Source organism: Phoenix dactylifera, chromosome 3 (genome assembly GCF_051530095.1).
Source record: "Phoenix dactylifera cultivar Ajwa chromosome 3, Ajwa_hap1_PhDact_Kaust_v1.1, whole genome shotgun sequence".
Classification (NCBI taxonomy): Eukaryota; Viridiplantae; Streptophyta; class Magnoliopsida; order Arecales; family Arecaceae; genus Phoenix; species Phoenix dactylifera.
The window spans coordinates 9,005,692-9,125,884 of record NC_143192.1 but is presented as its reverse complement, the minus strand read 5'-3'; the positions used below and the strand labels follow the sequence as shown (position 1 = coordinate 9,125,884).

The 120,193-nt window shown below is 38.3% G+C and overlaps 5 protein-coding genes and 1 non-coding gene across 18 annotated transcripts; 5 read left to right on the top strand and 1 right to left on the bottom strand.

The window, feature by feature from the left end:
• Positions 1-8,506: 8,506 nt before the first annotated feature.
• Positions 8,507-20,520, top strand: LOC103719198 (CAAX amino terminal protease family protein). Of its 4 annotated transcripts, none has more exons than XR_015976109.1 (5): positions 8,507-9,557; positions 13,514-13,672; positions 13,857-14,075; positions 17,992-18,538; positions 19,000-19,118. XR_015976109.1 is itself a non-coding variant. In XM_008808324.6 (4 exons), exons 1-4 carry the CDS (start codon positions 9,369-9,371, stop codon positions 19,339-19,341), a joined length of 909 nt encoding a protein of 302 aa, XP_008806546.2. In that variant the 5' UTR covers positions 9,115-9,368; the 3' UTR covers positions 19,342-20,520. The 4 variants fall into 4 exon arrangements, 2 of the variants coding, with proteins under 2 accessions (XP_008806546.2, XP_088573813.1); XR_015976110.1 differs by having other exon boundaries at positions 18,990-19,109; XM_008808324.6 differs by lacking the exon at positions 17,992-18,538 and having other exon boundaries at positions 9,115-9,557; positions 19,000-20,520.
• On the top strand, positions 20,387-20,460 carry TRNAI-UAU (transfer RNA isoleucine (anticodon UAU)). Its single transcript has one exon. It is a non-coding gene; the product is annotated as a tRNA-Ile (tRNA).
• Positions 20,521-27,253: 6,733 nt separating the features above from the next.
• LOC103719200 (acyl-UDP-N-acetylglucosamine O-acyltransferase) lies at positions 27,254-30,527 on the top strand. The gene is made up of 4 exons (XM_008808325.5): positions 27,254-29,505; positions 29,614-29,835; positions 29,974-30,093; positions 30,181-30,527. Exons 1-4 carry the CDS (start codon positions 28,306-28,308, stop codon positions 30,232-30,234), a joined length of 1,596 nt encoding a protein of 531 aa, XP_008806547.3. The 5' UTR covers positions 27,254-28,305; the 3' UTR covers positions 30,235-30,527.
• Positions 30,528-44,858: 14,331 nt separating this feature from the next.
• Positions 44,859-84,266, top strand: SDE5 (silencing defective 5). Of its 6 annotated transcripts, XM_088717683.1 has the most exons (13): positions 45,050-45,218; positions 45,318-45,936; positions 47,458-48,091; positions 50,777-50,802; positions 63,732-63,809; positions 69,252-69,322; positions 69,512-69,744; positions 75,546-75,628; positions 75,781-75,837; positions 76,521-76,588; positions 76,701-76,810; positions 76,917-76,987; positions 83,845-84,266. In XM_088717683.1, exons 3-13 carry the CDS (start codon positions 47,518-47,520, stop codon positions 83,968-83,970), a joined length of 1,497 nt encoding a protein of 498 aa, XP_088573809.1. In that variant the 5' UTR covers positions 45,050-45,218; positions 45,318-45,936; positions 47,458-47,517; the 3' UTR covers positions 83,971-84,266. The 6 variants fall into 6 exon arrangements, with proteins under 6 accessions (XP_038979672.2, XP_038979676.2, XP_088573811.1 ...); XM_039123744.2 differs by lacking the exon at positions 45,318-45,936 and having other exon boundaries at positions 44,859-45,218; XM_039123748.2 differs by lacking the exon at positions 45,318-45,936 and having other exon boundaries at positions 45,048-45,218; positions 75,552-75,628.
• Positions 84,267-87,381: 3,115 nt separating this feature from the next.
• On the bottom strand, positions 87,382-97,840 carry LOC103712091 (GTP binding protein). Of its 4 annotated transcripts, XM_088717686.1 has the most exons (8): positions 97,614-97,764; positions 97,009-97,193; positions 96,727-96,858; positions 90,413-90,473; positions 90,162-90,297; positions 89,706-90,033; positions 88,686-88,814; positions 87,382-88,393 (listed from the first exon to the last, which is right to left on the bottom strand). In XM_088717686.1, the coding sequence occupies exons 3-8, from the start codon at positions 96,824-96,826 to the stop codon at positions 87,831-87,833; spliced, it is 1,317 nt and encodes a 438-aa protein (XP_088573812.1). In that variant the 5' UTR covers positions 96,827-96,858; positions 97,009-97,193; positions 97,614-97,764; the 3' UTR covers positions 87,382-87,830. The 4 variants fall into 4 exon arrangements, with proteins under 4 accessions (XP_088573812.1, XP_026662384.1, XP_008796711.1 ...); XM_026806583.3 differs by having other exon boundaries at positions 96,727-97,531; positions 97,614-97,840; XM_008798489.4 differs by having other exon boundaries at positions 96,727-97,193; positions 97,614-97,825.
• Positions 97,841-100,225: 2,385 nt separating this feature from the next.
• On the top strand, positions 100,226-105,491 carry LOC103712141 (DUF724 domain-containing protein 3-like). Of its 2 annotated transcripts, XM_008798578.5 has the most exons (6): positions 100,226-100,942; positions 101,463-101,885; positions 103,014-103,712; positions 103,809-103,872; positions 103,972-104,154; positions 104,228-105,491. In XM_008798578.5, the coding sequence occupies exons 1-6, from the start codon at positions 100,469-100,471 to the stop codon at positions 105,196-105,198; spliced, it is 2,814 nt and encodes a 937-aa protein (XP_008796800.3). In that variant the 5' UTR covers positions 100,226-100,468; the 3' UTR covers positions 105,199-105,491. The 2 variants fall into 2 exon arrangements, with proteins under 2 accessions (XP_008796800.3, XP_089785561.1); XM_089929435.1 differs by lacking the exon at positions 103,014-103,712 and having other exon boundaries at positions 100,380-100,942.
• Positions 105,492-120,193: the final 14,702 nt, after the last annotated feature.

The window sequence follows — 120,193 nt, the reverse complement described above, 5'->3', positions numbered from 1 at the left end:
ATCATATAATATTTTTCTGATTTGGTAGACATATATACTAAATTTTGCAAGCAGGTTTTCCTTAAAAATTCTGCAAGCAGCTCAATCTGTATATATTCAATTTTTGATTGAAAGATTCTAATTGGCAAGACAAGTGAAAAAAAAGAATTACAGGCTATGATTATAAATGATCCGCTGTTTAGCACATTAATGGTTTTTTCCCTTTTGTTTTGTTTTGGTGCAACTCCATCCCACAGAGCATGACATAGTTTCAGCCTCCTAGGGAGGCTATCCATAGTCAAAAACTACACCAGGTATATAGATTATGTCATTAACTAGCTCATATAAGAAATGCATCTCTTTGCCAAACAATGCTAATATATTCTTAAGTGATCAATAGGTAAAAATTCTCATTTTGTATTAATTTTATCTGCAATAATAGAAACAGTTTACTAATTTGTTGGGAAGTGCAACCTTGGAAGTTCTAATAACTGCATATGGTTTGGAATTAGTTTTACCGATATAGCAAAGTTGAGAGAAAAGTGTATTTACAATTTCTATTTGTTGTCACCAGTCCAAATATATGGAAATGGACTAGATTGTTATAGATTCTCTGTAAGGTTATATGAAACCATACTATCAACAATTTGGTTGAACCTTATATTCTACAAAGTTAAGAAATTTGACAGTAGATTTACTATGATGGGAGGAAATAATATATCTTATGCACTATAGTATAAAAATTTATAGATTAATATATCTTGTACTCTATATATCCTATGATTTGCTCAATTATCTTCTTATCTAATTCTAAAAGCCTACTTTCATAATATTAGTAGTAAGTTGATTCTTGCAGATCTTTATTATAAGTAACCAAATAATCTTTGTCTTTTATATGCTTTTTTGTTGTCCTAGATCCTATTCAAATATTTGTTCCTATTAAATTGTATCTTATGCTTCATGGCTAGCCCCTCTGGCAACTCCCCGTTTATACTTCCATTCATTGCCTTTGGTTTAACCCCTCTTTTGGGCACCTCAACCCATAATTAGGGCTTTTATGTTGTCCTTAAGTAGTGCATGACAATATGAGCTGGTTTTGGTGAGAATTGGGTAATGGCTAGCTAGGTTATCACCACGATTGTGGTGATGAACAAACAAGGCTTATTTAGGTTTAGGGTGTCATATAGAAGTAACTTGACAAAGCGGTACACAATTAAATTGAGGTTCTATTGGAATTTTGATTGTAGATTGTAGAGCTCTAGTGGTTATGATGATACGAAGGAGACTCAATATTGCTTACTCACAAGAAACTTAATGGAAAGATAGAAAGTCTAAGATATTAATGGTAATTACAAACTTTTATATTTAGGGAAGGATAATAACAGTAATGGAGTTGGAATAGAAGTGGATGAGGGATAAAATTGTGATGTGAAAGGGAAAATTGATATTACTAAGAGACATCAAGTTAGTGCTAGACGAGGAGATTATTAGTGTAGTTAGCATTTGTGCATTGCAAGTAGGCTTTGTCAATAGTAAGAGATAGTTTTGGGAGGTGGTTGATGGATGTGTATAATATATTCTAAAGGGAAATGGGTAATTAAAGTTTGTTTCCTAAATGGGCGTTCAAGGAAGAGTAATATGGGACATGAGAGGGTACATGGTGGATATGATTTTGGTGATGAGAACTTTGTGGAAGATTCCATTCTTGAGTTTGCAGTATACATGATTTAACAATTGCAAAAAAGAATATTTTGAGAAGAAAGATGAACATTTAGGTACCCTTTAGAGTGGATAAATTTGTTACGGATAGATTACCTTGTTATAAAGAGAGGAGAACAATTAACAAGCAGGAGTTGTAATTTGATAGCAAGAGAAAACTTGACCACTCAACAAAGGCTAGTCGTTTTAGATCTATATATTAAGTGCAAGAAGAAATGGATCAAACTAATTAATGCTCGGTGATTAGATGGTGCATTCTAAAAGGGTGAAAATGTTGCATATTTCAGGAATAAATTGTCATAAGAGGAAAACTATAAGTTAAAAACTGAACCAACTTGAACATGGGATTGGATGACTTATTATATTAGGAGAGTAGCTAGAGAAGTTTTTGGGGAGCCAAAGGACAATACACACACAAAAAAAAACTTGGTAATGCAATAATAATGTACAATAGGCAATAAGGCAAGAAGAATTTGTTTTAAAAAATGGAAAATTATGAATGATATTTAAGACTATGAAAGATATAAGAAGGCTACGAAAGATGCAGAAAGACTGGTAAGGCTGAATATATAGCATATGAAAATTCACGCGATAAACTAGATCCAAAGGAAGGTGAGAGAAATTTATAATATTGCTAAGCAAGAAGAGGAAATCCAAAGATATTGATTTATTTAGATCAAAGTGAGCAACGGGATCTTGGTGTAAGATGATGAATCTAAAGAAAGATGGAGATGCTATTCTCAAAATTGTTAAATGAGAAAATTATTAGAGAATTTGTATTCAAGAGGCACAATCAAAAGTTTTTTTGGATTTTCTTCATACAATTCATATAAAGGAGTCAAAGCTTTGAAAAAGATGCAAAAGCATGACATATTAGGGCTATACGAAATATCTATTGAGGTTTGGAAATCATGGGAGATATTGGTTTAACTTGGCTTGCAAACTTAGGCTAAATTTTGCATCACTTCCAGTTTTCAATTTTAGTTTTTAAAAAACTAAGGCTAATTTCAATTTTCTGAAAATCAAAAATCCAAAACTTGTTTGGCAGTCACTTGGGCTGTTTGGTGGCGGCAGCAGCAGTGGCTGGTGGTTGTGGGGGAGGCAGCGGGCAAAGGACTGCAGGTGGCAAGTAAAAATAGAATTGGTGGTGGCAATGGTGATAGATGTGATGGTGCTTATAGGCGGTTATGGTTTTCATAAACTTTGAGAACTAGATTTTTTAGTTTCTATAATTTCTAGAAGCTGGGAAAGAGTTATCAAAAAACTGAAAATAAAAACTGGGTTACCAAACAACTTTCCTGTCTCAGATTTTTTTTTTTTGAAAAAGAAATTGAAAATTGGAAACTATAACTAATGCCAAAGAGGGCCTTAGTTGATGAGATTTTGAAAACCAAGAAAATGCCAAACGATTGGATGAGTATAGTGGCGCCTGTGTATAATAACGACAAAGGTAATATATGTAATTGCTTCAAATATCAGGCAACTAACCTTATAAACCACTCAAAAGGGTAGTTGAATAAGGCTCAAGGAAAAAAATATGAATCTCAAACAACTAATCTGCTAATATATAGCACAAAATGGTCAAGGCCAGCTTCACCGACTCTCAAAAAAAAAATGAAGCCATTCATCCTTCATGAACTCCTACAAAGCCATTGCTTTCCTCTAAAAGAATAGACTAAACCATTTGGTTAATTGGGATGGCATCAAAGCCATCCATCTATTGTAAGCACGTGCTAAATTCTAGAGGTCAGTGATACAGGTTATCCATTTTGCACGTAGACAATTAATAGAAAAGTATAGAGAAAAGGGAATAGGCTTTGTCTTTATTGACATGGAGAAAAAGCACTAAGAAAGGTAGTGGTAATCTTTAAGAAGTCTGTATGCATACATTGAATTCATTGAGGTAATTTATTCTAGACTCTGGAGTATTGACTAGCTGTGATACTTTTTGTGGTACAAGTGTTTTTATTATCATCGCAGGCTTACAAGTGATTTAAGTTGGGATGGGGGCCGTCCCGACCGTCCTATTCTTGTTCTTTTGAGAAATTGGGGTGTCGGACGGGCTCAAGACCCTTTGCACATGGGGCACTTCGCCCATCCTATGGTGGTCCTGCCTAGGATGGAGGGCGAAACGGGTGATCCTTGCCCCATCTTGGCTTTTGTGGCTTCGGTTTTCGGATCCATGGGCAAGCAACACGATCCTAGCCCCAACTACCTCCACGGCCAACATGTTGTGGCCCCTACTGAGGGCTGTCTTGCCAATGCTATTCTAGGGGCAGCACTTGGTGGTGATGCACGGTATTGCCATTGCTGTTGGCCTCACCACCCGGGGCCCCACTTTCATTCTCCTAATCAATTATGTCCCAATCAAGGTTTCTGACATGGTGACCAATGTGTAGATTATGGTCCACAGCATCTTCTTGCCATTCTAACACCTCATGGATCAGCTTGATTTTTCTTTTTCCCAAAGCAGAGTAGGATTGGGGCCCACGAAAGTCCAGTTTTGAGGCTTTGATACCTGTTGCATCTTAGCACTAAACTAGTTTATTGCTTCAGTGATCATTTTGTTTTTTTTTTCCTCCAAATGTTTGTGACCAAGTCCCACACTTGATATGCCCCTATTGAGGGCTACAAGCTCTAGTGCCTACTACCCAATGAACCGAGAGAGAGAGAGAGAGAGAGAGAGAGAGAGAGAGAGAGAGAGAGAGAGAGATGCAATTTAGGATTTCGATGTTTGTGCTTAGTTACTCAACACCGAAAAGCCCAGAATCAAAGAGATGTGCTGTTCTTTTTTTTTTTTGCTATTAATTTGACCAAGAATAAAGAAAACGGGAGAAATCATGCCCTTTTAATGTTTGGCATGAACTATGATATGTTGTAGGGTAAGGGACCAACTTACAGAACTATTATATATTTATTTTTTATAAGATTATTTTTTTTGGGATAAATTATTATAAAAAATAATGGAAAGATAATTTCAGGAGAAAATATAGCATGTTTAGATTATTATTATGGACATGTTGCTTGATTATTGCGTGTTTTGAATAAATTTCGAACATGTTCAGTAGCACCCAAACCTACAAAGAGAATTAATTTAAAATTATCCTTGCCAAATTGCTACTATTTAGGTTTGGAAAAACATATGAAACAACCATGGGGATGGATATGAATAGGATACATTGAATAAAACCAATTTAAACTAACACCTTATTTTTGAAGTCCAAAAATATTTTTAAAATAAATAAAACAATAAAACCTCTAAGAGAAATTAAAAGAAAAGAATATTAAAAAGGTATCCAAAGGAATACCAAGATGTCTGACCAGGATGGCCATTGGGATGGGGGTGGGATGGTGGCGCATCCCATTCCATGGGAAAATTGGTTAATGCCCCCATCCTAGGGATTTCAATATTGAGGCTTGCCTCAAGGATAATATCCATACTTTTAACACGAACAAAAGATGAACTTATGACTAATATTTAGGAAGGCATACAGTGGTGTATGTTGGTTTAATGCATTTACTCGTTGTTGTATGTATTTTCATAAACCCTTACCACCTCAAGCCCATTATCTTGGTAGGTCATCATTGGTCTTCCTGAACAGCTATCTAATTGATGGCAGACCGAGCTCTGATACCAAGCTGATGGCGCACGGGTTAATGAAGAACTTGCTGATGATGGGAGTGCTGTGGAGAGGGCCTGGTGCGAAATTGGGGTTAATGGGCTCGAGAAGAATTAAGATGGGCCGTGGAATGGTGAACGGCCGGGCTGAGTCAAATTGGTCCCGAAGAAGGAATTTGTGGGGTGGCTAGGACCGGTTGTGGTCTGATGAAATCGGCTCAGATGATTTGGTGGGAGGAGGAGAAGGTGGCTCGGTTTGTGAGAGGAGTTGGAATAAGGTGGCTCGGTTTGTGGGTGTTGACCGAAGCCCTGGGGAGCTACGATTTGGGAGGGGGACGGAGGAGTGGGCGGCGGATAGGGTCGGCAGCCGCAAATGGAAGAAAGGAAGGGGCGGAGGACAGTGGGCTCGGCGGTAGCAATTGGAGGAGACGGGGCAAGGGCGACGACGACGGAGGTGGTGGAACACGGGCGGCGGCGGCAAAAAGGGGCGGCGACCGTGAGAGATGGGGCGAGAGAGGAGAGGCGCTCGGGCGGCGACAGCGGCTTGGCGTGCGATCACGGTGGCGCAAACGTGCGGCTTGGCGTGCGATCACGGTGGCGCAAACGTGCGGCTCGGCGGGAAGCTCGGGGCGGGGTGGCACCGGTGGACGCGGCGGGCGCCTCGGCGGCGACGGGAGGTGGAATGCGGTTCGGGCTTGGGTGGTGCGTTGGGCGGACTGAACTGGACCCTGGCTGGACATGGCTCTGGCTATGGCTTCACACCAGGGCTTCAGAAAGAAAGGAGGCTAATTTTCATTATCATTCATCATTGCATAACCCTAAACAATGTACGCTCCAATATATTTATAGACTTAGAAAATGCAAAAGCCCCCTAAAAAAAACTAATCTCACAAAAAGATCCTCAAAATAATGAAATACCAAAATAAGTCCTAAAGGCTGTCAAATAACAAAATACCCTAATAAACTCAAATAACATGAAATCAATCTAAAATAAAATCAAGCTGACTGAACTGGCTGAACTGATTGGACCCTGTAGCGACCGTAGACTCGAGTGACGGGTGACCTAGCGCTATTTCCTTGTTGCTGCAATTGTCTTGCTTCTTGTTTTTCATATTCCCTTATAATAATCTACATTGCTTCATATGTAATCCTAGACACTATTTGATTATGGAGTGCAACTATATACAATTATACATTATACAATAATAGGCAACCAATGTGTATGACGTGCCTCCACAAGCTCATAATGTACTATAGATGAAGGATTTGCATAGAAGATACCAAAAGCATTGTTGGATGCAAAGGAAAGTGAGAACAACCTAAACAAGAGGGACAAGAAGTGACCATCTATTCAAGTGCTCTGCTCATTCTTGAAACAATAAAGTTTCTGACAGTTTGGTTGGTATTTGGTTTGGAGTTTACCAGTTAATATAGTATGTAAGTCGTCAGCTAATCCCATGATGCCAAATAACCTTTTGTAATGGCGTGACCTCTACCGTGCTTCACCTTGCCTCTGGATTGGCAGATTAGTGACATCATAAGGGAGGTTAGAAAGATAGTAAGGGAGGCAAGAAAGATAGTCATTTTCAGAAGCTAATTACCAATAGTTACATGCTCTAAGAGAAACTAACTATACATGATCGGCTTGTTAACCATGTAAGACTTTTGTAGAAGTCTGGAAAATTTGGTTGCCTCCAAATCTCTTTCTCAATATTTCAAGTACCTGGTTCTCTAGGATATCTCTGTAATTTCTTTTAGTGGCTAAATGGAATTTCCTTTGAGACTCAAATTATCAAAAAAGGGTGAACAAGAAAGAGAAATAGAGGTATTAAGGAAGACGCAAAAGCTTGTTGAGAAACACGGATCAACTGTATCACATACCTTGAACATCACAATTTCTTCTGAGCTCATGCTACTTGTGTTATTCTCCATCTCTAACTACAACAAGCCTTAAGGAAAAGGAAAAGCTACTGCTATTTTTTTTTCCTTTAATTCATTTTGACACGGCGGAATGTGCTTCTAGAGGGTGGCAATGTGAGTTAATAGATTAGAGATTATGGTGCTAATATGGATGTCTGGTATGACTATCTACCATGAAACCTGTTGTCTGAAACAATGCATTAAATTTGATTTCCACTAATTAGAATCAGTTCACACATCTGCAGTGCTTGTAATTTGTTTACTGCAAAACTTCAGCTGCTTTTGAAATGGGGAACTAAAATGTTCCGGTGCTCAGCGGTACTTGGTATATCATCAGTAAATAGCTATAAGCTTGCTGTACTCGAAAACACATGGTTCCACATGAAACTCAACAAACACGTCAAAATAAACACCTGTCAGGTCCTGACTGGAGGATGAGTGACAATCTGAAAGATAGCCAAAGTTACATTTGTGGTTATACGTTTTATTCTTCCATGAGTCATTTAGGAGTCCAATTAGGATTGCTCAAGTCTTTAGTAGTTGTCCAGGCGAGCTCCTATATTGCTAGCTAATATGGTTTATGTATTTGTTAGGTACCTCTAATGGCAGTCTGTATGAATCTGCTGATCACAATATTATTATCATTTTCTAGCACATCATTTTGCATCATAAAAGGATAATATTGCATCGTGTTCAAATTATGCTAAATTATTCTATAGTTTTGAAAGGGTCTTCAGGAGACAGTAGAGCACTGATTTCACTGATTTAAATTAATCCTCTTGTGCAGGTTTATTGGATAATGTGTCGAGCGATTACTTGTGAGCAAAGGCCCTCATTCTGACAACAACCACTGGAGCAACTGCTAGCCTTACAATTCAGGTTCCGATAGCTGCCATTGTTGACTCACTCGCTGCCGCTGTCATGGTTGGGTTTGCTGGAATCAACATTACCATCAGATGCTTGCAGCAGAACCCAAACAAGCCAAAAACTAGCAGTAGAAAGTAATGTCGTGTCTGATGATCATTTTGAACTGCCTATCGAGAGAAATAGGACTTCTGTTTCATAGTGCAATCAAATTTCTCTTCCATGGCCGTCTATAATTATTTCATTATTTTATAATTGCAAAATCAATATATATATATATATATATATATATATATATATATATATATATATATATATAAAGAATGATATCCTAATTGAAGAAAAGATATTTAATCCAGGTTGTTTTTAAATATTTTTAACCCCTCAAACTACCCATTTTGTGGACATTATTAGATAAACATGATAGCACTCTTTGAACAATGATATTTTCTTTACTATTAGAACTTGTTGATTTTAGGTAAATTCTTAGTGTCTTGTTGGCTATTGTCATATTAAAAGTCAAAGTTGCTTGACTTGTAACCAATTGAGACATCTGAAATAAATTACGGGAGATCTTTGTTGATTTGCCACCGGTTTCATTTATTTTCAAAATTGAATTTTTTTTTAATTTAAAATATAAAGTATTTGTATATTTGTATATTTAAAATATAAAATATTTGTGGAGTTAGTGATAGTGTTGGTGGTGGTAATCTAGTAGAGGTAGGGACTATGGTAGCAGTGATGCGGTAGAGATGACGTATTAATGGCATTCGAGTGTGGCGATGATAATAATGATAGGGGTGATGGCAATATAGCATAAATAGGGATAATGATGATAAATTCTTTTTGATATAAATAACGGTGGCAAAGGCACTAATGGTATTGGATGTATAAAAAACACAAGTTTCTTACTTTTCGAGGTATTAAAAATAAAAATTTATTATTTTTATTTTTTAGAAATAATAAAAATTATTTTTAAGAAATAAAAGATAGAAGAAGAGCACTTACTATGTTTTTTTTAAAGAAAAAATCTTGATTCCTGCATTTTTGTTTTTAAAAATAGAAAAAAGAGAGAAAAAGTGACGCCAAAGTGCCACTAGCGAAGCGGTGAAGCGCCGCGTGACCGCCCCGTCGCGGGTAGAATTGGGAACGCCTACACGCGCGAGTGCGTCTTGCGCTCCTCTCCAACTTTTTTTCCCCTTAATCCCGTGGCCACCGCTCATCGTTGGCCTGATCTAGAACTCCACGAATCAAAGCCCGACCGAGGATGACACTACCAGCTGCTACGAATCCTGTGTCTCTATTTGGCCCAAGTCTCGCTGCCGTAAAGATTATACCATTGTCAGCTCCCCATGCTCCCTCCCGTTGTCCCCTCATTTCCTTCAATCGTCGAAGCAACACGTCTCTCTTCAGAAGCTCCTGCTCTAAGAAAAACGGCGCCCAAGATCCCTTCGAGGTAAAACGGAACTGTTATATCTGTTCCTTTGATTAACTCTCTCACTTTCATAGATACCATCTCTGTTATGTCATTGGCTACTTGTCTGTTGCCCCTTTTTTGAATTTTAAGCATTTTGGAAGTGCTAGGAACTCACTGATACATTTCGTTATAGCACTGTACAAATGTTACTAGTATATGCTAGTTTTAATTGTGACATGGACTAGTTTAAATTTCTAGGTAATGCAACAGTGTCTGATTGAATTGGTTTTAGGATTTGTGGAGTTGGTGAAAAAAGAAAAAATATGTAGAAGAATTACCTTTGTTCAAATTCATTGCCATACTTACTGCAGATGTCAAAAGGTGGTTTGGATAGCAGTGAGCAGGATATTTGTTGGAGATATGTGTGTAAGCTTAAGCACATCAGCTGTTTGAGGCTTGCATTTACGATAAAAATTGCTCCTAGTTAAGTGTTTATACGATGGATAGATTCCACTTGGTTGCTAGTGGTGGTGAAGCCATTAATATGTGCAAGAAGAATGAGAACAGTGCAACAGGGCTTGTTTGCTAAACTAGGTAAGCCTGACTGCAAAAATTATGAATTTCCCCTCAATTGGAGATGTAATTTTATTTTTTAGGCCATATTCGTGGAGATTTTTTAAAACCATATAAAGCTTCATTGAGTTGAGAAATTTTTAGACATGCAGTCCTCATGACTTGCTAATTGTATATCCTTGATTCTAATCTAAATCTACAAGACTAGCCATCCAAATAGAATAAATTTGGATATATGCTTTGCACTGGATTGCATTATGGTTTTGGATTATAGTTCCTTGGGTGGAGCAAAAGAGGTGGCTTAGAGGTGTTCACTGCTCACTGCCACAAAAAATGTAGAGGTATTTCACATAAAATATTTGGAAGTATTTATGGTATGGTATGCCGTACTGCCCCATGCCATCCAATATGGGGCGTACGGTGCCGGAAGAAAATCAGTGCAAAACTTAACTTCAAGTTGGTATAATCTTCGTATGAAAGCATATCGAGGGACGATCCGGCCTGTATCGAGATGTACCGACTTGTATCGAGGTGAGATAAAAATTGAGAAAAATAATTAGAGATCTATTTTGATACACGAGTGTACCATACTGTATCATACCGAACTAATAAGGTACCAATACGGTACTTGGTACCGAGATTGTGGACCTTCCAAGATTGTCATCTTATGAAGGATATTATAAACCTCATCCAAAATACAACTTCGCAAAGCCATTTAGTTTGTTTTCATTTAAGCAAGGCATATGCATGCTTCCATGGAGCAAATTCTAGGCACCAAATGCTCGCTAACTAATTCTAGGCCAATCTTCTCTATGTTATGATTGTTATGAGAATGTAGAGCATACTCTGTATCTCATTAGTTTCTTCCACGAGCTCCACAATGGAGAATCATCTTGCTTTCAACTATGAACATAGTTCTCGATGATATGGTTTTAAATAATGGCTATTATAATGATTTCTGGCAACTACTTCATACATGCATATGCAGATGCACACACAAATGCATATCCATGCATGTGTACATAAGATGGGACTTTTATGATAATGGTAAAGGTCAATGTTTGATTTTCACTATTCAAGACATCATATTTCAATATTATTGTTTAAATACATGAAAGTATTATCTAAAGATATCTGCAACGCTGTTAAATAGTTGCTATTACCTGTTGTTTTCCATTATAATGGCCAGTAAGAACTGCTATAACTGATAACTAAATACTTCTTTAGTGATGCTAAGGTTTTGTAGCTAAAATGATGGTCTGTTATGATGTTTTGGGCCATAATCACCATACCTAGAAAATTGCTTCTAAAGCCATGTTGCACGGTGACACGGGTCGTGCCCAATCACATTACAGGAATGAACAATGGTTTCATTAGAAATCATTAAAATGCTGATAGTTTAAGGTAGATGATGGTGGTTAATATGTTCTGGAATTTTTTTTCTCAAAATATATGTTCTGGACGAATTAACTCTGCTGTAGTCAACAAGGAGCGATTTGAGTCAAATGGGTGAAGAGCACTAGCATTCTAGAAAAATGAAACATGCGAAGGGCTTTTGAAAGTCAAATGAGACAGTTTTGCTGACGGTTATCTCCGACTCTCATTTTGATATAGTGGTAAAATGCTTTACTTGAATGTATAATTGGCAATTTGGCATACAGCAACTACACAAGATCACTTGTTTATAATTATATCTTTAACTACTTTGAAGTTTGCAATATATATTTCTTTCTTCAAAAATTTGGGAAGCTGATGGTGGTTGCGAAGCAACCAATGAGGTAAGCTTGGTGCCTAAAATTCTATATGATCAATATTGCCAGCCTTGGAACTTTATGATTCCTTTCTCATCTGTCGTGGAAGCTCCAGGTATTTTTAAATTCTCACTCCCTTCTCAAGAGAAGGGTATTGTGGGGTCATTTTTATTATATGGCTAAGAAAAACAAGTCACTGATGTATGATTAGGATATTTGAATAGATTAGATTTGGTTGGGATCCTGATATCTATGTGTTCATGCATAGTCTGAATTTTTGTTCTTGGTGTGTGTCTATGTGTGTGGTTGTTTTGCTTCTCTTCTGAAGGGATGAGCATTTCTTTATGAAAGAGTTGTCAGATGCCTAGTTCAATGACTTGAGAGTTGAAATAGACTTTAATGAGATGGAAAGTGTACTTGCTCTTACTTATCATTATATGGGTAAGAAATCTTTACTTGGAAACTCCTGTATGTATTTTAGTTCATTCAAATGCATAAACAATTTCCTTTGTAGATTTTTTTGTCAATTAAATAGATTTATATGCTAATATTAAAGCCTCAAGCAAGATGAAAAGGATATGATTATAATGTCTTTGTTAGCTATATTCATTAATTGCTTATGTAGGACTATGGTATGCTGAACCGACCCATTCAGCCCGTACCGGACTGGTCCGATATAGTGGTAGAAAACGGTTTCGGCCCCATAGGGGCCGGTATAGAGGGCGTACGGTGTGAACTGGCCGGTTCCATTCGGTTTCGTTTGGTTCAGCCAGGATTTGGTGCGAACCGGCACTGAGTTCAGTCCAATGTGGCATTTAATGCCACTGTAGCACAGCTACAATGGCATTAAATGCACTGTAGTGTGCTATAGTAGTATTAAATGCCACTGTAACAGTTATAGTGCAGTTACAATATCATTACAGTGCAGCTACAGTATCATTACAGTACAACTACAGTATCATTACAGTGGTATTTATGCCACTGTAATAATACTGAAAGTGTACTGTAGGTGCTACAATGTAGTTACAGTATCATTACAGTGCAGCTACAGTACAACTTCAGTATTATTACAGTGGCATTTAATGCCACTGTAACAGCCACAGTGCAGCTACAGTGCAGATATTAGATATAGTATCATTATAGTGGCATTTAATGCCACTGTAGCTGTGTTGTGGCATTTTTGCGCGCGCTCATGCTTGCCACAGCCGAAAAAAAATGGCGCCATAGCCGAAATATGGCCGAACCAGCCAAACCGGTTCAGTATGGCCCGAACCGGTACCGAACTGGTCCGGATCGCCATCGGTGCCGGTTCGGCGTACCTTGAGTTGGACTCTCTTTTTATGCAGAATATAGTGCTCAAATCATTGTTCAAAATTGGCATAAGTTCTTTTTGTTTTGATTGCCTAGTTAAAACTTAATGTGAGAAATAATCAGTCTTCAATGTCTTTAAATGTCAACTTTATCATATAAAGACAAATTAATAAGTAGGTACCAGTATTAAACTTGTTCTTTTTCTTCTTTTTTTTTAATATCTCATCATGCTCTCTACTTGAGGAAGCTTTTGAGTTTTGTCAAGACCTATGAGAAATACATACTGGTTAATTTAGTTGCATCATTATTTGTTATGCATAGTTTGAAAATCTGACTGTTGATTTTTAATCCTGCTATCAGAGTTTTTCAGTGCTCTCACTGGATATACCATGGGATTCTAAGAGCATATGGGTAACATTTGCAGCATATTTCTTTAGTTTACACATTCCTCTAAGTTTTGGAGGACTTTCAGTCATTGCTCAAATGCTTCATCAACCTGTGCTTGACCCACTGACAATGGTGAGAAAAATATTTGCTTGCTGTTAAATGCTCGCTAAATACTTAGAAATGGAGAACATCATGATTACAATATCTACCAGTATACACCATCAGTCTATGTTAGACTGCTATCAGGGATAGGCATACATTTCCCAGCTTCTATGGAGCGGCTGCAACTAAATTTATTTTTCCTGAACCAATGCAGGCTGTATCAATCAATATACTTGAAACAACAGAGTACCTTGGGGCTTTGGCACTGTTGCATTACACAACCAAGCCACAATATAAGCTTTCCTGCTTCTTCCTGCAAAAGTTGCTTTCAGAACAAAGAAGCTCAATAAAGGCATCTGCTGTGGCTGTTGGATTTCTGATAGCATTGGTTTTGTTCACATCAATTCTTGCTGATCGACTAATTGGGCCAAAGGTAAAGAAAAGTGCCGTAATACAACATATTTTGAAAATCCCTTTTATCGCTTTGTTTGTCGCAAGTTTTTTTTTTCTTATAGGCTACAACTAAATGACTCCTTTTCCTTTAAAGAACATTCCTTACATGTATAGAGATGATGCCTAGAGTCAATTTCTCATATTTTCATCATTAGAATGCTTTCATAGAATGTTCAGGTTATCATCACAACCATTATGTTTGATTTTTAGTATAATGAAAGGAATAATTTGCATACTGTAGGGACAAAATGCACTTCATTTCAGATGCTACTGTTGCTCAACATGCTGTCCTTAACATTTTGCAATTCTAGTGCTTCATAGGACAGAATAAGAGAAGTGGTAGAGTCGAACATAGGATTCTTTTAGTTTATAGGTTCTCCTAGTATGCTGTATAACGCACCTATAGTTTACAAACAGGAATAATGACATTAAGTTGGACAGCTTTTATTAGGCAAGTTTGCGTGTAACACTAATCCTTGCTGGCTGGTTAATATTTTTGCCAGATTAGAGAAAGAATTTTGGAAGTTGTGCATCTTGAAAAAGTTGGACCTTCTATTCACTGTTCAAGCAGCCTACTAGGACAAGGCCAACCACAACAAATCATGCCAAGAATCTAGGACAAAACTGCCCTGACTGTAATAAGAAATGTCATATTAATTGATATTTAATTCAACGCCTCCATTAAACACTTCCAAGTGAGATATCTCTTATTTAGAAACAAAATCACTTTGTATTTCTTGAATGAACAAATTGGCTAATTGCTGCATGGGATGTTAGGTAGATGACAGTGCCAGGAAGAAGAAAATACCCAGTTGGTTAATTTTACAACTGGAGAATATATCTTGATGCTTTTCTCTAGTCAGTGGTTCATAAAATTGTTGTGAGGATCTTATGATTCACAACTCAGATGATGTGATCCAGATCAAAGTGACATTTATTATCCAGATCATATCCCTTGAAGGAGATCAGTTTCAATCATAAGATCCAGATCATGGTATTCTCAAATCCTTTGGATCAAAAATCCAGAATTAAGCAATTACGATGTCCATCTTTTGAATTCCATTTTCTTTCAACTCTTATGATGACCAATTCCTCATTACTAAGATTCCAAAGCTTAAATTAGCAGTCACCTAAGGGTTTTTCAACATTTTTAAGTGTAAAGATTTAGTCGTTCGGGATCCAAGATGTAGAGTTTAATTATGTATTATATCTTATTTATCAGTTTTTGGGGAAAAGCAATTTTGTTCTCTAGTCTTCTATCTCGAAAGACTGTTATGCAGATGCTTTTGGAGAGGCAAAACATGCCTTTTCAATTATATGCAAATTAGGCTTTAGTTTGTCTCTAAAGGTGAGAAAGCTCATTATTAAGTTGTTTGATAAGGTTCAAGTAGCAGATAAGGAACCAAATTTTATCATGGCATAAAAAAATTATCATGGTATAATATGGAACTTTCATTTCTGCTCTGTACTTTTATCTCCTAAATCACTTAGTTCTCTCATTCAAATCTTATACTGCTTCATGAAAACTCATCTGACATGCTTAGGTAAAGAGATGCAGCAGAGTGTGCCCACTTTCAAATGCTCAGTACTTTTTATATTTAGGGTAATATTGCAGAGAAACTTTTAGTGCCTTAACCTAGCTTAGCTGCATGATGCTTTTCATACTGTGCCTTAGGTCAGTGAGGGAAAGTGGAAGCAAAAAATCCTGGTAAGTAATAATGATTTGATGAATTAAGCAGTCATCTTACTAAAATATCAATAAGCTTCTTGTTCAAAGGAACAGGGAATAATGCAACTTGAAGACTATTAGCCCTTATTTTTAATTCAAATGGACTTAACATAATACTGTCTATGGGGGTCCCAAGCCCAGGGAAAAGGTGAGGGTTGATGTTAGATCAAAAGCCAATTGTAAAATTAAAATCATATCATAATAAGAAAGGGATCCAAGTTTGTTAGCTTGATGAATGAGGATCGCAAAACTGACCTCAAACAGCTGGGACAAGGCTTGATGGTTATGTTTAGTCATGGGTCTTAACATGTTTAAAACTGTGAATGATCACTAAATTATAAAAACTCTTCTGGACAATGGTTATGTTGCACAGGAGTGCTTAATGGATCAAGGAGAAACCAACTTGTGCTAGTAGTTGATAGAAACTACCAATGGCAGTAGCAATGATGGTACAGCATACCATTGGCACTTTTGACCTCTTTTTATATTTGATGTGTCACTAGAGCAAAGAAAACAAATACAATAATTTGTGAGGGCAACTACTTTAAAATCACTTGCTCAGGGAACATTGCAAAAGAAGATAGTGCTAGAGTGAGAGTGAAAACCACGTATCCAGGGAGATTAAAATTGGAGAATTGAACAATACTAAGTATATGAGTTTGGTAGAGAATGGCAAAATTGCAAAAGATGAAAACATTTCAAGGAATCATTTGATGAATAAGTTACCTAAAAGTTCAAAAGAACCGTGATTAGAGATTGACATGTGTATCATCCTTTAATTTGATAACATGGAAGCAATAATTTTTGAAATGCTACAAACTAGTAAAAGCATTAGGTTCAACGCTAGGGTTTAATTATTGATGCATAGTAGTCCTAGGTGAATCATATCAATAAAGTACCAGTGTTGGTGCACCCCTGGTACCATACCGACGCATTTCTAGTACCCCCATTTCTACTATGCCAACACATGGAGGTGTACTGTGTCTTGGTGCAACATTGTACCATACTGGGCCCCACTGAATTAGTGAGACCAAGGTCTGCACAAATCATTCCAAACTGCCTAGTTCGGGGTGTCCTAACCCGTATCGGTGGCGGACCAGGATGGTTCCGGCATTGAAACCGAGACGCTGTTGCCGTAGGGGAAGAAGGAGAAGAAACAAAAGGAAAAGAGAGAGAGAGAGACTGGAGGAGGGAGGGAGGGAAAGGGAGAGGAAGGAAGAGAGGCCGGCCAGGGCCGGCTGGCAGAAGACGGAGAGCCTCTGCGCAGAGGAGGTGGAGGCTGGGGTAAAAAAAATTAAGTGAAGCCGGCAATAGGTTTGCTGACGTCAACTTAAAAAATGCAAAAATAAAAGGGGCCCCTCCTGGCCCCTGCTTCGAACGAAACCGGGGGCTGGAGGCGGAGCTCCGCCTCCGCGTGTTCCCGGCCTCCGCCTTCTCCATGCAGAGGCTCTCTGGCCTCCGGCGTCCGGCCCCAGCCGACCTCTCTCTTCCTTCCTCACCCTCTGCTTTCCTCCTCTCTCTCTTTTTCTTTCTTGTTCTTCCTTTCCTCTGTCTCTTCTACTGTGTTGGTACGGGCCCGACACGACACTTCATAGATCCGTACCGACTCGTCTTGCCGGGCAACCGGTATGGTGCCCGGTACCGGTTCCGCTGACATCGAGTGAACATCCGTGTATTGAATATGGTGCCCGGTATCATCTAGCTAACGCATCTTGAGAACAAGGAAATGTCAAAAGGATTCATGTATCATAGTATCCTTTTTAAGAATGAAGATGTAACAATGTCATATTGAATATGGATTTAGGTAGTGAACAAAATTTAAAATATTTTTTTTTTGAGTAGTAAAATGAGGTCATCAACATCCGTGTTACCTGGACATGGCATATTTCCAGATTTTTTTGTCACGTCCCCACCTGGACACTACACCGTGACACGGGTGGGATACGCCATGGACATCCTAGGATGAATGGAAGGAAAAGAAATGAGGTAGTCTTAACCAAGCTGTTGAGGGTTTCATACATCCCAACATGCGTTGACCCCAGGCCAGCCACATTGTAATAAATAGTTTCTCCATGATATTCTAGATCAAACTCCTAATACTCTGCATCGGTTACTTCTAATATGTCCAATGCAAGCTTACTCGGTTCTTTATTTCTCTCTATGTCAGAATCAAGGATTCAAATCTCAAGGATCAATATTGTATCAGTGGCTGATCAGTATGGCACAATCCTTGAAACAGAGGTGGTGTGGGGTTGGTTTACCTTCAAACACATTTGTACAAATGAGCAATGAATTATTTTTAGACAAAAGTGTACCAAGTAGTACAGAGCCAGTACACCTCAATGTGAGAGTGATACTCTTCAATGTGTGATACAGTGCACTATAGGTTTGGTTTGCCTGATGCTAGCGCATACCAGACCCTATGACCAGTAAGTATGTGTTGGCTGGTAGCCTGGTATGAGGCCAGCACATATGAGATTTCAATCCTTGCTTAGATTCCACAATCTTATTCTGGTAGGAGTCTTTTGGTAATTCAGGTCTGCCAGTATTGGTGGAATTTGTGATTATTCTGGAAAAGTTTCAAAGCCTCTGATTTCAAAGAATTAAATGCGGCAAGGGATTTTTTCTTGTTCAAGGATTTTGAGAGAGGACCTATTTTTTTGCTGGAGCACTGACTGGGGGAAGAAAGGCTGTGCAGATATAAGTTTAAGTAGGTGATTATCACTGAGTGCTTTTAGTCATCGAATGTCAACAAAGGCTAGTTCATCATTTTCCATGTTTTACAATATTTGAGCTGCCCATAATACAGGACAGTTACTGTGTTTTCATACGTTAATCCTCTAAGTGTATTCATTGATATCTTATTGTCCTCCTTGCTGATTATCTATAAAAAAATGTTGGCATAAACTAATGATATGGAGGTTTACCGCCAGTAATTTTAATCTGATAGTGAGTTTGACCATGTAAATGCAAACCTTATGGAATTGAGATATTAGGATAGTCAATCAATTATGAGTGCTGATTACTTAATTAATAATGAAACGGATTGATGATGGAATTCAATGGAAGAATGAGTAAATTCTGTTGTAATTTAGCATACAACAACCATATTAAAATCAGTATTGCTTTTTGTAGGTTGCCCACTGTATACTAATACTTGAATAGCTGCTTGCAGGATGTAAATAATCCCATATTGAAGGAGATACTTTTGTACAGCCCAACATCCGAGATGGCATGCTTTTTTCTCTACTGTCTCATTACTCCACTTCTAGAAGAGACTGTTTATCGTGGATTTCTTCTAACCTCTCTTGCCTCCACAATGAAATGGTGGCAAGCTGTCATCATTAGTTCATGTATTTTCAGCGCAGCTCACTTTTCTGGTGAGAATTTTCTGCAACTTTTCTTCATTGGGTGTGTTCTTGGGTCTGTATATTGTTGGACTGGGAACTTGGCTTCTTCTTTCACTGTTCACTCTGTATATAATGCAGGGATTTTAATAGCAACTGCATTGTCATAGTTCTTTATATAATGTATACAGAAATGGTTTCCTTTTCCTGTTTCACTTGTGCCTTTTTCTGGCCCTACGGTTAACCAAGTATTTTTTGCAGAAGTCTAGGATTCAGGGAAGGGAGTCCCCAAAATAGTGGAGTTTGGTCCTATGGATGAATAATCCGACAAATAATCTAGTAAGAGTTTCTCTATGGAAATGATAAATTGCTTTTGCTTTTGCTATTGCAGTATAATAATTATGTTATTATTTTTTATATTTATGATAGAAAATTATTAAATTATTGGTTTATTATAACAATAAGAAAAAGATTTTATTCATAGAATTTGATGGCTTAAGAGTAGTTTTGGAAAAAAAAAAGATGCTAATTTCTAACTGGTGAAAAAGTAGCTTTTTTATATTTCTCATGGGTTTTTTCTTTTCATCAAACATGAAAATTTTATTCCCATGAAAATAAGCTACTTTTATATTTCTCTTCTTTAAAAACTTTAACCAAACAAGATTTTTTTTTTATTCTTTTTATTGACCATATTTTTTTTTTTTTTTTGCGAACCAAACAAGCCTTTATTTTTTATCATAACAAAATCAAAATGAGTGAATGAGAAGGGTCATTCTTTAGGATATATACATCTAGGGCCATAGAACCATGAATGGTGGTATCATATGACTTACAACTTCTGATAAAACCGAGTACTTGGATCTACCGGCCCCACCCAATACTTTTTTTATTATCCATCCCCTCAAAGAAGATATTTATATTCCTTGTCCTCTGTTGGAAGTCTAGGCACCTACCAGATTTTCTTCAACAACAAACCAAGTGCTGCCATGTTCCCTATTGGAAATTGGGAAACCTCCAAGTACATGATACCTCATTGGTTGAGGCAATTCCTTTGAAAAGGTGTTCACGTCGCCCCTCTTGATTGGATCTATTAGGAACTGGAATCTGGAGAAAAAGAAGGGGAGAGGCAATGCTTACGTCAAGCGGTCTTTTCAGAAGAAATTCATATAAATTTACAAATGAACTACTACTATGTTTATATGCTAATGAAATGTTGGTCCCGTAGCTCAGTCGGTTAGAGCGTTGGTCTTATGAGCCGAAGGTCGCGAGTTCGAGCCTCGCCGGGACCAATTGGTTTATTTGTGTTTGTGTACCCATTCAATCAACAAAGATAATTATATGCCCTTTTTTCTTTTCATCTTTCATGACCAATTATTTATTTTATATTTTATTTTTATTTAAACCTTCTAAGATTCAATAATAAATAATTTAGATAATGTACTTTGATTCTTCATGATTTTATTACCTTTTTTTCATTTGTTTTCTTTCAATTTATTCCCCTCTAACTTTTAAATATTAAACCTTCTAAATTCAATAATAATAAATAATTTTTATAATTCACTTTTATTCTTCATGATTTTATTTCCATTTTACGTCATTTCTATTTATCTTTCAAATTTTTTTCCACATTTATATTTACCCAAACATGCTAATTTTGATGTTCTAAAGTTTTGAAACTTCAAATTTTGAGACTCTTTATTATTGTCTTTATTGTCATTATTAACTTTTCTATAAATAATAGAGTCACCTCCAATGCTAAAAGCCAAACCTGATGCCTAAGAGCCCAAGAGGAGTCACCTCGAAGAAGAGCTGCAGAGTAGGACCTGCCTTCAATGCTTAAGAATTGACAGACCAAGAACATGAGCTATCTCCAGATGATTTGGAGTCGCCTCTTATGCTTAAGAAATCCAATTCATCCCTCCTTTTGGGTTGCTAGCTTGGGCAACAATATACTATATATATTAATGGAAAAAAGATAATAACTGTTGTAATTGTTTATATAGTGTTACAACAACCCATTATAATACAAATCATGGCAGTTGTTTGACATTATCATTGTTCCTTTAACCAAGAAATTTTTATTTCCAAATTTAAATTTTTTCAAAATTTCCCAGCTAAAAAGTTTATTGGACCTCAGAAATATTTTTGTTAAGCAGATAGTGATGAAGATAATGTCGTTATAATGGTGATTATAGTAATTATCATTTTGATATTGAATAATTCTAAATCATGCAAGATGGCGAAAGTAACAGCTATCATAACTATTATAATGGTTAATAATGATTTTATGGAGATCATAATAAAAGAACGACCTTTGAATCTATGAATCATGTGCCATAGATTATTTTTATTAAATCTTAGGGTTCCTTAATCTACCATGACGTGTAGATCAATCAAGCAATTTGAGAAATTATGTAACCATGATCCTGTCATCTTTAAGAGGATCCTAAACTATTTTGTTAGATAAAATTTGAAGCACCATTTCTTTTTTAACTTTCCAATTTCATTACATGCTTACTCGTAGCACATTGTGTTGGGTTTGGGAGATAAGAATGATTTGAAACTTTAAATTTTATCATATCTCCAAATAAATTATTTTGCTCTTATCCTTCCTAAATCCTAATCAATCCATAATCATTGTTTTCTTAAGCCTATTGATTTACACCTTAGGTGCGTTTGGTTCTTGGAATTGAAATTGGAATGGCTATATTTTCGACCCGACCGTTTAGTTCAATTGAAATTAGAATCGAAACAAAACTCGAAATATTTTCAAGTAATTTTTTTAAAACTTAATTAAATAGAGGGATTTTCTTTTAAATTAATTTTTTCAAGCAAATATGATGGAATTGGATTTAAATACTAGGAGTGATACAATTTTATTTCTTTCTAAAACAGGATAAAAATAGAGCTTCCTATATATAGCTCGACCCAACCAAACACATCCATGTAATTCTTATCTCAAATCCAGCGTCATCCCCACTCTTTCTCTCTCCAGAGGCGTGGAATCGTGTCAATCTGAATCAGTCTCACCTCCAATGACACGTCCCCACGTGTCATCACTGATGTGGCAATCCCACCGAAAGCTCTCTCGTCTTTCTCCCTCTACATATACCCAAAACTCTCCCAGATCCATCGAGGAGGAAGAAACGAGAGAGAGCGAGCTGTGACCCTAATTCTCTCCAAGCTCGGTAAGTCATGGCAGGGTTCCAGAGCCAGTTGAAGGAGCGAGCCATAGGGCTGAAACACCTGGTGAAGAAGGGGGTGAAGGTGGTGGGCGAAGGGTGCAAGAAAACCTGGCACAGGGTCCTCAAGATCAGGGGCTGACACCAACCAAACCAACTTGATGAAGATGATGATGATGATGTCTTTCATGGACATCTCTTGTTATCATGTTTGCTTTATGCAGGTCGATCTCATGTCTTTGTTTTTTTGTTTTTGTTTTTTTTTTTTGTACTGGGTTTTTTGAGTTAGCTAGGGATGTGAGAATCTGATGGTTTCTGGTTGAAAACTCTGAGTTTTTGTGATTTTTATTTGGATTGGAAGAAAAAGATATGGGTCATGATGTAAATTAATCTCTTGATCTTATTTAATGTTCATCAAACTAGATCGCTTGGACTACTTCTCATGGAAGCATGTTCATCCAACTTAAAATGTAAGAATAAGGTTCCTACCAAGAATTTTAGGGTGAATATTAGAGCACATAAAGATACAAAATTTATTTATTCAATTTTATGTTGAATAGAATCTTGGCCTAAATTCTGGAAAGTCTCATTCCAATTTACTAGGATGGTAGATTCACTAGGCTAAATCTAAATGATTGATATTATGGAATTTTTCTCATTATTTTTTTTCTGTATTTTTTAAAACTTTTGCTTAAACTTATTATATAGCATGAAATATTAGTAATTATGTAATCAACCATCAAGTTTAGCTTGAGAAAGCCGAATTCTTTCAGGTTAAACTTTGATTCAAGCTTGATTGAAGCATGGACAAGGCTTCTTGAATCTTGAATCAAACTCAAATCAAGTTTGACTCAAGTTTGACACATGGTGTTTTGAATTGATATTGGCTCATTAAAAAGATTGTAGGTGGAAAGCCTATGTCATGGCAGTCAAACTCTCTTTCTTGGAACAGAGAGCTACAAAGATTAGATCACAGGAACAAGTCCGCCTTTCAGGTCCGTGCCTTTTGAGCTCTTCTTTTCATAGTGCTTTTTTTTTTTTAGGAGCTCCATTTCGAAAGCTGCAACCTGCTACTAAAAAGAAGCCAAAAGTAAAAGCTCTTTTGGCACACAAGAGCAGATACTATTTAGTAGAACTTTAAGCATACCTTGCGCTTCTCCTCTGGGCTCTGGGTCTAAGGTGATAGGGCTTGATGCCTGTCAGCTTTCTTTTCCAGGTTTTCTACCGATCTCACAGGTTCACTCCTTTAAGGATTGTTCCACAAGCTGTGATACTTTGATTGTCGTCTTTCGAATTATGTTTATTAAGCTGATTGACATAGGCTTGTCATTGACTTAGCTAGAAACTGAGCTCGATCCAAGTATGCCATCTAAGTTCTGCAAATAAGTGACTTTTTTTATAATCAAAATATAAAGTTCTCAATGAATGAAGAAAAGTACGAGTTACAGAACGTGGAATTAGATGGAGCTTCTTCTACAGATGGAAAAAAAAGAAGAAACGAAGAAAAAAAATCAATTGCTATAAATTAGTCCAAATACGAGCAGAGCATCCGAGTTTCTCTTATTTTGAAGGTGATAATTAGTTAAGCTGCAAAGCCACACTCAAATCTTGGCAGGCTTTCTCTACTGGGTGTGGAGGTTGTGGGAGGCAGCGAGGGAGCAAGAGATCTAGCCTGGATCCAGGACTTCTACTTTCCTAAATTTCCATCTCTATTCAAATTATATTTAAATTAATATAATAGTAATGAAAAATGCTTTGGATCCCCTACTGTGTGTCTATCAAAAATTATAGTATCTTAGTTTTGCAAGAAAAACTCTAAGAGGAGTAGTTGCTCTTGGAGAAGCTAATTCTAAGTGGCCATAAAAATTTGTTATTGAAGATTATTTTCTCTTATACGGGCTAACTGAAAATTCTAATAAATAAAATATCAAATTTATTTCTCACTTCAAAAAGAAACTATTTATTATTTATAACAACAATAATAATGATGTTTACAAAATATTAAGGAATTATAACATCAATAATTTGTCTTAAATAATATAAAAGTATCGGTGTTCTTTATCCAGAGCTGACTTGATCCATTAAATCTAATTGTAGAAATGAGAGCTAAATATTGATGAGGGATTATAGACTTCCAATCTTATGGAATTAATCCTAATTGTTAATTAGTATCAGAATGACAATTACGGTGTGTTCGATTCGTGACTGGAATTTGAATCAGAATCGGAATAGATTGGAACGAGAATTGGAATAGCCATGTCCCTAGAATTGGAATGAAATTTGAATATAAGAAAAGATTGAAGATTGGATTTTGGAATATCGGAGCATTTCTATTCCTTCCTGAAATTGGAATAAGAATAGAACCAATTATCTAGAGTAAGAGCCACTAATTTCTATTTCTATTTTGGAAACTCAAAGCCAACTCAAAGCCAGCTAAACATGCAGGCTAAATTAGAAAAAGGTGTAAGTCAAGAAAGCTCCACTAAAGACTTTTTCTTTCTTTTGTAAAGATTTTTAGGTGGAGACACATATTATAATTCTTCAATTGAAATCGATCTTGGTGCTCTGCTGAACGATGAAAGAAAGTCATTCATTTCTATTTTTATTTTAGAAACTCAAAACCAACCAAATATGCTAGAGTCAGTTAGAAAAAGGTGTAAGTTAAGAAAGCTCCACTGGAGGCTCTTTCTTTCTTTTGTAAGGATTTTTAAGTGGAAACACATATTATAATTCTTCAACTGAAACAGAGCTTGATGCTCTGCTGAGCGAGGAAAGAATAGGTTCTCACTGAAGAAGTTGGTGACTCCAAGGATCAAATTGGAATAGAACATCACCTGAATAAAACTGAAATAGAGCATGCTGATCTTGATAGTTTTTGCTCGATTGCAGAGTCCGACTGGGGAATTTTGTGCATGCAAACCACCTATGTATTAGAGTTGCACTTTATATCTCAAGTACTAATGATGATGTTTAAGCTGAAGTTTATACCATTGTCTTGTATATTCAATATTTTCTTATATAACATCTATAAGAAGTGTCAAAATTTTTCTTAACAGAGATCGCTCTTGTTGCCTCTCAAGAACCATCGACCTCTCTTGCACATGCAAAAAGTACTGCATTGATCCTATATGGACATTGATGGATTATATATGAGCTTTTTACCTCAAATATCTAGTTTCAATAATTCTTTTAGCTTCAGTTTCTACGCTTCTGTTAGCCTAATTTTAGGAATCACATAACAACCTGTATCAGTCCATAATATTTTTCTTTGTTAGCGTGATTCTGTATCGGTCAGTATTATTTTTCTTTGTTAGCATGATCTCGAACATAATTTTAGGAATCATGTAACAACTTCCATGGTGTACGTGCATCTACGTCACTCATCCATTTGGTGATCCCGGATGGGATTTCCTATGGTCTTTGGTGTTGGCTCTGGATGGAGAATAGCATGCCGAATAGTTTCTCCAAATAGAACTAGGCTGGTGGCAAGTTTTGATGGCTTTTTATGGAACTACTCTAGCTCACTTGATGAAGTTTTCCAGTTCGGTCTCCCATTGGATGAGAGACCATGGCAGTATTTAACAGACTACGGCAGTAACCATGCCGAGATCAATCTCACATGGTGACCTTTTTTCCTCCCCCCCCCCCCCCTCCTTTTTTTTTGGTTTATTGATGTATTGATGGAGCATGATTATACATATATCCCCATTAAAATTGGAAAATTTATTATAAAGCCAAGCAACCATCACATATGCACAAAAGCAACGACAAAAGAGATGCATTGAGGGGCCCAAAAGAATTTCATGTGCAAGGTCAATCAGGCTTGTCTTTTCTGTTTGAAGAAATTTTGTAATCTACTAAGAAATATATTGAGATTGTGAACTTGGCTTGTGAGGTCAAAAGATTATGTATTAACAAATAGTATGAATGTATGAAATCAGGTAATGCTTGTATTGCCCAAAAACAAGGCCATGGATGTTTCTAATGGTCTTTTGTTAGTAGAGGGTAGATGAATAGAAGGATACACCCAAAAAAGACATGAGCATCTCTATATGTTTTTGTGTGCCACTTGTTAAAAGGTGTGTATAAGTAAAGATAGTTTGTGCATATCAGTCAATATGTGTTTATTAATGTAGAAAGAATACTCTCCATGTATGTCAATGGAGATGGCATGTCTTTGAAAACTCATCGTCACCTTTGTGTCTTCTTCTCCCTCTACCCTAACCCCAACCATATACGCTCTTTTGTCGATATCATTATGTTGTTCATTGGATCTGAAATTCGTTCCACATCTAAAACAACCCTCGCCAATGCCCCCAATCTTATCTGCCGCTCTATCCACCTCCTCAGTTTTCCCCTTGTCAAGGCTGATCCTACCCACCAACCTTTTACGCAACCCCATCGTTGACTATACCTTATCTTCAAATCTAATCCTTCTCTTTTGCCATTATATAGAATGCTATCCTCGTTTATAAGCTCTACCTCAATTTTGCCGATGACATCGTCAATCTTTTTCTCAGTATTGTCCCTTTTATTAAAGGCTTCCAACACCTTATCAAGTTGATCTAATTTGTCAAAATATATGTTTTATATGCATTGTAGAGGACATATATTGTCAGATACGTGGAGGATAATTCCTTCTAGAAAATACTAAATAAGGATCAAACTACAAAATTAAACAATATACTTTTACCAATTTTTGAATAATTTTTATAAAATTTATACTAAATATGTATTTAAAATTATATTTTAAATATTTATTAGAATATTTTATTAAAATATATATTTATTTTTTATAAATATTTTTATTTAAAATAATATATTTATATTAAATATTTATTTTTAAATAAAGGCAGCCGCGTCTTATCCAAACTTGCAACCTTATAAGAGAATCTAGCTGGCATCTCAGTATAATAAAAGGCATCTCTCGAGCCTTTGCCTTCTCAACCAACCCCTCCCCATTCGTTTTTTTATTCCTTGGTCCGAATCACCCGAGAAAGTCTCCGTTTCCTCCCTCCCTCCCTCCAAAAATCTTCGAAATCGAATGGAGATGGGCATGGAGATGGCGTGCTCCGGTGTCGATCGCGCTCTTTCCCACTCACGGAAGGTGTTTCCGGCGACGAAGCGGCGAACTCGAAGGGCTCCCACGGTATGCGGTTGTCGTCCGACGTTGAACTTTCGAAATTAGGGTTTCGAACGGTTTCTTGTTGTAGGTTAAAAGCTTTTGCTCTGTAAAACGTGTTTTCTATGGTTTCTGGAAAGAATTAAGTGGTTCTTGGGGTCTGTGAGGGTTTGTTCCCCCCCCCCCCCCCCCCCCCCCCCCCAAAAAAAAAAAAAAAAAAAAACAAAGGAAAAAAGTTCTTTCTTTAATTTCCTAGGTTCAATTCAAGGGAATTCATGAGATTCGTGGCGGGTTTTGGTTCTTAGAGTCGTTTGTTTCCTCCCACGCCCCCTACCCCAAAACAAAGGAAAAAAAGTTCTTTCTTTAATTTCCTACGTGGTGGGTTCTGGTTCTTAAGAGTTGTTTGTGTGGTTTTCTTGGGTTCGAATGGAAGCAAATGTTCGAATACCTCTGTTTTGTTGTGATCTTGGGTCTTCAGTGCTAGAACCGGGGCAGAATTCTAAAGCAAGGGTTTCTTGAACTGCCTTCTTGAAGATTTGGTACTCTTAGTGCTGTTTTGGGTGCTGAAAAGAGGATTTGTAAGAGATCTGAGGAATTTTCAGGGTTCTTGAGTGATCTGTGAGGTTTCCTTTTTTTAAATGGCAGTAAATATTTGAATACCTTCGTGTTATTGGGTACTCGGCGCAGTTACTTTATAAAGCAAAGAAGAGTTGCAAATCTATGGTCTCTTGAACTTTCTACATAAGGTTTGTTGCTTTTAGGGTTTATCTGGTTCAGAAACGAAATTTCTTGGGTAAGTCGAAGAGATTGAAGTGCTTTAATCGTCTGAGATGGTGGGAAAAGAATTAGTACCTGGGAAGGCAGCCACACTGGATCTGAGGGAGGTGTCAGCTAGGAGAACTCTTCATGATGTCCGGCAGAAAGGGCATACATATGTGGAGCTGAGACAAGTTGGGAAGCGCAGCATATTCTTCTGCACCCTCTGCCTCACTGAATGCTACAATGAGAGGGTGCTGTCCGATCATCTCAAGGGAAGTCTCCATGCCCGTAGATATGCTGGTGCCAAAATTACTCTCTTTGCCCCCAACCCATGGCCTTTTAGCGATGGTGTTCTGTTCTTCACTAATCTTTATGCAGATGATCCATTCTTATCAGTTTTATTTTCTCAGAAGTCTCTAATTGCTGGTGAACATAGTTCTGGGGATAAAGATGAATTGAATTCAAGGTTTGCCGATAGCAGCACTGTGAATTTAAGTTCTGCAGATACTGGTTGTGATCTTAATAGGAATGCTGGTGATCCTAGTATTGGAGTCGATGTAGATGGCCAAAGAAGTTCTTCAAGAGGCAGTGGTTTGGACCTGGCTCGGAACGGTCTTGAAAAGACTTCAAACCACAACGAGACAGATAGTTGTCTGACAATTCCTGGGGTCTTGCTTAAGGAGGAGGTTTCAAATTTGAATGTACGGTTTTTAGGGATTGGTCACATTGCATGTAGAATCCTCGAAACCAATGAAGTTTGTGGTAAGGTAACCAGAATGTGGTGTGCTTGGTTGGGACAGGGGGAGGTTGACGGCAGCAACAAGTGGAAGTCGTCACCAAATTGTGAGTTTGCTATAGTTAATTTTTCTTACACATATGGCCTGGGCAGAAATTGGCCTTCAGATGATCAAGACCCTCCCGCGTCCCCTGGCTCTGTGCTTGAAATTGATGACACTGGGCGTCAGAGAAAGAAGAGAAAGAAATCATGCTTGAATCAGGAAAAAACTACTGAGGATCCGACAATTCATTGTGGGTCCTCTGTCCAAGATTGTCCAGGGATGGATGATTCTGCTGCAGATGCTCCAGAGAAGCTTCAAACAAGACTTATATCAAGCAAGACTGCTAGGCAAGAGTTGAGGAAGCAGAAGCGCTTGGCGTCTGAAAGAGCCTGTGATATTTGTCGGCAACCAATGCTTCCTGGAAAGGATGTGGCGACCTTGTTAAATTGCAAGACTGGTAAATTAGCTTGTAGCAGCAGAAACACTAACGGGGTGAGTGTTTCTAATGGGTTAAATTAGCTTGTAGCTGTTCTTATTGTATGCCAAATTGGGCTTTTTCTCTGATGAGGATTTCATTTAGAGTCTTCCCTTTTATTGTAGGCTTTTCATCTATTCCACATTTCCTGCCTCATACACTGGGTTCTTCTCTGTGAGATGGAAATATTGTCTAATCAGTCAAATAACTCAAAAGCCACTCGAGGACGCAAGGGGAAAGCAACTCAGAAAGACCGTTTCTCTTCTGTGTTTTGTCCAGACTGTCATGGAACTGGCATATGTATTAAAGGGGAGGAACTTGAAAAACCAGACCTTTCATTGTCTGAGGTTCTTATTTCTTCTATCACCTTGTTTATTATACTTCAAATTTCCCCAAATTAAATTCCTTTTCTTCTGTTTGATGCAATCCTAATTATATATATTTACACATTTTCACTTTCTTGACGGGGCATTCCATCATTTCAGATGTTCCACTATAAACTGAAAGCCCTTGAGGGGCACAAGGCATGGATGAAAAATCCTGAAATTCTGCAGACATGCTCTACCGGTCTTCATTTTCCTTCCGAGTCTGTAGATAATTCTCAGGTTTAATTATTAGATCTTTTGGATCTGTATTATTTTGAATACACCCTGTCAAAATTGTTAAAATGTTTCCATTTCCTCTTGGTGCAGGAAAAGGTGATGCCGCTAAAATTGCTGCATTTCTACAGAGCTGATGCACAGTAGTAGACAAAATTACGAAGCGCAAAGTGCTTAGACTGTCCGCTCATAGCTGCACATCAACTGGTGGATGACTTTGAATGGGTTTCTGCATATATTTGAGAATGTAGAAAGAGAGTAGTTGCTTATCATGATATATCTGCAGTCTCAATGATGTCGCAGTAACTGTAGCTGTGTTCATGTTGGTGTATCAGCATAGTTGTCAGTCATATACATAGCACTGTGTATATTCTAGATGTCTAGCTGTAGTAATTGTACCTGAATTGACTGAAGTAATGGCTTCATGTATCTTTCTCGCAGCTCATGTCTTCTTTTAGGTGATATCTTCTTTTAGGTGATTATAACTCAAGAAAAGATGTAAATACTTGGTTATCTAGCGGATTATCTCTCAAGTAGAAATACTTTCCCTTCCTCCTCTTTTTTATGCAATAACTTTTAAAGAAAAAATGGATAGGTAAAATACATTATCTCTTAAGTAGAGTTTCTAGTGAATCTCCCTCCCTCGCTCCCTTCCCCCCCACCCCGGCGTAATACTTAGATCTCAGAATGGTGGAAGTGGATTCATTGTTTGAAAATGATCTCCTTTGTGAATAAGAACATCTTCCCAGGAATAAATGGTATCAAGGTTCGGAAGATCGGAAAATCATTGCCTAAGTCCCTTCAAAGGATGAATGTGAAACTGCAAATTACCCAAGTCTTTCAGCTTTGGATCCTTGTACAGTTGTCTTTATACATTAATGGCAGCTAAGCATTCTACGATCTACTGAAGTCTCTGTCAACAGGGACTTATATAGTTCTGTACTGCACCAGTATTTATTAGTAATTTTAAATGATTTGAGATTCCATAGAATGACTCTTAAGTAATTTTTCTTTTCTCATTCCTGTCTCATTTCCCATATTTTCTTTTGCATAGTGTTACCATGACTTTTGGTAGAAATGCGAGTTTTGGAAGATCAAATAGTTTTGTTTTGGGTAGTTTCGATAACATTTCTGGTTGTACTCTAGTTTAAGCTATTTTTCAACATATACTATATATTTTAGGGAACTTATAAACATTTGCTATATTTTTTTATGGATGTATACACAACAGGATGGCAGAAGTGCATTCAACTCTAAGAATAATACAATCCAGCGTATACCGAAGTTGTCTTAGGCTCAAGCTTGTTTTCTAACCAGGTTCCTTTATTGGCAAGATGACAGTGTAGTAGATGTGGATATCAAGGTTCCCTGTTTGGAGTCTATTAACATCTGCATGAGGCTATGATGGGTAAGAAATTCTATAAACTTGTATGGACGCTACTGAAATTTAGAGCATTCTACTATGATCCATCCATTTTTTTCTGCAGTAGAACAATCGAGTCAGTGTTGCTTGATTTCTGTATTATTTATCAACATAGAAGATTGCATAAAGTAGACTGCTTAGTTCTTAGCTGGAAAAGTTTGAAGCATTATCTATAAACAACAATGAGGCATTATTCAATTTGTTGTTTTTATTTCACGTTACTGAATGAAGCTTTTGATAGTTGCTGGACAATTTCGATTCCTTGTCAAATTGAACAGTGTACATCCTCTCAAGATGCGTTTGTAGCCAGCTGAGTGGTGAAAATCAAATCATTAGTCCCCAAAATGACAATTGCAACATTCCTTTTTTTCTCATTATCAACACCATAGGACTCTATAGTTTACTAATGCACATATCATTTGTCTCCTTGCCTTTGGCAGTATGAACAGTAGATTGCACTCCAGGTTAAAAATTCGGGAGCGATTTTCCAATTGCAAATTTTTTTCTTGGAGATGAGCTAGCTATGGCTACTGTATGAAAAACATGAACTCTATATCATGGTAGACTTTTTGCCTGGAAAAGTGTGGAGAAAAGCTTGCAGTTTGACGAAAGAAGGTTTGGAGAAAAGTTAGCTCCTTACCTAGGTCTATATAAAGGAGAGTGGTCCTCATTTGCAACTCAACTCCTTCGGAGTTGAGAGAGCTCAAACTCTCCAAGAACATTATTATAGTCTTCTCATTTCGTAATAGAAGCTTTGCTCTGCCCACTCTTATGCTCGTCTTTTGCCAAAGGGTTTGCATAGAAGGAAAAATGATTATTTGGCTATGCCAAGGCAGTCCGGTGGAGGCAAAATCCATAATTCCATGATACAGTGTGCTGTCTTCCTCCTCGGACAACCTCCTTGCTGTCTTCCGGAATGGCAAAATCCATAAACTCATATTGTGAGATGATATAGTGAGCTGATTATAATGGCTTGCTTTTGATGTTCCGGAATCTAATCAGCTGATTATAATGGCTTGCTTTTGATGTTCCGGAATCTAATCCGAGGGCAAGTCAGTGATGGTGCTTTTATGGACTAGAAGTTGGACAGAAGCCATCTACGTCTAGTACCCATTCCTGGATGTCTTGCCTGTCAGGTAAGTTTCTCTTGGCCTGTTTGGATGCCTGAATACGTTGTCCATTGGCCTGTTTGGATGCCTGTCAGGTAAGTTTCTCTATGCAATCCAAACTAGCCAAAGCCTGTTTGGATGCCTAGACCAATTATCTGAGGTCGGGCGCTTTGAGGTCGGAACTGCCAAGAGCATAACTGAATTGCGTAGAGAGAGAGGCTACCATAGTAGCTTATCCTAGTTTACTTTAACCGGAAAATTCTTCCACTTGCTGAGAAATATTTCCCACCATATCATTTATAAGGGATATCCTGCTGTGACTATGATTATGAGAAAGCAATTTCTCAAATCAGCAAGAAAGAGAAAGGACAAAGAACTGCAAATCTATTAAAGAGAGTGGATGAGAAGCATGTTTGCTCTAATTTTGAGAACAATAGGCCCTCGGGTAATTAATTGCCTAGATCATCTCACAATATGAGTGATGATGATGATAATGATGATAGTTTGAGCAAAAATGCATATGATGCCGGAGAGAGTCATAATTCAGTAGTGCCATGCAGGATATGGACCAAGATGCATGACTTGGAGGCTACAAGAATACAAGTGCATACACGAGATGGGTGTCTTGAGATGGTTCGGGACATAAGGCTACTACTACAAATGACTTTACATGCGGAGTAGGATATCGGATCCTATTCCACACAGCTAGAGTATGACCTATATTGATATCTTTCATCTGAAGCATTGTATTCAAATGGCTACATACAATGGCTACTACCCTCTACTGCCTCAGCTAGATCATGGGTTGGATTTTATTACCTTGATCTTCCCTTAGTTAGTATGCCCACCCTAATATTAGACATTGGAACAGTGTCAGCGTGGCTATCTAAGAGGTTCAGTTTATAACATGCATGGGTGGGCAGATTATTCAGGTTGGAGTTAGATCTCAAGCTCAGACTGCCACCTAGATCTCGCTATCTACAAGCAATATAGGCATGCCATGAGAAATTAAAAGTTGGTACGTGTATATTCAATTATATATACTCGTACACTCAATTATATTATAATTGCATTCGTTGATCATCATATCATGCTAGAGACTATTATGATATGAGAAAGCATCAAATTAGCATCACAGCCGTAATTCAAACGGGCACATTTATTAAAATAATCCCTAAAGATTAAAAAAATAAAAAATGAAAAAGTAAAAAAAAAGAAAATGGTGTATCGATATAGAACAGGTATGCTATATCAAACAATACTTAATCGGTACCGTATGTACCAGCCACTTGGCACTCGATACTTGAACAACGGACCTTACTAAGGCATCAGATGGAATAGGATGCATGGAAGCAATTAGCAGAACCACCCTGACTGCCACATTCCATCCTTGGATGGCAGCATGGCAGCCAAAAGAATGCACTATATGGGATGGCTGAGAAGGAAGCTTAGGAGGCTTCAACAATAACTCAGACACAAATAGATGATCATAGATTCACTCATTATCTTTGTAGTTTTAGCTGTTGCTGTAGTATTTTGGAGCATGTTGTTCGAACCTATCAAGTCTCGATCACGAAACAAGCCCGAAGATTCCTACTTGCCTGTCCATAGGCCTATCCATGCTCACTAGCCTACACTATCGAGTTGCTTCCGTGCGTTGGGCGAGTGAGTAGTAACCTACTGGTTGGCCAACAGCTCACTCATCGACTAAAGGGTGAATACAAGCTGAAAGGCAATTGGCAAGCTATTTACCATTTCACTCAAAATCAGTGCACTCGAGCATGGTTCAGGCCGAGCATAATAGGGGATGGACATGAGCTTTCAAATGGCAGGCTGTTGTAGTTTGCTGGTTTGAATCATTGCAACTAAACTGTTCGATTATTCTGGATGGTTCTAATTGAGCTTCATTCGACAGGCCCTAAGTTTGTTCTAGTGCAGCACAATCATCATTGGAGGCTGCAAAAGCTGTAATGAAGCCCATTTATGTATTGAATTTTGGTGATGACAACTTCAGCTATGCCATCTATACAAGTACAATATAAATGTCTCGGTCTAGATGGTCAAGTTCAGGCATGCTCCACAACCCAATAGATTTTCGGATTATTTATAAATACATGCCTCTTTGTTCAATTCTCTCCCGCTTGGGTGAAATAAGATAATGTCCGTAGTTGATGGGAATTGCAACTATTAATAACTCTCTTGATGATTTCTATAACATATGACCCAACGCTAATTTGTTAAAAGCAATTAGACCTTTTGGCTATACTTTTATGATTGTCGGAAAACTGTTATTAGGAACGATAGAGAAGCCATAGCTTGCCATCTAGTAGTTGGCACCTTCCTTTTTCCAGTTTGTCTCCATAATCAGATCTATTGATCGCCAAAGGTAATCTCTTTCTTTTCCCTCTCCCTCAATTTTTCTTTCACCTTATTGTCTCTCTTAATCTTTGTCTTCATCATTTCGGATTTTTTTATTTAACTTACAGATCAAAAATAAAACCTTAGAATTGTCATCAAATTTGAGGTATCATATTTTTTGGGATATCATCAGATCTTGTTAGCTATTGAATTTTGGTGCAGACAGCTTAAGCTATGCCATCTATATAAATACAACACAAATTTCTCGGCCTCGACCGTCAACTCCAGACATATGCATGCTCCACATACCAAAAGATTTTCAGATTATTTATAAATACATCCCTCTTTGTTTAGTTCTCTCCCTCAATGGAGAAATAAGATAATTGCATATAAATAATTAATACCTACCTTGATTTCTACAACGTATGATCCAATAGTAATTATATTAAAAGCACTTATACCTTTTGGATGCACTTTCTAAATCTTTATAAACTTATTATAAAGAACAATAGAGAAGCTATGTTTGCCACCTAGCAGCCGGCAACTTTCCCCTTTCCTGTTCATCTCCATAACCAGATCTCCTGATCGCCAGAGGTAATATATTTCTCTCTCCTCTCTTTCGGTTTTTCTTTCACCTTATTGTCTCTTTTCATCTTTTATTTTCGTCCTTACAATTTTCTTATTTAATGTATAGATCAAAAATCAAACCCTAGAATCATGATCAGATCTGAGATATCATATCTTTTGCGTGTTCATCAAAATTTTTAAAAAGGATACGTTTATGCTAGATCCAGTTGTAATCTATAAAAGAACTTTATTTAAACAAAATATATTTGCTAGCTATCTTCTTGCAGTGATTTAGGTCACATAAAGTTTTTGATTTATGTTTATTAATGATAGATATCTTGGTATTGTATGTTGCGAGAAATTCCCATTTTAACTAGTTTGGAATGTGAATGATCATAATATGCTCCAAAAATGATTGTTTGATATTATTATGTCTAACATTTAGCCTACCAAAAAAATAGAATGTTTAATATTTGATCTGATCTAGGTATAACCATATGAATTGTATTTTTTTTAGATTTACAAATAATGATTATTTTGAATTCCAAGATTTTTTTTACCTTAAACTATGAACTTTTGTATTTAAATTTTTGTTATCTAAATTTATTTTTCTTTGCCCTTTCTCAATATAGCTCTTATTTGTGCATGGATGATTGATCTTTATATAACCTAATATTTTTTAGTTTCTATTTTCTAAAATTATTTTTCTCTGCCCTTTCTCAATCTAGCTTCAATTTGTGGATGATTGATATCTATATAATCTAAGTTATCATTTTTGTAATTTGTGTTGGAGATTGAATCCATAAGGCTATTTGATCTACTAGGCAATATATGCTCAAATGTAATAAACCCAGATGCTAGTTTTCTAGTATTTTTTGAGAAGATTTATTGCTCTAAAATTTCTTCAGTATCATATATCTAGAAATCAAGAAACCAATAACAATTGAAAAATGCCATAGTCTTAATCTTATACGGGTCCACATTGAATTTAAAAAATGGCATGATTTAGTGTATAACATATGTATCTTCTATGTATAGAAGTGAAAAGTTAATATATAAATTAATTTTCCAAGTGTCATGGTTTTATAACTTTGTTGTTTTGCCCCCTCAACCAAAATCCTAGTTTTGCCACGACGAAATATCACGTAGATTTGATCCAACTTAGAAATTAATTAGAATAGACTAGTCCTAGCTCATTTCAAATACATTTTTGTTCGATCATGTTAGGATTTAAAGGCCTCTTATTCTAAGAGAAATTGGTTTGCTAACAAGATTTATGTAATTTTGATGATTCAAAATTTCTTTTTAAACTAGGTAAGGTTTGTTTTGTTGGCAAAAAAAATGGACCTACTAATATGAACATAAGTATTTGTTAGTAGGTGGGTTGAGTTTATGTCAATAAAATCTTTTTTCAACCATAAGGTGAACTAAATCCTATCTTGATGAAACCTATTGCCAATCCCAATATGTTTAAGCTTGCAGCTACATCATATTTCAAATGTGAAAATGCAAATAAAGGACAAATTCAATTAGAGCCCAATATTCAAACCTATTTACAAGCGAACAACCAAATCTAATTTATTTCAACATGCAAGGACAAGGATATGAAGTAAATGCACCTATATATCTCGACTTAAGTAATATTACTAAAAGAGGCTTGAACACAAAAACACCCTTAAACATCCATGAAGTCGATCCTTAACTAAAAAAATTATAAAGCCACCCTATGGACTCGTTTAACAAGCCACATATGGCTTTTTTTTTTTTGATGTGTAAGTGGGCAATGCCCATAATATTATTCACAAAGTCAAACCATACAAGTAAGAGTTAGATGAACATAACACATAGGTATCAACAAAATAGTAAAGAAAAATGTATACAAAATAAGCCTACTGAGCAAGGATGAAAGCTACCGACATGTCAAACAAAAACAATATGAAACAAGTATCAAACCCACCCAAAAAGTACCGAAGCTTCCTACGGCCAGAGATACCAAAGTCAAACTCATGGGTACCACGTAACCTATATATGTGTTAGACCAATACACTATGAGTTCAAGACACTGAACCCAAACAATTTGGTGGTTATGGGCGGACAGACAATAGGTTGAATAAGATACATAGGAGGGCTAGTAAACTAACCCAGGATGCACCAGTTATCATTCAGTCTAGTTGTACAGATAGCAAAAACTAGGATGTCCACTATCAGAGATGGACAAGCATGATTAACAACTCATTGGATCAGGATGCACGAGTGGCTGGCTTCAAGTTGGCAATAACAGCCTTGTAGACATCAGGGGACCCAATAATAGTCGTTGGATATTGACCTTCATCCATAATAGGGTCTAGTGGCCACTCTCCTAGTCCCTACTTGACTTTAGCCTTCCATTCATGTGACCGAGAAACTGTTGTAGGACCCAAGTTGATGGCCATGTCAATAGGCGGTACATCCACTTCTGGTACTGAAGTAGCAATGCCAAAGATGGAGGTCATGGATGAGACACCACTTTCCAAATTCCTCTTATGAGGTAGTTCCATAGAGGTGACTGACGGGTCAAACTCGATACCCCATTATTGGGATTTCGAAGTTCAATTTGAATTATGTCATTTCGTTTACAATACCTACCCTGCTTTCCGATTAGTCTGGAAATCAATGATCTGTTAGCAATCGCCAATAATCCCAAGGCACGTGACCTAGGGAGTCTGTCCCAAGAACATCCAATGCAAGCAAGGCACTGCACGAACCAAAACCAAGATTGTCCACATCAGTAGGTTATCTGGATAAGCATGATCAATGTCTCATGAATCCTAGAATTTATGAGCCTTGCTTTGGAAATCAATGCTTAGGTGCACTACTCGATGGGCCGGTAGTCCATGTTGGACTGTTGCATAGCACTGCCTTGAGGCACCTTGAAAATGGTTGGAGACTACCTTCAATGGCTTGTCCAAGATGGAAAATCGTCCGATTGGCGATGCATTGGACCACGTCGAAGTTGCTTTGGCTCAACTATCCAAAATATGGTGAGCCACCAGCTACGATTTGAAGATGACTTTAACTGGTTGGCTAGGATTATCGATACCCCAAAAGAAGTCACCACTCAAGCAGTTGTTATAGTGGAACCAACAGTGTTGGTCCATTATTTTTGGAATGATGGTTGTCCTCGATTGGCCCTCTAGGAAGGCCATTTGCTAAGGTTGTAGTCGATATTGCCCCACACCAGCCTTAAATGAGCCCACCTAAATATTAAGCACCATTGGGCTAGCTAGATCTAGCCGTACTACCACCCGGACATAGTTTACAAGAGTCATGGCCTTAATTGATAGAGATTCAATATAAAAATCAACTTGAAGAGGAGTACCACTGATGCTCAACAGCCTTATCCTAATAGTCCAATGGCAAAGATTGCAAATGGATTCGCACAAAGGCTATCTTGATAATATCGACGATTGGTGTGAAGTTGGGACAACAGGCTTCTAGTGCAAGCACATGGTCAATGATCACCCACAGCTCTATCACCCGTATAGAATGCAGGAATAAACTAAACCCCCTAATCTTAGCCAAAGCAAGCAATAGCTAGAAGTTATAGTCTAGATTCCTCTTCGTCTTTACTCATGACAATACCTCTAGTGGTGGCCAACGCCCAAGAAACTTATCAACAAGGTAGAGTTTTCATGGTTGTTGCAGTCGTTGAAGCTCCTCACAATCAAAGGTCTTGTTAAACCATTTTTATAATCTTTCAATGTTGGCCGATGCAAGTTGTGTCTCCCACTACCACCTCGGTTCCTCTTGTACATCATCTACCCACAACCTCCTAAACACACTCTAGCCACCACATGGTCGATCCAAGTTCAGCGTAGATGATGAGTCCTACTCTACTTATATGCTGGGTTTACTAAAGTCTACACTATTAGTAGGATCCTCACCACCACAAGCCCCTCATACTCTTGGTCCATCACTTATCCCAACTCCTTTAGAGAATTTTCTTCCAATATATTAGGCCCTCCCTCTCTCTCTTCCTATGCTTTGCCTTCATGGCTTTAGCCCACTTATAGCTGTTTAGTGGGACATGCGAGACTAGTCACATAAAAGCTGAGTTTTTAATTTGGGAGATTACAAATTAAGATATTAAATTTCTAAAATATATAGGCTTGGCCTAACCATACATTAAACTCGACGAGCTTTTTTTTACCTAGGATAGGATTGGAATTTTAATAATATTAGCAAGTTCAAGTAATAATATAAATAACGATAACAAATGGCAAACAAGATAATCATGATGAGTCACCTTGCCACAAATATTTTTACATGTAGAATCAAAAAATATAGTTTAGAGAAGTATTAATCTTTCGACTCCTTTGAATTAACACAAACGTGCCTTCAAGATCCTATTAAATTAATATTATAGATTTGTTAGAGTCAAAGCTCCACTAGAAAAAAGATGAATTTCAATTAAATATCTCTTCATGCCCAAAATACTTTTGGGCATTCCAATTACATATCTAGATTCATTTTTCACTTATCCAATTAGATAACTTTCTTCTCCATCACCCAGTTGTTAGTTAATGTTAGGCTATTTTTGGATAATGAATGTAAGGCATCAAATTCATTGAATACAGATAGATGTTCATCAAATTGTATACTGACTCGTACTCAAACACTAGATTTTGATACTAAGTTGATGTTAGGATTTATCACTTACGTAGCATGCATCAGATATACGATATGCTAATTTATGGATGTTAGATGGTTCAATAACTACCATGTGAGTATCTAGTAACTGAATAGCTATTCAACTAGTATTCATATAATAAGCTTTAATACTTGTTGTTTTGATCCCTCATCTTGGCTCAATTAACATGATTTTTCAAATATGTTGAAAAGGTCACTTGATGTTGAATTACTAAAAGAGTTTGACACAATAACTCTTTTCATAAAAGATCTATTGATAAATCTCTTTGGTTGCTATTCAAGATGCAGTTTCAAGTGACTAATGCTGCAAAATTTCAACTCCTTGGATATATGTAATCTATAATATCAATTAGATTTTGTGTTATTTGATTAAATTGTAAAGATAATGTAGAAGTCTAGAAGCCCTTATGAGGGCAGATATAAAATTTAAAGCATAAGCTATTTGGTTCTACACTATTTTCAAGCCATCGCATGACAAGACATATAATAAGGCTACATAGAATTAACCTATTTCTTGTAAGTTATCCTATGTAACCATCTATTTTGCACATCAAAGTTGTAGAATTGTAGTGCACATTTTGTTTAGACATTTCTTAAAATACATGTTTAGATATTTCTTAAAATACCTATTAATAAAAGTGTTTGATTTCATGTAGGAAAAAAGTTAAGAAAGTTATCATTTATCAATTATATTAGTTTAACCAAAAAAAGGGGAAAAAGTGGGTGATGAGTACATTTTCTCTTTTATTTAACATTTGCTATTGTTGATCATGTTGTTATTATTATTATGCTACCAAAATAATAATTTCATTAAGTTTATAAGACATCTATGCTAGATTTGGTTAGGCAGCCGACCTTCCAATACAAGATCCTTATTTTGACCTTAATGTAGTCTTCAAACTTAGTTTAACACGACAATGAATTTTTCCTTAATTTACCTAATATGTAAACTTGGTTAAGCAAGTTATATATTGGTCTACACATTGCCCAAACTCACTTATGCTTTTTTCTTTTTATTTTTTCCAAAGGTTAATGCGAGAAGAATCACCAACTAGAGTTCTCTGTGTCAAACACTTAGAAAACACACAAATATCTATTAGGATGTGGATATAAAATTTCTATCCATATTAGTAATGGGTGTTGAAGGACTAAAGAGAATAGAAATATGAGAACTAGGTGGTGGAATTTGTGAGGAGAGAAAACAAATATCTTTTAAGGATAGAATATTGAAGGAAGCAAAATAAAGTCTAAATCAAAAATCAATACCATATGGAAAGAAATGGCTAATAAATTTAAAAAGTGTGATAGAGATATTAGAAGAATCAAAGAGGAAAAGACCATATGGTAAAGAAATTTCATGATAAAATGAGAAAATTCGGTTAGTGGTTAAGGTCAAAGAGTATTATTGAAAACTTCCTAAATGTAGGAATAGAAAAGTAAATAAAAGCTATAAGGTGACTAAAAAGGAAGATAAGAAGGTGGTACAATGAGCTAGATTTAAAGCATATAAAGAGTTATATCACAAGTTGAAAACTAAAGATACAGAGAATATACCTATAAGATTGCAAGACTAGAAAAAGAAAACTAGAAATTTGACTCATGTTAAACGTATCAAAGATAAAAATCAAAATATTTTTAGTTAAAGAAGATGAGATCAAAGAAAGATGAAGGAGGTATTTTGATAAGCTATTCAATGGAGGTCATATAAAAGATTTGGGATGCCCTTCTAGTTCAATTGAGGATAGAGTTGTTAATTCTACATGTATCTAAGATAAAGGAGGCTATGAAAAGATGAAAAAAGAAAAACAGTTGGACCTAATGGAATCCCTCTTGAGGTTTGAAAGTGTTTAAGTGACATAGGATAACTTTATGGATTGTTTAATAAGATTCCAAAGACTAAAATGAAACCTAATGAATGAAGGAAGAGCACTATAGCATCAATTTATAATAATAAATGTGATAATCAAAATTATTGTAACTATCATAGTATTAAACTCATGAGTCATACTATAAAATTTTGGAAGAGGGTAATCAAATACAAATTTAGACGTAATAAAAAAAATGTCAAAGAACTATTTGATTTTATACCAAAAAGGTCGAGTATGAACGCTTTTTCTTCTTTAAAGGTTAATGAAGAAATGTATAGAAAAGAGAAATATCTTCATATGTTTTTTATTGATTTAGAGAAAGCATGTGATAGAGTTATTAAAAAAGTTTTATACTAAGATGTTATAAAAAAGGAGTTATATATTTATTTGATCAAGGATATGAACAGTGGAGCAGTATTTAGGGTGAAAATTATTGGTAGTAATAATAGTGAGTTTTAATCAAAATAGGTTCCTACCAAGGATTTGCTCTAAGTCTTTACTTTTTTACGCTAGTTATAGATAAACTTATTATACATATTTAGGATGATATTTCTTGGTGCATGCTATTTGCAAATGATATAGTCTTAGTACATGAAATTAAGGTTCGAGTTATTTGTAAGTTAGAATGATGAAGGACTATATTAGGATGTAAGAGTTTTAGGTTAAGTAAGAGTAAGATGGAATATATACAATATAGTTTTAATAAAATTAGAAATAGAGATGAAAGTGGAGTAAAAATTAAGAATCTTGACGTTCCAAGAGTGATCATTTTCAATATTAGGATTGATTTCATAAGGAAAGATTGAAGAGGATGTTATCCATTGGATTAAAGTAGTTAGACAAATTGGAGAAGTATAACTGAGATATTATATGATCGTAGGATATCTGCCAAGTTGAAGAAAAAAAATTATAAGATAGCTGCATGACTAGCTTTGCTTTATAGTATATAATTATCGGATAGTAGAAAGCTACATCCACACAAGACTAGTATGGCCAAAATGAAAACATTGAGATGGATGTATAATAATAATAATAAAATATAGAATAAGAAATAAAATCGTTCGTGGAAAGGATAGATATAGCACTAGTTGAGGACAAAATGAGAGAAGGATCACTTAAATAGTTTAGGCATATATAACATATGCCGAGAGATACACCAGGACGAAGAAATATTTGATTAATATAGAAGAAAAGATGAATAGAGGTGTACCAAAAATCATATGGGATAAAAAAAATGAAAAATTTGATATCTTTACATCTTTAAGAAAGTGTAGCCATAAACAAGCCGAAAGATGGAAAAGAATTTATATAGTCGACCCTAACTAGTTTGGAATTAAGGCTTTATTGACTTGATGGGTGTAATGGTTGGGCAATAGCATGATTGGTGCTTGTTCAAACCATTGTGTGCAAGTTTGGAAGATGATTGGTATAATTCTGAATATAAGTATTTACATGCAAAGGAGTACATTCAGTTATTGTTCATCTCAACTTCTTTCTATCTCATAATAATGCTAATATATTTTAGTACTTAATGTTGAGGAAGAGGAATATTATAACCCCATAAATTATGATAATCAATTTGCAAAGTTTCACGTATCAAAATATAACTTCGCTGCTTTATGTAAATTTTCTTTTCTCATACAAGATCTTTATAAAATTCTATCTTTGAAAAATTATTTATATTTACATGAGTATTTAAATTACGAGAATTCCACCAAATCATTTTTCTAAAGTCTAATATTACTACTATATCACTTCAATGCATCTCATAGGAAAAACCATTTATAGTTGGTTTTTAAAGATACCTTATTTTGCAGTTCCTTCGAGGGAAACAAGCAAGTTTTTGCGCTAATTTCTAATTATAGAATTGAAATAATGCCTCCTTTTCTTTTTCCAAAATGCTATTGCAAGACTATTAGAAAAATTGAAAATAACAAAATTATATTGTATAGACAAACCTACAGTGGATAACCAGAAATTAAGAACTTGTTTGGTTCGCGGGAAAAGAAGGAGAAAAAGTGTGGTGAACGGAAAAGTAAAGAGATTCCTCTTGTTTGGTTAGAGTTTGCAAAGAAGAGAGACGGAAAAGTTATATTTCCGTGGGAATATGATTTCTACGTTTTATGGAAAAGTCTTTCTCATAAGAAACATGGGAAAGTTACTTTTCCGTGAGCTGAGAATCGAAATATTTTTATTTTTTTTCAAAAAGGCTCTTCAGCATCAAATCAAAAATTTTTATTTAATCCAAAGCATTAAAGACCTAATTTTTTATTAAGGGTATAATAGGAATTACACTTAATTTTGCTAGGAAAATAGATAATCAACCAAAAATAAGCACTCTAGTTACTTTTTCATGATCAACCAAATATAACAAAAGTACTTTTCTAGGCATACTCTTTTCAGAAATTTGCTTTCCAGAAATCATATTTTCCGCAAACCAAACGAGCTCTAAAAGAAACCGCCAAATTCGGTCGGTTACCAGAAGAAAAGTGGAAGTAGTGGGAGGGCTGAACGCCCTCGCGCTCTCTTCCTTCCTCCTCTCTCCAGTTTGAGGACTTTGAACATAATTCTGATGACTTAATATGGTTGAATGGATATTGAATTACAAGCTCCTAAACATTTTAGCTTATACATTTCTCTGCACAATCATACAAATCACTATAATAAATGAACAAGCAAATGGTTTTTGGTGGTCTTAACATGGGAATTTGCAATTATTCATTGATCTTAAACTAGTACACTCCAAGGAATAAGGATGGAAGAGGAAAACGCGTGGCTGGGGTCATTGATCTTATTCCTTTCCCCCTTCCAGGAAAGAGAGGAAAGCCGAACGCTTTTGGAGTTTCGACTCAAAACTACGATCACACTTTGATGCTGACTCCCCCATAAACCCTTCATAAAAATGTATCCTTTTTTTTATAAAATGATAACAAGACGCTAACAGTTGAATCAAATCAAAGCCATATAAATGCCCGAATCGACCTTCCCCCTTCCTCGCTCTTTCCCCTCACTCGCCGCCTACTTTCTTGAGGACCTCGAAGCGAGCGAGCGAGACAGAGAGAGAGAGAGAGGGAGAGGGAGAGGTGGAGAGGCGAGCGAACGAGTCCTAAGCCCCGAGTAAGCTTCACTTTCCTCTAATCCTTGTGCTCGATTCATCTCTGTTGATCGAAACTTCGATGCTATTAGAATATGTTATTGTTGTTGTTGTTCCCGTAGCGCCTGGCTGAATGATGGGTTTGTTTCTGATTACTGAGGGTTTGGACTGGAAAGGCTGAGTAGTCCATTTTTTCCGTCATCTGTTGCTGCCGTTCCGAATGGGTTTTTCGTCGATGATTGTTTCCAAGGTTGATGCAGGGATTCTTGCGGCATTGAAATCTTTATAATAATTGACTCATTTGAGCTTGGGTTAGAGCTTGATGGCCACTTTAACCTTCCAGATCGATACCAACGGAGGATGGTTTGAATTGGTCATCGTATTATAAAGCTAAGGCTTTTTTTTTTTTTTTTTGGTAAAAAAAGCTAAGGCTTTCGATCCCTGTATAAGAAGGAAGTTAAAAGATTGAGCTGAAGCGTAGTTGAAAAGTTTTGGTTGGCTTGTCTGATCATATGTGAGATTGTTGGAACGAATCATGCATTTATCAATCATTTCGAGAAGCAATATAGGGACAATATATCAGTAAAGGAAAATGAAAACAGAACCAACTCCCTAAAATTGGTCTTCTATCTCAGCCAAATGCCTGACTTTCATCTATTTCTGCTATGAAGATTTCTTACCTCTTGTCCACAAGGACTAATTAACTAAGATGCATTGAAGTGGTTCCTTACCTGGACTATGGTGAGCATCATATGGGGAATTTTATATGCTTGTTGATAATTTTGAAAGATAAATTATTTTCTGGCAGTAAGATTTTGCGATGAATAATGTGTGATTAGCATGAAGTGGCTTCCTTGGTTGCATATCTCCATCAATTTCAAAAAAAGCAAGTACTATCCGTGTACTGTTTGCAATTAGGGGTCCTTTCTTCAATATTGATTCATTTTACATGCTCTGAGTCGATAATTCTGATTCACCATGTGGGTTTCGTTTGAAGTGTTTGTAGTTAAAGTTATTCTTTCTTTTCCTTCAATTCGCTCTCTCAGTTCTCTGATACAATATCTTTGTCGTAGTAATTGCATATCTACGAAAGAATTTTCACTGTAACTTTAGTCTTCAGTTTGTCCGATCATGAGGCTATATTAAGCTCTTTTGAATAAATGACTGCTAATCTTGTTTCCATTAAAAATGCAAAATTTATTAGTTTCTGGTCTTGGTTAGTGCTTGTGATTCTTGACTGTAGATTGTTCATCATTCAGTAAATCAATAGCTGACTGTAGATAGTTTCTGGTCTTGGTTGAGGCATGTTACAAGCTGACTGTAGATTGTTCATCATTCAGTAAATCAATAGCTTTTGATTCCTCGATGACAATAGATGAAAAGACTGAAATGAATTGCAGTAGAGAACCTTGCATTACCTTCTTCTTCCTTGGGAACTAAATGTACTGGATCTTCATTGAGAAACCAAAAGATACAAACAGACGAGTAAGAAAATAAACAAACACTGAAAAAGCAAGCTTTGACTGTGGAGATCATTAATTCAAGCACTATTTTCTGTATTATGATTTTTAAGATGATGTCTGCTTCGGTATGATGTCTGTTTCAGTGTTTCAGTTGCATATATCAATGGGGGTCATTCTTCACTCTCCAATCATCTCCTCAAGCATCACTACCTAATTGGATTCTGCTAAATTTGCTTAATCCATCTTCAGATCTCAAATATTAGACTACTGAGGAGTGTGCTTTTGCAGTTTTAAGGTCATACTTTATGTTTGCCTACCAAAAGTTGAACATGGCATGGTTATATGAAAGTTCCTCCAATGTGCTGGTCACCATTAAGGTCCTCCATTTTGTTAAGTTGTATGGTCCATCTAATATTGTTCCTTTGCTCAGTCTGTATTCAGTTGTTTAATATTAGATCTAACGGCTTTTGAAAATAGCTTATCCTTTTCTTATAAAGCTGATGCAAATTTGTTTACCTTTATCAAGCTTTTGGTGTATCCTGATAAGGTTTTACTTTATTATGAATGAACGTAATGCAACATTTGCACTTCTAGTCTATTTCGGAGTAGTGTTTCCCTAAGTTCAGCAGAAAACCACTCAAATAGATCTCCATTTCTTGTCTGATTGTGCATAGAAGCCTCCATTAATAAATTCAATTCTTTCCGTGGCTTCCTTGTATTTTTTTCATGCAGATTTCAGACACTGTACATATTTTTCATGCTAATAGCCAGATCAGTTATTTTCTTTGTCCTTTGTTAGGTCTTTCAATATTAACCTCATTTGAAGCTTATCTTCTGGCCCTAAAAGACTATCTGGTGAATGGATCCATCTAGTTCGCGTGCTTCAAAACATGATGCTGAGTCGATTGCATTGGAGACCTTGCTTGAGGCCTTTGGTTCAGCTTGCTCCCTTGAAGAGATAGCCTCTGCTTATTGCGAAGCGAAGGGTGATATGAGCAAGGCCGGTGATATCCTCTTACAGCTTCAAGCAAAAAACTCTAATGATGTTTTTCATGCTCAAAATGGTGAGATGAATATTTCTCAATCGGTGGAGTTATTGCACAAGGATAATGTTGAGAGTTCAGCTTTTACACGCAAGAATTCTAAGGGAGCAAAGCCAAGGAAGTTCAGTGCTTCAATGGGTACTGTGTCAAGTTTTTTGGGCAAGTCATATGCCCGTCCAGCTTCAGCTTTTCTTGAATCATCTGCAAAGAGCAAACCTCGAAAGATTGAAGTGAAGGGATCAGCAGAAGATGAACATGACATGGAGACAGTGGAATCGCATTTTGTGCCTAAAAAAGAGCTTTCAACTGATACGGATATTGAAGAGTTTCTTTTTTCTATGCTCGGAGATGGGTTCAAGCTCAACATGGACATGATTAGAGAAGTTCTTGGCAATTACCTCTCCTTTCTGTTTATTTTATGTTTCTATTTGTTTAACTTTTCATGTTTGCATGAATTAACATTATGGTAGCATTTGGATAAAAGGTAATGTGCATATTCATTGATTTAGCACTTTGTGTTTACTTTTTCCTCCGTTATATTTTTTTCATTATCTCATGATTGTTAAGTTGTATGTTACTTGTGTTCTTTTAAAATGAGATCTGGGAGTTTGCGAGTTATAAATTATTGTATATTAATTTTAATTTTTCTGCAGAAATTATACCTGTAGTGCCATTGCAAAGCAGTTATTTCAATATCAGACATTTTCCTGGGAAATAAAGGAAGCTCATAATTTTTAGGTGAGACAAATTACCCATAAAGGTAACAGTTGAAAAAAATAGGCAGCTTGGTTCTAGTTATGGAGTTTGAATTGCAAGGTATACGAATTTTGATCCATCAAGCTGCATGTTCAAGGCCGTTGGATCGAACCCAACTTTTCAATGATAATGATCAAAATAGATGGTTGATTTTCTGTGAATATTGATAAATATCACCTATGTGTTGTCTTCTGCCTACCAATGCTAGATAAAGAATGCTAACATCCTACGGGCAAGATTTTTTTCCCTTATTTTTCTCTGCAAGTATATATTGAGTCTCCCCACCTGGCAGTTAATAGATTGGTACTACAATATAGCTATATATTTGTTCTCTCTAATGAATTATTTTCTCTTGCTTGCACATTTTTCTCTGTTGCCAAAATATTGTCATCACACTACAATTTTCTTTAGATGTCTATTGATCCTTGGACTACCACTTGATAATCAAGATCTATTTTGGAAAAGGTGCTTAATTAGCTAGTTTTCAGATCATTGGGTTGGGTAGGTAAATAAATTATGTGTGGACATCCCCTTATAGTATTATTATGCATTTTAATTTTAGAGGAATAAACTAGCTGTGCTAGGTCAGACTCACTTAATTAGTTCTGTTTGCATCCTCAAACTATCATCATTCATCAAACTTGGAACTTTGAAGTTGCACCCAACATGATCAATATTCAAGACACAGCACAGCATTTTTTCTCCAGCACATGTTGATATTATTTAGCTGTGTTAGTTCATGCACCGAGCATATGTTGGAGCCTTACGTTTTGTCATTAGGGGTGTTGATGCTTATAGATGAAGCCCTAACTCTAGTCTAGCTGGTACTGACTAAGAATTAGGAGATTTCACTTTAGTCATTTGTTTGTTAATTTTCCTCTTAATATCTTTATCATGCAGCATTCGCTGGTAATATTTAAAAAACACAGTTAAATAGAAAATTTACTTTGAATTCTTATTTTGTGCATTAAGATGCATGACAAATGTATGAAGATATGTGAAAGGAATGACTAATATATATTATCACCATTTTGGCCATTGGGGCCTGTCTTTTTTTTTTTCCTGCATGTGACCTGTAGAGCATTTTTTTTAATGAATGTTTATTGACTTGTGACTTCTATCATAGTCCTCTGATTAGGAATTGCCAAATGACTAGAAAAGTTGTGGCACCATTTTAAAAGAACTAGGGATATCCATATTCCATAACATTGCACCAACTATATTGGAATAAAATTTATGAGCCAGATTATATATTATAGGAAGGGGTTATGGAACAAAGGTTGGGTAAAAAGACAAATTAACTAACGTAAGTTTTTATGCTGGGATAGAGGCTATTGTTTATATTCTGCATCATAGCCATGCCATTATGAGAACAAATGATAGGAGCTTAAGCAAGTGAAAGAAAATACAAAAGTTATTTATTTTCATTTTTAAAAAAACGGTGCAAAAACATCAGAAAAATCTGCAAGAAGCAATAACAGATGCATAGGGTTCTGATTTGTTCAAAAGAAAAAAATAGTGTTCCAAAACTTTGAATGTTGACCAGCAAAAGATAAATGGTTACTTCAAGAAGTACTTATATCCTAGTCTATACAGATCCCTCCAATGAGGGAAAAAATACGCCCTTATGTGTAAACATTAGAGACTCCTTATCAGAGGAGTAACTTTTGAACATTAGCAACAATGTAGAACGTGTTTTCTCCCTTTTTATTTTTTACATCTCATTTGGGATATGTTGCTCATAATGCTATAGCATCGATTACATATAATCACAGAAAAAAATGACTAGCAAGATTTTCTTTACTGCTAAAATATTGCCCATCTATTTTGGGCAACTTTGTGTATCCTAATGTACCATTTGTTAAAAAAGGATCAAGTGATTAGTTAAAATCGGATCTTTTGGATTATCTGACTATCATTATCAAGTTCTTCCATACTATTAATTTGGTCAAACTTTGAAGCATATATTTTGTTGCACATGCCCCCTGACATTTTGCTTGCAATTTAATCAGTGTGCTTACAGCCAGATATTATATTGATCATATATTCAGACGAGTAGACGACTATTCATGAGTATTATGGAGAACGTTCTGTTATCCATGCAATAGAATATGATCAAATGTGCTACTTGCTCTTTAATTGTAGTTCTCATGCTTTGACTGTCCTTACTTGTGTTGCATTTATTAGAGCTGCTATGTTTCTAAATGCATTTAGATACTCATATCTTTTGAGGCATCCTATTGTTTTTAGGTTTTTGTTTCCACCATAAGGGTCTTCTTCCCATAAGATATCATTTGATAGGTTTCTGTGTTTTTGCAGGTCAATGCGGATACAATATTAAGAAGGTGAAATTTCTGCCTCCTCAAGAATATGATGTTTTGATTTTTTTTTTCCTAATAAACAATTTTTTCTCTATTCCTGCTATATGTGCACTGGTATGTTTGTATGACTAGATAAACCCATTCGTATGCACATCATGCGCTGCAGATGACATTCTTTTCGCTATTTATTCTATCAATTAACATGTAAATTTGGTTGTATTTTCCAAAGAAATAAACTTTATTTAATTATTCATAATGAAATAGGGAGAATCATGAACACATTGAAGATAACATGGTGCTGCATTTCCAGGTTACACCACAGATTGTCTGGGTGGGGCTGGGTTTGTAAATATAAGATTTATAGATGTGGTGGAAATGTTTCTGACCGGATTTGGCGCTGAAATATTGCTTTTTGGCCAGTCTATTTCGCTTTTGGGGTTACTTATATATGTCTAAGACTGTGTGTTGCCCAAGGTGACAAGCCAAGAGGGGGGGTGAATTGGTTTCTCTAAATTTTTACTATCTTAATTGAGTCAATTGATGAGTGAGTGAAGTTAAAACAATACACAATGCAAACACACAAGTATAGTGGTTCGGTGCTCTCCTAAGCACCTACGTCCACTCCCCAAGCGACCCTTTGGGAATTCACTATAATCCCGCGGATTACAGTTGGATTGTTTTCCGGGCTCACAATCCAAAAACCTTTACACTTTGGTTTTTCGGGATAACCAAGAACCTATGTTGGTTTTACGGGCTCACCAACGAACCTTCACAATTGGTTTTACGGGTTCACCAACAAACCTACACCGTTGGTTTTACGGGCTCACCAAAAACCTATGTTGGTTTTACGGGCTCACCAACGAACCTTTACAAGGTGATTAAAAAGAAGAAGAAAGTTGAAACTCCTAGATGAGCAAATATAACAATTATAAGCTACAAAGAAGAGTTTAGAATATAGTTATCGCTTGATGAGACTTCTCTCTTCTTTGTCAAGATTGCTTCACTCTTCAAAGGTTGATGGAGCTCTTAATGTTCCTTAGAATCTGCTCTACCACTTTCTTTTGACTCTTTGAGTGAAGCACTTGGATGAAGAAAATTAGGGCTCTTGTCTTTCTTGTGTGAGCTTTGATATTTTTCAAAAGGATGTTTTCTCTGATAAATAGTGTCACTTTAAATAGTTTTCCTCATCCATTGGACATCCCCCATTGGTTAGATTTCAAAAACTAGCCGTTACTTACTGTTGGGAGGACAAAAAGTACTTCTGCAGAACTAGCCGTTATGCTTCTGCCCGTGCTGGGGTTGACCCAAACTTTTCTGGGGTCGACTCAAACCACTGTTCATTAGACTTGGGGTCGACTCAACTTTTACTTGGGTCGACCCAACTTTCACTGGGGTCGACTCCTGCTTCATTGGGGTCGACCCTCTTAGGAAACACAGAACCTTACATTTCAGCCGTTTTTCACTGGGGTCGACTCAACACTTTTTTGGGTCGACTCAAGGTATAGTGGGTCGACTCAAGTTCCATTAGGGTCGACCCTCTCAGGGATTCCAGAGAGGCAGTATTGAACGACACAGCCTTGGGGTCGACTCATGTTCAGTTGGGGTCGACTCAATCTGGGGTCGACTCAAGGAAGGTTGGGGTCGGCCCTCTCAGTAAATTCCAGAGATTTGTTTTCTTGAAGCTTGAAGATGGGGTCGACTCAAGCAAGCTTTGGGTCGACTCAACTACTGTTCATCCGTGCCATTTTTGCAGAAGTGTGCCTGATGGTTCCATGATGTGCCGGGGTCGACTCCACCAATCTTGGGGTCGACTCATTCTACACTTTGCTACAACTTAAGGTTAGATTCATCCATACAATCAATGAAATATACTTCAAGCAATTTTGAATGTATGCCATGATAGTGCTACATACTCTTAACAATAAAAATTACTATTGTCCCTTTAAGAGTATGTTTCACTTGAAACTTTGTCGAATTAGAATTTAGAATTCACTAACCCTTTTCTATCGCAAATTTTATCTCATTCTTAATCATTGAAATACATCTTGATCTCATTCTTCTATTGTACCGAGAGTGACGAACTCAGTAATGATGTATCATGTTAACTTGTAGTATTTAATTAGATATTCCCTCAATGGTTGTGTTAATCATCAAAATACCACTATCATCCTCAATCTCCCTCTTTTTGATGATTACAAAATATTGAGTATAAGCAGATTGATACTTATCTTAAAATTAGTTTTAGAAGAGCTCAAGTTGCTGAATTTCAGCTTTTCAAATTTGAGAGTGAAGTCTTCCCCTTTTTATCCAAATATTGCCAATTTGAACTTTTGATTTTCTCCCCCTTTCTTTTATATTTGGTTAAAGATGAAACTTCAAAAATTTGAGATAAAGCAAGAGTTTCAGGTTATGTATCGAGGTATGAGAGGTATGTGCCAAATTTCGAAATTTGATTAAATGTTTAGACTTTAACATTTTCATTGTTACATATCGCTCCCCCTTAAGTGTATATTATCTCCTATTATAATTTTCAAACTTGTTTGTCAACTTATTGTAACTTCTTTCTTTCCTTACTTCTTCCCCTTTTTGTTATCATCAAATAGGTGCATGACAATAGATAAGTGGATGCAGTAAATAATAAACAGTCAAGTTTCATTGATCAAAATGGAACATTGTAGTACATTAATGTCAAAAATACAATGTTCTTCAATCAAAGTGCAAAGTACATCAACAAGGCAAAATACATATGAGAGTTAGATAAATCCTAGGCACTAATCATAATGCTAACACCAGCCTAGGGGGTATCTAAGGGCTGTGATCTAGTTCTCATCCTCCTAGTATAAGTGGCGAGGGGAGGTCGAGCTTGATGGGACTGAGTCTGGCGTGGACCTCGCTGAGCTGGATGACTCTGTGCCGAAACCTCCGACTCAGCTGCTCGGGGCACAGATGGACCATGAGTCTCTCTCGCTCTCCGTAATGCTCCTACCTGCTCTCTGAGATCGCTAATCTCAGCAGTCATAATGTTCATCCTGCCCGTCAATCCGTTAGAGAGAGTTCTCACCAGAGCTGACACAAGCTCGGTCATCCTACTCCAAAACTCCTCTGTGCATCCCGTGGGTACGGATGACGATGGGCCAGCTTCTGAAGGTGCCGTAGGATGAACCTCAGGTACCTCAGCCTCAGGGATGGGGTCTCCATCCTCTGGTGCATCACCCTCTGGTGCATGTATCCCTGCTCCTCCACGCACCCACTGCCCGTTCACCTTCTCATAACCCATGCGAACTAGGGACCGTGCAGTGTAAGTGTCGGTAAATAATAGATGCCTGGAGATCTCTCCCTCCACTGATATGTCATGCTGTCGGAAGACCAGGGTGAGTATCATACCATAGGGCAGGGAGACTCTCGACTTGTATATAGCCTCTCTCATCTGCCTGATCATCATAGCTGGGAGGTTCAGGGGAATGCCCTGAATAACGTGCTCCATAATGACCAAATCTCTTTCAGATATATGATCAAATCTCCTGCTTTTCGGAAACAAAATCCGACCTATGAAGTTGTGCAACAACCTCATCTCAGTTGATAGGGAGCTCGCTATCACATTCTCGGAATAGTCAAAATCATCGTTCTCAAAGATCAACTGTAGAGCTCTCAACTTGTTTTCCGGCCTTTTTGGAGTTGCACCTTCGTAGGGGAGATGGAGCAACTCACTCAAACTTTCTTTTGAAATCCTAACCCGTACACCTCGGACTTCAGACACAAGCCCTCCCATTCCAACTTTTAGGAAGGCATAGAACTCACGAACCAAGCCTGGGTAGGTCACCAAATCTAGGGAGCAAAGATGCTCCCATCCTTGCCTTCGGATCCAATCCCCCAACCAGAACCCTTCTTGATTCAAAAATTTGGAGTGGATCCTTCTCCCCGTGGTTACCGATCTCCCCGCATATTTAGCAAGTTGAACTGAAGGGGAAGGAGGTGGAGGAGGCTCAACACGTGTCTCACCTTGTGGGGGAACTGTAGATGAATCTCTAGCATGTCTATCTACAATGGTTGGGCGTGAGACTCTTCCGGATCTCTTAGCAACGGCTCGTTTGGGTCCCATTTTCACCAAATCCTTCCTTAGGTCTTGATCTAACGGCGTAGAGAAGCAATCTAGCACTGTTTGGAGATGATTGGAAGGGATTGGAAAGTGGAAAATAGGGTTTTAGGAAGAGGACAAGATGAAACAGTGCCCTAGAATAGCTCACGGGTCTCTCTTTAAAAAACAGGGTCTCGCCGTTGGGTCGACCCCATTCTGGCTCGGGTCGGCCCTAGTTCGAAAAATTTTCTTTCTCTTCCTTTTTTTTGAAAATTCTTCCTTTCCTCCAATTCTTACAAATTCTTTATGGGACAATGATACATGAGTAAGAAATCTATAGATGACTAGTTTGACTAATGTTTCATGGGTTTTTCGAAATGAGAGAAGAGTATAATGAGACAACTTGTTTCTTTTATATCTCCTTAATCAAAAGGATCACATATGCCTAATTCCCTCCTAAGCATGTAAAATCTATCTTCACTTAAAGGTTTTGTGAATATGTCAGCTAATTGTTTCTCAGTACATACATGCTCAATACATATATTCCCATTTTGCACATGATCTCTAATGAAATGATATCTTATTTCAATGTGTTTGGCTTTAGAGTGCTGAACCGGATTTTTAATAAGGTTAATGGCACTAGTGTTATCACACTTTATAGGAATGTTGTCTAGTTTAATTCCATAGTCCTCTAGTTGTTGCTTGAGCCATAGTACTTGAGCACAGCAACTTCCGGCAGCTATATATTCGGCATCAGCCGTTGACAATGCTACCGAATTTTGCTTTTTGCTAAACCATGATACTAAGTTATTTTCTAAAAATTGACATGTTCCACTAGTGTTCTTCCTATCTAATTTGCAACCAGCAAAATCTGCATCGGAATATGCAAGTAAATCTAGATAGAAGTCTCTAGAGTACCATAAACCTATGTTTGTGGTTGCTCTCAAATATCTAAGAATTCTTTTGACAGCACTTAGATGTGACTTCTTAGGATCTGATTGGTATCTAGCACATATTCCCACACTCAACACTATGTCTGGCCTACTAGCAGTAAGGTAAAGCAAAGATCCAATTAAACTTCTATAAAGCTTTATATCTATACTTTTCCCTTTTTCATCTTTGTCTAGCTTACTAGTGGGATTCATTAGGATGCCTATTTTCTTGTGATTTTCATTTCCAAACTTTTTTAATATTTTCTTTGTGTACTTAGTTTGATGAATAAAGATACCTTCCTTAGTTTGCTTGATTTGTAATCCGAGAAAGAAATTTAGTTCTCTTATCTGCTCATCTCGAATTTTCCTTGCATTAATTTAGCAAACTCTTTGCAAAGATTATAAAGATTATGTCATCTACGTATATTTGTACTACTAGCAGATTTTTGTCTTTTCTTTTGAGAAAAAGTGTTTTATCTACATGTTCTCTACTGAAATCATTATTCAGTAGAAATTTGCTTAGTCGATCATACCAAGCCCTAGGTGCTTGTTTCAATCCATATAATGCTTTATGTAATCTAAACACATGATTTGGCAATTCATGATTCTCAAAACCAGGAGGTTGCTCTACATATACTTCTTCCTCTATAAAACCGTTTAAGAAGGCACTTTTTACATCCATTTGATACAGTTTGAAATCCATGAAGCATGCAAAAGCTAGAAGTAACCTAATAGCTTCTAATCTCGCCACGGGGGCAAATGTTCCCTCAAAATCTATCCCTTCTTTTTGATTGTATCCCTTAGCTACAAGTCTAGCTTTATTTCTTATAACTATCCCATTTTCATCTAATTTATTTCTAAAGATCCATTTTGTTCCAATTACAGAGTTATGCTTTGGTCTCTCAGTTAATGTCCATACATTACTTCTTTTGAATTGATTTAATTCTTCTTGCATAGTATTTATCCAATTTATGTCTTTTTCAGCTTCTTCATAAGTCTTAGGTTCTAATTGTGAAACAAAAGCAAGATAGTCATTTAAATTTCTAAGAGAGTATCGAGTTCTTATCCCTTGAGATGGATCACCAATGATTAAGTCTTTAGGGTGTCCATGTGCATACCTCCATTCCTTTGGCAAGTCTTGAGATTGTGGTGGCACGCGATCATTTTTCTTTTCTTAATTTGGCACGTCATCAAGATTCAATTTTTCAAAGTCAATAGTTTCTGCATCATCATCAAGAGTATTTTCTCTCCTAGGAGACTCACTATCAGACTCATCAAAAATGATATTAATTGACTCTTCAACTACAAGAGTTCTTTTGTTGAATACTCTGTATGCCCTGCTAGATGTAGAGTATCCTAAGAAGATACCTTAATCTGACTTGGCATCAAATTTACTTAGACCCTCCTTGCCATTGTTTAAAATGAAACATCTACATCCAAATACTCTAAGATATTTAGCAATTGGTTTCTTATTCTTCCAAAGTTCATAAGGAGTTTTCTTGGTTATAGGTCGTATTAAAACCCAATTTAGATATGGCAAGCAGTACTTATAGCTTCATCCCAAAAATACTTTGGAAGATTTGACTCGCACAACATTGTGCGTGCCATTTCTGCCAAGGTCCTATTTTTTCTTTCAACAACCTCATTTTGTTGAGGCGTTCTAGGTGCTGAAAATTAATGTGAGATACCATTTTCATTACAAAATTCTTCAAAGTGTTGATTTTCAAATTTAGTTCCATGATCACTTCGAATTGCTATTAAGGTAAGCTTCTTTTCAGTTATGATATTTTTATAATATTTCAAGAATGCTGAAAATGCTTCATTCTTATGTGCAAGAAATGAAACCTATGTATATCTTGAAAAATCATCTACTATAACTAGTCCATACTTCTTTCCTCCTAGACTCGCGGTTCTAGTGGGTCCAAATAGATCCATGTGTATGAGTTCAAAAGGCCTAGTGGTTGATACTATATTCTTTGATTTGAAAGATGATTTTGTTTGCTTTCCTAATGAGCATGGTCCACAGATTTTGTCTTTTTCAAAGATCAATTTTGGCACATCCTTTATCAAATCCTTCTTGACTAGTTTTGATATTAAGTCCATACTAGCATGTCCTAGTCTACGATGCCAAAGCCAACTTGTTTCATTTTTTCTTTCTTCATTAGTAATTAAACATAATCCATTTTTCTTGCCTAACTCATGAAGATCTACCATGTAAATATTTCTCAGCCTTTGTCCTATAAGTACAATGATATTATCTTTAGGATTTGTGATTATGCATACTGAAGCTTCAAATGTGACTTTAAGACTTTTATCACAAAATTGACTTATGCTAAGTAGGTTATGTTTCAGACCATTAACTAATAAAACATTTTCTATAAAGGTGGATGGAGTAATGTAAATTTTACTCTTTTCAATGATAAATCCTTTTTCATTGTCTCCATAGGTTACTACTCCATCCTTCTTAGATTCTAAGAACAAATTGTTCTACGTCACCTGACAAATTTGGGTTCCACCTTATTAGCTGCAAGACACCCCTGCAATCAAGATCAAGAATATGCTTTAGGTACCCAAACTATGTTGGGTCCTTTAGGGTTAGTACTTGATGTTCCTTTTGGAACCCAATTTTTTTTGAATTTTAGCTTATAATTGTTACTCAATTTGTTGTAGCTAGACTTTCTATAATTACATTTATATGCTTTATGCCCTAATTTATTGCAGCAATGATAAGTTATATTTTCATTTTTGGCTTTCACAAATATGTTTTTTAAGTATTTTTGTTTTCTATTTGTTTTATATCCTAAACCAGCTTTATCATATACAACTTTTTGACTATCAAGAATCATATTTAATTTAGTTGAGCTAAGTGTAAACTTGTCCACTAAGGATTTGTATTTTTCAACATCTTCTTTTAACTTGACATTTTCAGCAATTTGACTTTTGGTTTCATTGGTGAATCTCTTACTTAATGTTTCATAGTCATTAGATAGTTTTAACTTTTCTTTGATAAGAGATTGATTTTCATCTTTTAGAACTTTATTTTTGTTGATTAATTTCTTATGTTCTTCCATGAGTTTTAAAAATGCATCATGTAACTCTTCTACTATAAAATCACATTCAAGTTCAAAATCTACCTCATCGTCATTGGCCATGTAGCAGATTTGGGCCGTCTCTTGTTGATCTTCCTCTTCCGAACTTAACTCCTCACTTTCACTCCATTCAGCCATGAAGTTCCTCTTCTTAAGTTTTCTTGCCATCCATTTCAATTCCGGACAATCTATCTTGAAATGTCCGGGCTTGTTACACTTATAGCAAATTGGTGTTTCCTTTTCCTTTTCTTTGTCCCTACCCTTTTCCTTGCTTGAGTTACCTTTGAGGAAGGGCTTCCTTTTATGAAATTTTTTCTTTCCTCTAATGAACTTTCTGAATTTTCTTGGAAGCTTAGCCATTCCTTCTTCATCATATTCCTCCTCATCATCAGATTCTTCTGATTCAGTTTCCTGTTTTGGAGTAGTAGACTTCAAGGCAATGGTGTTTCTTTTCTTGACCTCATCTTCTGAATTTTGCCTCATAGTCAACTCATGGATCATGAGTGATCCTAGAAGTTCTTCCAATTGCAGTGTATTGAGGTCATTTGCTTCTTGAATTGCTGTTACCTTGGCCTCCCAAACTCTTGGTAGAGACCTGAGAATTTTTCGCACTAGTTCAGAGTTAATATAAGACTTTCCTAAGCTCTTTAGCCCATTTATGATTTCCGTGAATCGAGTAAACATTTCAGTTATGGACTCAGTGGATTCTATTTTAAACAACTCATACTTATGTACTAATATATTTATTTTTGACTCTTTGACTTGATTAGTTCCTTCATGTGTGACCTCCAGTTTATCCCAAATTTCTTTCGCGGAGATGCATGTAGATATTCTATTGAATTCACTTACATTTAGTGAACAGTAAAGTACATTAATTGCTTTAGCATTTAGTTGTGCTAGTCTTCTATCACTCTCATTCCAATCCATTTCTGGTTTGGAAATGATTGTGCCTCTATACTAATTGTGGGTGTGTGTGGTCCTCTAGTTATGATATTCCACAATTCATAATCTAGAGCTTCAATGAATATCCTCATCCTAGCATTTTAGTATGTGTAATTAGTACCATTAAACAGAGAAGGTCTATTTGTGCATTGCCCCTCGCTCATAGAACATCCTACTTGGGTTGTCATGATCTTTGTCTCTTGATTGTGAGATTAACAAATACTATGTGAGCACCTTGCTCTGATACCACTTGTTGCCCAAGGTGACAAGCCAAGAGGGGGGGTGAATTGGTTTCTCTAAATTTTTACTATCTTAATTGAGTTAATTGATGAGTGAGTGAAGTTAAAACAATACACAATGCAAACACACAAGAAGTATAGTGGTTCGGTGCTCTCCTAAGCACCTACGTCCACTCCCCAAGCGATCCCTTGGGAATTCACTATAATCCCGCGGATTACAGTTGGATTGTTTTCCGGGCTCACAATCCAAAAATCTTTACACTTTGGTTTTCCGGGATCACCAAGAATCTATGTTGGTTTTACGGGCTCACCAACGAACCTTCACAATTGGTTTTACGGGTTCACCAACAAATCTACACCGTTGGTTTTACGGGCTCACCAAAAACTTATGTTGTTTTTACAGGCTCACCAACGAACCTTTACAAGGTGATTAAAAAGAAGAAGAAAGTTGAAACTCCTAGATGAGCAAATATAACAATTATAAGCTACAAAGAAGAGTTTAGAATATAGTTATCGCTTGATGAGACTTCTCTCTTCTTTGTCAAGATTGCTTCACTCTTCAAAGGTTGATGGAGCTCTTAATGTTCCTTAGAATCTGCTCTACCACTTTCTTTTGACTCTTTGAGTGAAGCACTTGGATGAAGAAAATTAGGGCTCTTGTCTTTCTTGTGTGAGCTTTGATATTTTTCAAAAGGATGTTTTCTCTGATGAATAGTGTCATTTTAAATAGTTTTCCTCATCCATTGGACACCCCCCATTGGTTAGATTTCAAAAACTAGCTGTTACTGTTGGGAGGACAAAAAGTACTTCTGCAGAACTAGCCGTTATGCTTCTGCCCGTGCTGGGGTTGACCCAAACTTTTCTGGAGTCGACTCAAACCACTGTTCATTAGACTTGGGGTCGACTCAACTTTCACTTGGGTCGACCCAACTTTCACTGGGGTCGACTCCTGCTTCATTGGGGTCGACCCTCTCAGGAAACACAGAACCTTACATTTCAGCCGTTTTTCACTGGGGTCGACTCAACACTTTTTTGGGTCGACTCAAGGTATAGTGGGGTCGACTCAAGTTCAATTAGGGTCGACCCTCTCAGGGATTCCAGAGAGACAGTATTGAACGACACAGCCTTGGGGTCGACTCATGTTCAGTTGGGGTCGACTCAAGCATTCCTGGGGTCGACTCAATCTGGGGTCGACTCAAGGAAGGTTGGGGTCGGCCCTCTCAGTAAATTCCAGAGACTTGTTTTCTTGAAGCTTGAAGATGGGGTCGACTCAAGCAAGCTTGGGGTCGACTCAACTACTGTTCATCCGTGCCATTTTTGCAGAAGTGTGCCTGATGGTTCCATGATGTGCCGGGGTCGACTCCACCAATCTTGGGGTCGACTCATTCTACACTTTGCTACAACTTAAGGTTAGATTCATCCATACAATCAATGAAATATACTTCAAGCAATTTTGAATGTATGCCATGATAGTGCTATATACTCTTAACAATAAAAATTACTATTGTCCCTTTAAGAGTATGTTTCACTTGAAACTTTATCGAATTAGAATTTAGAATTTACTATCCCTTTTCTATCGCAAATTTTATCTCATTCTTAATCATTGAAATACATCTTGATCTCATTCTTCTATTGTACCGAGAGTGACGAACTCAGTAATGATGTATCATGTTAACTTGTAGTATTTAATTAGATATTCCCTCAATGGTTGTGTTAATCATCAAAATACCACTATCATCCTCACTGTGATAATAACATTAATAGGTGGCGTAGCTTTGTTAAGGGACTGTGTTAAGACATAACTCCCAAGCTTATCTTGTTCAGTTGAACCCCATCTCGCCACCTTAGTTTACTAGTTCTTGACCGGGAATAGTAGATTCTTTAAATGATGTTTTCCTTTCACTCTATTTACTTGTGTCAAGATTGTTTCACGACCTTCTAGCCCGTTCAAGTCTTGGACCTAACTATAGAGTATGTAACAAAATAAGAAGCTGGAATAGTTGATTATTTTCCTAACGTTTTTCTTGAACTTGTAGTTGAGAACACCAAAAATCTTGACCATCAAAATCCAAAACATTATTGGGTTTATCTCATGAGGAATAATGAGGGATTTGTCAGTTTAGGAGAACTAATGATTTTGTCGAATATAATTGGATGCTAACCCCTCATCAAGACCACTAGGACAACCAACTGTGTATTGTGGCAAGCACAAAAAGAGCAGATATGCTAGGTGGACGAGTGATGCTCTAAAGGGCCCATAGGTATCTACTTGGTATAGTATGTCACCATTTGGCTTGGAAAAATAATTTATGTTATTGGATACCTCAGAGTGGATGACAAAAGACCTTAGATTATACATTCTTTTTTGGGTTTCATCTAGTATACCACCTTAAGATGGTTTGATCATTTGCAATAGGCACAATTTCTAGAATGAATTATGAAGATGGCATAGGAGGTAAATTTTAAAATGATAGGTGATGAATATTAATCAATAAAGGAGCTCAATTAGTATCTAGGTGTGCTGCTGGGTCACCAGGGAGAGCAGAGTTGCGTGAGGTAGCTATTTGCTGCTGGGTCCCACAAATTGTATTTTACACAAATTGTGGCTTTTAACAAGGGTTGCATTCGTTGTTTGTGACAAATCAGTAGTTAACCTAGATAGGTCCTAGAACGCTGATGTTGATACTTCATACTTGATATGATATCAACAATATATCAATTTTCGAATTTATTTTTTGGTCTATTTTAGTACTATAACTTCTATAAAATCTTTGCACTGCTGGGTGTTCACTGATTAGCTTATAATCAAGGGAGCTTGCTGGTTGCGTTGGTCAAGTCTCTGCGTGTTGGACACCGGTGACCTGAGTTTGATTCCCTCACCCTGATTTCAGCTGGGCTTTCTCCTATCCTAGTTCTCAATACATCTACATATATGTACATATACACATATATGTACATATACACATCTACACATATATGTACATATACACATCTACACATCTATATGTACATACACATCTACACATCTATATGTACATACACATCTACATATACATATGTACATACACATATACATATCTATATGTACATACACATATACATATCTATATGTACATACACATATACATATCTATATGTACATACATATATACATATATATATATATATATACATACACACACACACACACACACACACACACACACATATATACACACACACAGAGAGAGAGAGAGAGAGAGAGAGAGAGAGAGAGAGAGAAAGAGAGATTTGTATGATTAAAAATTGAATAAATACAATTTTAACATTCTCAGTGGTTTTTCAAGATTTTTATAATTCTTCATAATTCCAGGATGAGCCAAAAATATCAAAACTAAATATCCAAATATTGAACTATATATACATATGTATATATTAATTGTGTAAGATATGTCTTCTGGACTTGTTTTCTTGTCTTTTTAATATTTTTTTTTAAGTCCTCTATTATTTTGTCCGAATTGACAAATACACTGAAACTTGTAGGCCTGCTGAAATGAATTTTCAGATCTTGCACAAATATATAAAAAGTTTGCTTGATGTTGATTTCTTTACGTCAGTCTCCACATCGTTTTGAATTTTCTTAATGCATATTTGTGGAGAAATGATTAACAATTTTGTTATTCTTTTGGTTACGTAGAGCATGGAGGAATTGTTGGCATTATCAGCAAAAAACTTGGACAAGAATAATTCAGTTGACAATAATGTAGTGAGAGAAGTAAGTCCAGCAGTTAAAGATTCTAACTTCTAAATTGTTGTAGTTCTTCAAATTATTAAATATTGGCATACATCTGATGAATTATATGTGTGTGTATCACCTGAATTTTTAATTGTTTCAATTGTTTATTGTGAATTCTAACTTCTAAATTGTGTGTAATCACCTAAACAAGAATAATTCTGTTGACAACAATGTAGGGAGAAAAGTTAAGTCCAGCAGTTAGAGATTCTAACTTCTAAATTGATGTCATTCTTTCAGTTGTTTATTATTTGTATGCATCTTATGAATTCTATGCGTGTGTGATCACCTGAATTTTTTCTGCCATAACTGTTCTTTTATAAGAAATAGTTTGAAAGCATTTTCATGTAACTAAAATATGAACTCTAAAAACCCTTGTTAAATAACTATAATTTGTATTTTCAAAAAATTATATTCAAAAGATGACGCTTTCACTTTCCCATCTTAGCTCGTGACTTGATCAAAGCTTGAACCCTGAACATTCAGTAGCAGGGCAAAGGAGGGGAGGAGATGGGGAACCATGCTATAGTGTCAATGCTATAGAAAGCATGAGATGCACTGGTAATCCGGCCAATCAATGATTAGTTAGAGAAATCTGGCCTCCAGACTAAGATGAGACCAAGATAAATCACATGTACCCATTTCTCCTCTTCCTTCGTTAATCTCAATTCTTTTCCCTCTCACTTTATTTTTCAGTGGAGTGCGGTAAACTAAATGCTTTATGGGCATCATGAATTGGTGCATTAATCGGAAACCTAGAGTCACAATGGCGGCGGGTGTGGTATATCATGGTGTTAGACATTTTTTGAACTCCATCCATATTGCAGTTCTTGCTTTTGTCCTTGTCATTTTGAACTTGTTCCCTTCATCTAACCTTGTTTATACTAACACTTTTTCTCTTCTTTTATGCTTTCGAAATCATAGGAAGCACATTTTCCCTTGAAGCAATCTTCAGAAAGTTAATTTTAACATGTTCCCTACCCTTTGGGCTGTTAATTTATTTTTCGTACAGTCCCCTCTTGAATACAAGCAATTATTTAGTAAATACTCTGAAGGTACTCTAGCTTAAAGTGGCAAAATGCATGAAGGAATGGTACGGTACCAGTTTGGTACCGTATCGATACAGTATGCAATGGCGTACTGGTTCCATACCACTACACTATTTTTCTATAATTTTTTATTTTCAATTTTTGTTCTTTCAATTTTTTGTTGTTTAGTGATTATTTTAATTATTGCTGTTTAATTTAATATTTCAATATTATTTTGATGTCTCTTATGTCTGATTGGTCTCGAGTCTCGACAAGTATGCTATCATTGATAAATTAGTGCAATTGTAACATAATTAAATACATGAGTACATATAATTGAATGGACATTGCATTATATCAAAAGGATTTGAAGTATAAAATATATACTGACATCTAAAATTTTGTAGAGTGTCTCCAAGATAGCCATCATGATGTTGATCCTTTATCTGATACTTGACTGGTTATTCGAAGATTGAGATAGCAAAGTTCGATCTATAAGCTATTTGAGGCTATGGAGGGTAGCAGTCACTCGAATACGATGCCTCAAATGAAGGATATCCATGTAGGTCATAGCGTGGCAGTGTAAAATATGATGATGATCTGTGATTGAGATCCAGATACACCTATGAACCTTACCTCACATGTGAGGTCATCTGCAAAAGCAATGTCATGTCCTGAACCATCTTGAGGGGACCGTCTCCTATATGCAATTGTATCCCTGTATGATCTACTAGGTTGTGCCCCATGGTCGCTATCTTGTGTGGCATGGGTAAATTGTGACTCATCGAAAAATCCGTATCCATAGGGTTGTCATATATACCCATGCCTTGTCAACTACCACCTCTCTGGCTACCATGTTCATTATCGCTCGAACTATCATTATCATCATCATTGGTATCACGAGATGATTTAGGAAACTAGTCATCTAAGGGCTCATTGGTCTTGGAATCAAAGTGAGCAGATTTCTCATCCACTTTTTGCAATGCAATTGCAGTTTCCTTCCTTTCTCTTTCTTGTTGATCTAAGGAAATGCTTTCTTTCCTAGGATGCACCTACCTGCCTAGCTCTACTAGATGGCTTGACTGGATCCGCCAACCTAATTGGCCCTACCTGCTTGACTAGGTACCATGGTGGCCTCTTCTTAGTATCTCTCTATTAAATCTTTGGGAGGATGTCTCAGCATGGAGCCCCTCCAATCAAGGTATGCCATACCGGTATTGGTAGGCGTACCAGTTCGGACTGGTTTGTACCATACCGAACTGCCCAATAGCGCAAAAAAGCGCAGGTGGAAAAGTGCGCGCAGAAGCTCGCTATACGCGCGCGACGTGATAAATGCCATAGAGTGGCATTTAATGCCACGCTGTGGATGCCAAAGTCCAGGGCACGCTGCCTTGCGCGTGCGGGCACGCTGCCTTGCGCGTGCGGGCACGCTGCTCTGCGCGGGGATGCATTTCCCCGTGTGCTGCCCCACGCACGGGTGCGAATCGGACCCCGGTCTGGTACGCCTCTTTTCCGCTCGATTCCGACCCCAAAGGTGCCAGAACCATTTTCCACTATTGTACCGGATCGGTCCGGTACGGGCCGATTCAGTATACCATGCCTCTAATGATGATTAGCTCCCCCTTGACCTCTATGGTTACTTAGCTAGATATGAGCTTGATGTATCATTCTATCCATTATTCTACATCCACCCCAGCCTCCGTTGCTATAAAATTGACCAATCGAGGAGTCGGTCCTAGCTCATCAAACTTGTGATACTATTGCTAGCCCTCAAGCCAACCAATCATCACATCTTCCTCATCATATACGAAATCATTATGAAGTTGATCATCATACTTCAGCTCAATCTTCAACACACTTCAATTTGAGCCTTAGATTATAATGGATATATACCAGGTCATTAAGCGCTTCTGTGTGATGTAGTTCCTTGATTTGCTACAACATCAAAGCGAAGGTAGACCAGGTATGCTCACAGCTACTGGAGGTGACTATTTGTGAGAGGGTCCAGACCACCAATCTTCTTAAGATTTTGGATGATTGCTCGAAGGAACTACCAGTCGGCTACAAATGCAATTAAACAAATTTCATATTAGACACTACTTATTACAAAACATCAGACCAGTTATAACTGGTGTATAAAAATACTTGGATTCATGCTATTTTTGCTTCCCATGGTTGCCTTCTCGCCAAAGCTGTGGGAGCCCTCCTTAATGCTTTAGTCTGTGAAATAGGGACGACAACGGATCGGGAATGGGTCAGGTAGACCATTACCCATCCGGTACTTGCCTCTGAACGGGGCGAGTTATATAGGGTGGTTTGGATGGATCGGGGTCGGGTAAAGCTGATTATTTTTTTTTTGTATACAGATCAAACAAATTAAAAAAATATACCAATAAACCTTAGTACTTCATATAACATTAAACAAATTCAGAGTTGAAGACAGAATATAACAGACCAAATTTTCAACAATAATAGAAATATAACAAACAAAAATATTATTTTTTAAGAAGTGAAATATTCTATAAACTAAAAAAAGTAATCAACTAAAAAACTAAACAATTAAGCATCATGGCGTTTAACCTTTTACATGTTCAATTTTTCTTACGAGTTGAATGACTAGGGCAAAGGATGGGGAGGGGATTTGTGAAGTTATTTAGAAAATTAATTTTAATTTGGATGAATGTAGCAACTTACCATGGGTGCTACATATATTTTTCAGCTCATGGGTATGCACTAATCACCATTTATTTTTTTAGAATTTATTTACGTTTGGCTTAGGTTTGTATAGCTCAAATTTAAATAAATTGCGACCAAATTAAGGTAGCAACTAGTATGCATACCCCAAAAGATGCTTCCAATTTTATAGTTTTGGATCAATATTTTATTTCTTATTATTTTTAATCCAAAAATATATTTTAATCTACAAAATTATATGCTTAATAAAAAATCATGATTTCTTTGGATCTGCGTAGTTCATTTTTCGATTATAACATATAATGAATTCATGCCTCCACTTATTTTTCCCATATTTGCCCTATTCTCAATCTCCAAACCATGGTCTGCCGTACCAGTCCGTACCGGCCGGTACGGGCCAGTACCGAATCAGCATGAAATCAAGTACCGGTAATTTATTGTTGAAGAACCGGTACGGGACCGGTTCGGACCGGTACGGGACCGGTTCGGACCGGTACGGGACCGGTTCGGACCGGTACGCGACCGGTACGGACCGATAAGGGACCGATTTCGTACCGGTCTGGGACGCCACTGGTACGCCGACCGGTACCGGTACGGCGGAGCTTGCTCCAAACAAAAAAATAGATGAAAAAAGGAAGAGGAGAGGGAGATTTACCTGATTCTGGTGGGATTTCAAATGAAATCTGGGTTGATATCACTTTATCTAGGCCTTTTTTAGTGAAAACAAAGAAAAGTTGGGAGGGCTAAGAAGGCACAGGAGGCCTTTTGCACCTCCCCACTTGTTATTAGGGTTGAAAAGCAGCTAACCGCTTGAAGTGCCCTAAACGGAGTATAACTAGGTGGTTCTACTCTGTTAGGGTCGGTTCAAGCTAGATTGGCACCTATTTCAAACCATGTGGTCATACCGTCTTGGTTTCATACCGAAACAGTTTGGTACACCTTGAACTGAGAGGTTTAGGGCAGTACGGTAGACAATGGTGGGAAGGGCAGAAGATGAGGAGAAGAGAAAGGTTTTGAGCAGGGGAAGGGGGCAGCATATGTGAATAAAAGAAAATGCAAAGATGCTTTTGGTATTAAATTTAGACTTATCATAGTAACTAAGGTTTAAATTAAAGTATGCAACAATTATTGGACTTGGACTGGACCTTGATGTGACCAATGTGAGCATGGATTTGGGGGGTCTGATAATTGACGGATCTGGATTTTATGTGATTATCTGCAGTCAGTTAGATCAGAACTACAATCTACAACTGTATATACTCTTTTTGTCACAATTAACCTTGTTATACTTCGGTCAAACTCTCTTCCTTTAATTGCCACAGTTTAAGAACTTTTTTTGTTGTAAGGAAGAGAACAGTAACCTAGCTTATATTTTGAGCAGTCCATTAAGTAGAATTTATTAAACAACAGATTGAAAATTTTGTAGCTGTCTTGCTGTCGAGCGATGCTTCTCTTTTTTTCATTCTTGGCAATTTTCATTTTCTCATTACTATTGAGTCACTACATTTCCAATTCAAAACTTTGGACTTCGTGTATTTGTCTTACATTAGATCTTTGCTTCATTGTTGAGCAATGCACTTTCTTTTGTACTTCCATTAAATTTCCTTCTTTTGTAGTAACAGGCTTAAGATAGCTAGTATGCTAAATTATGTTGCTTTATTTTTTGTTATAATTTAGTCAGTTGACATGGTTTGTTCTGTAGTCGACAGGTGGATGTTCAAAGTGGGAAACTTCTCTTTCTGAGGAAAATTATCTGAAATCTTCTACTCAAAGGTATGTTTGTTGACTAAAATTTTGAGGGCATATGATATTGCCTATATCTTTTCTAAGAATATACAAAACTGCTGATTATATATGCTGATGCTATTCCTGTGATGATTAAAGACCTTGCTTAGTTGTTTTTTCAATAGAGTCAAATACATGTTTATGTTTGCTTAATGGTAGGTTGACCTTTTTGTGCAGCAACATTATAGAATCATCTTGCCTGGACAAAAAGAGATCTAGCTTGTCAAGGGAAGTGCTACAATCATTGTTTAATGCTCCTGAAAGATTGGAGGAACCAAAACCAAAACGCCTAGAATGGGGGTCAAATAGAACTAGAGTTGTTGGACAAAAGCCAGTTACGAAACCTCTAGAGGACCTTTCTTTGTCAACTAAGATAGAAGATCCAAAGGTGAAACTTGACAACAAAGATGGTGCGTACTTTTAAAAATTATATTTTATTCTCACCTTCGTATATCATAATATTGGAAATCAAATTTGTGTTGTTAATTGTATGCACAGTCTTTAGAATATTTTTTAAATTAGTGTAACAAGTTAAAATTCTCAATTATTGCAAAATAAAATTGGTCAAGTAAATTTTCTCTTACAAATGAACTTCAGTTAGTTTATAGGGCCTTCGTGGCAAGGTCCTCCTAGCCGATACCGGACGGATTACCGATCGAGGACTAGTTCGACACATCTGTACCGTGCCATTCCTGGCCATACCGACATAGGGAGAGCCGAAGAGGGAGGGAAAGAGGGAAAAAAGAAGAGAGGAAGAGAAAGAGAGGGACAGGGAGGGACGAAGGGGAGGACAAGGGAAATCTTGATCCTAACCTGATCCCGAGGGAGCGAGAAAGAGAAAGGGAGGGAGGAAGGGGGAGGGCAAAGAAAACCCTAATCCTAACTTGAGCGAGCATACAAGAGAGATAGAGGCAGAGGGAGAGGGTGGGAGGACTTACCCCGAGGGGGGGGGGGGGGGGGCAGAAAATGAATCGCGAGTCGCTAGGGGAGGGGGATTTAAGCGAACCAATGATGTTTCATTTTATAGGGCTGGTTCGGCATGGTTTGGTAAACCATGGTTAATGGCTTATACTATTTTTCCTTCTTAGGTGAAGCTTTTATGCTAAACTCAGGCTAGAGGCACTAGGACATAAAATGAGATTTATATGGTGCAATCATTGGTTGGCTGTTATTAATCATGTCATGTTTAAAAGCAAGGAGTGAAGTGTCAGGTGTTGTCAGGTTAGCATGGTACCATCTGTCGTGTTGAGTGTTTGTTATATAGTAGAAGGGAAAGATATACTTCTCCGTGGAAAGTTCTGTAGCCGGCCGACTAAGATGCTAGGGAAACTTTTTCTCTTTTTCCATTCTAGGATACTTTTGATTGCTTTAGAGTAAGATGTAGGAATGAATTGAATACTTTATTTTATTTAAAGTGTACACATGATTACTAAAAACATAATTGAAACTGGATTTTGGAGTGATACTTTAATTATTAATTCAAACTTTTAACATCAAAATAAGGATAGTGTATGGAACACCTTGAGAATAAAAAGACAAACATAAAAGGTGCTTAATTCCAACAGTGTCAGCATCATCATTGCCATTATGCTCCTTTAGAAATGTGAACATCATGGATTTTTTTGAGTTCATTAGTTTCCTTGAAATGGACTGCTCTTAACACTGGAGCAAGGAAAAGCATAAGGTCAAGCCCTGACAAGCATAAAAATGTTGAGGATAGAACCTCTTAGACCATTGGCCTATATATTCTTTAGTCCTATAAATTTGGTTAATTATTTATTCCAAAACTCCAGAAAGGAAGCATTGTTTACTTTAAGGTCATGGGTCTAAAAGAAACCAGGATATGTACTGTTGCCTAGTTGGTGTATTTTCTTGTCAACCGGTCTATGTGACAAAGAAATAGCATTAGTACTTCATTCTCTTTATTGGATAATGTTGGAACCATTGTAATATATATATATATTTTAAACTTCAGCTTGTGGTCAACACAGATGCAAACATATCTGTGTGTGCATGTGCATGTCTCTCAGTTGCAAACATGATTCCTGAAGACGTACTTGGAGAATAACATAGTGACTTACTGGGTGAGATAACTAAAGAATAATTTTGCAGTTTCTATGAGATAATTTCTAATATAACTCTGCACGTGACTGGTAATTCTTGAATTTTTCATACACTATATATAGATAACTTATTCTGGTCCCTTATTATTTCTAAGTTTGTGTCATCTAAATAGGGTTAACCAGTTTTCCAGGGTTCTGTCCAGCTTGAAAAATCTGTGTCAAACATGTATTGGTTAGCTGGATAGCATCTGACAATTTGGATGCATTTGATTGCAGATTTTAAAGGTTGGTGGAGATGTGGACTCTTCCAACACTGAGTAGGGCCTATCATAATAATCTTACAAGTGTGTTCTTTTGTTTTTTAAGTTTGAACAGAGGAGGTTGAAAGGAAAAAAACATAATATCATGCATCTCATATGCTTAAGAGAATTTTGGATTATGAGCAGAAACTTATATTTCACGTAAAGACTACTTGTTAAATGTGTGATAGATATACTTTAATTGATCAATTTTTCCCTTTGCGTCCCCCATATCTCTCTTTTTTACTTCTTGCCTAATCAGACACCAATACAAGCATCCGCATCTAACTTCCGGTGTTAATAAATCATCTATCTTTGTGTATTTTGTTTCTTTATTGATTTGTAGTGGTCATTGTAAAGTTCTCTGCCGTATCCTCTTTAAGAAAGCATTTTTTCCAAATTATTTTCAGCTTTTGTTACACCCAATTTTACTGTTATAATTGGTTTTCCATCAATTTGTTTTTACTAGTGTCCCTCTGACTGATTGTGCATGTTAAATCTTTCCCGGTTATTGCACGGTCTTTTTGACTCTATATTTACTTTCATTATTGTTATCCATAAAAAGGAGCAGCATGTAAAAATCATAAAACACCAAAAAGTGTGTTTCCTCTTCTTTCTCTGTGCTTAGTTAATAATGGATGTATACTCATCTGTCCTTCCATCTTTCCATTTTATAGGGATAAGTTATAAAAGAAGATAGCTTTAGGATATCTTTGAACAAGAGTTTTTATTTAAAGCTTTTTCTTCATAATCTATAATTTGTTTTGGTTCAATCTATTCTTAATCACTTATACTGTAAAGTGCAAACTACTTTATAGTTAGATTGAAGTCTGTTCGGTCCATATTAACGATGACACATAATCCAAAATTAACTTATATATCTACCTCATCTTCAATAGGAGTCAACCGTTGATGTATAATTAGTGACTTTATGTTGTCCCATTTGTGTGCATACTGTAATTAGTAAGTGCAGCTCATTATTATTGACCAATGAAACCCTCACACTAGTTCTAGTATCTGTTTGTATGCTCTTAACCGGTATATCCGTTGTGGATTCTTTCTTATTCAGCACTAACTGAATCTTCTTTGTATTGTAAATATTCTTCGCAGGAACCAAAACTGATTCATTTTCACTATCATCTTTCAAATATTTTCATCTAATATCTGTATAAGAAAATTGTCTTGACATTGTCCTTCTTAACATAAGACAAATTTATTATTTATCTTTTTTCTTGAAGTTAATCTGTGTTCAACCTTCATGTAATATAGATTCAATTGAAAAAGTTTGCTAAAAAGCTAACATGCTTACATTCACGCCCTCATATTCCTTGCTTGTTTAAATTATTTCATTGTACTTTATGCCTCTGTTAATTTTTATGTTTTTTCCTCCTACCTAACAATTTCAAATTATGTTTTACCATGATAGGATCCTAAAGGTTATAAAAATTATATTATATTAACAGAATTTCTTATATAACCAACCAAAGAAGAAAATTTCTTACATAGAGAAATTCCGTGAAATCTAAAACAAAATTTGTTTTAGAAAATTGCTTTCACTTCATGTCAAGTTTTAAGGTTTTAGTTTTGACACATTTCATATGATGCTTGTCTAGAAACATTTTCCTTTGCTAAAACCTTCCAAAGTTTGCGAAACTATTTTAAAAAAATTGTTGAGATTTGGGGATATCTGTAATAATGTATAAAAAAGTTATGGTGATAGAGTAGAGGTACTGAGGTAGTATCCTTTTAGTGCGATGGGCATTTGAAATTGAGGCTTGATAGTTGATACTTGACACCATTGATCATTATCAAAGACTTTTGAACTACCTAAAAGTAAAACTGATGTTTTTTTGAGGTTTCTTACCTATGCATCTTGTGTAACAAAAGGAGATTACTAGCAGAGCTATTGTGAAAAAATATTTTATGGGCCATATAAATTTATAATTCACGGTATCATCATCTAGACATCTTAAAGCACACTCAAACCAAAATTCAACTGATTCAAATGCTTCTGACCAAAAAGAGAATCAAAAAATTGTATCATGCAATTTGTATCATCAGATCAACTACATACATAAGTGGGGTATCTTCAAAACTTTTGTTATATGGTTTCTACTCCTTTTAAACATTGTTGATCATTTTTTAATTGTTTTGATGTTTATTTAACTGTTTCATTATTGATTTTGTATCTATATCATCGAGGTTTGAGATCGTATGCAAAGGACAATAGAGGAACTTGTGATGTGATTTTGAATTTTTAGATCAAATTTAGAAGAGAACAAAAGTATGAAAGTTCCAACTTTGGATGGAAATTGGAAATCCGTAAGTTGGAGCATGTTCAAAGGAGTGAATCTAACTTCCTGATGATGAATTTAGCAAGAATTTGAGTTGCCTAGATTCGTAGCAGGTGTGAGATTGGTGAAAATTCCTTTAAAAAATGATGCCAAAGCACAGATATAGGTCTAATAAAATAATAGTTTTACTACACATGATGAAATAATAATAAAAATGCTCATTTTATTGTTGTGATCTCATAGTACAGATATAGGTCTAATAAAATGATAACATGATGATTAATGTAGCAGATAATCTTTATTTGCAAATTATTTTCACAACGGGCTTGAGCCTAGATGAAAACAGTCGAGTTTCAAAAGAACCTCAATATATGTGATGAATCTGATTATGATAAGAGATTTAATTATTGTTGATTTTTACAAAAAAAACATGGTGAGTGCTTACTTTTTAGTTTTTTATCTTTTCTTTTTTTTGCCTGGGGGTTGAGGGGTTCGCTATTGGGCACATTTTGGATATGGTCTGGGAGTTCGACAAAAATTTGAACCAATGATTTAAAAAATTATCTCATACCAGCTCTGTATTGACTAGGGACAGGTACCCAGAATGTCTTGAGGCATAATAACTCTGTACCCCTTAGTACACCCCTTTTATAATTTGTGCTGAGGCATATAGCCCCTGTGTCGAGAATAGGACATATCATCTGGCCACGTTATGGTACTGATCCTCGAAATTTGAATCTTTTCTGGAGTGAGTACAGCACCCTAGCTAGAAGATTATATTTACTAAAGTAAGAACTTGTAAAGAAATGATAAATTTGTTGGTTGGGAGGTTATTTAGATTTTGGAGCACTGCAACTTAGAAGCTTCTTTGGATTAAATTTAGAATATGTGAATACATGATTGATCTTAGATAGACTTTAGATGATATTAAAAGCATTATAATGATTTAAGCAATATCTCTTTTATATTTTAACTTTAATGCGTGCTGAAGGATCCACTCCACTTATTAATGAACTTTTTAATACGAGAAGGAAAAAAGGGAAATCTGGTGAGACAACCTTGGACACTCTTCAGCTTGTTCTGATCTTGGAACCTGTATCATGTGCATTGACAAAATACATGTTGTATAGATTGCTTTTGACGGATTGGCTCCTTGCAGTACAATAGTGACAGAGTGAAATGTGCATTTTGAATGATATCAAACTTGTATAATTAATATTTGCAACTATGTGATTTGAGTTTTAAGTTCCAGTTTTGTTTCATTTTGGTAAACGATGGATGTATATCAAGGGTATTGACTGGTTTTGCATGGAACTGAAACCATAAATTCTGGATGTGCATGTGCTTTGTTGCATGATCATGTGTCCAACTATGCCTATATACTTGTTATTTTATTACCTTTAATAGTAAAGTATGTCAAACTTCTTCTTCTTCTTCTTGTTATTGCTGTTGTTTGTTGTTGTTGTGTGAGGAGAGAGAGAGAGAGAGAGAGAGAGAGAGAGAGAGAGAGAGGAAATGTATTTAAAACTTCATTTTATCTGCTTGTTCTATCTAGTTGTAGATGAGGAGGATGACTACCAGTTCCTTCGGAGAGCTACAAAACAGCACTGGGATGCAATGAAGCAATATTATGAAGCTGTAAGGGGTCCATGCCATTACTTGGAAGAACTTTACAAATTACATTATAGCTTGCTTGTATTACTCTGTTCATATGAATGGACCTGTTTGTCCGTAACTTACAGTGTTTCTAGAAAATTCACGATCCAAGATATGATTTGTGAGTTTCACAGGCTGTAGATGCGTTTACCAAGGGTGACCGCAAGAAAGCCAACTACCTTCTAGAGGAAGTAAGTTTCACACTTATGATGGGATGATTTAAATTAAACATAGCCAGTAAATGTTTCTTATTCTCGATTGTATTGTCTTGCACTGTTTCAGCTTGCTTTGCTTTCAAGTTTTTGCAGAAAAAATCATTCCTATAAATTTTTATTTTCCATTTCTATTTTCTAAGGGACATGACTTACTCTTGATTGAATTGTCTTACACTGTTTCAGCTGGCTTTACTTCACTGTTTTGCACGGTTTTAAGTTTTTGTGGAAATAACCGTTCCTGTAAATTTTTATTTTCCATTTTATTTTCTAAGGTAATGACTCTCATTGATATCCAATCACTTATTTGGCATTTATTGTAACTCCCTTTATTTTTTCTTCATGTTATTTTTTTATTTTTTTTTCAAGACAACTATGTCATAGTGTGTCTGCTGTTTATTTACTTTTCACCAACATTTTCTCTGAAAGAGAACTAACTCTTCCACAAGACATTATATTATGCTTAGTGTATTAGAAAGGACATCATAGCAGAATTCTATCATTACTACATGATGAAGCATGAGTAGTTCTGTCCATTAGAAGGAACCATCTTTAGGAACTTCTATTACCTTATGTATATATGTATCTATATATGTGGTTTGTGTTGATGTGATAATTACTTTGTAATAAGATATTTCCTAAAAATGTTACTGGATTTCAAGGGAAAACACTATAACCAAAAGGCTCGAGAAGCAGACGAAAAATCTGCTGTGGAGATACTTGACACAAGGTTTGTGCATATTATTTTCTGGATTTGATTCTATATTTTTTCAATTTTTTTGTACTAATTTTCTAATGTATGTTGAAATTCCACATGATTATGGGGTTGATTTGATTTGCAGAAAATCTGGCATTCAAGGGAAAGTTATTATCCTTGACCTACATGATCATCATCCAAAGGAGGCATTAGATTTGTTGAAGTTACATCTACGTTCACTAGCTAACATTCCATGTAAGAGATCATATTCTTGCAAGTTCTATTTGTGTTTTTTGTATTTCATTTCTCTGTAAAGGTTAGGCATGACTTGATAATCATATGTCCTTTTGTTTCACGACAGCTTTTAGACACTTGAAAGTTATCGTGGGTACCAATGCTGCAGATATCACAAAAGGGAAACGGAAACGAATGGTAAGAATTCTTTAAAATATTAGTATTCCATTTTTTAATGTCATCCAAAATCAGTGAGACAGGTATAATGCTCATGAATTTTCCCATAAGGTTTAAAATCTGAGAAAAATAATGTGAAAATAAAAAAGGTGAAGCATGTGTGGTTTGGTTCGAACTTGATCACTGATTTGATGAGGATCACAAAGTCAGTGCACAAATGTGCATAGGTTGTGATGGTTAATGTAAAAAGACATGTCTTAGCATTACTCAGTTTTGGAATTCGAACACACAAAATGTCATGTGAAAATATTTTTATCTCCATACTTGTAGTTCTGGAAATAACCACAATATAAAGTTTATGCCTCCCATGTAGAGTGTAGCTTAGGGATAGGGTACTTTTTGTGTTTAAGACAAGGCCTCCACAATACCTCATGTTGAAATGCTTTGCTGCTCATGGGTCCTATGTTCCGGAGATCCTTGCCTTAAGCATGAGGTCATGTGAACCTCAGATAATTCTTAAAAAAATGCTAATAGATTCTACAATTAAAGTCAATGAGAAAGTACATATCTTTCATATAGTTGTTATCACTTTTTAATATTTTAATTGTCAGTTTGTTGTATAAACAAAAAATTAGGTGCCAATTTATACCATCTCATATTGATGATATATGCAGTGTTGGAAATGTTGTTAGAAAACATAAAAGAGGGTGCGTAGCTGTGTGCACTATCTGCCCTGTGTGCCTACCATACTGCTACATGTTAGCCTAACTTTGTATTTGTCATATGATACACAACTAAACCAGACCATAGTGGTTGGAACCTGCATTTACCTGTTCTTGACTATCTTAAACAACCTTATTTCTATTCAAGATGGTCTAAAGTATAGTTCCATTAATCTTTTTGGCTTTTGTTATTTTAAGTATTTGATGCCTTGATTTTCAGTTGGGCTAGACAGTTAAGCAAGGCACCGTGTTGCATCAAACCAAAGATTAGAAACTACAATAACACATATTAATCTGCTTCCAATAGTTATACTAGGATATGAGATCTGTTGGGCCTCAAAATTGCATATAAACAACTATAATGCATTGTTTATGTGTAAATGTTGTTACATATTCACATAGTGAGAAGGGTAAAGAGCGATTTGATCACTAGGATTAAACTTTGAAGATTAACACAAAATTGAAGCAAATTGGATTGAAGAACCCTTCGTTTGGTGAAGGAAGTTCTTTATGAAAAATTTAATTAATATCTAAAAGGGCCACCTTCATACAATGTATGAGAAGCTTATATAGGACATGACCTCTATCCATAATTTGAGCATTAAACCCGGTAGAAAATCATACTTGAAATAGGACTCAATAATAAGGAAACATGCTAGAATTATTCAACCACGTATATAGAAACCTAACTAAATTTTGATATTGACTCCAATGGAAAATTTATAGGAAAATCCGGTGAAAATCTCGGAAGTCTTCTTGCAAAACTTGTCATGGTCTAGCTGGTCAAATTACTTGCTGGCTGCACTCCATACTGCATCACATATACCCTAACAGCCATTTGCACGGAAATTTAGAATAATTTGAGAATCTAGAAATCTATATATGTTAAAAACTTAAGTTGTTTGTTTGATACATATCTATACACTAGTACAAACAATAAGTTGGCTTCTATTTAGAAAGAATGAAGAAAGTATCAGTCTCCTGTTGTTGATCAGATGCCAAAAATGTATGATTGGTGGTAAGATGCTCTTTGTTTCTTGATTGAAGCCGGTGAGGTGCTGGATTTTGCCCATGCAGATTCTGTCAATCTTAGATATTTGGTTTGTCATTCCAAAAAATCTGAAGTTTGATCTCCTGTGGCTAATTGGGAATTAAATTTGAGATTATCTTGCTTCATGTTGTATAACATAATGTTTATTGAATTTCCTTTACTGGGTGATTCATAATCCTTTCTGTCTTCCCATCACTTCTAAGCTTCCAATTTTGGTTTTTTAGTTGACAAAATCTATTGTTTGGGTCCCATTATTCCTTTATGGATTCAAGCATCCTTATTATATACCCGCGACCTGCTCAATTTGTTGCTTGGAAATGGTCCAATGATGCTTAATTTGGTTCCCACATGAAGTATCTTTGTTAGATGTCTCATTGCCATCTTCTTCTAATTATCTTAGTCCTTTGACTTGCTCGCTAGCTTGACTTTGAAGTATGGTACACTATACCGTACTGAACCAGACAGTATGGGGCATACTATATTGTACCGGTTCGGTACCAGTACATGGTATGGAGGGTGTACCGATCCTTGGTATGCCAAACCGGTCTCCGTACTGGGCATACTGATACAATGATAGGGTTGCACCGGTATGGGGCCCGGTATCGGGACAACATACGTTGCTTTAAACTATACACATGATAACTATACTGAACAAATTGCTCGCTATAATCTTAGTCCTCTATCATTGTCATCAATCACCTTATTTATGTGCATTAGGTATTTTACGTTAAACAACTTTTGTGTACAACTGCTAGATGACCATCGCTTCATGTACTTGCATCATAATTTACCTTGAAACTTGTTTATGCCTCAAGATAATTAAAGATTTCTTGTTATCAGGTCCTTATAGATACTGAAATTAGTTTTCACAAGAGTGGCTGCTAGGATACATTAAAGTGCATCTCAAGCAAGCATAAGTCAAATTGGGGCCTTTGGTCTTTTTGATTCTCCAAGATAGGCTAGAAAACTAGTTTTTGGATTATTGTTAGCTAAGCCATTATTATATTTTTTAAATCGATTATGATCTTTTGCTTCATCGGAGCAGTTCGTTTCTTTTTTTTCTCCATCTAGAGGTTCTGTGATTTGACCCAAATTCAAACCAATTTAAACCCAACTCAAACCCATTATGTTATCCGTGTTTGAAGTTAGACTTTATAATTTTAGATCCATGCTGCATTATAATCCTCCCAATCTAGCTTGGACAGGTAAATAGCTCATGTTCAAATTCAAATTCTTACCTAATCCCCATTTTACTTAATTCTAATTAAAGCTGAAAGCCAAAACAAAAACTAGCCTTGTATACTTGCACCTAAAAATTGATTAATGCTCTGTGTTGCCCATCTTTTCCCATGCTGTGTATGGGAAAGTGCTTATTCGACATTAGTCATGCAAAACATGTCAAAGAGATGCTTTTCAAAATGTTTGCTACAAAATTGATCCTTGATGGGTGTTCTATTATAACAGAAGCGACGCGAGAAGTTATGATGAAATCTAACTACATTTCCTTCAGTGTGTAGCATTAATTGTGGCTAATCTCCTATTAATATTAGGTGGTTATGAGGACATGAAATCATTTTCTTGCAGCTTTTAGTTATTGTTCTATACCTTATGATTTAGGAGGATCACCGGACTCGATGTGGACGACTTTGGCCACTACGAGTATTCAGTATGATGACTAGACTCGATGTGGACCATTTTGGCCACTATGAGGATCCAGAAGGATCACTAGATTCGATGTGGACCACTTTGGCCACTACGACTAGGGCTAGACAGGGTTCAGGAGCAAGATTCGCCACATCGGGAAGCCAAGTCGCAGGCTAAACTTCTGGAGGCTATAACTTGGTCATATAATGTCCGATTGAGATGATTTTTGTTTTGAAATTAGGTATCTTTTCGAGATCTACAACTAGAACGTTAAATTGGGATAAAATTCCACCGTTTAGACCCCAAAATGGGCTGGTTAAACCGAAAGTTTTCTATTTAGATGAGATTTTGACCAGGCGTAGCTTTTTATTCGATAAGAATTCGGCAAAGCGACAGAAGGCAGAATTGATGTAGAAATCGAGATCTACCTCCTCGATAATTTTAGCTTTTTTTACTAGAGATGTCTATTTTAGAAAAAAGAATTCTACTAGGATTAGGAAAAGAAATCCAATCCAAATTGTGTTAGAACAGATCTCACATTATAAATAGAGCCTATGTACCTTGTTTTTTCGAAGAATCAATGGAAGAAAAGAAAACTTAAACCCTACTTTCGCAATATTCCATCTTCTCTATTTCTTTTAAGAGATCCGAGTTGAGCAGGTTGAAAGAAATCTTTCTTCTCCATGATCGGATCAAGTTGATATCAGAGCCATGCTCTTACCTGGTGAAATTCCAACTTGATCTTATCAAGTTGGTATCAAAACCATGCTCTTGCCTGGTGGAATTCCAACTTGATCTGATCAGATCAAGTTGGTATTAGAGCCTCGGTCCTTTACATCTATGGAAGCCTTAATGCTTGGTCTAGATGCGCGAGCTGTATAAGGAGAAGGGTTATCCATGCTTGAAGTATATTGAAGGATAAAGGCGAGTATGGTTGCGAGTTCTACCTCGATGAATGATGGAATGATGAAACGTCTCCCACAACTAGAGAAGAAGATAGCCCAACTCACTAAGATCGTGTCTCGATTGTCAACGTTTTCAACACGAGCACTAACAACTCTATCTTCGAGCAAAATCAAGTAGTTTAGCCGCGAGGCAGGGAAACAAGCTTTTCTCCATCTTCAGATCTGATTTAGCAGGAGCTAAATCCTCTAAACAAGGGGTGCTCTGATTCAGAAGGATCACCAGATTCGATGTGGACCACTTTGGCTATTACGAGTATTCAGGAGGATCACTAAACTCGATGTGGACGACTTTGGCTACTACTAGTATTTAGGAGGATCACCAGACTTGATGTATACCACTTTGGCCACTATGAGCAGGGTTGGATAGGATCCAGTAGCAAGATCCACCACATCGGAAAGTCGAGCCGCAGGCCAAACTTCTAGAGGCCATAACTTGGTCATACAATGTCCGATTGAAATGATCTTTTTTTGAAATTGGATATCTTTTCGAGATCTACAACTAGAAGGTTGAATTGGGATGAAATTCTACTGTTTAGACCTTGAAACGGGCTGGTCAAACCAAAAGTTTTCTTTTCGGATAAGATTTTGATCGAGCGTAGCTTTCTATCCGATAAAAATTCGGCAAAGCGACAGAAGGCAGAGTTGATGTAGAAGTCAAGATCTACTTTCTCGAGATTTTTAGCTTTTTTTACTAGAGATGTCTATTTTAGAAAAAAAGAGTCCTACTAGGATTAGAAAGAGGAATCCGATCCAAATTGTGTTAGGGCAGACCTCACATTATAAATAGATACTATGTGCCTCATTTTTTTGAAGAATTAATGAAAGAAAAGGGGATCTAAAGCCATACTTTTGAGCCTCCATCTTCTAGTTATCTTTCGAGAGATTTGAGTTGAGCGGGCTAAAGAAAAATTTTCCTTCCCCTTGATTGGATTGCCTTCCCTATTTTCTTGTTAGTAAACTTCTACAAGCATGCCAAGTCCAACGCCAAGCTAGTTTGCTAAATAGTTTTGTCACCCATCATGTTAACCTGTTTACATATTCTTTCTTTCAGTACCATTGTCAAATATGATAAGAGGTCCATAAACTGATTTAATGTGTTGAATCCTCGACGCCTCAAATATGGTCATGCAAGGGCTCATCTGTTTGTGTTTATGTCATGTGCATTAGGAAAGAAATTAAGCAAATTTGATGTGCTTCTAATCCATGCTAATACATGCATGTAAGTAGGACAGAAGACTGCTAACTAGGAAGGAGCCTTTGCATCTGGCATAATGAGCATTTCTCTTAATGATTCTTTAGAAGAGAACATTTTAGCATCAAGAAGAGTCATGGTTTTTAAGTGTCTTGCTGATGCATGAATGCAGCCAACATGCATTACGGGAACTATACTTTTCTCGAAAATGATGAAGGCATAATTTCTGTTCTTTGTGTAGCCATCATTGACCGTCTTGATGCATGAGTTGCAAGAAGTCTTGATTTGGGAGGAAGTGTATGTTCTCTTCTTTTACTGAGGATTATTTATTTTATTCTGTTTCCTCAAGCATTTAGGTTTTAGAAAATGTCCAGATAAATATTGAAAGTACATCGTGCAAAGGTCCCTCTTGTACCAAAAAGCATGTATGGCTGGTGCTTGTCAATCACTAGAAGTTCCTGTGTGGTGGAAGCAAAGGTGCTCTGTTGACTGAAGATTGGGGATTAATAGTCAACAGGTCAACAGAACAACCTTATATTGGTGATTTCATAATAGATGATGCTAGCCTCAAGCAACACCAGCTGTGATGTTAGATTAGTGAGATCAGTTGATCGATTTCTTATGTCCATGGAATTTCAAATGGATGTTAAAGTTTACTTGTTTTATATTTCCCTGAAACTACTGTTTGAACTAAATCCTACATATGACACAAGCTCCTTTGTTTATGTTTAAATCAATATATTAAAATATCTATATTTATTCATTTTGTTGTGAAATGTTAGTATTTGGGATATGTTACCAACATTTGAAAGATAATAAGCCCTAAAAATTAGAATAGACAATTGTTAATTTTATACCTGAATGACATCTCATACAATTGTCAAATAGGTATCCTCTCTGCTTACTGACCTATCAATAAGTTTCAAGTTTGCGTATTTAAGGTGAATGTAGGTGCCGCTATCAAACAAGCCTTATAAATAGCTTGAGCAGATGCTACTTGGATGTCCGCTGAGAATTATGATTTGTTTGTATTTACCCCTTTGTTGAGATTAGTAAATTGCTTTATGTCAAACTAAAGGAAGCCACTTTCATTTTCTTCCCTGAATAATTGGGGTCCATTATTCTATGGCATATCCAACCAAATGTAGAATATCTAAGCTTTTTCCATTTTTAGCAACTTGTTACTTATTTTGCTTCATTTCACAAAGCACCTTGATCCTTCTTCGCTAAATTTTCTGGTGATATGTTTGATACTTGCAATAATTTAGCTGGATCATTTATTTTCAAAGTGCTTCTGCAAGCAGGTTGTGAAGCTTCTGGAGAAGGAATCCATTAAATGGACTGAAGAGGAAGGAAAGCCTGGTACATACTTAATTCAGCTGGATCTGATAGATCCAAACAAGTTGAGTTTTGTAAAGGTCTCAGAGTGATCCCATGTTTTTAGCTTGCCTTCAGGACTAGTCCTCTTTCCCAATGAGCAGAAAACACGCCGCTAGGGGACTCCCAAAAAGGCACTCTTATTTCTTTTGAAGGGCGGTATACTTCAATTTTTGGTAGCTTGAAATGATGATGCGCATAGCTGAAATGAGCCAAAAAAAAGAACTATTATTTTTTATTTGTTTTTTTTTTCTTGTTGAAGCACCAACTTGCAGCTTGATTTTGGAAGCAATATTAGACTCTTTGCTCATTATTAGCAAGCAAATGAAAAGGTGGTGTGTTAGAATTATTCTTGTTGAGAAGGTGAAGCTTCACGTTTGCTTGGACTCTTAGCAGCCTATTAGATTTGTTTTATTTTTTTCGAAAAAAGGAAAATGTTGTCTGTAAGCTACAGACTATAGCTGATGCAAAATGATGTGTTTTAGGTCATTAAATACTCCCCCCTCTAGTTGTATCAAAAAAGACTCCCCCATCTAACTTTCCCTTCTAGAGTGGGAGAAAGTCCCGAAGATCTATCTCCATCGACGGCCATTGGCCGGGGCCACCCTGTGTTTTGGTCGGATCCTTGTGACCGTTTCTTCTTTAAATTATAGAGCCACTGCTTCACCAGAGCGCAAGACTTTGATCCAGCCTTCCCCTTCCTTATTTTGTACATCTTCCCGGCTTGTGCTATGTGCTGATATCCTCGTAGCCCCGACAATGTCCATATGCACAAGGGACAGGGTGGGTTCCAAGCTCATGTCCAAAGGTAGCAATGAATGTACCAGGGAAATCTGAGGCCGAGGTTTTTGATATCACTGCGTTGATGTCTTTTGGGTTGGCCAGAGAAATTTGGGGCTCTCATTTCGCTCATGAAGTGTTCAGGTGTGTTCTTGTCTTCTGTGGGCTCTCACATCCTAGTTTTCTTAAGGTAAACTTCGATGGAGGGTGGTTGATGAGGCGCCAGTTTTGTCATCAAAGATCAGCAAGCCAGATTAGTGGCGGCTAAAGGCCGGCGGATCTTCGATCAGTCTATCGACAACACCGAGATTATAGCAGTATGGGAGGGAGTGTCCTATGCGAGGGAGCTAGAAGCAGATCGCATCATTTTTGAGGGAGTGCTACGGTGATCGAGGAGATCTAGAGGCCCAAGAGTGCTAATGGGGGGATGCGATTGCTCCATGATATTCGTTATCTGTTAAGTGAGTACACCTCCTATCGGGCTACTCATGTTTAGAGAGAGACTAATAGTGCTAGCCCATCTCCTCAGCAGCTTCTTTTACTTAAACGTACCAATTGCTTGACCCACAAGGTGAGGTGACTAGGCTAGACCATACTTTGTACCAAGTGACCACTTGGGCCATTTTCATAATAATAATAAAGAAAATAGATCCCTCTACCTCACTTTTCACTTAGATTCCCTTTAATCCGCCAAACCTATCTAGTCCAAGAGTAAAATGTATATTTGAAAAGTAAAGCTATTTATTTCACTTAACCCAGACTGATCTACTCCACACAGTAATTTATTCCAAAGTATAGAGAATTGGGAATAGGTTAACATGCTTCGCAACCCAATGCAGGCTTATAATATGCAGCAACATAATTTTGGTAATAGTAAACGAAAAGTCTAACTAGTTTGGCAAACAGATCATGGCCATATGACATGAAGATTGGAATAGAACTTAGGTCCTATATATTTAATACAATCAAGATCTTTCAAAGGATAAAGTGCTAAATATAATATGGCAACATTTTTCTTTGAAGGATATCATTCAACTATAGAGGCGCCAATGCGGTTTTTAGATTTTGAACAGGCATAGACATAAGTTACCGATTTTGAAAGGTGCGTATGTGTGTATCTACATGCACTTCTGTTTTTTGTAGAACGGTAACTACTTTTTGAAGTGTATAAATGAAAAGAGTTGGACAAGAAATTTTACATGAATTTTTAGTAAAAGATTTAACGGCTTCGATATTGGGTCTTCTAGATCAAATATCCATACTGTTAATTATAATCTGTATCTATAAAAAAAATCTAAAATTAAAAAAATTATCTTTTGGGGATCCAATCCATGCATCATTAGGTCAAAACATTCTAGCATAAATGATAGGGTAGTTAATTTGAGCACTCACTTTATTAATCATAACCTATGTATATTAAAATACGTATAGATTGAAAATCAATAAATTTTGATGCATAGATTATATCGCATAGTTCTGCATTATTAAAACCATTAATTTTTACACTCGCTTAATGCGTAGGTTAGAAATTTAGTTTCCAAGACTTTTAGTGATGTAGAATGATAATATAGATCTCCAATTTGGAGAATTCATCATTGACCATGCACTCAATTTTTTTTAAAAAAGAATTAACATACGGTGGGTAAACGTTACTATATATAGATATAAAGATATCCACACACATACATATACAAAAGCTGTAGCCCACCTCAGCCCAAATAATATTCTTAAGCTATGAAAGAGCAGCAGCTGCAGCAAGGAACTGAAGGTTGCATATCAATTGCTGCTTGAGGGTTTGGGTGGACAGCATTTTTCAGCACGGAACGGGTACCTGGTAGATGTGTCAATATGCCAAGTTCATATCAAGCAACCAGAAATTTTCCGATGGCTCTGATGCAATCATCTAGCTCTGGAAACAAAAAAGTAAGGACTAGTGATCAACCCTTGAAATTTGAGACTAGACATTGTGCCCACCGGGTGCAGGAGTGCATAAATTTAGTTGCTTTTGAAAATCCAAATTGATCACCTTACAGACACGTACATTCATCTTTGCAATTAGGACTAGCCCTCACGCGTAACAACCCCCACTGGACCTCCCTTCCACTAGGAAATGTACGATACAGGTCATAGGACTAGCCCTCCTGCGTAGCAGCCTCCACTGGACCTTCCTTCCACCAGGGAATGTTCGATACAGGTCATAGGTTTCACAAGCCTAGTCAATCATATTAATGGGGAGGTTTCAGCCTGTCCATTGGCTCTCCAAGCAGGAATTTGGTATTTGAGTACTGTAGCTGGTTCTTGGGATTTTGAAATCCACAGGAGTCTGTGAGCATGAAAGCCTAGTACGGATTCATTCCACAAAACCGTGAAAATATTGCTTAGGATTAAGCCTTTTCAGATCTTAGGGGAAAAACAAAAGACAACTAAAATTGCAATTAAGGAGTGGAGCTTCAACCAAGACTTCAGACTATATGACACTCGATCACCATCATCTTGTACAGAATCTACTAGATGAGAGTCATACATTTTCTTTTACGGTTCTGTCCTACCACAGGTTTGCTTCAGAACGGATCCACGCTATTTGAAGTGTCAATTCGATTTTTCATTTTATGCACCAAATTGTGGCGGATCTGATACATTGAACTCAATTAAACAGCATCATATCATACATCAAGCAGATCATATCCACACTTCAATGAAGTTTTCATTCTGTTTTTCATGTGTAATTATGGTTGATCCATATACAATGAACTCAAGGAAACAGCATGATATCATACATATAATTGTTCTCAGAAATGAGAACCAGGACGAGAGAGAGAGAGAGAGAGAGAGAGAGAGAGAGAGAGAGAGAGCCAAGACAGCTACAGACCTCAGCAAAAAGAAATTTTCATGCTCAAGTATGAAGCAGTAATAAGATTCCACAAAACTTCAAGATATTAGATTCTATTGAACAACCAAGGCGTCCTCTTTTCCCTTGTGCGAAGCTGCACTAAGCTGTAACACGTTACACTGGTGGATGTCATCTCATCAAACAGAGCAGCAGGATCACCATCTTTAACTAGAAAAATCAATGCTGAAACATGTTAAAATGGAGAAATCTGCAAATTTCATTTATACTAGGAGCTCTCACCCATTACAAACCATCTTCATCACTGCTGTCACCAAACATGGCAGCCATTTTCATGGCTAGTTTTGCAGCCATTTCTCTCCTCTGAAAATCAGGCATAAGCCGCAAGTTTTCACGCATGTTACCAATCTCAGACATCAATTTTTCAAGATCATCAAGACCATAAAGTGCATCCTCTTCCAAAATACTGTTGGCTGCATTAACCTCAAGCTCCACTTCTCCTTCAACTTCAGAGGCTGCAGCCTGGTCTGCAGATGCATCTCTCTTGTCCTTCTGATCCTGATACTCATTTGCCCTGTTCTCAGTATCAGGTCTACCTTCAGTGACTGATTCTGAGGCAGTATCGCTAGGAAAAGCACTGGATGCTCCAACAGCAATATCGGAGGTTGAGACGTCAACTCTAGATCCACTACCATCAACCATTTCATCTTTTACAAATTGATTGACTTCAGAAGCAAATCCCTTCTTGCTTGTCACACCTAAATCACCAGTATTGTCCCATGGTTCATCAGAACCATGGGATAAAACCTCGTACTCAAAGTCATAATCAGATTCATCATCTGTGGTTTCTGTCAAAAGACAAGGACCAAACAGCAATTAAAAATATGATCAGTATGTAGAAATGGGCAACAAAAGAGTAATTAAGGAATAAGATGCCCTCAAATTCAGGGGAAAAATGATAGCTAGACAACAAAAGAAGATTGAAAATAGGTGAGAAAATACATGGAGAAACTTCCCCATCCAGCAAAACTAGGCCTTGATATGGGAGTAAGGGATCCATTATTTGAGCCTAAATTGATAGCAGTATGGTTTATAGGTTTTGCTTATGTTTAAAGTCATCTTCACATGGAGGCTACTTGCCTTCCTTGTCTACTAGGGAAGGTGCGGTTATCCTGTTTCCAGATTTCAGGGTCATTCCAGGCCACATATGAGCAGAAAGGGCTCCATGGAGTCGCTCTACACCTTGAATATCACCATCAACTGACAAACCTGTCCGCAAACACATTAAAGTTAAACAATTTTATTGCCAAATCAAAACTTTAAAGTAATAGGTTCACATTAGTAGAAAATCTAAGAGAAGCAAAAACTAAGGCAACCAAGCTATTGTAATACCCTTGCTCTCAGAAAATACTAGAGCTAAAAATTATTTAGAAAAATTAATATATTTAATCAAGCACTAAACACTGAGTGCTTGCTCGTGGATGGTATTACCTCTTGCCCTTTGAGCAAGAGATCAGGGGTTCAATTCTAAGTGGGCCTTCATTTCAACCCCCAATTAGCAAAGCCCGATTCTATGAGCTTTGACTCAACATGCCTGGAGGCCTATGCTTCGCTATAGGTGGGGTGGGGTGGGATGCGGTGGGTATGGGCAGCAGGAGTGGTTAAAGAACCCCTAGTATCAAAAAAAATTAAAAAATAATATATGTATGTATGTATATATATATATATATATATATATATATAATAATAATCAAGCTCTTGAACTCAACAAATACCCTTGTATGCACATGTTCTTGCACCAAAATAGATGATAAAGCACTAGTTCACATGCCCAACGACAGCCTATAGAATCATACCTCACATCAAGATTACCCTTAACTATTGAAAGCTGCTAGAGAAAAGTATACATGTTTGAGGAGATTTCAAGCCACTTGAAAAGGAAAACCAATGGAAACAGTAAGCCATGAATTGTAAATAGATGATGCATGACTATGTTTCCTTATTCATGGACCCATCCATAATAAATAGCGATAGAAAGAATACTATATGTGAATTCCAATACAACAACAACTCTAAGAAAGAAAAGACATGAACTTCCTTGATTCAGAAGCTTAAGTTGCAAGCATAACTAGCAATAAAAAATATGTAAAGGGTACTTACATTTATCAAAGTCAGCATTGGAAGCACAAGCTTCTATATATTCTATGTTATTCTGGCAACACCATTCCAACCATGACTTCCTAATATCCAAAGATGGTTCTTCATCCACCAATAAACTACATCCCTCAGTCTCATCAATCCCATAATCCAAGTATTCTGGATGGGGATCCCCAGCGGAATCTCCATGCTTCTGCATATGTCTTCTGTACTCTCTATGAGCATAATGACCAGGCACAAGATCTGCTTTGTTTCCTATGCACAATAGTATTTCAAACCTCTTAATGTCAATCTTTGCAACCCAATTTTGGAGAGCAAGAAAAGAAGATCCCTGCAGACAATGAAATTAAATCCAGTTAAGTTGGCTCATGTGTAAAAGTTAGACACTTCTAGAGCTGACCAACCAAACATTAATAAAGACTAGATGAGCAACAAACAAAGGGAGGAAGCAATTCGAACATCATTCATGTCAAAAACCATCACTAAGGCAGCCAACTGCTTAAAATTTGACAGAGTTCCAAAGGAGAATCCTTCATCAAGATGAGCTGTCCAAACGGAAAGATCAGCAGAGTAATATTTTGTATCAATAGTCCACCTAGTAGATCGATAAAACCACAAAACAATATTAGACATAAGACGGATCCATGTTGAGGATCAGCATTTGTAGTCACAAGAGAGTATCTAGCTGATAGGTTATGAAAATCACGTACCCTTGACAAAGTATCCCCGAGGACAAGTCACATGTGTCAGGAAAGTCAATAGAAAGCAAACCTGGAAGTCAACAACCACAACCGCAATGAGATACAAGGACCAGCAGAAATGTAACTTAGCTAAACATCTTCCCTAACCAGAGTAAAGTGTCAGGACAAACTAAAACAACACTCTTGCATGTGCGCAACATAATATCTATTCAGAAAAACCAATAACACCAGGTAAGGAACACAAGCATATGACTAGGTAATTAATATAGAATAATTAAGGCTACAATGTACATCCTGTAACTTGCGATGGTTTACTTCCAATGATAGACTCAGCTCGATGGAACAACATTATAAAAGGGCTAGCACTCACACATACATATGAGTCTATCAAGTTTCCCTTGGGGGGAAACTTCTTTGTTAACATACAAGATTATAGGTGTCAGGATTTTGGAAAACCAATTTTTTCCTATCTTCCCCACCTGTCTATCTCTGCTTATCTATAAAAAAGAGAGATCTAGCTCTTGAAGTTTCCTTTTAACACAACTTATTCTTATCCCTTTTCAATTTTATTCCTCCAAATTGATTAAATTGTTGACTAACAACCTAATTTTCTAAACATACAATTGTAAGTGCCTGTATACTCAGGTTTGTAATCTACATAATTACATAACCAATATATGTGCATGTTTACTGTTTCCAGCAAGGTTTGCTGTACCAACCTGTACCACCTAATACCAAGTGTATCGTACTATACCGGTGAGGTACTAATATAGTATCGAGGTTTGATTCAATATATCAAGAAAATTGGTCCGAACCAAGCAAAACTGCCCTGTACTGCCCAATTCCATGTTGTACCAACCCATACCAACTGATTTCATGTGGTCCTAAAGTTGGGGGTGAAATGTTTGGTCGATGTAGTGTGCATACTACACCATATCGACTGTACCAACCATGTCAGCACGATACAGGTGCCAGTAACGGACAATGAACCTTGCTATCTAGGTTAATGAAGATGTCATGCGAATGGATTATGCATGCATGCATACATTGAAACAAATGCACATACATGCATACATATATACACTAAAATATATACATTAGGAACCAATATTGTTGTTAGCTACACCACTTAAAAAATGCAGAAACATGTTTCTAAACTATATATCAATTCCACACAACATAGATGATATCAATAGGGGTTAGTGAGCCAACACATATGGAGAAGCAATATAAACTAAGAATCCACATCAATGATCATGATTTATACAATAAAATATTTAACAATCAAAATTTAGTGGTTTGGACTTTCGATTCTTGCAGCCATCAGCTAAATGAAAACATGGCATTTTACCTTCATCTAACACTTTGTCATCACCTAATGCATAATTAAGAGATCTCCAAAACATTTGATGTTTGGATTATTATTATAGATCATTTTTTTTATTGTAGATCTTTTTTCAACTTGTATTGCTCCTCATTAAGTTTGCAGTAATATTCAAGCTTAAATTCTACTAGTGTGTTTCTAGCTTAATTTTATGCATCCATGTTTCCATTTACATGCAACCTTCCCACCCCCTCACCCTATCCAAAAAATAAGTAAATAAATAAAATTATTTATTCATTAGCATATGTTTGTACATTAGCTGACACTTTATATTAGCATATTTGTACATAAAAGGGTGAGCCTTAGCGCAACAATAAGGTTATTCCATTGTGACCTCAAGGTCATAGGTTCCAAACACAAAAACAGTCTCTCCCTTTACAGGGATAAGACTATGTATATCTGACCCACCCTAGACCATGCAAAAGTGAGAGCCTCATGCACTGGGCCACGCCTTTTAATGTTTGTACATGTCAAGAAGAACTTTTGTCAACCAAGATGTACATAGACCAAACACTGGGATTGGTCTATGCACATAGACCAAGATGTACATCCACTTATAGTTTAAAAGCAAATAGTTTAGATGCCTAAACTAGTTTCTGAATATCAAGGGTGACATGTATGATAGTATCATTCATCGAACCACATGCTCCTAGATAGAGCAAAATCAGTTGATAGAAGTTGCAATGGCACCAATAATCCATATGGATGAACAAAAAACATATTGGGGTGTAATGAAATCCTAATGGTATATTACCTAGTGTTTCAAAGGTGACATGTATGATAGTATCATTCATCGAACCACATGGTCCTAGATAGAGCAAAATCACTTGATAGAAGTTGCAATGGCACCAACAATCCATATGGATGAACAACAAACATATTGGGGTGTAATGAAATCCTAGTGGTATATTACCTAGGGTTTCATATGCAATCTACTTCTTTCAAAATAATACCAACCAAAAGATGTTTGCTCAGTCCACTTTTTCCAACTAGGACCAAGGGAGGATAAATTAGATGCTCAAGATATCGTGTCACTTTCCTGCATATTCTGGATCCCAGAACATAAATTTTACAATCCTTAGCTTTGCAGAAGATTTATAGATGCATCTTTCACTTTTTAAATGAATTCGATTCTTTTTTGTTTCAACTAAACAATGTAAAGAGAGCCTCTACGAAAACAAAAATGAACATGAGGATCCTGTGCCTTTTTCCTGTATCTCTTGCAAGAGTCGAGACCCAATCATTCCAAGTATCAATAACTATCTATAACTAGGCCTGTTCAAGTTTATAGGAAGCAAAAAATATTTTTTTATGAGATCCTATACACCCCGCCTCTGATGAACTTGGAAGTTCAAATTGCTCATAGGAATTATTGTCTACATCTCATCCTACAACATTTTTTTCCTTCTCTTGCCATGATTTGTCAACAAAATACCATCTCTTTGTATCCTTTTTTGTCATCTGTTTCTCTTTCTGAAATCCTCTCCGAGGCAAAGCCGCGTGGAAAACAATGATGTGAACATGCAAGCACCTGCAGAAAACAAATTTCACACTTTGTGCCTATTTAAAGGATAACATGTAATTACTCATAAGTAGGCATATATTGTGGAAAATTTTGTCAAAGGAAATGTGGTGGAAAGAACCTGCATAACAATTTCAAAACATTAAGACCTTCCCTAATAGATTCTGATTGTTGCTAATTCCAATTGGCGATTACACTAGAAGGACATAAAGAATGTCATCCAACATCAGGATTTATTAGAGAAACCTTATATAGGATAAAATCCAGATTTTGGTGGTTCCAGCGGCGGCGGCCGCGGGCGGGCGGGGGGGGGGGGGGGGGGGATGGTGGGGGGTTGTGGGTTGTGGTGGTGTTTACAATGAATGGACTCAAAATGCAGGTGATCACACAGAATTCATAACTCACAGTTTCCTTTGTCACTGGATGTTGATTTCTTGATTTTATTGTGATCCTTGTGACTAAAACTGAAGGAATAAAAAGTTGCCAAAGTTTAAAATTAAATATTTCAGCAAGACAATTTTAGAGGATCTTCTAAAAGTTGAAGTTGCAAGATCCAACAAGGGATCAACTTATGTCTAATGAAAGGATCAATTTATATCAAAAGAAAGAACATGGCAGATTCATTGACCAATTGATACCCTGATGGGTCAATGTGCATAACTGGTACGAGTCCAAAGTGAATGGACTCAAAAAAATGCAGGTGATCACACAGAATTCATAACTCACAGATTCCTTTGTCACTGGATGTTGATTTCTTGATTTTATTGTGATCCTTGTGACTAAAACTGAAGGAATAAAAAGTTGCCAAAGTTTAAAATTAAATGTTTCAGCAAGACAATTTTAGAGGATCTTCTAAAAGTTGAAGTTGCAAGATCCAACAAGGGATCAACTTATGTCTAATGAAAGGATCAATTTATATCAAAAGAACGAACATGGCAGATTCATTGACCAATTGATACCCTGATGGGTCAATGTGCATAACTGGTACGAGTCCAAAGTGAAAATATGAAAAACCCAAAGACTTATTAAGATGGTCAAAAAGTAACATTGTTAACCAAACATCTCATTTGCCATTTAGTATAGTGAGCTTGTAAATGCAAGCTCCAAGAGCACCTAAAAACCATATTGCGATGCAGTTATTTGTATATTTTGTTTTCAGTAAGGAGTTCAAGGTCAAGGTAAACTTCACGAAAAAATGTCATCCCTAAGTTCAAAGGAAAAATGGACCAGTGCATCTTAAGGATAGTTATAGAGGTGAAATGTTTTTAGAATGTAAAATGGATAATCCAATTATCTACCACATGGGAACCAGGCAAGCCTAGCTTTTCGAGATAACAAAGATAAGAAGCATTCTTGTTGCTTAATGTGAAGTTTGATCCCTTAATGAGCCATGTATATGGAATGTCGCTCAGTGATTCAACAAAGCAAATATATATAGCCTTTTCTTTTAAGAGAGAGAAAAGGAGCGAGACCCCTCATTCTATAATGATCCAAGTCCAAGTACTTAGGATGCACCATCAGGACTCAAATTTGAAACCTTTGGTTTTCAAGCAAAGGAGCATTAGCACTGGAGTAAGGCTCCCTTCACAAATAAAAGCAACATTTCATTAGTGAAGTGGACATATTATTTACTTACAAAAAAGGAAGTGGGGATCTAATCTTATTAGGCAACACTTTTATCATCTTGCGATGGTGGTGGGCAGATTATTGATTAATCTAATATAGACCTCAATTTACAATGAGATGCTTACGATGTCATGAGATCTAGTCATAATACCACTCTCAAATTGGATTCTATTTTGATGGTATGTTATCAGATTTAGTCTATTGGAAGCTTTAATATTCTAACAAAACTATGCTTCAAGTCCATATAAACTTGCTAGAAGTTTGACTTAATTATAAGGCCTACTTAAAACAATTGCATGTTTTCTTTATCCTATTTCAATTTCATTTTTCTTTCTATTTTCTGTGCCTTTCTTACTAACTCCATTCCTTATTCTGCTGGATTTAGGGGCAAACAAAGATTTAATTTTGTTCATGTGTTCCTTCAATGATGCTGATCAATGGATGGTTAATACATTCTTGCAATAACAAACATGACAACATGCTCTGACCCTTAAAACCACAGAGAGGGGTATGAGTAAGATGGACCTAGTGAAAATTTCTAAAGGAGGGAAAGGAAGGGGGAACGGGACTTCATCCCAAAATATGCCATCTCCTCTACAAGACAATCATATGTACGTACATACATATATACATACACAGATATGTATAAGCATGACATGTCCGCCCCTCCACATGGAACTATTAATTAGACAATAAATTCATCACATGCCTAAAAGGAACTAATCAACATGAAACTATGAAGTCATTAGAAAAACTAAAAGACACCATGATGTATTACAAGGTTTTATAAGAAATGGATGGCAAAGGTTTTATAAGAAATGGATGGCTTTGTCGACCAGTTATCTACCTGCAAAAGATGACCATGCAGAATCGAAAAGTCCCTTGGAGATGGACTGGACCTTTCAAAGATTTTGGCCTAAGCCTATGTCATTCAGTTTGGAGTCCATTTACATGGACATATGAGGTGTCAGAAGTGATGCATCTGGTATGGGAGAGCCATTGAAATTTATTTTCTAGATGGAATAGCATGTCCAACGAGCACTGTTCATTGCAATTTAATCATACGAAATTTCAAACAAGAAACTGAAGGGCTCAAAATTAGCTTATCCAACAACTGGCCACATGCATCAAATTGATTAGAATTCATCACTGCAGGCTGCTGAATGTCAAAATAGTTAACAACCAAGATTAGCATAAATAATGTCACAATGAACAGTCAAACTTGTCCAATGCTTCAGTTCGGTTTCTTTAGATCCTATGACTAGAATACCACTGAAACTAGGATTCTCATTTTTTTTAACCCTCGAACACCTCTGATCTAGAACCCCCTATTTTTTGTCACTTACCTTTTGACACTCAAAAGACCTAGGGCCAGCCATAGTAGCTGGAATATTTGACCTATGGTGAGAAACCACTGGGTAAGCCTCTTTACCATACTCTTTCTCTGCTAGCTAATTTAGAGCATCTTGTTTGTCACTTAGAGTCTCCCAGAGTCCACATTTTTAATGTCCAGAAAAATCTCTCAGCTATTGAACATCATATCCTTAACTATATGAAAATAATTGATCCTTTCTTATTCTACTACTACTTATTATTCTCTCTTCTCTTCTTCTTAATTTATAAGCTTTTAAGCAAAACCAGGTCTGAAATCGCACAAAAACCTGAGAAAATTTATCAATTCTAATCGGTTCTAAGTTCTTAGAAGCTGGACAAAGATCAATCAGGTTGATGACACCGAAAAGAGATCTATGAACCCAAAGAAATCCAGAAGAGAGAGGGATTAGAACTGACGGGAGAGAAGAGTCCGCTTGCCAACGTTGGGGGAGCCGATGACGAAAAATCCCGGCCGGCTTTCGACAGGTCCTGTGCCGCCTTTGTTCTCCACAGCCATGTCTTGCAATCGAGGCCCAAGCCTGCTCTGCCCTGAAAAGCTCAGGTTACGAGATGAGGAGAGTTAGGGATCCGGAGAAGGAAAAAGCTACCGGGCTTCTTACAAATAGAAGAAGCACGTTATCTCCACTGTTTGTTTTCAACTCAAAGACTAAAAATCCATGGTTGGGCGACGGGAAGCACCGGTTTAAAAGATGAGTTTTTTAATAAAAATAAATCAAAATATTTTCCCCATTTTTCCTTCTTTCTTTCCTATTTCATAGTTTATCCTTCTGCTTTTCCTCTCCACCGCCCTATGATTCTCCACCTCCACCAAGCGCCCCCCGACCGCGCGTAGTACGCCGCCCAGTCCAACCCCACAGCACCACCTGCACCACGAACACCATATTGGTCAGCTCCGCCCCGTGCACTCCTATCAACACTCCCATCAACATCCCGATCCATTGACCGTCCCGGTCCCTCCCGGTCGGGAAACCCCCGACCCCGATACTTGAGGCAGAGAAGGAAGGCGGAGATGGGGTTGGCCGACGGCGAGGCCATTCCGCCCTTCCCAGGGGCGAAGGGCCCCCGATTGCCCTCGATTGGTTGTTGCTGTTCGACGCCATTCGATACAGCAAAAACCCTAACTGCGGAATCCAAAATCCTAAGGGAAAAAAAATCCTAGCTTGAAAGCGCTCCGAATCCCCTCGGCGAAAAAGAAACCGCTCTGAGATGATGAAGAGAAACCCTAATCGGTCGGAGAAGAGATGAACCGAGATCGCCAAGAAGATTAAGAGGGAAAAGCTCACCTTTTGGCGGACGCTTTCCGAGATATGGGAGGAGAGTGGTGGTGGTTTTCTAGGGACAAGCGCCACGAAAGGAGATCTATGGCGAGGGTTTTGGTGGGGTCGGTGAGGGTGGGAGAGAGAGAGAGAGAGAGAGAGAGGAAGATGGAGCACTGAAGCTTGAAACCGGTTGGAACCGGAAAAAGATAAAAGGACAAGTTTATCCTCCATAGAATGAATGGTTGTGATTTGAAATTGTTATGAATAGAATTTTTTATTTTATTAGTATTTTTTTTTGTTACATCCGTGACTCACACCGGTGTGGGCACATTCCATAACCAGTCCGCCACGCTATTTGTTTTAAAAAAATATAGATAAATAAAAGACATACTCCCTCAAACTGTGGCTCAGTTCTCTCACAGAGATGTTTCATAGAAGAACAAACAGAAGTTGAAAGAAAAGTTTACGTATCAAGCAAGAGATTTTTTTTTTTCCTAACGTGAGAGAAGAATTTGTGGAGAAAAAATAAATATGATAAAACGGAACGAAAAAAAGGTTGAAAGAAACCTGCACGAAAAATATTTTTAGATATGTAATTTAGATATATATCTTAATTTGAAACACAGAAATTGAAGTGCAATCTGACATAATTGAACTAAACAATTATAAAATTAAATAAATTAATGTAGTTGAAAAATTAAAGATAAAAAAATTATATAGATTAATAAATAACATGTCATCCATTTGTTACACGCAGAGCTCTCCCCTTTTTTTCCGCCCGACTCTTTGGTCTGAAGAATGCTGGTTTTAAGGACCGGCCAAAAAAAAGAAAGAGCTTCGCTCATGTACATATGAGCATAATTTCTTAAGATAATTATCCAAATATATGTTTTATCCTAATAAGCAACCTCCTAGGCTAATAGCACATAAAAAAGAATGATACTTGTATGGTGCACTGGAGGATAATAAAAATATAAATATAGATTTGTATAATAGAATAATAAATAATGTCTCAAAAAAATAGAATAAAAAATAAATTATAAATATAATTTATTTAATAATATGATCATTTTGTTTCCAATGCCTTACTAATAAAAACATTGGTAGGAAAAAATGAATTGTTTAAGAAAACACTTAAATGTTTATAGCAGGATAAATAAATGTTTGCTTATATTGAAATATTTAATTCTTCAAGCATACCAACTGGCCCATTAAATGCAAAAATTTGGAGGCAAAATTTTTTTTGGTCTCTCCAATTTCTTTGATGGCCATAATACGACTAGCACATCAAATATAGAAAAATATAGAGGCATAATTTTTTTTACCTCCTACTCATTTTAATCACCATAATACTGTTTGTTGCATCAAATATATGGAGAAACAAAAGTGAAATTTTTTTATTGCCTCCATTTCAATGGGTATGACACTAATTGGCATGTCAAATGCAAAAGAAATTGGGGCAAAATGTTTTCAATTTTTTTAACCTTCCACAAATTTTAATTACCATTAGACTAATTGGCACATCAAATGTACCAAAAATAGAGCCAAGTCTCCAAATGACTTTCTAAAATAACTTTAAATATATTTCTAAAATATATTTTTTGAAATTTTTCCTTTTGCATACGTAGAGAAAATTTTTTTTTCTAAAAATATATTTTTTGCAATTAATTTTAACTTGCCTTCCTAAAATAATTAAGGGCTTTCTAAAATAACTCTTATTTAGATTTTCTTTCTCTCTACATGTGGGAACTTCATATGGCTAATAATTTTTTCTAGAATAACTAATATCAACAGCTTTCTAGAAAAACTCTAAATTCGATTTTTCCTAAAATAGTAAATAAAAGCTGCACTTAAATTTAAAATTTATTCTATTTTTTTATGCACGCATGGAGAAAAATAATAAAAAAATTACTTCAAAATTTTTTTCTAACCTTCCAATTGCTTCCACAGCCGTAGCAGGCACATCAAATATAGAAAGGAATAGCGGCAAATTTTTCTTTAGATCTCTCGAGCTTTCCAAAATACGTTTGTCGAAATTATATGTTGCAGTAGAAATTTTTTTCAAAAAAAAAAAATAACATTAATATAGTTTTTTAAAATAACTGCATTATTTATGTTAAAAAAAAATAACTGCACTATTTGATATGCCACCTAACTCACATTTCTTAAGTAAGCATACTATTTAATATTTTAAAGTAAGTGTACGATTTGACGTCCTATATTCAGGTAAGTGTACTATAGTCTATATTTTGTCGGTGAATCCCCCGGTTCCAAATCCAAGGGGGATTTGATTTAAGCAAGTGAAAGATTTAAAAAAAAAAAATCTAGTTTCCGAGCCAAATCGATCTCCAAACATTTCAAAAGAATTCGAATCTGATATTAGGCGACACAAGTACACGTCCGCATACAAATTTTATATGCACACTCACGTTCCCCATATATCGACAAATAAGCGGTAAAACGAACTGTTCCCGCATATTAAGTTCTATAATCACGTCCGCATTTTAAGCCCATTCAGCGTTCCGTTGCGTCCTCTCATCTCCCTTACCTTCTATAGTGGTCCAATCAACGATCGGGAAATCCGCCTGCACCTCTGCCATCATCTCCCGAATCACGAGGCCTCGTAAGATAACATAACCGCGGTAGCCCTAATCTCCGAAGCACCCTCGATTCGAGTTGGCAGCAGCATCAACAAGAAAAAAGACAAAATCCTCGCGGTGAGCACTGATGGTGACCGGATCCCCAGCAACCCCGCCCCCTTACCTTCTCCTCGTCTCCATTATTACTTCATCTCATCTTCCCCAGATCTTTACCCTCTTGCATTCCCGCCAAAAAAAAAAAAAAGAAAAATCTCGTCCCAAACCCTAACCCTAAACCGAATGGCGCGGAGGGCTCGGAGAGGAGAGTCTTCGAGCGGTGGGAGGACCGCTGGCGGGGGCTTCGTTGCTGGGGCCAAAGTCGAGGTCCGGAGCGACGACGAGGGATTCCGCGGCGCATGGTACGAGGCTACCGTCGTCCGATCCCTTGCCCGCCGCCGCTGCTCCGTCGAGTACGTCTCTCTTGTTTCTGATGCGGATCCATCCGAACCCCTCCGTGAGATCGTCCGCCGCTCCCACGTCCGCCCTCAGCCTCCGCCGCCCCCCTCCCCCGCCCGTTATCAGCTCTTCCAGCGCGTCGAGGCTTTTCACAATGATGGGTGGTGGGCCGGGGTGGTGTCGAAGCTTCACGGAGAGGATTCTAGCAGTTTTACTGTGTGCTTCCCCAACACAAGGGAGGTGATGGACTTCCCGCCCTCGGAGATCCGGCCGCTGCTGGAATGGGTTCGTGGACAGTGGATCGTCGCTCGAGACCAGGTAAATGTCTCACCGTTGATAAAATGTTGCCATCCTTGGAACGTTTTGAACCCGTAGTTAGCGAAATGGGACTGGAAAGGTGTAAAGTTTCCAGCTTTGGTAGTTATGATTCTATAATTAGTGATACGGAACAGGGAAACGTATAAATTTTCCACCTTTGGTATGCTATGATACTTTATCTAGTTGATATGTATTCGGGAAACGTCTAAAATTCCCATCTTTGCTGCGTTATGATGCTTAGTCCATGGACAGAAGGGAAAGGCATGGGAAACTACGTGAAAACCCGTAAAGGTACTGCTGCGATGCTGGTTTGTTGTTTTTCTTGGTGCATGGGAAACGCGTTTTGAGTGCTATATGTTTCCTGTGGTTTTGCTGAAGCATTTGAATTCACTTCTAACTGCACTGCGTGCACTCAATTGGGAAGGCAAATCAAATAATTTTCACAATGGAACGCTTGATTTGATGTGAAACCCGTTTCATGTTAAGGCTGGAAGCTCTCTCACATATTTTCACCTTGCAGGAAGTGGCTGAGCCACTGTTCAGTGTGGGAGCACAGGTCGAGGTCAGCTGGGAAAGAGAGAACTATGGAGCTGCTTGGTTTGCTGCTACAATTGTTAGTATGATCAGCAAGTCCATATTTTTGGTGGATTGCAAGACCTCGAGAGCTGTCACTGACAGAGAGTTGTCGACGGAGATTGTTGATGCTCAATACATTAGGCCTGCACCTCCCCTTGCATCAGAAGATGAGGATTTCGGGTTACATGATGTTGTTGAGGTGCTTTACCATGGCGGGTGGTCGCTAGGAGTTGTTACTCAGATTTCTAATGGGTCAAAGTACATTGTCAAGTTGAAGCATCATGAAGAGGAGATGGAGTTTAATTGTTTTGAAATGAGATCCTGCCAGGTATGGAAGGATGGGCAGTGGATCAGCTATTCCTCCCAGGTATGTATGGCTTCAAGTTAGCACTTTTGTATTGTTTCATATGTTGGCCTTTCAATGCCTTGTAGTATTGCTATCCCCTATCACCTACAATTCCATCCTGCATATGTTCTACAAAATATTTATTATCTCAGAGTCTTGCCAGCAAGTCAATGTGGCACATGGTATTCCATAACAGCCTAGGTTTTGGATGATATCAGTCTATACTGGTGTCGGGCACTTGCTGATATGGCTTGTCACCACACAATACAATTGAATACAATACAATACACTGCATCGATGTAGGCATGACATCATACATGTGTGGTCTTTTGTTTGGATAAAATCATTCTCTTTTTATATTAGCTGGATGTCCACTGATATTAGCCAAGATGTTATGATCAACTTAGACTATTTGGACATGTGCTCTTTTCATGGATATTGTCTACTGTACACAATGCCAAGATGATAGTTGATCTCTTTTTTTTTACTGTATTAGCCACTATTTAGATATCCTGATTGTTACATAAGAGCTGAGATATCTGGGTATCTTGATCTTTTTAAAAACTATGCATCCTTCCATCTTGATCAGCATAAATTGATTTCTTGTTTTTATTCTGTTTTTAGCTTTCTAGATTTTCAAGTACAATTTGCTTTTCTATGGGTTCAAAAGAGTCGGCATGGCTAATGTGAACTTCTGGTTATCCTATATCTTTGTACCTGCAATAATTCTAATCAGCCATTAGAGTTAAATTGGAAGCCTGATCTATAATAAGTATATTAACAAATGAAAGCTTGTCAGTTTCCTGGGTCGTGGCTCAGGCACAGCGAGAAGCTAGAGTCTTTAGAGAGATTCTTTCTGCTTTTATGTAACTGGAAACAATATAGAGGTATACACCAAAGTTAGAAGAAAGTTACATGTTAGCAATTCAATGGAGTGGTTGATGATTTTACTTTAAGTTTATGGTTGTTCAAGCATGGCAATGAACATTTTAATCCGTGGTCATGTATAATAGGATTTCATATTCTTGTGGTTTGTTCTTTCATGCAGTGATATTTGCATCTTTGTGTGATCGTTCTGCTTAGGAATGTGTGTGGAAATTTTTCAGTGCCTCCTAATTATTTATTGGCCTCTTCTTTTCAAAATTTCAGGTCAAGAATAGAAAATCACCAATGCTTGGTGGAGCTAGTTCTGCTGGACCTCGACGGCAATTACATGTTGGCAAAAGATCCAGTCTTCCTATTTCAGTATCAACATCAAGTGATGATGATGATGTCACATGCGTCCCTCTTTCTGGTGTTTTGAAGCGTATGAAGACTGAAGGATCGGGCACTGGAGGCTGGATGAGGTCATCTCAACCTTGCAGAAAATTAAAAGAAGTAAAGTTATTTGATTATAAGTTACATTCGCAAGATCGTTTTTCATCTAAAACTCCATTGGGGGTGGAGGCAGAATCCCATGTTGCCAAGCTGTTGCTAGAAGATAGCCTCTCTTCATTGGATGTGCAGCATTGTCTTGAAAGCACCTCTCCTGAGAAGACTGCAACAAAATTACCGCGAAATCGCTCATCAATGGAGCTAAATTATGGGCAAAACATGACCGAGATGAATGGTCTAATTAAATCATTAACCGGGAGGAATGAGCCTTCTGATTTTATGTACAAGGGATCAGAACATCAGTCAAAAGCATCTGGCTTCAACCATTCTCTGGTTAATGATGAGGCCAGCAAGCTCCTCTCGATTATGGAATGGGGAAGTTGTAAAGGTTCCCGTGGTCCTAGAGGGAGTTCTATGAAACGAATAAAGAAGCTTGCTATTCGGGCCCCGCATCGACAGAAAAAGTCTCCTGAGGTTGTGAGACCTCGCTATTGTAGTTAGTTTGATAATAATTATGTTTGGACTTCATGATTCAATTTTCCAATTACTATTTTTTCTCCTTGTTCCCAGAGCATGAAACAATATTCACAGGAGGAGATAAAGAAAAGGAAGAGAGGCAGGCCTGCAAAGAAAAGTATCATTCACATGCATGCCTCTATAGTTTGCAGATGCTGCCATTTTAAGTTTAATGCATTATGCTCCCTGTAGCTTAAAGCTGCTCATCAACTTGCAGGCATAGAATCGGAACAAGCAGAAGATTTGCCTGAGCAAGTTGCTGAAGAAGAACATGGGAGGCAAGAAATTGAGCAATCAAATCAAGGTCAGTCTTGTGATGCATCTTTTGAAACTCGAGCGCATAGTCATCATGATGAAGCAACGGGGTACGAGGACCTCCCACTACTTGCGATTACGCAGGGTATGTTTGAATAATAATATTGAAAATTACATGTTTGTAGTATTTATCTGATGCATTATATTTTCTGTTGCAGATTCTCCAACTAGTAATGCTGTCAGCATATGTCAAACTGATCAACAAATAGAGGTATTGGAAGACAGACAGACTAAGCCTCAGATAGAATTAGCATCCCGAGCTGATACATCGATCAAGGTCCCCACAACACAACAATCGTCATTCATGCTAGGAAGCTCATTTCGCACTAGGCTTGAAGAGATCTTAACTTTTGATGCCCAGCATAACAACACAGCAACTGGAGCAGAAGAGGGAGCTCTTGTATCTGTTTCCAAGAAAGATAATGCTGCTTCATGTGAGGGGCTTAATCCTAGTGAGTCACCATCAAAGAGAACTTCTGGTGAGAACAAGGAGGCTTTGATTGATCCATCATCCAGTCATTCATCTTTGAAAGAGGTAATATTACCATTTTTGAAGAGTTCTTCCATGTGGGAATCAATCAAAGCAATGGATATATTCCATATAATGCCACAACAACCACATTTCCGCCCATTGGAGCAGTACTCTATGGAGTTTCGAGAAGGAATGGCCATAGGTCTTATGGTATCATTTGCAAACCTAGCAACTAGCATTAACAAATTAAACATTGCTGATAACCGATCCACTTTTGAAGAAAGGTTGAAGGCTCTTGGCCCCTTAGAGGCAAATGGATTTGATGTTGGACGTCTACGTGCCTGCCTGGAGGAGTTGCTAGAGACACAAAGTAATCAATGGCAATCCAAGAGTAAAATAGCAGAATTGGAACAAAAGATCATAGAGAGAAAAGGTGATAATGACAGGCTTGGCGCATTAGCTGTTCAATTAGATAAAGCTATCATGGAAGTGGAGCAAAATCTAACCCATTTCCGGGAGAGCAGAGAGTTGGTCATAATGCAAAGGAAAATTATCGATACTGAGATATTGAAACTGCAAAAGGATGTGCAGGAAGCGGAGGAAGCATATCGTTCTGCCGAACGTCATTTCAATAGTACAGCAGTTGCTCCATGGTGAAGGTAACATGAGCACATCAGCCAAGGGTTTCCTACTTTTGTGTAAATATGATCTTCAGATCGGAAGCTCCTCTTCTCGTTATATGCACTATGCACTCCTCGATGTCTCAAATAGAAATCTGAACTACTATCATCATAATTAGACATATCTGATAGGTGCCTACGATATAATAGAAATCTGAAGGCAGTTCAGATTGGATGCTTCGATCTTCAACCTGTATATTGTTTGGCATCTCTCGTGGGATTTCTATTGCTGAGAAAAAGTGTTTTTAGTAATTAAAAAGTTTTTTTTTATGATGCTTTCCAACGTATGCATGCAAGGATATCATTTTTCATGCCTCGATGTTTGTTTGCATTGACTAGTAGCTGCATATAGCTTGAGTGCTGAAACTGGTGAACGCAGTACATACAGACCAAAAAAGTGCAACTCTAAAGCGAGATAAAGCACACTGCAGTGATACCGTATTGCTTGCATATTTGTAAAGTATTAAATAGGCAATGGATTTATACATATTTTAATTTTCTAGCTGGGATTTCTGTAAGCTAAAAGTTTCTGAACAACCTGAATGTAGAATTCATTGAAGAGATTCTTAAATTCCGTTTGAGTTGATTTGTTCCAGAGAGTTGCAAAAAGGGCAGTTTTAGTGCTTGGAACATCAGATCATTAATATGATGGAAGAAAATAAGATGAGTTACAAACGTGTAGAAAGGGTTGAGCCTTAAGCATCTTACTTGATCAGTTTTTTTTGTTTTCTTAATTGTAAAATAAAAACAAAAAACAAAAAATAATAAGATAGGGGTTTGTCAAAGAGCAGGTTTACAGGTCACGCAATAATGGGCTGAGGGTCACAAACAGGTCGCATGGGAGATCTATTTAGATTTTTGATATCTATTTAGCTTTTTGTGTATATATATTTTTGATCTTAAAATTACCTTTTTTGGCATAAATTGTATGCATCTTTTATAGTTACAAATATAAAATTTATTTATAAACAATACTAAACTAGTGTATAATATTTTCTTTCTTTCTGTTTAGTTTACTTGGCCAAGCTCAATCTAGTCAAAACCAGCTCTATCTTCCTTCATTTGCTAATTGAGCTAGTGGATATCAAACCACATTCTGATCCGAACCTGAGGTGCTCACCAACAGCCATAGTTCCCTCTTCCGGGCTATTGTTTTAATTCCCCTCTTGATCTTCCTCTGCCCTCCATTGAGTTCATCAAACTGGCCTTTTGTTTGCACTACTTAAAAAGTATTTTATCTAAACAACCAATATTCTTTTCATTTTTTCACAAAAAAAAAAAAAATAGAACGCTTGCACTGAGGGAATGCATGCAAAACCCTAAACCAAAATTCAGTTCATCTGCTAGAAACAAAATCTATTGCAAGTTACTTATATGTTCTTGATGGTTGAGTACATAAAAGAATTGATTATCAAGGGATGATTCAATAAGGGATCATCCCTCTTAGGCCTCCATGTGATGAGGTAGCAACTGCTAAATTTTCACCACTTGGGCACTTGGACCACAAATTGGAAACCAGCATGCACATACATTCATTCAAGCCATAACATAACATCTAGATGATAAGATAAATGCAATATATCAAATCTAGCTAAGGTTATGAATCATGGTCAAGAGTGACTTTGGCTTCTATCTGACAATTTCCTCTGAAGTCTAGCCACATTCAGCATGACCATCACATAACATCTTATCATAGATACTGCCTATGAATTGAAAGTAGGCTATCTTCCATGCCTTCTTCAACCACATATCCTAGTACCTCACCAATGGCAAACCTTATATTTTGAGACTTACCATGGTCAGCTTCACCACCACGTTCACCATCATCATGGACTATTTTAGGACCTGAAGTCAATTCATCACCTCGGCACTGATTTAGTTGATAACTAAGAGCCCAGAATTGTTCTCAAACCATGACGATGGGAATGAATGAAATTGGCCTGCCTCAGGGATGTGGCTGGTTAGGTTGTTGCCGGAGACATCAAGGTAGGAAAGGAATGTAAGCATTGGTAGCTCCAGTGGAATGAGTATGTGAGAGGTCAAGCTGTGCAAGTATCATTGCATTTAGGCTGCTGAACCCCAAGTTCAGCCCATGCAAATCATTCATTGATCCAAGATTTTCAGGAAGAGATCCCAGTAATGAGTTGTGGGAGAGGTCAAGGAATATTGTTTACCAAGATGTTGATTGTTGTTGTGGTGAAAAATCTTGGCAGAAGGGCACCATTCTGCTGCTACAAAGCCCTGCAGATGGCTTTCCTCGAGCTCCAGCGGCCTCTAACGAGACTTGAGGGTTCAGGCAGGAAGGTTCAACATCATTCCTTAGGATATTGATCTAAACTTGGAGTTTACAATCTTTGAAGATGCAAATGGATGCGGGACGTACCTAGCTAGACTGGTTGTTGCCCAACTTGAGCCATACAAGGCTTCAACCAAGGTTCGTTGTCTCGGTACCGGATTTTATACTAGTGCCATACTAGCATTGTGTTAGTGCGCTATGGTACGGAGTCTTTGTGATATATTGTATATCAGTAGTCTTTCGTACTGAGTACTGGCACCAAACTGTATGGTATAGTACGCTTTGTACAGTCTGGTTCAAGCCGGTATGGCAAACCATGGCTTCAACAGTCTCCAAACTCTAGTGGAATTTCACCAAATAGCAAGTTGTTGCCTAGTTGGGGGATACGAAGGCTTTGAAGCTTCCCTAATTCAGTTGAGATTCTCCCTGATAGGTTGTGTTGCTGGAAATTGGACCCGGGGGCCGCCGTGAAGCCGGGGAAGGAGGAGCTCCGCTGCTGCAGGGGGCGGACGGCGGTGCGCCGGCTGGCTGCGTCCTCCGCTGCGGGGGGGTGTGCAAGTCCTGCAAAGAAAACCGGTGGCCGGGCTCCCCGGCGCCGGCCCTCCGATGCCTAAGTCAGAGGGGGCAAGTATGTGGAGAGAGCAGGGGAGAGAGTATGTGGAGAAGACAAAAAGAATCTCGTGTTCAATTGTGTCTGTACTGTTTTCTTCCTTTTTCCCCCGGTCTAGGAGGGTTCTCTCCAGCTCCGGGTTTTTTCTCTGGTTTTTGGTCCCCTCTCCCTTTTCCCTCCAGGTTTCCTTTTATAGGAGGATTTTTGTTACCTGGGAGGTGACAGGAGGTTTGTCTTGTTTTGTAATAATTGGGCACGATTTGGCTCATTAATGGCGTAATGGGGAACGGGACCAGATCAGACCGGAATCAGAGAGTTGTCACGGTCGATCGGACCTGTTGGAGTGGTTGAACCGCCGGCTGTGGTGGGCCTGGGGTCCGTGGATGGTAAGTGCATTTATTACCGAATGAACCGGCGGTCAGGGAGAGCCATACGTTCTGATGGTTCAGTGATCCGGAGATCGTCTTGGGCCGTGTTCATTAAATGCCTGAGTGCATCGGAGACTTGAGGGAGTCTCATGCATTAATGGCAGGTCGTGCCGAACGCCTGAGGAGATCTGATGCCTTGATGGCTTGGAGATAGTGGCAGGTCGCAAGCCGTAGGAGTTGTCAAGTCCCTTGGACTTTAGGCGGAGGTTGAACATTTGGTTAAGGCATCGGCTCGGCAAGGGTGCCGAGCCGAGCTGATCGCCCAATGGGGCGCCCTGTGGCGGGGCTGCTTTGAGTACTCCTGGTCGGCGCCCTTTAGGCGAGCACCTTCTAGCAGAGCGCCTCGGCGCTGTCTTTGGTCGGCACTTTCTAACCGAGCAGCTTATTTTGGTTGGGCACCTCTTGGCGCGCACTCTGGTCGGCGCCTTCTAGTCGAGCGCCTTCCTGGTCGGCGCTCTCTGGTCTCGGCCTTCTGGCCTCGGCTCTCTGGCCTCGGCCTTCTGTGCTCGGCCTGCTGTGCTCGGCCCGCTGTGCTCGGCCCGCTGTGCTCGGCCTGCTGTGCTCGGCCTGCTGTGCTCGGCCTATGAGCTCGATCACTTGGACGAGCTCGAGAGCGGAAGAGCTCCATCACTTGGATGAGCTCGAGAGCGGAAGAGCTCCATCACTTGGGATGAGCTCGAGAGCGGAAGAGCTCCATCACTTGGGATGAGCTCGAGCTTGCTGATGGATTTGGGTGCTATAATTACATTTGTGGGGTGGTCCATTTTTCCACCAACACTACCCCCCGACTTCCGAGTCCGAGCTGCTTTTTGGCTCGGGCGAAGGAAGTGGTTCGGTCATCGATCGTCCTGGTGCTGTGAGCGTTCTTACACCAAGGCGACTGAAGACGCTTTTTCTGCTCGGAGTCCGTTCTTTGGGGACGTCGGCAGAGAAGAGTCCAAGAATAAAATAATGTAAAGACATTAAATGAATGGGTACCTTGTACCGTATGCGTCCTTGCGCCGAGGCGACTGAAGACGCTTCTCTGCTCGGACTCCGTTCTTCGAGGACGTCGGCAGAGAAATCCAATAATGGGTAATGTAAAAACATTAAATAAATGGGTACCTTGTACCGTATGCGTCCTTGCGCCGAGACGACTGAAGACGCTTCTCTGCTTGGACTCCGTTTTTGGAGGGCGTCGACAGAGAAATCCATCGATGAAGGAACGAGCCGAGCTCGTTGGTTGAAGCTGGTAAAGAATGAGCCGAGCTCGTTTGGCCAATAAAGACAACATCCAAACGTATCGGGGCATCCCGATGAACCGGGGCGTCTCGACGTCTCGAGGCATCCCGGCCGAGGTCGGGGTAGGAGCACGAGCCGAGCTCGTCCGGTCAGAGGACCGCTATTCAACAATCGATGGAGCACGAGCCGAGCTCGTCCGGTCAGAGAGGACCGCTAACTCATAGCCGATGGAGCACGAGCCGAGCTCGTCCGGTCAGAGAGGACCGCTAACTCATAGCCGATGGAGCACGAGCCGAGCTCGTCCGGTCAGAGGACCGCTAACTCATATCCCGACGTCTCGGGCGTCCCTATAGCCGGGGCATCCCGACGTCTCGGGGCATCCCGACGGATCGGGGCATCCCGACGTCTCGGGGCATCCTGACCGTGGTCAGGGTAGGAGCACGAGCCGAGCTCGTCCGGTCAGAGAGGACCGCTAACTCATAGCCGATGGAGCACGAGCCGAGCTCGTCCGGTCAGAGAGGACCGCTAACTCAGCCGATGGAGCACGAGCCGAGCTCGTCCGGTCAGAGAGGACCGCTAACTCATATCCCGACGTCTCGGGCGTCCCTATAGCCGGGGCATCCCGACGTCTCGGGGCATCCCGACGGATCGGGGCATCCCGACGTCTCGGGGCATCCTGACTGTGGTCAGGGTAGGAGCACGAGCCGAGCTCGTCCGGTCAGAGAGGACCGCTAACTCATAGCCGATGGAGCACGAGCCGAGCTCGTCCGGTCAGAGAGGACCGCTAACTCATAGCCGATGGAGCACGAGCCGAGCTCGTCCGGTCAGAGAGGACCGCTAACTCATATCCCGATGTCTCGGGCGTCCCTATAGCCGGGGCATCCCGACGTCTCGGGGCATCCCGACGGATCGGGGCATCCCGACGTCTCGGGGCATCCTGACCGTGGTCAGGGTAGGAGCACGAGCCGAGCTCGTCCGGTCAGAGAGGACCGCTAACTCATAGCCGATGGAGCACGAGCCGAGCTCGTCCGGTCAGAGAGGACCGCTAACTCATAGCCGATGGAGCACGAGCCGAGCTCGTCCGGTCAGAGAGGACCGCTAACTCATATCCCGATGTCTCGGGCGTCCCTATAGCCGGGGCATTCCGACGTCTCGGGGCATCCCGACGGATCGGGGCATCCCGACGTCTCGGGGCATCCTGACCGTGGTCAGGGTAGGAGCACGAGCCGAGCTCGTCCGGTCAGAGGACCGCTAACTCATATCCCGACGTCTCGGGCGTCCCTATAGCCGGGGCATCCCGACGTCTCGGGGCATCCCGACGGATCGGGGCATCCCGACGTCTCGGGGCATCCTGACCGTGGTCAGGGTAGGAGCACGAGCCGAGCTCGTCCGGTCAGAGAGGACCGCTAACTCATAGCCGATGGAGCACGAGCCGAGCTCGTCCGGTCAGAGAGGACCGCTAACTCATATCCCGACGTCTCGGGCGTCCCTATAGCCGGGGCATCCCGACGTCTCGGGGCAGGAGAAATAATCCTTCTGAAGATACTTCTGCACGGTCGGGTCTCTGGCTTCGAGGTCGCCCACAATTTGGTTGACGACGAGCTGAGAATCGCTGAAGGCCTTCAAGTCCTTCACTCCTAGCTCTTTGGCTAGCTTGAGCCCGGCGACGAGCGCTTCGTACTCCGCCATATTATTGGAAGCAGGGAACTCGAGACGCAGGGCTTGCTCGGCGACCACTCCTTCTGGGCTAGTGAGGATGAGCCCTGCTCCGCTACCCCCCGAGTTTGAAGAGCCATCGACATGCAGAGTCCATGTCAAACTCGGGGTCTGCTCCACTGGTGGTTCAGGTTCGATCTCGATCTCATCCAGTATAGTGCACTCGACAATAAAGTCTGCGAGCGCTTGTGCTTTGATCGCCGGTCTGGGTCGGTACTCGATGTCGAATTCGCCGAGCTCGATGGCCCACTTGGCGATCCGTCCCGCGTGATCTGATTTCTGCAGGATCTGCTTGACCGGCTGGTCGGTCAGCACAGCCACTGTGTGGGCTTGGAAGTACGGTCGGAGCCTTCGAGCCGAGATGACCAGAGCATAGGCGGTCTTCTCGAGCTTGGTGTATCGGGTCTCGGCGTCCCTCAAGACCCGGCTGGTATAATACACTGGCTTTTGAAGTTTGCCCTCCTCTCGGACCAGGACCGAGCTTACTGCCGTAGGGGAGACGGCCAGATACAAGTAGAGGATCTCACCCTGTTGTGGCTTTGTGAGCAGGGGAGGGGAAGCCAGGAGATGCTTGAGCTCCTCGAAAGATTGTTGGCACTCGTCCGACCATAAAAAGTTCTTCGGCTTCTTGAGGGCTGCAAAGAATGGAAGGCAGCGCTCAGCCGAGCGGGAGATGAATCTCCCGAGGGCTGCAACTCGGCCTGTTAGCCGTTGTACCTCCTTGACCGTCCTGGGGGGCGTCATCTTTTGGAGGGCTCGGATCTTCTCTGGATTGGCCTCAATTCCTCGCTGTGTAATGATGAAGCCGAGGAATTTGCCGGAGGTGACCCCGAATGCACATTTGGCTGGATTGAGCTTCATCTGGTACTTTCGGAGTGTGGAGAATGCTTCATTGAGGTCGGCTATATGATCTTGCGCCACCTTGCTTTTTACCAGCATATCATCCACATAGACCTCCATATTCTGGCCTATCTGATCTTTGAAGATCCGGCTGACCAGTCTTTAATAGGTTGCCCCGGCATTTTTCAAGCCGAACGGCATTACCTTGTAGCAGTAGGTTCCCCCCGGACTTCGCCGACCCCCTGGCTGGTGGGGAATCGCATGAGCAGGTGATGAGTGGAGACCACCGCTCGGAGGGCGTTGAGGCCTGGCCTTCCGAGGATGGCGTTATAGACCGAGGAAAGGCGTATCACGAGGAAGTTCATTCCCACGGTACTTTCACGGGGGGCGAGCCCGGCTGTGACCAGAAGGTCGATCTCGCCCTCTACTGGGACTGAATCCCCAGTGAATCCAACCAACGGAGCATTCATCCTCCGCAGCTGTTCTTTGGTCATCCCCATTTTACAATATGCACCAAAGTACAAAACGTTCGCCGAGCTTCCATTATCAACTAAGATGCGCTTTACATCAAATCTATTTATGATCATGGAGATGACCACGGCATCATCATGGGGAGTTTCGACTCCCTCTAAATCATCATCTGAAAAGGAGATGGCTTCAGAGGCGCGCAGGCGCTTTGAGGAGGTTTCTTCCTCCGGAGCTTCTCCAGCCGAGGCTCCTCCTCGGATAGTGTTGATGACGCCGGCGATGGGCCTGTTGGCATTCGAACCTTCAGGCTATGCTGCTCCTTCGGCGGGCTGCTTCTCTTCATGCGCCTTGCACAAACCGATCGAGCACCCCTCGGCGGATGAGTGCTTCGATCTCATTTCGGAGCTGGTAACACTCCTCGGTATCATGGCCTTGATCCCGGTGGAAACGGCAATACTTCCGGTTATCGCGCCGGGTTCGGGTATCAGGTTTCGGAGGTGGGAGCCGGATGCGATCCCGACTCTCGATCTCCATGAGGATTTCGGCCCGAGGAGCGTTGAGGGGAGTGTATCTTTCATACCTCCCTTCAGGTGCAGGGGCTTGCAGTGGGAACCTCGGGCGGGGTGGTGACCTCTGCCGTGGCGGTCCCCTCAGCCGGGGTGGACTCTTTGGGCAGGGCGGATTCTTAGCTCGTTGCGGAGACGGGCTTTTAGGCTGGCCGCGCTCCTCGCGGCGTCTCTTCTTGGGGTTCTGCTCGGCTCCGCCCCGCCTGGCTGCCACGGCTTCTTCTGCCTTGGCGTACTTCCGCGCCCGAGCGAACATTTCGGTGAGGTCCGCGGGAAAACTCTTCTCGATCGAGAAGAGAAATCTGTAGGACCGGGCTCCAGTCTTCAGTGCCGACATGGCGATTGACTGGTCAAGCTCCCGGACCTCCCATGTTGCGGAGGTGAACCGATCCAAATACTCCTTGAAGGATTCTCCCTCCTTTTGTTTGATGTCAAGGAGGGAGTCAGATGTCCGCCGCTGGGGCTGGCTGGCGGCAAAGTTGCCAGCAAATTGTCTGCCGAGCTGCTCAAAGGAAGAGACAGTACTCGGCTTCAGCCCGGTAAACCAAAGCCGGGCTGGTCCTCGGAGTGTCGCCGGGAAAGCCTTGCACATCATGGCTTCCGAGGCTCCTTGTAGGGCCATTAAGACCCGGTAACTCTCCAGGTGGTCAAAGGGATCTGCCTTGCCGTTGTAAGGCTCCACCTGGGGCATCTTGAACCGGAGGGGAACCGGTTCATCTTCAATCTCCTGGGAGAAGGGCGACTTCGTATTGAACTCGAAGTCGCCGTTATGTCCCGATTTTCTCCCGTGGAGTGCCTGGATTTGGCGCTCCAGCTTTTCGACCTTCTTGTCGAGTTCATCATTCTGGAGGATCGCTACAGCGGTTCCTCCGGGTGCAGATTGCCCTGGAACCGACTCAGCTTCTGAAGGCTGTGGCCAACCTCCGTGGCCTCTGGCTGGGCGCTCTCTCCAGGGGGAGGCCTGGACTTGGGAGTCCTGACCTTGAAGGGGAAGTCCACTTGTAGGAGGCTCCGGCTGAACCGGAGCTGGAGGAGGCGGTGCCGTTGGGATGCCCCTGGGTTGTAAGCTTTGGACGGCGGTAGCCAACGCCTGCACTTGCTGCACCAGGGCATCAAATTGTTCCGGTTGAACTTGAGGTGCTGGCTCAACCGGGGGTGGTGAGTTCCGAACGGAACATTCTGGGCTTGGTGGAGGACGTCGAGAGGCGTTGGAAGCCCCTTTGCTTCTTAGCTTCATGGTAGCGAACTCGGTCCCTTCCTCTAGCGCCAACTGTTGCTGGAAATTGGACCCGGGGGCCGCCGTGAAGCCGGGGAAGGAGGAGCTCCGCTGCTGCAGGGGGCGGACGGCGGTGCGCCGGCTGGCTGCGTCCTCCGCTGCGGGGGGGTGTGCAAGTCCTGCAAAGAAAACCGGTGGCCGGGCTCCCCGGCGCCGGCCCTCCGATGCCTAAGTCAGAGGGGGCAAGTATGTGGAGAGAGCAGGGGAGAGAGTATGTGGAGAAGACAAAAAGAATCTCGTGTTCAATTGTGTCTGTACTGTTTTCTTCCTTTTTTCCCCGGTCTAGGAGGGTTCTCTCCAGCTCCGGGTTTTTTCTCTGGTTTTTGGTCCCCTCTCCCTTTTCCCTCCAGGTTTCCTTTTATAGGAGGATTTTTGTTACCTGGGAGGTGACAGGAGGTTTGTCTTGTTTTGTAATAATTGGGCACGATTTGGCCCATTAATGGCGTAATGGGGAACGGGACCGGATCAGACCGGAATCAGAGAGTTGTCACGGTCGATCGGACCTGTTGGAGTGGTTGAACCGCCGGCTGTGGTGGGCCTGGGGTCCGTGGATGGTAAGTGCATTTATTACCGAATGAACCGGCGGTCAGGGAGAGCCATACGTTCTGATGGTTCAGTGATCCGGAGATCGTCTTGGGCCGTGTTCATTAAATGCCTGAGTGCATCGGAGACTTGAGGGAGTCTCATGCATTAATGGCAGGTCGTGCCGAACGCCTGAGGAGATCTGATGCCTTGATGGCTTGGAGATAGTGGCAGGTCGCAAGCCGTAGGAGTTGTCAAGTCCCTTGGACTTTAGGCGGAGGTTGAACATTTGGTTAAGGCATCGGCTCGGCAAGGGTGCCGAGCCGAGCTGATCGCCCAATGGGGCGCCCTGTGGCGGGGCTGCTTTGAGTACTCCTGGTCGGCGCCCTTTAGGCGAGCACCTTCTAGCAGAGCGCCTCGGCGCTGTCTTTGGTCGGCACTTTCTAACCGAGCAGCTTATTTTGGTTGGGCACCTCTTGGCGCGCACTCTGGTCGGCGCCTTCTAGTCGAGCGCCTTCCTGGTCGGCGCTCTCTGGTCTCGGCCTTCTGGCCTCGGCTCTCTGGCCTCGGCCTTCTGTGCTCGGCCTGCTGTGCTCGGCCCGCTGTGCTCGGCCTGCTGTGCTCGGCCTATGAGCTCGATCACTTGGACGAGCTCGAGAGCGGAAGAGCTCCATCACTTAGGATGAGCTCGAGAGCGGAAGAGCTCCATCACTTGGGATGAGCTCGAGAGCGGAAGAGCTCCATCACTTGGGATGAGCTCGAGCTTGCTGATGGATTTGGGTGCTATAATTACATTTGTGGGGTGGTCCATTTTTCCACCAACAGGTTGTTTCTAGTGAGTGATAGCCCATATCAGATTTGAGCATCTGGCAAGGGAAGAAGGAATGGCTCTCTCAATAACACTGTGGCTGACAACCAGAGTCTCTCAGCCTTATTTGAGCATATGCTCTGAGGTTTTGTGCCTGTAATATTGGTAATTGACATGACTAGATTTGAAAGCGTTCGCAGAGACCAGCTGCCATTAGAATTTGGTCACTTGGATTATTTAAGCTGAGATATGTTGTTCTGAGATTCTTGCAACCACCAAGCTCTAGCAACACATTCCCAGAAGGAAATTGTTGGATGGTAGAATTTTCTGAAGAAATAAGAGATATGAGCAAAATTGGGTTAGGATGTTACTTGTGAACTCATTTGAGCTAACATTAATGACTTCAAGCAATGTGTAGTTCATCAATGATGGCATTGGCATTAATCCACTGATTTTATTGAAGGTAAGAAATGTATCCGAAAAAAAAGAAAGAAAAGGAAGATGAAGTTATTTCATAGAGTTAAGAGTATTCGCAACAGTCTTTACGACATCACTGGAAAGATGATTTTTGCCTAGGTCAAGAGTTTAATAAATATCTACGACAATCGGCCGGTGAGATTGTCACTCGATAGGTTAAGTTTCTTGGGTAGTTCACTCACTCCCAGTGCCTACCATTTCTATATACTTTTGAAAATAGAGAGGGAGAGCTAGGAGCTCAATATTGGAAGAGCGCCTTCTCTTTTTTTCAGGCAATCGAGTTAGCTGGGCAAGTTTCCTGTAACCGATATGTAACGAAAAGATTGATTGGTTTACCGCATTCATTCATGAAAGCACCTCCCTCTCTCAGGTGGGCCTTTACCTTTAAAATAGAGGAGAGGTAGTCGTAGCAGGAGAAGCAGAGGAGCACCCCTAAACCCCTCAGGTGTTGATCACTCGACCCCGACCGGTCAATCTCTTGTCATTGCTATCTCGTGCGTGAAGGGTTGCCCATGCTCCTAATTAAGTCCATCTGGGTCTTCCTTCTTTAAATTCAGGTTCAGACTCAATCGACTGTCCTCTCTGACAATATAAAATAAACCAAATTTGATACCTGAATATTCGGTTTGATAACCTGCTACTAATTCCTGCTTCGCTTCCGGTAAATCATCCGGAATCTCACCTGAAAACATGTTATCTGATAATGAAAGCTCCTTCAAACTCTTAAAATTTTTCAGAACTTGTGGGATGTTGTCCTCAAGAGCATTACTGGAGAGGTCAAGTAGCTTAAGTCATTGGCAATTGATCAGGCTTGTTGACAGGCCACCGATATTAAAGTGTTTGTAAGACTAGTTAGAGTGGTTTAACATTGTGATAGTCTCCAAATTGCAGCTTTGAAAAATGCCAGAGAGGTTCTTGTGGGAGAGATATAATATCTTCAAAGATCAATATCAATATGAAATCAAATGGAATCTCACCAGAAATAAAGTTGTGAGATTTGGAACTTCAAGGTTCCAACAAAAAGGTATGTTGCGTAATTCCCCATCTAATTATTGTTGGACAAGTAGAGTGTCTCAATGTTACAGATGAGAGATGGAGCTTTGCTGTGTGAGATATCCCTATAAAATAAGTTTCCTAGGAGTATGATATTCCAAAGGTTTGGCATTGATACTATATCAAGGATACCCCAACAACCGAGAAATTGGCACCGCTGCAGCTCTTTAAGGCAGCAATTAGATCAGACTCTATGGAAAAAGTACAGTAGGATGTGTAGATATAAGTTTCTTATTGGCGCTTGAGAGTTGGATTGGAGATCTTAGTAAGAGAAGCTCAAAGTTAGAGAAATTTATGGATCTTGGTTCACACTATTGGCTGGTTGCATGGAGACTAGTGTGGACAATCAGAGGGGGCTGCCCTGCTTATGACTGTTGAAGAAGGTTTTCCAAGCTGCCGAGTTTGTCTAACGAAATGTGTTGGCAGATCTATTCTCTGTTTTCTATTTTAGTCCTTTTGTTAGTTCATAAGATAAGAAAAATCTATTTCAGTCATTTTTGCTCTACTTGTCTGATGTTCAATTGAATTGAATAACAAAATATACTTTTAAACCTTTTAGCTATCTTCAATGGCCCCTCGAACGACTTCTTTGATGCCTCGGTACTCTATTGGCAGTATCGTTCCAAAACTGCAAAAAAGAAAAAGAACCTATGACTTATATATCATAATAGAGCAACCTTATCATTGTACTAAGGCTCACCTTCCTTTCTAGAACTACTTAACAAGTGAGAAAGTAACATATTGGAATTTAGCCTTGCCATTCTATTTAAGTAAAATCTCTCTAGAAGCCATGGATCTTGGCGAGATCCTGTGGAGTACTTGTAGAATCCCATACGAACAAGTTGAGCCTGTCAAAGATAGATGTATTTTGGGTTTAGAAGGCACATTTCCAGCCTGGCCTCTCAATTTATGTAAAGGAACAATCAACTTGCAATGAATCTTGAAGGTTAACATAGGATAGCTATTTAGGCTTGGCTAATACTAATGGATTTCACTTTTCTGGTCATCTTTCTTTTCGAAGGTTTGAAGGCATTGCCAATTGTAAATACAGAAGCTCTGTAATTGTTTTGATGAATAAATTGAAACTTGAACCATCACAAAGGCACTCAAAAACTGGTTTAGCTGGTAGAATTGTTGGGTGTTTTTATAAGTAACTTGGATTTGAATTCAGCTATTTAAACTTTATTTTCTCAATATATAGCATGAGTTAGTAAATCTTTTAGTTAACCTTACACATAATGATTGCTAAATATTGCTAAATCAATAAGACAACAAGGATTCAATTATTGCTATATTCTCAAAAAATTTGCATTGCTATTCAATTTTGTTTCAGATAATTTCATAGAAAATCAACAAAAAAAGCTCATCTTTCATGTAAAAATGCTCGGCGATACTTACCAAGGGTTTGTAACACGATTATTGCGTTGTTAAAATGTGAAAATTTAATGTGAACAAAGGAGAATTAGTTTCTATTGATTTTGCCAGAGGATGGTCCTTAAATAGAAAATCATATCTTTGTCGTTTAAGACTCTAAAAGCTAGATTTAATTGAGGTGGAGAATATATTTCAAATGAGACATTGTTTTGCTATTTTTCTACCAAGAACATTGAATTGTTCGTGAGATGATTGCTCCTTATTTACCTTAATCAAATAATGTAGCTGAAAAAAAGAACTGAATTTTATTTAATATTGTAAATGTCATGCTAATTGGCTCAGGTGCATTCAATAACTTATAGGAGAAAATACTCACTCTTGTATGTTTTCTTTATCTTAAATCATGTGCCTTAATAAGGGTAATAACCAAATACCCTATGAACTTTGAAAGAAGATAGCTCTTAGGTTAGATTACTTGAAAGTGCGGGGTTGCCTAGCTAAAGTAGGAATACCTGGATCTAAGAGAAAGAAAATAGGGCTTAAAGCGATGGATGTTGTTCCAGATAAGAACACAGATAGATTTCTCATGATTAACTCAGAGGGTAGTGAAATCTCTATCAATCCTATAATTGAAGCTAGAGTACTATCTATCTTAAGAATATCCTCCCCTTTGAGTCAAGAATACCTTATTGTCTACCTAGCTCTAAAGGAATTCTTTACCTACTAAATCGAAGGGGAATTGTAATTATATCAAGAAGCATGTCCTCAATAGATTTCCCAGTCTGGAAAATGCAATTAATAATGACTTTGAATCCATCACCCATAATCATATTCGTAACTTAAAGAGATAAGCTTGTATGTTGTCAATGTGTATTTTTAAAAAGAAAAATGAAGACTAAATGGGACTGTTGAGGAATACAAAACTTGATTGGTAGCTAAGGGTTTTGCACAAAAGAAAGAAAATGACTATTCTAACATATTCTCCTATCTCTATAATCACTATACTTCGAATATTGTTAGCTGTAGCATCAGTGGGCATTGTTCAAATTAATAATATATTCATTGGATGTTAAAACTGCATTTAAATAGTGACCTATAAGAAGGGATTTGTATAAAACAATTTGAAGTTTTTTAGGTTAAAGGACAAGAAATCAAACCATATGGACTCACAGAGTTTCTTTATAGCATGAAAAATTTGATAAAGTCATTCTACTATATAGATTTAAAGTAAATGAGAAGGATGAATGCGTATTCTAGAGACAGATTAATCATGCTTGTGTTATTTTGTACATTTATGTAAATGATATCTTAATTTTT

Bases quoted from the DNA above. Each gene is read 5' to 3' on its own strand.
- LOC103719198 (XM_008808324.6), top strand. From the start codon at position 9,369: ATGACACTACCAGCTGCTACGAATCCTGTGTCTCTATTTGGCCCAAGT. The intron at 9,558-13,513 runs GTAAAACGGAAC...TCCTGCTATCAG, and splicing joins GCGCCCAAGATCCCTTCGAG to AGTTTTTCAGTGCTCTCACT. The intron at 13,673-13,856 runs GTGAGAAAAATA...GAACCAATGCAG, and splicing joins TGCTTGACCCACTGACAATG to GCTGTATCAATCAATATACT.
- LOC103719200 (XM_008808325.5), top strand. From the start codon at position 28,306: ATGGTGGGAAAAGAATTAGTACCTGGGAAGGCAGCCACACTGGATCTG. The intron at 29,836-29,973 runs GTTCTTATTTCT...CCATCATTTCAG, and splicing joins CAGACCTTTCATTGTCTGAG to ATGTTCCACTATAAACTGAA. The intron at 30,094-30,180 runs GTTTAATTATTA...CTCTTGGTGCAG, and splicing joins AGTCTGTAGATAATTCTCAG to GAAAAGGTGATGCCGCTAAA.
- SDE5 (XM_039123744.2), top strand. From the start codon at position 47,518: ATGGATCCATCTAGTTCGCGTGCTTCAAAACATGATGCTGAGTCGATT. The intron at 50,803-63,731 runs GTGAAATTTCTG...TTGGTTACGTAG, and splicing joins GCGGATACAATATTAAGAAG to AGCATGGAGGAATTGTTGGC. The intron at 69,323-69,511 runs GTATGTTTGTTG...CTTTTTGTGCAG, and splicing joins CTGAAATCTTCTACTCAAAG to CAACATTATAGAATCATCTT.
- LOC103712091 (XM_026806583.3), bottom strand. From the start codon at position 96,826: ATGGCTGTGGAGAACAAAGGCGGCACAGGACCTGTCGAAAGCCGGCCG. The intron at 90,474-96,726 runs GTCAGTTCTAAT...GTTGACTTCCAG, and splicing joins CAAGCGGACTCTTCTCTCCC to GTTTGCTTTCTATTGACTTT. The intron at 88,394-88,685 runs GCAAGTAGCCTC...GTCTTTTGACAG, and splicing joins TTCCCTAGTAGACAAGGAAG to AAACCACAGATGATGAATCT.
- LOC103712141 (XM_008798578.5), top strand. From the start codon at position 100,469: ATGGCGCGGAGGGCTCGGAGAGGAGAGTCTTCGAGCGGTGGGAGGACC. The intron at 103,713-103,808 runs GTTGTGAGACCT...CCTTGTTCCCAG, and splicing joins GACAGAAAAAGTCTCCTGAG to AGCATGAAACAATATTCACA. The intron at 104,155-104,227 runs GTATGTTTGAAT...TTTCTGTTGCAG, and splicing joins ACTACTTGCGATTACGCAGG to ATTCTCCAACTAGTAATGCT.